This window comes from Rhipicephalus microplus, chromosome 2 (assembly GCF_043290135.1).
Source record: "Rhipicephalus microplus isolate Deutch F79 chromosome 2, USDA_Rmic, whole genome shotgun sequence".
Taxonomy (NCBI): Eukaryota; Metazoa; Arthropoda; class Arachnida; order Ixodida; family Ixodidae; genus Rhipicephalus; species Rhipicephalus microplus.
Genome location: NC_134701.1, coordinates 205,495,772 through 205,639,950, shown reverse-complemented (window position 1 = coordinate 205,639,950; position 144,179 = coordinate 205,495,772). Strand labels below are relative to the sequence as shown.

The following is a 144,179-nucleotide window of genomic DNA, read 5'->3' as shown; positions in this document are numbered from 1 at the left end:
AACTAGTATATACCGTGAAGTCGAGGTGGTTAAAGGTTGGAAGTAGACACGAAGCGCAAGCCGTAAGAAAGTGTGCGTGTGCCTCCCCTCGTTCAGTCCTTGGAATGTCGCTGGATGGCGGTGCTTCTATATGAGGAATAGGGAGCCTTCGTGTGCGCGCGTAGACGCTCGCACATGAAGGCTTCCTAATGAGGAATATATGATGAAAAGATGCGAGATGGTGGTACTTGGAGTGTTGAATAGGTGGACGAACGGAAACAGACAGATGCATGGACGGACGCATGGATGGCTGCACGAACGGATGGACGCATGAACAGACGCAGGAGCGGATGCATGGACGAAAGCAGGGATGGACGCACAGATGAACGTGCGGATGCACGAACAGACGCACGCACGGACGGGTGGATGGATGCTCGGGCGGCCACACAGACGCACGCACGGATGGACGGAAGCAAGAACGAATGGACGGATGGATGCTTCGCCCCACTATCCATCATTTACTCCATGAATATGCTACCATTTTTTTACCTCTAGTGTCCCGGCGTGTAACCTGAAGAAAAAAGACTGCTCCTGGAGCTACATACATACGTTCGGCACGCTTCAGAACATCACTTCCTGGATTGGAACAATATGTATATTGCGCGATACAGAAACACGGGGAGAAGTACATTCCCAAGATATTTGTATAACTTCCTTCGTTTCACTCCCACCAAATATTCGCATGAAAATCGAGTACACAGGAATTTATGAGCCATCCCAACCTATTTTGAAAAAACTGCCCACCCCCCCCTTTATATATTTGGTGGATACAACAAAGCCCACCACAAGTTTGCTTAGTTTAAGCTGTATCTTCACATCCCGAAGGAAGCAGAATCGATTCACTATTTGCCTCAGGAATAAATGCGACAGGCCAAGGTTTCCGTCGGAACAAGTTGGTACGGCTTGGCCTCTCCCAAACCGATCCCCAAACCACAGCCAGATTCCTGTGCACTGTGCAACTTTTGTACGTTAATGCGAGAGCAGTAGCGCATTTTCAGAACTTGGTTCTGCCAGTAGGGTTCATTGTCGCGGGAAAATTCTAAAAGGGCGCCTAGGAATTTCATGGGAGTGGAAACCCATTGCATGTTGGCAAAGGTGATGAGTGTCATTCATCTAGCTCCAGGCCATATTACGAGGCTCTTGCCCCCAGTTAAAAGCGCTGCCATTCATAACAGAGAAATGCTTTATCATCTCCACAGTTATCATGATACGGGCATGGTCCCCGCAAAACACCGCGATGTCATCCGCATAAGCGAGTAGTTTTACCTCTGCTTGCTGTATTTGAATGCCATTAATACAGCTTACCCTTATTATAATGGGAAACGAGGGCTCGATGAATAAAGCGATAAGTAATGGCGGTAGGGGCAACCCTGGCGCACCGAGCGCTGCACTTCGATAAGCTTTCCCACTTACTTGTTTATTATCAGCCTTATCAGCAACCCCATGCACACCATTGCAACACCTTCGATAATAACGTATTATACGTTCACGTATTCCAGAATAGCATTTTGTGCGGTTCGCGATCGAATGCTTTGTCCAGATCAAGTTGGAGAATTGGGACTTGTTTGCACAATACGTCACAGCACTCCAGTATGCTTCTCGCCGTATGAGTGTTCGTGATAATGGTCCGCTCCTTAATACCGCACGTAGGGTGTGGTCCGACTATATCTTTCATCACTGTTGGAAGTCTTTTAGCCAACACTTTCATGAATATCGTATAGTCGACATTCTCTAAGCTAATAGGGCGATATGCTGTTACCCGCTTTAATGTGTCGCGATCGTCTCTTTTCGGGATGAGCACTGTTTGCGTGGACAGGAATGGAGGTGTTAGTCGCTTGCACTCATAGGTATTGTATAAAACTCCACCTAGTAAGGGGGCTAATTCATACTTGAACGCCTTGGGAAAATCGGCTCCTAGCTCATCGGGTCCGGGAAATTTCCCACGTTTCAAGTCATCCAACGCCACTGCAATCCCCTCGGCCGTGATTCGGTACTCTATCATTTCATTCGAGCTGTCATCAATCTTTGGCATTTAAGGCACGAATCTGCGTAGAAACCCCTTGTGTCCACGGGGCTACGCGCAAACAGATTTCTGTAGAACGTTGTGAAAACGTGTTCGATGTCACTCTGTTCATTCAAGATAACACCGTCTCGTTCAACTTCGTAAATCTCGTTCCTGCGGGCCCACTTCCTTTCTTATGCGAGGGTTCTTTTAGTTAGCGCCTCACCCGTTATCATGGCATTTACTCTAGCTAGGACCAGCGCCCCTCGATAGCGTTCGATATTTATCTGCTCAAGCTTTTGCTTGAGTACACAGATGTCATCCTTGAACGTCCCAGGCGTTAGGCTTTATTCTTATGTTAGCATTTCGAAGCTTTGCCGTAGATTTGCCTCGTACTTATTAGTCTTTTGTGCTTTAAAGTGCTGGATCGTTCAAGTGGCTGCCTTCGTTTTAGTTGTTTAAGTGTTTCCCACCTCTTGCATATTGTTGTGTCGGCCAGGTTTTTTTATCTCTTCAAGCAGGGCTAACACTTCCTTGCAGAAAAACATTATCCTTCAAAATTTTGACATTAAGCTTCAATAAGTCCCCGCTGTGGTGGTCTAGTGGCTAAGGTACTCGGCTGCTGACCCGCACGTCGCGGGATCAAATCCCGGCTGCGGCGGCTGCATTTCAGATGGAGGCGGAAATGTTGAAGGCCCGTGTACTCAGATTTAGGTGCATGTCAAAGAACCCCAGGTGGTCAAATTTTCCGGAGCCCTCTACTACGGCATCTCTCATAATCATATGGTGCTCTTGGGACGTTAAAGCCCACATATCAATCAAATCAAGCTTCAATAAGTCATATGACAACTTATTTTTATTTTCCGCTTTCTTATTGATGTCATACATGACTAGACAATAGTCACTAAATGACACCGAACCGACTGCACGTATTATTCTTGCGGAAGTACTATCAATTCGGCCGGAATGTACTATTGTGAGCAATATGAGTCCGAACACTCTGGTGCGTGTCAAATGGCCTCAGTTGAGTTCAGTTTCATTTCCTTAAGGGCCCCCGTTTAGGGGGTGTTCAATAAGAGGTGGGATTACAAGTAAAAATTTAACAGCGATGATTCAATTAACATCGCAGATGATCACTGAAACTTTCTCGAAAAGTAGATGAGACAATGTTGACGAGGTCATACGGTAGGCCGTTCTAGTGTGAAACTACTCTGAGGAATAATGAAGCAGAAAACGTAGTACAGGATGTGGTGGGGGGTGGGCAACTTGAAGTGGATGACTGGTGCAGTGGGAAATGCGTGACGGGGCTGTGATATGATGTTCTTGATTGAGAGACGAATAAAAGAACTAATGATAAAGGGTAATCATCCTCGAACCCTACATTGGCTGATTAGAAAAGGTAATATCACCGATTCTTGGGGTGTCTCTGCACTACCCATAGATATTTCTTCAGATGTGAGGCCTCCTACAACGAGTTTGGCTTGTCTAGCCGTTAGAAAGTTCCAGATGTAATTATACGTCCACTCACCTAAACCTAATTGTTACTGACAAGATTCAGTATGGCTTGGTGGGTGATATTATCAAATGCCTTTTCTAGATACGGCCCGAGAATGGCTCGAGTTGATTTGCTAGGGTCATCTATGATCTGGTGTTTCAATTGTAGCATGACGTCTTGTGCACAGAAATTTTACCGAAATCATATCATTGTACATGGTAGTACGTTGTTGCCCTCTAGGCAGTTAGTCAATCGGTTCAGTAAGGCGTGTTCTATTACCTTACCCAGGCAGGGAGTTAACGAAATAGGTCTTAGGTTTTCAAGCTGACAGCGTTTGCCAGGCTTGGGTATAAGCACGACGTGCGCCGTTTTCCATCGCCGCGGTATGTGGCCCTGTCTCCAGCGTTCATTAATAGATTCTGTTAATTTGCCGACGGAAGTATCGTCTAGGTTTCACAGTGTTTTGTTCGTAACGTCGTCAGGGCCTGGTGCCGACGTAGGATTGAGTTTGTGTAGAACTGCTCGTATCTCGGCCTCGTTGAATTTCTCATCAAAATCAGGCTTCGGCACTCATACGTAATCGGCGTGAGTACATGGTGGTGCCTGGGATATGTATTTAAGCGCGATCTCTTTGAGAAAGTCTTTTTATGTGCCTTTATCGGCATGCAGAATTTTGTTCATATTTCGTTTGTGTACCGTTTTTGTGGCTTCTGGGTTTAGGAGGTGTCGAAATAAATTCCACGTTTTGCCTAGGCTCAGTTGGTTGTCCATGGTGGTACAAGTTTCTTCCCATTGTTGAAAACAAAGCTGTTGTGCATATTGTTCGATTTACTTGTTAAGTGTGGCTATCTTTTTTCTTAATGTTCTGTTATGTTTCTGCGTTTTCCAGTGTTCTTGTAGCCCTTGTTTGGCTTCCCACATGTGTCTACTGTCCAGAATTTCAAGCCTAGCTTCCGGTGGGACTATTTTTGTTGCCTTTTAAATAACTTTCTTCAAACTAGCTGTCCATTGGTCAATGTTTGTAATGTTTTCTGTGATGCCCTCTCGTATATTTCTGAATTTAACCCAGTCAACCAGCCTAAGCTGTTTGCCCGTGTGTTGGGCGGGCCCCCTAATAAGCTGGATTTCAATGATGGAATGATCGCTTCGAAAGTCTTGCTCGACTTTCTGCGCGATGGCTGTGTATTCAGCCATCGCGCAGATTGCGTGTTCCTTATAAAAGTAAGGTTGGGCGTGGTATCACCACAGAGACTATTTTATTGCCTAGTGGGCATTGTGGGGTCAGTGATGAGTGTTAGGCTTTCCTGCTGCGAGTAGAGCCAGAGATTCCTGCCCTTGGGGTGGACGTGTCTATAACCCCATGTACAATGGGAGGCATTAAAGTCCCCTCTAGTTACTACAACTTGCTCGCCCGCTATGGTAAGCGTGCACTTAAAGAGAGTTCAAAATCTGTGCCGTGTGAATTTCGGGTTACTGTACACGTTTAGGATGAACACACTGTCCCCTGCTTTTCTTGTGGGTATGATTTCAATTAGTATAGTTTCTATATCGGTAACCTGTGTGCTGTGTTGCGCTGCCGTGTGGTCCCTCCGCACTATCAGTGCTCTCCTTCATACTGGTTACACTATCCTGTGTTATAATCATTGCGTCATTGCACTGCACCATGCCTGTTCTGTAGTTGGGAATTTCTTCCCTTAATTTTTGTTCTCCTCCCTGATGACAGCAATTATCTGATTGTTTTGCAGAATCATTTGTTTAAGTTGTGCTAACTCTGCCTCGAGTTTCGAGACTTTCTGGTCAAAAGCAGCCTCCTCCTCCGCGCGCGTTGCCTCGACCCTGTCTGACCAGTTCACCTTGAACGATGTAACGGCGCCGAGGTTTTGAAGTTCCTTGGCTTTTGACGGGGAGCGTGACTTTGACCTGGCGCAATCCGTGGACCTGGAACAATTCCTGGACCTGGAATGGTTCCTGGACCTGGAGTGGTTCCTGGACCTGGAGTGGTTTCTGGACCTTGAGCGGCTCTTCCTCTCATGCGGCAAACTGGGGAAGGACTCCGATATGTTGTCCCTCGCTGCGTTGGCTTGAGATGGCCTGTCTTGTGCGGTGAAAGACGCGTTCTCTTCTTCTTGTCTGGCTCTTTCCCAGCAGCGGTTCCGCACTGGGAATGGTGTGTCATCTTGCTTTGCAGGTTTGGTCTGCTGTGGGGTGTTCTTCGTCGCACAGCTGGCACCTGCCCAGGCAGCACGCCGCCGTTGGACCAATCTAGGACCAACATCGGCTAACATCGGCACCGACGTCGGAAGTGCAACTTCTTCCAATGTCGGGCCGACGTTCAAGCCAATGATGGGCCGACGTTTTGCCGATGTTTTAGCCAGTATGCAACCAACATTGGGCCGACGAAGGCCCATCGTATTGCCGACAAAGCTGCCAATGTTCGGCCAACATTGGGCCATATTTCAGCCAATCACATGCCGTTTTTACCCCGATGTTTGCTGCACGACGAATATTGGCTACGGATGTACGACCGACATTGGACCAATCTAGGGCCACACTGCAGCCAATCAAATGCCGTTATTACACCGATGTTTCCTGCACGACGAATATTGGCTACTGATTGGCTTGCCATTATGTAACCATTATTAGTAGGGAATTTTTCTTACCGGAAGATTTAAACAATATGCCTCGATGACCCGCTCTTGTAGCTTTGCAGCCCTGTATACTTGGGGCAACAGAAAATTGAATGCTGAGAACTGAAAGCAGTTACTCAATCTATTTCATCTTTTATACCTCATTCCCTTTGCTAACACTAGAAGTGTAGTTTATTTTTTTACCAATTTATCTTTTGCAATAGCGAGTGCTTTATTTGGTACTAATATTTGGTACAGCAGATCGAAAAAAGTCGTTAGGAAGTAAATGTTGAAAGCGTATGTCCCCCACTTGCAATCCCCACATATGTCCCCCACATGGTAATCGAGAATATTCATAGTTTAGAGCATTTTTTTGTAACTAAAACATGGTGATGGTGCTTCCGAATCAGCATAAGCTAGCCGAACAGTGCACCACCGACAGTCTGCAAACTATTTATTTTTCGTTTTTTTTATTTATTTGGTACAACAAAAAATGTATACATTGAAAAATATATATACACAACTAAAAAAGGCCCGCTCTACTGCAGGTCAGGTTGCGTTGGGGGCACAGTGACAGTGGTGCTGTCAAGGCCCTGGCTGCTGTGGCTGGACAGGAAGCCAGCTGCCGCGAGCAGCCGGTAATCTGCACTCTGAGAGTGGGGATCATCGGGCTGCTCCACAACAAATGCTTCTCTGAAGCGCCGCTTCCTGCCCCCACAGCGATCACCAGACCCTGGCAGCCACCTCTTAATAAAGTTGAGGGCCTCCGCCTGGTCGCACCCTGCTTTTTGGCAGATGACATCTGCATACAAGAACAGAAATATCATAGTACACATGAAGCACTGCAGTACAGAGAATACACAAGGGTACACACACATAAAACAATGAACAAGTCTAACCTGTCACTAATCTACAGAGCCTCAGGTACACAAAGGCCCTTTTCCCTTTTCTGCCATAAAGGCTGTACAGCACTTGCACGTCATGTGCCAATAGAGCCTTCATGGCATTCACACCAATTTCTCGGAGGCCACATCCTCCAATCTGCAGGAGGTGCTTGTGCTGTAAAAAAATGCAAGAAGCATAGATGGGGTAAACGCAACAGCACATCGAAATGTTTTCATGATAAAAATCTGCAAGAAGAGGACACTGAAAACAACAACTTGAATTTTTGGGCATCACAACATTTCATTGTTTTTTACGCTAACTTCAACTCACTTGACCTAAAATGGTTTCCACATCAGCCCTCTCACACTCAGTGTGAGAACCTTTCAGAGTCCTTCTCTGAATGCAGTTTCGCTGTGAAATCAAATACAACACTGTTATAACCCCTAATAAATATTGATTCTAGCTATGAAATAGTATAATTACTTTGTACAGTGCTCAAATTCCAATACACATTTCTTCGAGGTTACAATGTCTTTGCCTGAATGTTGACCAGGAGTAGCTTCTACAGGTGAAAAACGATAAAATATGTGGAATTCAAAACGAAGCTTGGACATGTTTTCAATCAATGCATTGTAAGCAGAGCACAACAAGATAAATGAACATGATCAAGGCGTACTAAGAGGCAATCTTAGAGCGACCAAATCTTGGTCATAGATGAAACTGATAGAAAAATAAAGGTTGCACTAGATGGTCGCACCATTTGCTGTTTATATTTTTCTGTGATAGCCAACAAAGAGGCATGTCGCTATAGAAATCTCATCACAGTAAACAAAGGTGCATTTTTCTTCACACTGCTAAATTGGGTGCATGTTAGATTTTTAAAAAAGTAAGAAATCGGCTAACACAAGGCAGGGTGAACTGTAGCTCAAAGTAGAGAGAGTCGCAGCAGACACGAAATAGGGTGATAAATGAACAAAATTACTGAACATCTGTTTTAAGCAGGCTATTGCTAGTCACTGCCCATCAAACACACGATGCCGCCTACATCGTCTGCTAGCTTAGGACAGTTCACTCGGACTTCACAGACTATAGTAAATACAGTCGAATCTCATTAATTCCAACACACTTAATTCGAACTGATGCTTTGGTCCTATCAAAGCTATACCGCGCTCCGAAAATGCTCTCAGCACCCCGCCCAATCCTGCGGTGGCACTTCAGACACCTCATCGCTGTGCTTGAAGAAAATGAAGAAAGGAAAGAAAAGACTGCGGTGAAATGTTTGCCAAATGCCAATCTGCGACATTCCTGTGGCCCGCTTCGGCTTTTTCGGTCCCTGCCACGTAGAGACCCTTCTCCTCTTAACACTGCGCATGAAGAGAAAGAGGGGAAAAAAAACTGTCGCAGAGAGTTGGCTCTCTCATGCCGATTTGCAACGCGCCGGTGTCACGCTTCCCTGTTTTTCGTTCCTGCTATGTAGAGACTCTTCTCCTTTCAACACCGCGCATGAAGAGAGAAAAAAAAAAAGCTGCCGCGGAGTGTTTCTCTCTCGAATGCCGATCTGCTTTTCTCCAGGTGGAGACGCTCCTCCATTCTTATCATGTGCTGGCCACGCTCTGGCTGCAGCGCAGATGGTAACAGTGGAAACACAGTTGTCTTCGAAGAGTGTCAGCAGTGGACATTGCCGCGCGCAACTTCTTTTGCCAGGAGAATACTGAAGCCGAAGTACAAATGCTTTGCAAACTGTACGCAAAACTTGTTGACTCGTTGCAAGGCCAACGTGTACAGACATGTATTGACTACTTTAATTAATGACGGATGTCCTGTAATTTGTGAATAAAACTTCTCCATGCACATGCATCACTGCATGGTGAGCCCTCCGCTCGTTTACCGTATTTACTCTATTCTACCGCGCCCTCGATTGTAACGCGCGCCCGGTTTCCACGACCAGAAAAAAAAAAAAAAAAAACTAAGACATTGGTTGCGACGCGCAACCTTTTTTCTCGCTGGCTCGCTTAATCACACCACTCGCGAAAACGACTCTTTTTGAGAGCGTCTTCCGTTTAAATATGAAGTGCGGGGGAAGCTTATGCCTATCTGACGTGCAACAGAGCATTGCTGTCACTCTAGTTTTACCGTGGCCCGATGGCAGTACACAAACTTGCTTCGCCCCCTTCTCCTAGACGGTTGTGGTGCCAGGCATGTCGAAGTAAAGAGGCGTGTGATCGGCATTCCCGATTTGCCCAAGCAGGTAGCCGTTGTTGTGCCGCAAGTTTAGGAGGAACCTCTGAAGACTCTGAAGCTTTTCTTCGTACTCCTCCGGCAACTTCCGGCATATGCCCGTTCACCTTCGGAGGGAAAAGCCTTTTCTCTTCATAAAGTTCTTTAGCCAGCACCTGCTCGCTTTAAAATGACTCTGCATTAGCTCTTTTTCTAAGGCTAACTGCATAGCCTGCACTTGGAGCAGTTCTGTCGTCACGGGCCGCTGTGCCGCTCACTGCTTAATCACATACTCGCCGAGCAGCTCTTCAATTTGTGGAAACCGACCCTGCTGTGGTCCATTGAAGCCTTTGCGTGAATCTTTGCTGTCGACAATATTCTGCTTTTGTTTCCGCCAGTCCCGCACGCACGTTTCGGGAACTCCGAATGACCGCGATGCGGCCCGATTTATGTCCGTTCCGGCACACGCGACGACTTTTCTTTTAGAAGCAGCATTGTGGTGCACTCGTCGAGTTTTTGGAGTCTGCCCTACCATGCCGTCGATGCTAATGTACTACAAGATGACGAACTCCTCAGCACACGTATGAAGTGCCGCGCATGAGAAACACATAGGCAGAAATGACCGACGCGCCATGCCGACGCACGTAGGGGGCGGCCATTTTGTAAGTGGCGATGGCAATAGAATGACCATATTCATTTTTTTTTTTCGTACTCGATTCTAATGCACATGCGATTTATGAACTCTCTTAACCAGAAAAAAGGTGCGTGTTAGATTCAAGTATTTACGGTAACTTTCATTATTTTGAACTTCTTTTAATTTGAACAAACTTTCTGGCCTCTTTGAGTACGAAGTATTCATATTCGACTGTAGTACAGTGGCTCATGAGATAACCTGACTAGTTTGTTTCCCGACACACAGTATCTTAAAGCAGTACTAAATTTCTGCATGTTACATAGGCATATTAAAAATCAAGAAATATACACCAAAGCCGCAGCCACAGCTTTACTCTGCACAGCTGCCTCTGCTGCCTCCACTTCTCCAATTGTACCAGCAGGCAGCCGGGGAAGGTCAGAGGGGCGCTGTGCTGGCTGGGCGTGCTGAGGCACAGACAAGAGCCGTACCTCGTGCTTCAGCTGTCGCACCTCCTGCAGAACCTCTCTTTGTTGCTGCCGGATGCCAAGTTGGATCCGCAGGATCCGTAGCAATAGAGCTGAAACATACAAGAGTACATACCATATTTACTCGCGCAATTTGCATCCTCACATAATTTGCTCACCAGTATAATTAGCGAGCCTGCTTTACTACAAGAAACTTTTTGCTCGCATACTTTGCCCTTCCCAACCAGCCCGAGCCACCTTACCAGCACACACACAGACACATTTGACTTCATGATGCTCTGGTCAGGCACATCTCTTGTCGAGCAGGCGAGTGCAGTCTTACACAAAATGGACTGAGTGCAAGGTCCCTTCTTCCATGAACTTTTATGCTTTCCCTAGAATATCGAACTTGAAAACCGAAACCTGTTTATGTGTAGTCCGAAATGCCTAAAGGTTTGCCTCCTATCTTCCCACCTCTTCCACGACAAGAATGTATTCCCGAGACACAGCACAGATGTTGAACGCGTGCAAGGACCTGTCACATCAACTAGATGAGGCAGGTGTTCGCACTCTTTTTTTTCTTTTTTTTTTTCGGTTTCGCCATCTGGCCATTGCGTTTTTACCGTTCCTTGTGATAGGCTACAATAATTATATACGAGGCAGTTTGCTGTTATAAAGCTTACCGAAGAAAACTGAAACCGTGCTACCGCTAAGCACATCAGCGTGGAGTTCTTCGACATGCAATATTCAGTATGGGAGCCAGCAGAAGAGTGCGTTCAATAAGACTTAGCATAGAAGCTTGGGTGTGTTGGTTAGATATCGGAGGGAACACAACGCAATAGAAGACTGGGACAAGGAATGGACACACACACACATGAAGGGCGACACACACAGCACTGTGTTGGCATCGCGCTTCCTTGTCTGCATCTTACTTTACGTTGGGTTCCCGACAATTATTGGAGAGTACTTATGTTCTCTGGTATAACCCTGTCGTGGGAACTGGTTTTTGTGAGCACTGTTCGGAAGAACTTCAAGAAGATGGGGGCATTTGAACAGGCTTAGCAAACAAATGACAATCCGCTTTGAGACAGCTGTGACAGCGCCTGCAACATATATTCCCAGTTGAGCATTTAGGCCAGCGATTCCTACTAGCTTCGCACATGACCGGATTGACAAAAAAAGTACACATTATACGCGAGTATATACCCCATTTCACTCTGTAGCTTTGATGAACCAGGCAGATACACAAATTTATCCAAAACTCCATTGATTCTGTTGCAAAATTATTCAACAAACAAATTGCGATGTTATCCATGTTACTATACGATTGTGGCACTTTACCATTGCACCTTTCCAGGAGGCACACATAGTGCAGCGTTAGTTCACCACTCGCAGTTAATTGTATGCAGTAGGTTGCTCACAGCAACTGACTGCATGCAATGGTGAACATCTTGCATGCTTGCACCGCTGTTTCAGCATGCTGGCTGCTTCCCATACGGCTATCAATTGATGTTCACAAAATTGGGAAGATGAAGAAAGACTACACAGTGCCCTCTGGCCACCCTATACTCCAAACCTCCAGCCAACAAACAAACAAAAGAAACAGAAGTATGCAAATGAATATTATTCCTAATGCAGCTGGAATGGAGTGTAGTTTTCACATATTCTGTGTGTTAAGTCAATATGGAGTGAGTTAACTCCATAAAGTAGCTTTTCTCATAACAGTGTTCACTCTATTGTAACACAAGGAGTGACTTCATAGCATCTAGAAGGAAAAATAGAATCTTCAGTATTTGATAGAAATGTGAGGCTCTACCTTAAAACTACAATAATCTGGAAAAAAAACTCATTACATTCGAAAAAAAAAGGTAGCACAGTTGATCCACTTTACAAGAGACACTGATGTAACAGACAAACGGGGATAAGAGGCACCAGTGTGCAGGCTGACATTTGGCCCATCATGCATCAGGCACTCCGTAGATGCGCCTGTGCAGCCGGGAGCCCTGCAGTCGAGCATGCTGAGCAAGACTGTTGACCACTGTACAATGACACATTGCCACAAAATTTCAAAACTTCGTTTCACAGACTTCTGCAAAAGCTTCTTACACTCTTGCATAATTTTTGCACAAGCTTCTCTCATTCTTGCGTGATTTTCGTCAGAACATATAAGTGTTGGAAGTTGTATGCCCCCAAAAACTTGCACAATACAAATAGCACACATTAAAGTCTATCACTTAATATGTGCATAGTGTAACAATGAAAGGAAACTCACGCATGGTTTGCTCCGAGCCTTCCCCGTGCGGTGCCTCCTTGAGCCTTGGAGAGCACTGTACAGCTAGAGCAAAGTAGCATCAATCCAGTGTTAATGGCAGGTTAACAAGACAACAAAACTAACCCCCATATTCATAAATGCTCCCCAACTCGACTTTCACCCTTCACTTGACAGAGTTGAGCACTGTGCCACTGCTCGTTTGAAAGCGACGCTGCGCTACTCGAGAATCACAGCAGATTATTGCTGACATGCAGCAATTTCCTCTGCTTAGAGACGGCGCTCCCATCAGCCATCTCAAGTGAAGGTGAAGCGTTGAGTGGAGGGACGTTCTAGAATACGGGGGTAAGATTGGTTGCAAGAACACTACAATAGACACACTTAATTTTTACACTTCATCTATATTGTACAGCTACACACATTCTGCATCCTTATAATGCAACATATACATACAGGCTTATAAAGTAAACACTGTAGGCTGCTCAAAAAACACCTACACAAAAAAATTACCCAAAAGTGGCCATGCGCAAAGTACTTTTATTTGAAACTCACAAAACTTTTGCGGTGATGGAGAATAAATAAGACAGGTTACGCTTGGAGGCACATGAGACCTTCGCAGCTTTCATAAAGTACAAAAAACAATATGGTATGTGTGTGTGTATGTACGCATGAAGCTTCAGCCTTTACATACGATTTCTTGAAAGAATCGACTATGAATTTTATGGCACCTGTGTCCTTCAGCGCAATTGAAAGCCTGCTGATCAGTATGTGCAATTGTGGAATAGTTACATGGAAAATGGCGTGAAACACCTAAAATCAAATTTTTCTAGCTAGGAAATATGCAGCTGTGTATACACAACACACGCTGCAAACAGTGGGAGGTGACCACAAGAGTGATTTGAGTGTAAGCGGCAGTATTCCGCATTCATGCACCCCGCCATTTTCAACTGTTGCCCAAAAGCAGCACCACTTCAGCGTGCTACTTTTTTTTTTTTACATCATAAACAGCACGGAATACAGGGAGGATGAAAACAACATATGCAATTAAACTTTGAGCACTATTTATGGTGCGCATGATTGATTGATTGATATGTGGGGTTTAACGTCCCAAAACCACTATATGATTATGATAGACGCCGTAGTGGAGGGGTCCGGAAATTTAGACCACCTGGGGTTCTTTAACGTGCACCTAAATCTGAGCACACGGGCCTACAACATTCCCGCCTCCATCGGAAATGCAGCCGCCGCAGCCGGGATTCGAACCCGCGCCCTGCGGGTCAGCAGCCGAGTACCTTAGCCACTAGACCACCGCGGCGGGGATGGTGCGCATGAAAAAAAAAAAAAAGGCCTTTGTACAACGACGAATTCATAATTTGCCTTCACGGACCTTCTGTTAGGCTGCACCACATACAGATTTTTTGTGGCTTTCAAAAGAGATTTGAAAAAAAAAATAATAACCGTGTTTACTCTCGTCATGAGCGCACTCACTAAGTCACCCTCATTTCAGTCGCCAAATTTTGAATTTTTTTTTTCTTCCACATATTAAACACACACCTTACGTTCATCCGCTGAAGTCCCTTGGGCTCCCCCCCCCCTTGCCGCCTTCGCTCGCTGCCACGTGCCATTTTATTTTTGTTTCTATTTGTTCACAGAACGTCCCCTGTCTTTTTTAATTATCTCTTGTAACATATGTGGCATTATCTTGTTCCCGAGGTGCCACAGGTGCTCTGCTATGTAGATGCACCATTAAACTAGTATTTTTGATCAACTGTGCATTTCTGATGTTTACCTTGCAAGTACGTAAAACTGGCATGCTTCTTGATCTACGATACACATGTGGCTTGTCTCACTTTGAAGGAAAAGTTAGCATACAATGGTGTAAATGCTTAGAATTTGAAATATTGAGGCAGCAGCACACCGGAGATGATCATATGGTAAAGAAACAAGTGCTGCCTTATTACTGGCAAGTTGTCACTTATATGTACAAATAAATTTTGCGAGCTAAAAAAAGTACAAAAGCACAGCGAGGCTATGATGTGGTTCAACCTGTGGATTCGCTTCATTTATCACGCCATATGATGAAGCTTCCTTTGGTAAAACTGCTCAGATAAGAAAAAAAGTTTGCTGTCCAATACAGCAACTATACAAAGTGTGCACGTGCATCTCGCAGCGCCTTTTCGTCACTTCCGAAATGCGCCACCAACATGCCCGGGCACCAACCGAATCTATCGCCTACAACTGCCATGTTGTCTCCTCGTGCTTGCACCCGTTTAGTTTTGCCTCACGATGCAAGTTTGAGAAATTATGAGCTGCTAGTGAGGCAAGTTGATTTAGTAGTCCACGCAGAGGGAGCAGAGCTTAGGGTGTTTCTTCTTTGAAAGTTATAACCTGAAATTGAGAGCGCACATTCCGATTTTCCTAAAAGTACCAGCGTATTTGGCTGGTGCAGATTAACAAAAGCTACTTGAAGAAACTTTGCAATATTTGCATCTTCAGGTGCAACTTCATTACGGGTAAGTGCCATAGCCAAGTATTTATCTGCAAACAGATATAGCTTACCAAGATACTGTACATACAAACTTGTCCGCAGTTAAAATCATGATGGCGAGGAAGGCTGTTAAAATCGTGTTGGCGATCGCGGAGATTTGGTATTGCATTGAAACAAACTATAAAGAATGGGAAACAATATTAGTTCACTTTGAAGTATAGCCGATCGGTTCAAGTTGGGCGTCAGAATTTTTTTTAATTAGTCAATCAATTCTATACACGGTCTCTATCATGTTCAATGACTCCACTGTACATTAGCGTACAACAAAAGCAAAATACAAAGTGAAAAGTGTGTTAAAGCATACGCGAAAAATAAAGTGATGACTGGCATTACCGCGGCACACACCCCGCAAAGTCACTATCTGCCTCGTATAATATTTTCCTCGACTATTTCCACAAATTGCAATCAAAGAGGCTCATGCTCAACATCAGCACTGTTTAAAACACTTTGGGGGAGGGGGGGGGAGGGGGGGGCCTTGCTACTTTGGTGGCGTAGGCCGTGACAATATATTCATAATATTATATCTCTTGTAAACTTGCCTAGCTCTGCACGACTAGTTTTCGATGGGAGCAGCTGCGCTTCGCACATCCACTTTTAAAATTGCGGCTCGAGAGATTTTGAGCTTTCACTTGTTTTTGGGCCAGGCAATTTGTAGTGAAAGCAAGATAATAGGCCCTCATAGGTTGTGGCGGGCAGCCGGTGTACGCCGTGGCTGGTGTATGTGTCGCACATCTTGATTATCTGGTCTTGTATCGAGTGAACGAGCGAGGCCTTCCTAATCCAATGAGCTCGTTAAAGTAAGACAACAAAAAACCACAATGCTTCCGCATCGTTCACAGCAACAGATGACGAGCCCCCAACAAACCGCACTGCAGCACGTGAACTGCCGTAGGTACCCAGGGAGTTACCCGGGCATGGCGGGAGAGGGCGACAACGGCAGAAGTGACATCACAAGAACACTATGTATAAAGGGGACATTTAAAGACTTTTTTCCCATTTTTAAACTTCGTGCACTGTTCTGTCACAATTTATAGCTCAGAATAGTTGTATTTTGAAAAGGGCACTAATTCATAAGCCCATTGGTCCAAGGATGGGTGCATTTAGGGGGCCCATTCTACGTTTTACTTATGCCCTTCAAGAACTTGCTTACAGGGCCAAAGTCCTGTTTCAGAAAGAACACGCTAGTGCGTGGCCAGCAGTCCGTCAAGCATTAGTGCTGGTGAGATTTGGAAATGCAGCGCATGAGCATCCTCATCTGCTACTTCTCTGCTCATGCTCTCGGGGCTTACTTGCGAGGCACGGTCCTTCGCACTTTTGATTTTCACACTGTAAATCAACTGATACCAACTCTGCCTTCCATTATTTAATAAACCAATATTTCATGGTCACGAGGATGAGCTTAAAATGTTTGCTACATCAGACCTGAACAGCATTTTGAGTCATCGAAACTTGCTAGTTGCAGCGAGCATTATGCGAAAAATATGATGTGCTTTACGGTGACAACTTGCAAAACACTGCAGCAACGATTAAAATCATGCATTTTTTGTGCTCACAGGAAATCCCTGAAGCAGGAGGCGCTGGGCTAGATAAATTGTGCAGCTAAAATACGGATGCGCTTTCCAATGCTGTCATGCGTACAGGCGGAGAAATGGCAGACAAAACTGGGCGCACCCTGATTCTATGCGCATGCGTACCATTCACAAGCCTCGCTGCCAGTTAGCACCACATGGCTCACTGTCCATGAGCTCGCTTGTTTCCTGTAACAGTGGACCATACGGTACACCTATTTAAAAACGAGGATAGAATGTATATAATGCAGCATCTTATGAAGCCATGACGATGTGTTGCTGATGAAATCTGGAACTCTAGTTAGTACCCTTATTGTTAACCAGCCGACCGACTAGCAAAAAGATTTGCGACTGAAATGATGGCATCTACACCTGCCCTTAAAGGGACACTGAACAAAGTTTTTGCCGCCGAGATTTTCAGCCAAAGCAAAAGATTGGGCCATGAAATTCATAGACAATAATAATTTCAAGCAGAAACTACGAAAAAATACTGAATTTAATGAGCCTTTTACAAAATGCCGCGTCTAGCTCTTAGACACGGCGTTTTCTAAAAGGTCGCGACATTTATTTTTCAAGTTTTTTTTTGTTATTCAAGACAAATCTACGGTGCATTGTTCACAGAAAACAAAATTGCCTCGGTAAGATTTCTTTGCGAGCAGCTTACTAATTTTAAGGCAGGCGCGTGGATTCGTGAACTGAAGGATGCGAGTGATCAATCTTGCCTGCTAGTGGCTAGGCGACAAAGGCTTTACCTCATGTCCTGGTGTAGCTAAGTCACGCAAATGGAGCAGAAAATGTGCATTATCATTTATTTCACCTAAGTATCACACGTATGTGACTTATTGCCCGTGACAGGTGATCAGGATGAAGTCGACAAGTTGCAAATCTGAACAAGAATTCACTCGAATGAAAAACCAACCTATACTCACGTGCACGGTGAAGTCGAACACGTCGTCCGTCAATGTTGTCGCTGATGCCCGAAGGAAAAGAGAAGAGGACAAGCGACGGGGTCGTCTCTTTCTATAAAGTCGGCGGAACTGCCAGAACGGCCAACACAAAAGGCATCGGGTTGACATTCCTCCATCTGGGCATCAGTCGCTCCACCCAGGCATGCAGCTGCTACTGGTTCTACTACTATCCTCTTCCCGACATTGCAGTGTTGCTGCCATACTCGCGAACCTTTTTAAATTAAAGCACGTAATCATGTATTATCGTGCGCCATACTAAACTTAAGAACAGTGCGCCGGTACATGAGATCACGAAGCGCGGTCCACGCCATCACAAGAGCAATTAGAGAAATGAAACAAAGAAAACAGAAATGTATAAAATATTTTGTCTCAATACGATCTGCAATCCAGTTTCCTGCAGCGGCTTTTGGTTCTGTATGAACGGCCAAGCCAGCGCCAAGCCAAGCTCGCGTCCCTGATCAGCTGTTTGTTTCTATCGAGAATTCAACAGTGAACTGGCAATTTGTTTAGATGATATTGCTAAAGGGCTTGAAATTGAATATTTCTCTACGTACTACTGCTGTACTTTTCCTCTCTGTTTCCTGATCACAGTGATGAGATTGAGGAGGTTACAATTTAGAAAACAGCAAGTGCAGCTCAAGCATTGCTAGTATCGCTGTTTCGGTAATAAAATGTTACAAAGATTTTGCCCCGCGACCTACTTGTCGTGTTCGAGCACCCAGTAGAAATTTACGGTGCCGCGTTTGAAAGAGTTGAATAAAAGTGCAATATTACGAAATTGCAATATCACGAAAGGAAGGCTCTGAAGCAACATCGCATTTTATCAGGCCTACACCTCCCACACCTAGACGAGTAAAACTCGTCGATATTATCTTGCAAAGCTGTGTATAATATTTAAAACACATTCTTTAGCCCACGATGAATTGTTCTCTCGTGTGGATTCTCCATTTGGTACTGTCATGTTAACTTACAAAGGCAACTTTCCATATTTAGTCTCTTTAGATGTTGCAAAAGCTTGACACGTGGTGTGTATGCCATACTGATAATTCTCCTCGTAACCTGGGTCCGCCTCATTAAACAGCGTCGCATTTTATTGTTCGCAATTTTGTTTGTTTTATACTGTAAGCCAGCTGTGTGATTTCATCAATATTCACGAGTGTTCCCTGACTATACAAACACGTGCGTCTTATTTGGTGCGGTGCACGTTTGTATGTAGCAAAAAATGTCATTTCGTCAGCGTGTGTCTGCATACACTACATGGCTACAGTACACTGCATGCAGTACAGTACGTGTACTGCATGCAGTACACGTACTGCATGCCCTGCAGTACGTGTACATAATTAATGCAGTAAGGACTGCAATGCATAGCCTTGCATGGGACATATATTCCATGCACCCTCAGAGAAATGTTTGTTATGAGCCTACTGTTTATCATTACATTTTTTTTTTCGTTAAAGTTTCATCTCCATATAAAGCAGCTGTATACAGGCACGAGCTTCAGCAGCTTCCTCGTTGTTCCATTTTAAATAAAAACACCAAGCCTACCCGAATCAATGATCTGTTTGCTATCATTACTGTTATGTGTTCTACGATGTACACAAGAACAGTAGTATACAAAAAATAGGGAGGAAATTGAATGCCCTGCCTGCATGGCTGCGCCGCTTCACAAGATCAGGCGCTGTGCTGTGAAGCTTCCTACCGGCCTGCAGAAATTCAAGGGAGCGTACGATAGCGTGGTTCAAGAGGACTTGTGGGGAATACTAGACACACTGGGTGTAAAAGATGGAGTCACTAATCGTTTAAAGGAAATCTATAAAACTAAGAAGGTAGTTAAAAAGTGAGAAAAACAGGTATCCAAGCCCACAGTGGTGAAACGTGGACTTAGGCAGGCATGCCCACTGTCACCCTTCTTATTCATGATGTACCTACAAGGATTAGAGGCCAAATTAGAGGCAAGGGGACTTGGCTTCAACCTCTCTTTAGTCAAACAAGGAAAACTCATTGATCAGGCACTACCAGCATTAATCTACGCAGATGATATAGTGCTAATGGCCGACAACAAGGAAGATTTGCAGAGGTTGATGGACATCTGCCGTAATGAGGGAGATAGGTTAGATTTTAGATTCAGTTAGGAAAAATCAGTAGTCATGATTTTTAATGATGACAAAGGTAGTGAGCTTAGAATACAGGAAGTCACGCTAGAGATAACAGATAAATACAAATAACTGGGCGTATGGATAAGCAATGGGACCGAGTACCTGAGGGAACACGAAATATGCGTGACGACTAAAGATAACAGTAATGCAGCAGTGATGAAAAATAGGGCACTGTGGAATTACAATAGGTATAATGTTGTGAGAGGAATATGGAAAGGGGTCATGGTTCCTGGGCTGACGTTCGGCAACGCGGTCTTGTGCATGAGATCAGAAGTTCAAGCAAGATTAGAAATTAAGCAACGTGGAATAGGTAGGCTTGCTTCAGGAGCTCACGGGAATACACCAAATCAGGGAGTACAAGGTGATATGGGACGGACATCATTTGAGGGCAGGGAAGCTAGCAGCAAGATAAAATTTGAGAAGCGATTGAGAGAAATGGGGGAAGAGCGTTGGGCTAGGAAGGTTTTCAGCTACTTGTACATGAAGAATGTCGATACAAAATGGAGGAAGCGAACCAGGAAGTTGACTGGTAAATACTTAGAAAACAGCAGGTGGCCAAACCAGAAAGAACTATCGGTTAAAAAGGAACTGCAGGAAACGGAGACTGACATGTGGAAAATTGGCATGATTAAGAAGTCCGCACTAGAGATCTATCGAACTTTTAAGCAGGAAATTGCCAAAGAAAGAATCTATGATAATACTCAGGGTAGTTCTCTACTGTTTGAGGCCAGGACGGGAGTATTGCGAACCAAGACATATCGGGCCAAATATGAAGAGGTAGACACAATATGCGGTGCGTGCGAAGAGAAAGAAAAAACTGCCGACTTGACAATGCTCTGTAAAGAGCTTCACCTTATAGTTCAAGATGATGGCGCAGAGTTTTTCAAAGCACTGGTGTTTAGGGACAGGGAGGGCAAAATAGACTTTAAGCGGGTAGACTTAACTAGAAGGAGGTTATCTGATTGGTGCCTAAAGTCAAGGCACGATTGAAAATTAAACCCTTCACTTCAAAGTACCCGTCCAACTTTACTATTTAAAGGGGAAAAAAAATCTAGTGGTTAGTTCACTAAGCATTACGGCTAGGTGACGTTAGCCGCCGCCCGATCTAAAGGGTACAGCCACATCCATCCATCTATCCAGCCAAGAATATGCTCTCTAGCTTGTTGCTCCAGGCCTAGTCAGGTAGATTTTCTGGCCTCACCGTTGAATTGTTCGCTCGGGTTGTGGCTTGCAAACATTGCGGTTTTGGGCTTCGTATCATCTTGTTCCGTCATCATGTCCTCCAAGTGGAGGACATGTCGCAGTGTGAGGAGGGAGTACGACAAGGCGCTGATAGAATGAGCTATCAGTCTTACCAGGCAGGCGGTTGAGAGCGCACCGAGGCAGCTGACGCACACCAGCACTATCCGCTTCCTGTATAATACAGGCTAGGGAATTATAGAAACACAGAGCAGAAATCAACTCTTGTGCCTCTCTCATGCACTCACAAGGCAGAACCTGCTTCGAACACTGAGGACCGAGCTAAGCAACACCATGCGTGATGATAAATCATGGTCTCCTATTGCAGTAATGGTTAAGGCACGCATGCAACTTAAACCATTGTCACGCAAGATGAATTCACACCATCGAAGTGAACTCAAGGCACGTGCTGATTATTATGTACGGAACTAGCGCTAAATTCATGCAGACGTTTAGTTAACGCTGCAGTAGGCCTAGTTGAAGGAATGGCCACAGCTACTGCTGTGATGGAGAACGGGCTCATTAACATCTTCATGTAGAATAAAACGGCTTACCCCGAAATGGCTGGGAGTGTCACGCTATCCCTAGCAGTGGCACATGCGGTTGCATATTTAACGATTACAGAAATGGCGTACCGATTTCCAAAGCACCTATATACTTCCGTCAAGGCGTAGCAACAAACACTTTATCGCACATTTCAGGAAACATTCCATTTCTCCCAATCTGGTGGCTAGGCATGACTACGCCCAAGAATAAGCATGTTATTATGTATGTCGGAGGTATTTTCATCTGATCCCTGAAAAATTATTTCCCTAAACCCATGGAAAAAAAAGAAAATGGAATTCGCATCTGTCATCACATTGCACCCCATCACAGGAATGGGATCAGATTGGCCTGGCACTCAATACTCCCTTACGCTTAATCAGAGCTCGGTCTGGCACCAGCTCCAGACAAAACCATTTATAATCTCCTGTCTGGCACATCTGTTTTACTCTGCTCTCTCTCAACCAGAGTGCACCATGTACCTGTGGTTCACCCCTGGTGGATCTTTTTCACTGTTTGTGAATTGCACACAAAGCCCTTACTGGTAGATCCTATTCCCAATTCTTCACTATTCTCACGGGAGGCCACTCTTTGGGCAGCTTACATCACGACATGTGCGTGCCATGATGTCAGTGCCGTCTTTTTCAGAGTCGGCGCCGTCTTTTCTTTTTCTTTTGCTCCTTCTTTGTCCTGTGTTTCTGGTGTTGCGCTGCAAACAAGTGAAGATGTTAAAGAACACCAGATGTTCAAAATTTGCTTCTCATTATTATATCGTGGTTTTGGGAATTAAAACCCCAGATATATTGAAAGAAGATGCATGAAAAGGGAAGGATGATATTGGAAACTGGCAAAAAAGGGATGACAGACTTCTTAAGCTATGCTGCCATTGAGATTTTCAGCTGTTCACGCAATTCTCACACGTGGCTTTGATGCAGCTATGCACATATCACACAAGCATGCTGACTGTACAGTTAGTATAACTGCAATTTTCATGTACCCAGCCTTCATGTACCCTCTATGACATTTCAGAACATCTGAGTCAGTGTTAGCATCAAGTTATGTTCTTCATGCTGGGGAACCAGTGTGATGAGTTACCATTTCTACAGAATGAAGCCCTGTCTACCTGGAACAAGCTGCAAGATATATAACTAAACGGCCCTTTTCAGGGCCAGTCAATCTCTGTCTGGCTTGGATGCACCAACTGATTCCTTTTATCATCAACCCTCAATAAAACTAGCAAATGTTTGTGCATGTGCAAGCAGTGTCATTCAATATCTTAGGAAATGCTTGTGAAGCAATTTCAAGGAGAATCGTTTTTCTGATCTCATAGTGAGGCATTAGGAACACCTTAGTCACATCAAATGCCATTATTCAATGAGAGGAACAAGAGAAATATTTCACTGGGAACTATGAAGTAAACAAAAAAACAAATGTTTTCAGATACTGCGAGATCATTTCATAAAAAAGCTCAGAAGTTGCTATGTGTGGCCACATTTAATCTGTGCAAGCATCGTGTGGTTACAAAATTCTGTACCAAACATAGGTTCAGCTTTCTGGAATAGACCGCGCTGCACAAGCTAGCTCAGTGCATGCACTTCTGTACCCTGCCAGAGAATATTTTTACCACCAGTATGTTGTAACGTGAAGTGAAATGGTGATTGCATACTAGGGCGCGTCCTGCAGGACCCCAATAAAGTTGTTTCACTTGATCAGTTGGTGTGCTCTAAGCAGAACATTTGCAAGAAAAATCGTATAGTTTGGAGGAGGACTTAAGCAAGGAAAGGTGTAGATAAAACACTGGATTCACTGGCATTATCCTCACCAAGTATAACATTGTTTTTCTGGTGAAGCTTTGTGTCTGAACAGCGAGCAGGATAAGCTGGTAAAAACATGCAAAATGGGAAGTCTAGCACAGCAATCTGTGCAGTACTGCTCATTTCATGGAGCATTAATTTCACAGGCTTTGCTCATTGTTAGCGTTAAGCCTATATTATGTCCACTGCAGGGTGGAAGCCCAATCAATGTTCCCTGTCCTGTATGAGCCAATTTCATATTATGGCTGATAATTTCTCGATCTCATTGGAACTAATCACCTGCCACCCTCTGCTACATTTCATGTGTCCTAATATAAATTAATTTACATTACTGACCTGTCATCCATCTTTTTTTCTCATTCCCAACTAATGCATTCATTTTTGATAAACTCTGCTTTCTTCCCATGTCTTAATATTATGCTAGCCTTTTTTCATTTTTCTGAAACATTATCTTTGCTCAGAAGCTAGAAGTTATCAGAAAGAACATAACGACATTCTACCTCCCGAGCATATGGCATCATCAATACAAAAATGTAATGAAAGTGAGAAAACATCCTATCTGTATAAGAGGCCCTAAAATACTGCAGGAGGCAACAAATAAACTGGTATTTGTATAAAGGCAGTGACAAAAACTTTGACTACTGTCACTTATTCTGATTCTTGGGACATCTTTTTTAGTACATCATAACACATAATTACACATTTACTCAATTTACACAGAGAAATTGCCACCACGTGCATTGAGGCCACCCTTCAGAAGTCATGTGAGCACAAGGATGAGGTAAGCCCTAAAAACCAGATTAAAAGACTAAAGGATGCTGGATATCCCAACAGCACCATCACACCCGTGTGCTAAACCCTCCTGCAGAAAGTCAAGTTAAACAAAACAGGACCAAAATAAAAACAGAATGACCAAAGATCTTTGCATGCTATACCGTACGTACATAAGGTGTTTCACAATATAAAGAAAATAGCGAGCCGATATGATTTTATCTTGTTATTTGCCATCCCTTGCAAGTTTTCAAAAGTGTGTGTACTAAAAAGCAACAGGAATCGCCATTACTTCACCATTCGTCACAGGAATAGGTATACTGAATGCCAATATAATGTTGTGTATGAGATACTATTGACACGTGGAAACGTAAACATAAGACAAACTGGGCAATGCCCCAATGTTTGAGCAAGACAGCATGCTTAAAATGTTAAGAATGGCTATGGTAGTCGCATGGCCATACACTGTAAAGAATGTAAGTGCAGTTCTATGTTTCATAAAACACTGTTTTTGAAAAAAGCAAGAACAAGAAATGAAAGAGAGACTGTGAAAGCATTTTCTTGTCAGGAAGGCCATGGATCAGTGCATCAGTATACCTTCACTCATCCATTCGGAGAGAGAGCATTCTTTTCTCAGTTAAGATTATATTATCATGGTCTCACATGTGTCGTTGTGCTTGAGCACTGTTCTTGTACTCTGTAAAAAAGTGGGCGTAGTACCTTCAATAAAATTTAGTTGGCAGTCAGCGCTCTTTCCTGTCCTTTTTGTCTCTTCCTGAACTTCTCTCACTGTTACTAGAACACAACGACGATGAACCAACTTGCCCAGATTAAGCTATTGTTGACGAAAAGTCAGAGCATGAAAATACTTCAGGGGCTCAGAACCTCCTCACTACCCGTCTAGTTACGGCCCTGGTCTATGTGTTCCGAGAGTGAAGCACTAGTGGAGCTATCTAACTACCTAACGGTGAGGAGGGTTTGTGTATACTCGAGCTTGTTTCATGACATGGCGAGAGGTGGCAGGTTGTTGAAATAATATGCTGTGTGGGAGGTCAAGATTTTGATTGAGAACGCTGAGTATGAGCCAGTGACATTAGGCGTTCAAGACTTTTTGCGATATTCACTCTAGCATAGGACTTTGGTTGGTGGTTGACGTGTGCATTCGATCACATTGTAGTCTTCCATCATAATTTTTTTGCCACTTGGCGTCGACGCTCTTGAGTTGTACCAAAGTAATTAAGCATCCAGGTACAAGTATCTTCTGTCACTGTTTCAATGAAGAGCTGAATATGAGTAATAGCTTCCATCGATACTTCTGGCATTGGTGTATGCACATTTCTTTTGAAGTTCTCTTGCAAAAAAGACATAAAGGTATGTTTTTGTGACTTTTTTGTGTTGGCCAGAACTGCTGGTGTGTCCGAACGGCTCTTCGATTGGTTGTGGTGTTGTCTTGTTCAGGGCCACAGAGCTTTCAGTCTTTTCTTATATTTGCCTTCACAGGAATGCTCTTTGCATGCTTCTTCAGTACTTTGTATTATTCCTAAAGCATTGACTTCCAGATGTTGATTGTGGTGCTTTAATCTAGTGTTCAACTTCACGCTAGCTTCATTTGCACGCAAAGCAAGGACTCAGGAGTACGGTAACTTTTGCTATGGGTTTTCCCTTCTTCAGTCTACTGTATTTTTGCCTGTGTTGTCTAAGCGCTGACAGCCTCGTGCGACAGCTTTTTTTTTTGTGCACTTATTGTGTGCCAATGACTTATTTGCCTCCTCAGCTAAAGTCTTTTTGTATTATAAGAGAAAGCTCTGTCTGTATTGCTTTTGTCATTTGCTGATGGTGTATCTTCAGTATCTTTTCTCAGTGTACACTATACTTGAATGGAAGAGCAGCATGACTACCTTCAGCTGTTAGCAGGCTTTTAGCTGCTGTAATACTGATTGATGCTCCTTTCTCGGGCGTTCTATTTTGGATGGTTGGCATGTCATTGCTTCTTTTAAACTTTAAAACTGCAGGCACGCCTTTTTCTGGTTACACCTGGTATATTTTTCCAGTGGTTATATATATATATATATATATATATATATATATATATATATATATATATATATATATATATATATATATATATATATATATATATATATATATATATATATATATATATATATATATATATATATATATATATATATATTGCTAACTTGAGAAACAAGGCCTCTTTACGTTAGGTGCACATCAGGTGGGAAGAGTACTTCTATTACTTGCCAAGATTGTGGCCCCTTATGGTGGGAATCATAATGCACTGTTGATGTGTCAAATTCACATAGCATAATTCCAAGGCACTCGATCAATATCCAAGGAAGAAAATTATGTTCTTTTGCGTGAGTTTCAGCAACTCATAGTAATTTGTATGTAAATGAATACTTCATCATTCTTGGCTGTCATGTTTTATGGAAGCACATGTGCTTCGTTAATAACAAAAAAAACACGCATGCTCACGCCACTGCAGTGGCGTGAGCGTGCGTGTTTTTTTTTTTGTTATTAACGATTTGCCCTATGCATTCACGTTTCTTCTTTTTTTTGTGTGTCGTACTGCTCGTATCGGGCAGCCTACCGTTTTGGGCACACGTAAAAAAAGTACATAAAAAAGAAGCGTTCCACGCCGAAATTCGCGTTCGCAACGAGCTGGGCACCGACAGGGTGCCCTACGACGCCCACACACTCCGCAACACCTTATCAACCGTTCGCTGCGATGTTGTTGGGAATTCGTGTGGTCGTTGCATGAATATAGCGCGTGCGTGCGCGCGCACGCGCGTCTGTGTGTTAGATGACGGCAACTGCATATGTTGTATGATTCAGTCACCATAACGCAACTGACGACCCCCGCTCTTCCCACACGTCAAGCAGCAGCAAGTGCCGTTAACAGTACTGTGTTAACAGTACTGTTAACAGTACTGCCGTTAACAGTACTGTTTTGCTGTGAACGCAAAACAGATTCGAATAGGTCGCGTAGATAGCTAGCCCGACACATGATACGATAAGATTTGCGTCAGATATTCGACGTCTACATGCACGCGTAAGACAGCGGTATCCGCAGCAGCTTCGTCATACGCACCGCATCGGACGTCACGTCTGACAGAGAAACTTGATCGGTAATTTTTTCTCACTTAAAAAGTCTACCTTGTACAACTTCAACCAACGATTATGCATTTCAACGAGCTGTGCATGGTTTAATTATTGATTGATTGATATGTGGGGTTTAACGTCCCAAAACCACCATATGATTATGAGAGACGCCGTAGTGGAGGGCTCCGGAAATTTCGACCACCTGGGGTTCTTTAACGTGCACCCAAATCTGAGCACACGGGCCTACAACATTTCCGCCTCCATCGGAAATGCAGCCGCCGCAGCCGGGATTCGAACCCGCGACCTGCGGGTCAGCAGCTGAGTACCTTAGCCACTAGACCGCCGCGGCGGGGCATGGTTTAATGACGAAAAGATAGTTCTAATATTGTGCCCGGCACATATATTACTCTCTCTCTAACTTGAAAAATCGGCGCGTGAATTGGGGCCAGAACAGCGCCAAAAAGCAGCACACGCAGAAATTGGCTCATATTCTGATATTATGACATCGTGATGTTGACTTTTCAGCTGACGCTGGCAATAACGTTCAAACGGCGGGCCAATAATGCCGGTCTTATTAGATGGCTCCGCCCATGTTGCCTGCTACTTGTACAACCTGGCCCGATGTGTCCGTTCTAAAAGGCCGGCACAGCCTATATGGGCGGAAAGCTCTGAAAACTGGCCCAATATAACCAATCTAATAGACTGGCACAGCCATCATTGGCGAAATGTTGTTAATGCTGGTCCAACATAGCCGTTCTATTCGGCTGGCAGAACCAATATTGGGGGTACGTTGTCAACGCTGGTCCAACGTCGCCGTTCTATTTGGCTGGCATAGCCAATCTTGGCGGTACGTTGTGAAAACTGGGCCGTTCATGGGCCAGGCAATGCCGATCTATCCCCAATATTGGGCCAACCTTCTGTGCTGCCTGGGTGGCCTTGCATTCGTGGCTTTCGGAAGGATTTGGCAACTTGCAGCCTCTGCAGATTTTGTCTTTAGGATTGTGGCAAACATCCGCCCTATGCCCCAAGTGTCCACAGTGGTAGCACACGTCCAGTTGTTTTCTGTACAACGAACATCGTAGCAATGCCCCGCCGTATTTCACGTAGCTTGGCTCGCGGTAGCCATCGAATAGTACAATCACGCTGGTGGCCTTGCCCAGTCGCTTGACCACGAGTGCAGTTGGGTTCCTGGGGCTTACGACGTTTCAAGTTATATCTCGGGCAGTGTATTCTAGCGGTATTCCCCGGATCACTCTCTTGGAGGTGTTTTCTGGGGCTGCTTCATAAGCGCTGGCTTCGAAATCTTGCGTGCTTATTTTAATACAGGCAATTCACTGGTATCTGTTGGCATGTTCTTCGATGGGAGTGCTGACCTCAACGATGTTTTGTTGGTAGTTAAGGCAAATTGTGTCTTGCTCTCGGACTTTCCTTGGTATATTGGCCGCTTCGTAGACGCTGTTGGCGATGCGGGTGGCACCGTTGTCACTGATGCAAAGTACCCTATGAGGTCGAACAATTATCTCTTAGTCTTCCCTTAGAAGTGGCGGCATTCTGCTACCTCTGGTGATTTGGCTAAGCCGCTGTTCTCTGTTTTTTGTCCTTCTGCACTGTTGAATGCTGCTTGTCTGGTTGCTTTAACATTAGCTCTGTAAATTTTCGCAGTCCCACTGGTCGCCATCCGGTATTATTCTCAAATTATTTTTTTTTTCGAAATGCTTTCTCTCTCCATAGTCACTTCCATCTGGTCAAAAAAATTGGCAGCATATACACAGAGTGAATGATGGAGAGTGGGGCGAAGCATTCATCCGTCTATTCGTTCTTGTTTCCGTCCGTCCATGCGTCCGTCTGTGTGACCGTCCATGTGTCCATCGTCCTGTTCATGCATGCGTCTGTTCATGCGTCCACACGTCCATTTTTGCATCCGTCCCTGCGTTCGTCCACGCATCCGCCCCTGCATCCATCCATGCGTCCATTAGTCTGTGCAGCCATCCGTGCGTCCGTCCATGCATCTGTCTGTGTGTCAGTTTGTCCATCTATTCAACACTCCAAGTACTACCATCTCGCATATTTTCATCATATATTCCCCATATGCACTGCCATTCAGCGGACATTTCAAGGACTAAACGAGAGGTGGCACACGCACACTTTCTTACGCTTTGCGCTTCGTGTCTACTTCCCACCTTTAACCACCTCAAGCTCATGGTGCCCCACCACGGTGGTCTAGTGGCTAAGGTATTCGGCTGCTGACCCGCAGGTCACGGGATCAAATCCCGGCTGTGGCGGCTGCATTTCCGATGGAGGTGGAAATGTTGTAGGCCCGTGTACTCAGATTTGGGTGCCCGTTAAAGAACCCCAGGTGGTCAAAATTTCCGGAGCCCTCCACTACGACGTCTCTCATAATCATATGGTGGTTTTGGGACGTTAAACCCCACAAATCAATCAATCAAGCTCATGGTATATACTAGTTCACTGTATTCATGGCACTGCGGCCCAACGCTCACTAAACCTTTCTAAAACCAAGAAGGTTACACCCAGCGAGTATAACGGGGCAACCCTTTCTTGTCAGATTGTGCTCAATCTATTGGCCAATGGCTGCTAATGGGGAATGAGAGTCAGGAGAATCCAGCTTTTAGTTAACACGCACGCTGCGAATTTTTTATCGTTCAACAACGCACAGAAGAAATCTCCCACCGGCACCACCTTGCAGGTCAAAACTTAAGTCTGGTTACACACTACGAGTACGACTACTACGAGGGACGAACGGGCGCCGCTTTAAAGAGCTCCGCACCCAGAAGTGTCGGTTCTGCAACGAAAGGTAGAAATTTTTTCGCTGTTACCCCAGCGAGTCTATGTGTAGTGTGTTTCGATGAGATAGCTATAATTATCAATAGCTGCGGTGGAGTTACATATTCAGTGCAACAGTCTTCTTAAAAAGACGGTGAATTGTGGTAAATGAGGCAGGTCATATAAGATATTAGAGTGGGTTTCCTGAAACTGATTTGACAACCTGGTATGCCTACCGAAGTGGCCGCGTTAGAGGGGCTCGAAACATTTAGTTAAATTCATAGATAATCTTATTGTACTTCTTGGAGTGCCTAATTACAGCGTCCCTCCACTCAGGGAGATGACACATTTATGTGTTAATATGGAAACGGCGTGGCAAAAAAAAACGATAAAGCTGCAACTGCGCGAACACGATGGTTCTTGGTTTGCTGATAGCTGATCGAGGCAGCGCAATTTCATCATTTATTTGACTCAGCACCGTGAGGGGATGGTGTGACTTAAGCTTAAAGTGTTTTTGTTCTTTTTGGTGTCATGATCAATGAGTGGAATATAGATGTATTTCGAGGGTGGAGTTGGCGAGGAGCAGTCAAGTCATTGCTATAGAAATTTTTCAAGACCAGGACAACAAAGCAGAAACTTTTGAACGAGTGACATGCAATGCACACAATTTTTTTTGACAACTAAATCAATGGGTTCATGCAATGAGATGACCGAGATACCATAAAAAAACAGCTATCTCAAAAGTTTATATAGGGAAGCACTGCACGAAAGTTGGGACTTGCTTCCCACAAAAAGGTACCGTTGTATTCCAGATAGTTGTACTTTACTGAAAAATCCGATGCAACCCACTCGGAACTTCAGATGGCGATTGCTAGTTAGTTGAAGCACATGCGCTTCTGAGTAGATGCTAGTAAAAGCCAGCCGGTAATTGCAGCAAATTGGTCTGCTGTCTTCTCGTTAAAAGAGATTACGCGCTACTTGACGCCAGCTTCAAAGGAAGTGTTCCACACCCGCCGTCATGGTTGCGAGCAGCGCTAACTAACACTTCCGGGGTTCGCATGTACGTAAATACCCCACAAAGTGGGTTGAATGACGACCGCTGCCATGGCTCAAACGGTAAGAGCATCGGGTGCGTGATCCGAAGGTTACAGGCTCGGTCCCGGCAAGCGGCAAGTTGTCTTATCGCCCACATTTACATCACAATTAATGCAATACGCTTTAAAAAGTGCGATTAACTTGCCTGGCTACTTTATCTGGAAGTTTTCATTTCCATTAACGTTATGCCAAACAAAGCAACGAGCTCTCAGTTTCCTTCCTTGCTTCGTTTGAGTAGACATGAAAGTCCTGCTTAAGTCTCAATCGTCTGTGCACAGGGCAACGTTGATCCTTGGTTACCTGCCGCAAGAACTGCTTGGTACAGCGTGCTACGAGTACTACTGCCAGGACGACGTCTTGAGATTGTCCGAATGCTACGACAAAGGTAAGTACCCGGGCGTTCTCGATTGTGCTTGATAGTTGCACGTGGTTGATCATGCACACTTCAGGAGGTGCAAAACATGTTTGATTATACTACTTCGGCTACGGCAGCTCTTCCCTGGTGTGCTTCAAATGGACGGTATATTGCATAAAAGCTGTGTGTTTAGCGGCACGCCTCCGGACATTGTTCAACATGCTAAGCCGAGGTACTATGTATGTGCACTCGAAATGCATAAGCTACACCGAAGTGTTTTATTATTGAGTTTGGTGGACCCTCTTTTCTTGCAACGCATTCAGCTATTATTATTTATGCAGGCATTTGCGGGATACTTCACGCTGTTATCAACCTAGTGTTCAACAAATTTCAGTTGCTGTAACATGCCTGAACAAAATTTAGAGAACAATCATCATCATCATCATCATCATCCTGACTACATCGACTGCAGGACAAAGGCCTTTCCCATGTTCCGCCAGTCAACTCGGTCCTGTGCTTGCTGTTGCCAATTTATACCCACAAACTTCTTAATCTCATCTGCCCACCTAACCATCTGTCTCCCCCTAACCCGCTTGCATTCTCTAGAAATCCAGTTAGTTACCCTTAATGACCAGTGGTTATCCTGTCTACGTGCTACATGCCAGTACCATGCCCATTTCCTCTTCTTGATTTTGACTATGATATCCTTAAACCCGGTTTGTTCCCTAATTCATTCTGCTCTCTTCTTGTCTCTTAAAGTTACACCTACCATTTTCCTTTCCGTTGCTCACTGCGTCGTCCTCAATTTAAGCTGAACCCGCTTTGCAAGTCTCCAGGTTTCTGCACCGTACCTAAGTATCGGCAAGGTGCAGCTGTTATACACCTTCTTTTTGAGAGATCGTGCCAATCTACCGGTCATGATTTCAGAGTGCTTGCCAAATGTGCTCCACCCCAGTCTTATTCTTCTAGTTACTTCAGTGTCGTGGTTAGGCTCCGCGGTTATTACCTGTCCTAAGTAGACATAGTTTTTTACAACTTCAAGTGCACTATTACCTATCTCTAAGCGCTGTTCTCGTCCGAGGGTGTTGTACATATTTTCGTTTTCTGTAGATTCATTTTAAGACCTACTTTTCCGCTCTTCTTGTCTAACTCCGAGAAAAATAATTCTAGAGAAATTTTACAATTTTGAAACACCACAGTGATGACACGTCATGTTTTGGAGTTTCCATGTTACCTGAAATGCATAGCAAAACAATGGTATCAAGTCTGATGTGCCATTTTTCTTCACAGTTCTTCAAACGAACGAGGTAGTTTGTACGCAGCCATACAAGTTCCGCGTCAAGGAAGGTTCTTTTGTCTGCCTCCAAACTCAATGGTAGGCCTTCAAGAACGCATGGATCAAGGAACTCGAGTGCCTCGCTGCCACCAATACGCTCATTGGGTAAGCATAAATTACATAAAAAACACATTTCGCTTATGCTTTCATGTGCGTGCAGTCTACTGCGGCAGTGGCTTTCGATGCGAATTAGCTCTTCTTCTGCGACTTAGGCAGTAAATGTATTGCCGAGATAATGAGATATCAATAATACCTTCTGGATCCCTCTTTGCCTCTCACGCTGATGAAAATATACGAGTTCTGACATTGTCATTGCACGCACCTAGACTGAATACTAAATGCGTTACTGATACGCCACGCGTTCATAGCAGTGCCTTGACTCGCTAGCACTTTTGCAGCATTCGAAGTGCTCTCGTCACCTACAATATTTCTTAATGAAACTTTGTATGAAAGGCAGTTATGATGTTGTTTAGCAAAATAAACAAGTGTTATCACAGAAAAGAAACGACGGCTACGCTACGCCACGCACAAGGGATTAAGTAATAAACAATAAAAGCTACGTTATTCTAAAACTTACATAGAAAGCTACTTGCACTTAAACAAAAAAAAAAAAACACCAGACAAGTGTAGAGCTGTTCGCCTCGAAGAATTTAATTGGGCTGAAGTATAATTTGTATATTTCATGTAGACATTGTCGTCCTTGTATTTATTTAGTATAGTAGTATAGCGTAGTGCAATACAACGCTGTATAGGCAGGTATGACGCGGTGTATAATTGTCAAAGGCGAACATCTTCCGTGAAAGCCCGCAAAGTTGAGGAGTACTGATGAAATGAAAACATATCTTCTACACGACTATGGCGTAATGCTACCACTGAACTGAGGAATTTCACGATCTGGTTTCACAGTGGATCAGGCTTTCACTGTATAACCTAATTGAGAAACTTCGATCCCTGGCGTAAGAGTGTTCAAAGGTTAACGTTGGTCTACAAGGTACAGATGTAATAACTTAAAAGAGCTTTGAGGCAACTTGAGTGCACCGATGCATGCATTCATCACAAGGGTCACAATGGCGGCACCTACGTAAGCCACACATGTATGACCCTTACAGATGGGTGGTCATTTGGGTGAGTTGGTGAACATACATCTTGTGACTCTTACTTGTGACACTGTTATTTTGCTTTTCGCGCCTTGGAATCGCATAAACTGTTCACACACTGAAATCAGACGAGGCTTCTGTAAGAATCAGATGTTGCGCTGTCGGTGATATTTTTTAAAAATAATCCTTGCGTTGCACTCTGAGCAGATATCAAGAGGTGGTTATCGTGGACAGTTCGAATGGTCAGCCGAACAAACTACTGTGCGGAGATTCGACCGTCGGCAGCGGCCAGGGCGTGGACGTAGTGATTGATGCACAGCGCCGTGTCCTCGGACCACGGAAGAGGAGTCATGACCCAATCGAGGTGTCCAACGGCGGCACCTCTCTCAAGCGGTGCAAGTCGTCTAGGTGCCGGAAAGGCTGGCCGCCACATTGCCATGCACGCACTCGGAAACCAGGCAAAGTAAGTGCAACGTTACTTTAGATGGATAGATGGATAGATAAATATATAGATAGATAGATAGACAGACAGATAGATAGACAGATAGATAGATAGATAGATAGATAAATAGATAGATAGATAAATCAAAAGGTAAGGACAAAGGGAATAATATATCATCAGAGCAGACACACCGATTACAAGCAGTTCTGGTGAAGACTTTCATGCAGACGTCTGTCTTAACCAGTGTTAAATATTAATTATATAAGATCATTCTCAAGCTTGGAAGATAGATTTAGAGGTTTTTTATTTAAGTAAGAGCGGGTCTTTTTAGTGAAAGCACGCGTGACAGTTTTATGGCACCTGTAAATATCATATCGTGCGTGGCAGGAAATTCTTTCTTTGTGAAAAAGTATACATAGTACTTCTCAAATGCCAGTACTGAAGCCAGAGACCACGCAAGAGCACGCTGCTGGCTCGGGCCCACTAAATGTGCCTCCTTAGATTGCATATTTTGGCTGATGCAAAAAGCCACAATGGCGGGTGGGGGGCGGGTACTATTTGTTTGGAAAAAAAAGTGATTTGATTGTGCGTCCCGCAACTGTCTCACACTGAGGAGGACACCTCAGCAGTGGTGCACTAGGAGAGGGGAATGGTAGTAAAAGAATAGAGTGGAGAAAGGTGAGGGAGGGTTGCTGTAAAGCAAATCGTAGCATATCCACGAGGTGAATGATGACGAGTGAACGGACGGACGCGTGGACGGACAGACGCACTGAAGCACGGACGGACTGGCGGATGCTTGATTTCACTAATCACCCTTCACTACGTGGATATTCTGTGACAGTTTTTATTGACATGCAATATGCCATGCAACTGGCTACTACGACTAAGATGACTATGACGACTATGACGACATGGGGCATACGGCACACAGTATAGGAGCTTCGCCCTTGAAAGAAAGAGAGAAAAAGAAAAGGGAAAAGAATTACAGGCGCTCTCAGAGCCTCGCCACATGGATAAAGTCGAGCAGTGTCGACAAGACATGTTTAACGTCATTGCACCAGTAGCGATTTAAGAGCAGATGCTTGGATGCTGTCACTGGGAGGCCAAGTTGGGCGTAGACTACCAGAAGATTGCTTCTTGCCGCGTTGAAAGCAGGGCAGTGAAGCAGAAGATCGATGATCCAGAGTTTCTGTGTTTTTACGGTGAACACAGGAAGAGCTGCCTGGTCCGATGAGCCGATAAATGCGTTCGGAGGCGCAAGGGAGTCCTCTCGAGGGAGTGGTCAAGGCCGCTTTCCGGCCACCGTGTCCATGTACTGGTGCCTTACGTTGCACAGTTTTCGTCTCATGACCGCCAAGAGTTCATTACTTACAGTTTGTGCGATATTGCAGATCAAAAGAATCCTGCCAGAGTTCGAGTGCCACACTTCTGGATGCAAGCTGCCTTGGCGTGACTAAAACCCAGCCATCCACGTCAGAGGTGAGTTGACATGAGGTGTGATTGTGGGGAGGTGATCACTGATACTTTCTTCATGTCTCAATCCTCCATGCATTTATAGGCGTGTTTCCGTATTAAAGCCGTCATTTTATAAAGAATAAAGCGCATTTTAACAGGTATCTTGCTGAAGATAGTAAACGATATTTCCTTCTTCACGTTCTGGCAAAATGTTCAAGTGTGAACATATTGACGCAAGATACATTAAAAGTTCGTGCACCAGTCATTTGTTATGCCCTGAAAGTTGTCTGTGGCGTGCGTGCGAAGCTAGCAAGGTGCCAGTGGTGACTGCCAATATCGACGCTGAGAACTCAGGCACTTACGAGCTGCGCGGTATAAGAAAAGAAGACGAGGTGCCGAACTTGAAAGAAGCCAAGGTGTTCTAGACATAAACTTTTTCTCTAACTTGTTCGTTTGTGGGGCTCAAGTTCGCTCATTTTAGCTATTCTATTAAAGTCTACTTTTTTACTGTGCGCGACAATATTGTTTATTGCGAAAAGCAGTCGAATTAGACTTCAGGACTAATTTAGAGCTTATACCTCATTAATTAATTTATTTGAACGCGCCGGCTGACTTTTCTCCTAAGAGCTAATCATGCCAGATATATGACCCATACGATGATGAAAAAAAGGAAGAAATGTACGTGTTCATAGAAATTTAACATACGTCTACTGAAATGAACTTTCCTCGTCTCCTCAGGAAAGTAATTATTCTTTTAAGCAAAAGAATGCAAAGATGCGTAAAGAAGCCCTAACTTTAGAGAGGCAAATAGGTCAATTCGAGCAGCTTTGAATATAGTTTGCCCAACGTGAGAGAACAAACTACAGAAGAATTGCAAACTACACTTGCTACAATGTCTTTTTTGTCCTGCTTTCATATGCATTGTTTCCAAGTACAACGTGGCAGTAATATTGTGGAAAAGAGCAGCTGAGGAAGCGGAGCCACCATGTGGGCAAATCTAGGAGTATAATTTCACATCGACTGGAGTGCTTTGTCATTGAATCAAGTCTCATTGAATATTAGAGCTAAAAAAAAGACAACAATTTGCTAGTTGAACTGGTAGTACTATAAGGAAGGGGGGGGGGGTTAAGGCAAAATATCTAGAAGTCGGCAGATTTTTCGTTTCCCGAAGAAAAAATTCTTGTAATTTTTCATTTCGCTTGTTTCTACACCACTTTGACTCCGATCGTTGCCGGAATATTGCCTGTCTCTTGTGCACTGAATATCACATTTGCGCTAACTTGAAGCTTTAACGTGGTGATTTGTTCTTTCGCAAGGCCGTATAATAATATTACGAGGGTGCACGGTCGTCTCTGATCTCAGGAAGTGAGGTAGCGAGGTAGTCCATCGCCCATCACCCGTCTCGCCGTGCCCGGAGACAGGAACGACGAGATGCAGACCGACTCGCCCTAGCCACCGCTTCAGTCGGGTCACGCGGCTGGGTCGCTCAGGTCCACGTTGCCAGCCAATCAGGCCATGGCAGAGTCCGGTAAGTGCCCTGGCTGCTAGATGAAAAGTTAGCTCCGTCGATATGTAATCTGTGAAAAAGCGTAAAAAGTGTGACGCTGTCGACCAACATGTAGTACTCTCTTTCCTTAATTGCAAACGCTTGATACTGAGAACAAAGATAGCCTGTAGATTTACAAAGCATGGCCCAACCTTCAGTTATGTGAATACTGAAACGTTAGGTGTGACTAAACGTCGTAGAGTTATTACTGGTGTTTGTGGCGAGTGTCATAAATGTCCATAATGCATGGACGTTTTTTTTTTTACCCAGATCGTTGCTTATTGCGTAGGTTCTTTTTTCATTTCTGCATGCTATTCTGTACGCTATAGAACTGGTTCATCAAATCCTGTGAAACTGTTACATTTTCAACCAATGAGAGAAATCGTAGCTGCCATGTGAGTCAATTGGAGTTGACAAGATAATGAATTGGACATGGTGGATTTTTACGTCGTTTCCAAAAGCATCTCAAGATGTTCCATCGTACTTGTGAACAAGGCTCCCGTGTAGCCATCGAAAAATATTTTTCTATCAAACTTCTCACACCTTTGTCTCGACTAGACAGGCTCCCATCATACCGTATACTTAACCTCTGCAGGAGCCATCCGGTTTGATGACAGAGGCCTGCCAACGTTACGGTTTCCTGTTTCGCATCCAAACAAAAATATTTTCGATCGATCAGCTTCTCGTCCATCAGACTCTAAAAAAAATCTTGTCAGCAGTGTCGATGAAAGAAAACACTAATAACTTTGAATTTCGAAATTTATGCCGCATGATTACATAGGAGTTTTGAGCCTTAGCGGGCAAAATGCTTCTTGAAGAACACTTTAACTGCTTCAAACGCCTTTGAATGCTGGGCGTGGTGACATTTTTTTTCAATTCAAATTTTATTTTTCTAGTTTTTGCATGATGAATGATTCCGTTGGGTTATAAGCTACATAAGTAGCTTGACGAGACCCAACTACCAGACTATACTAAGTTATACGGGGCAGTCACTTCATTGTCACAACTCTAAAAAACAATCAAGGATGTTGTTTGTAAAATAGTTGGGGGAAGGTAACTTGGAATTTTGTTAAAAGATGGGTCTTGCAGTTTGAACAGACCCCGAAAGTTTACTGCTTGGAATGTTGAGCAGGCGGGGAGTACAACCACATTTAAATCTTTTGCTGAGTACACCTCTGTTTCATGATATGCACTGGCAAATTGCAGTCGAAATTAAGTAACGGCTGCGTTGAAGTGCACAATAAAGTTTTATTCTGCTGAAATCTAAAACCAATGTATGAGGATAGTCAATCGCCTGGAGTGCTTGGTCAAGCGCAATTTTTTTTGTCTCAGGTACAAAAGAAAATTAGAGCGCACACTATTGAGGAAATATTCATTCGAAGTGTCGTCAGCCTTCAGTCCGGGCTACCCAAATTAGGTTTTTATTTTTGGAGGGCAATAGGTTAAAGTCTACATGTTCGTACAATTTCTCGGACAACACATTTGAAGACAGCACCATACGTGCACTGTTCGCATAATGCTGGTTTTCGCACTATGTCGTAACGAAGCCAGTTTGTGATGCGGTGTTGTGATCAGCTATCAATATTGAAAAGCGACTGAAATTACTACGCGCAGTCTTTGAGTACAGTTCCAGTATCGGTGAGTGCACCATGACACCAGAAAGAGAACTTGCGGTGACTTTTACAATTAAGCCTTCAGTGTTGTAATATTTACAAACGTAGTCACATGTCGGGAATAATTAGGCCTTGAGTAATTGATTGATATGTGGGTTTTAACGTCCCAAAACCACCATATGATTATGAGAGACGCCGTAGTGGAGGGCTCCGGAAATTTCGACCACCTGGGGTTTAACGTGCACCCAAACCTGAGCACACGGGTCTGCAACATTTCCGCCTCCATCGGAAATGCAGCCGCCGCAGCCGGGATTTGATCCAGTGACCTGCGGGTAGGCAGCCGAGTACCTTAGCCACTAGACCACTGCGGCGGGGCAATTAGGCCTTGAGTAGACGTACGGTAATGCCTAAACAAACCCGCCACGGTGGTCTAATGGCTAAGGCACTCGAATGCTGACCCGCAGGCCACGGGATCGCATCCAGACCATGGCGGCTACACTTCAGATGGAAGCGGAAATGTTGCGGGCCCGTGTGCTCAGATTTGGGTGCACGTTAAAGAACCCCAGGTGGTCGACATTTCTGGAGTCCATCACTGCGGTGTCGCTCAAAAGTATACGGTGGCTTGAGGATATTAAAACCCAAGAAATATAATATTATTATTATAAATGGCTGCAAGATAACTCGTCAAACAAAGACTCTTTACACGACGTGTAATGTCATCATTGTCTACAGCTCTCACGGTGGCTACTTGTTCCGCTTTCAAAACAGAGGTGACAGTTTCCTTCTAATTCTTATTGTTTTGAACGACGTGGTACTCACATCCTGGAACCCAACAAGTTTGTGAAAGGGGCCCTGCAACACTTTTTGAGCATGGTCAGAAAACGCTGCCGATCGGTGTAGAAGCTCCCGACAACACGCGAGCCACATAATATAGCGCAGCACGTGGTGCGGAATTCACATAAATTATAAAAGTCAGCTCAAAGTTGCCTTCTATTCTCTGTAGAAATGATGGAAGACGCTCATAATTCGCGCGTAGAAAGCAATTTGTCCGCCATTGGCTGATTCTAACATGGCGGGCTCGGTCATTAGAGGGATCGCCGCGGGATGCCGCGACTTGTCCACGCGTGCGCGCGCGATCACACACACACAAACAAAAAGCCATTTATTCGAAGAAAAAAGTAACAGTGTACAAGGCAACGAAGTGCGCGTGACATATTTTCTTTCCCCCTGCCATCTCTCCCTGCCGGGACGAGAAAAGACAGAACGCGATTGCAGCGTGCGACAATTATAGGTAACTCAGCTCGTACTGGACAGATTCTTAAAATTTTTGCGGCATTGAATTCGTGAGGCAATAAGCTCCTTCAGTGAATCCCTTCTATAGCTACTGGAAAAACTGTTTCAAGGCCCCTTTAAACAATTGCGAGCAATTCTAACAGCACAAGAATTATGCAATACAAAATACGCGAGACAAGTGTATCAACAACTTCTCACTCAAATAAGACTGTGATACACTCGCGTACACTTACTTCAGTAAGAGATTTTGCCTGTAGTTTTACGTTCTGCTTCGTTATCCTAGATCTGGACCTGGTGAACAGCTTCGTGAGTCGGGACATCCTGACTGCCAGAAGTGAGAAAAAGTGAAGGAAGCGACGAGGCGGCCATGGCGGTCATCATGAGCTTGCTGGGAGTGGACGCTGGACTTGGTGGACCGGTGGACTTCAGTGGCAGACCGTGGCCCTTGACTTTAAACCTCTGTTCGGGCTCCTGTTTACGCAGACCTCTCACGAACCGTTTTTCACGTCGGGCAGAGAAGAATACAGCATCTATGGGCACTCATGCGAAGACATTGCATCTAGTTAGAATACACTCCAAAGTGTATGTACGTTACCGCACATGAACATCAAGTCATGCTTCGGTAAAGACCGAGCCCAGCAGGATACCTTTCAAGAAACTGACGTCCATCTGTTCCAGTGTGGTTCGCGGTAAACTACGTTGTGTGCTTGTCGTAGAGTGCTGGTTTTTATTATTCAGGCTTCCCGTGTTTTAACAGCGAGTTCTGGTTCTATACAGCGATGTCGGTTGTGCTCCCCTATTTGCTTGTCCACAGGCTGACGTGGGACCATGTCATACAGCCGCTTCGCAAGCATCGTTAAGATAAACTCTATATATTTGCTGCGCATTCCCGGAATGCGTAAACGCACACATTTGAAACCGCAGGCTTCAGGAAAAGATTTACTAAGGAGTACTGTGCGGAAGCACTGCGCTGAGAGTGATAGAGATCACTTGCAATCGGAGCGCGTTAAAAGCTGCTTGTACAGTACACGTAAAACAGACAAAACAAGTGCCTGATTTACCTCGTTTCTGCGTCGTCTCCTTGGCAAAGCATCAGCCGATGCCCATACTGTGAGTCCTCGAAGGTGCGTGATCTGAAGCGGGCTTTGGCTGACATGCAGTTGGAAGTGATAGAGGTACGACTCTGTAGACTCATGCTGTCATATTCGATAAGTCTAGTCGTCGCAGCGGTGTCGGCGACATGATGTGAAAAAATATAATGCGTTGCTGGGCGAGTTGTGATACCACAGAATATACCGAAACATCTCTCTAATTGCGGCAGAGGTAAATGAAGTTAAAACCGAGTAACAGTCCGAGTCACGTTGTGTAAGTTTGAACGATGCGCTTGGATCACGTTGTGTTTTAATCACGAGGACTTTAACAATAATTGTGAAGGCTTTGTTCATGTCATGAATTCCACTAGTAAATGCAGATATGTAGCCAACTAAATTGAGTGATCATTCTGTGTTCGCCATAAGGTGTTCGTTGCGACGGTTTTGTAATAAAAAATAATTCAATGATATTCCACGGCGAATATGAAGAAAACCCGCGGCAAGTGTGCTCATAAAATGAAAAAAAAAAAAACAGAATATGCGAATATTTGTGTCGAGGTCATTACTTGAGGTAGCGATGTTATTGTTCCATTGCCTATTGTAATAAAGCTATTCGTTTCCCTTGTTCAAAATACATATGTTTGAGTGATTATGACATGTTTGTTGCTGTTGTCGTTATTCTTGTGCCCTTGTGCCATTGGAGGGTCGTTTGTTGGCGCGAGCTTCACAACGAGCAATTCTGTGACAGAAACAAATGTTTCTAACGAGCCTAACTCTGGGTACTCATCACACAGGTAACACACGACCTTGATTTGAAGCATTATGTTTAGCGATGGCTTGGACATTCGAAACTTCATTGCAAAATGTTCACGTGGAACAGTGCGCAACGAAGCTACCCAAGGGTGCTACTTTTTTAATCGGTGCGGTTATCGATTAGCCTTGCTAAAACGAGGGAGTTCTGCGGAATCCCGCGAGGCAGCGAAGACTTGTGAAAGGAAGAAATGACAGCCACACATTCGTTGCATGAACCAACCAGGAAATCGCAAGGTTTTCTCGGAACAAAGATCTTCTATTTAAAGTAAATATCTCCTAGTTCCCGGACTCAGTCGAATTTTCCCTAAAGTAGAACAGTTTTGTCTACGTACTCTTATTCTTTTGTTAATGAGGGAGGGAGAGAGATAAACGAAGGAGGGATGCAGGGAGGTTAATCGAGCTAGGATTTCGGTTATTGGGCTACCCTGCTGAACCAGAAATTCATGGCAGAAAATTGACTCGCACGGTAAAATACCTTCACTAAAAGAAAGCCGGCCTAACTTCTGCAAGTGTACTTTTTTAGCCCAGTGGCTGAGACCTTGGAGTGTGGCACCATGGCTTCGAAACTCCGCACAACCTCGAAGTTTTCCTTTATTTTACATGTCTATCTTTAGCGCATTAATGAGATTCAGAGATACACACGTCCTGCATGCCTGGGTTTATAAGCCCAGTGGGTAAGACACTCACCTTTGGAGACTGGGGCCTTAGGTTCGACCCTCAGTGCAGCCTTGCAAATTTGTCCTTATTTGATGCTGAATTTCTTCATGGGGCATTCACGAGGTTCAGACGTAGTGATGCTGTGCATGCCTAGGCCTTTAGCCCAGTGGGTAAGGCACTCGCCTTTGGAGCGTAAGCCAGTATCGGAACTGAATAGAGCCTACAAGATTTATCTTGTTTTCTATACATGTCTCTTCACTGCGATTTGTATGGTCAGACACCTTTACTCATTAGGGCGACTTGTATGCCATCGACGTATATAGAAGCTCCGCTCACAGTCTCCTTTTCTAGTAGTGTAAGTAAATCAAGACATCAATCAATTTTTATTAGTCAAGTAAAAATGGTAATGCAGCGCAGGCAAACATGCAGGATATGTCTTGAGGTTACAAAGTGCAGGCTAGAGGAGATTATAAGCGTGAAAATTATTCTCAGAAACTCTGTGATAGCGGCTAAACATGAGTGTAACGTCACACTGTGCAAAAACGGACCTGCTGTGCACGTAGAAGCCTCGTGAGTAGAAGCTTCCCCCGATGCTCTGGCTTTCCAGCAATGCATGTCGAAAAGCAGCCGAAAGAGATCGGGCTCTTATCACCCCTGATAAGGCTCAAGTTTTGACTGACGTCACAATTTGCAAGGAAGGATATACTGGGCGTTTTTATTGGACCACCCCCAGCTGAAGCTTCCCGTGATGTATTGGCTTTACCGCAATGAATGTCAAAAAGCAGCCGAAAAAGTTTAGGTCCTTATCACCCCTGATAAGGCTCAACTTTTGTCTTACGTCACACCTTGCAACAGAAGATGTATTGTACGTTCATATTACCCTCCCGAACAGAAGCTTCCCCTGATGCGTTGGCTTTCTCGCAATGAGTGTCAAAAAGCAGCTGAAAAAATTCCTTTATTGCGTGGCGTGTCGTTAGACAAAAGTTGAGCCTTATCAAGGGTGATAAGGGCCTCATCTTTTTCGGCTTCTTTTGGACATGCATTGCTGGAAAGCCAGCGCATCAGGGGAAGTTTTAGCTTGGGAGACTCTAATATAAAGGTAGAGTATAACCTTCATTGCATGTGTGACGTCAGACAAAAGTTGAACCTTATCAGGGGTGATAAGGGCCTCAACATTTCCGGCTCATTTTTGACATTCATTGTGGGAAAGCCAACGTATCAGAGGAAGCTTCAGCTCGGGAGGCTAATATAAATGTATATTATATCCTTCGTTGTACGGTGTGATGTCAGAAAAAACTTGAGCCTTATCAGGGGTGATAAGAGCCTCAACTTTTTCGGCTACTTTTTGACATGCCTTGTGGACAATCCAACGCATCAGGGGAAGCTTCAGCTCGGGAGACAGTAATATAAACGGGCAGTATATCCTTCAATGTGCGGTGTGATGTCAGACAAAAGTTGAGCCTTATCAGGGGTGATAACGGCCTCAACATTTCGAGCTGCTTTTTTTTACATGCTTGCGGGTAAGCCAACGCATCAGGGAAAGCTTCAGCTCGGGAGACTTTAACATACACTACACCCTTCATTGCAAGGTGTAACGTCAGAAAAAAGTTGAGCCTTATCAGTGGTGATAAGGGCCTCAAGTTTTTCAGCTGCTTTTGCACATGCATTGTGGGAAAGCCGACTCATCAGGAGAAGATTCATCTCTGGGAGACTTCAATATAAACGTACAGTGTAACCTTCGTTGCGCGATGTGACGTCAGACTAAAGTTGAGCCTTATCAGGGGTGATAAGAGCGTAAACTTTTTCGGAGCTTTTTAAAAATCATTGCGGGAAAGCCAACGCATCAGAGAAGCTTCTGCTCGGGAGGCTAATATAAACGTACAATATATCTTTCGTTGCTTGGTGTGACGTCAGAAAAAAACTTGAGCCTTATCAGTGGTGATAAGGGCCTCAACTTTTTAAGCTGCTTTTTGATATTCATTGCGTGAAATCCAACACATCAGGGGAAGCTTCAGCTCGGGAGGCTAATACAAACGGACAATATATCCTTCTTTGCGCGGTGTGACGTCAAACAAAACTTGAGCCTTATCAGGGCTGATAAGAGCCTCAACTTTCACGGCTACTTTTTTGACATGCATTGCGGAAAAGCCCCTCATTAGTAAAAGCTTCAGCTCGGGAGACTTCAATATAAATGTACAGTATAATCTTCGTTGCACGGTTTGACGTCAGACAAAAGTTGAGCCTTATCAGGGGTGATAAGGGGCTAAACTTTTTTGGCTGGTTTTAGACATGCATTGCTGAAAAGCCAACGCTTCAGTGGAAGCTTTAGCTTGAGAGGCTAATATAAACGGAAAATATATCCTTTGTTGTGCGGTGTGACGTCAGACAAAAGTTGGGCCTTATCAAGGGTGATAAGGACCTAAACTTTTTCGGCTGCTTTTTGACCCTCATTGCAGGAAAGCCAACGCATCAGGGGAAGCTTTAGCTCGGGAGGCTCTATTATAAACTTAAAGCAAGATACATGTAAACTGGTAGCGTAACTTCCATAGAAGCCCATGGAACCAGTAGTCCATGGCTCGTTGCCACCATCGCTATCTACGTGAGGTGAAAACGACTGACGTCACAACCGGAAGTGGTATCGACGTCGTGCATGTGCCCTACATGGCGCGAAATTGAAATTTTTTTTGCCTACTTACATTTTATGCACCGTTATTAATACGCATTTTTATTGCACCCTAACTGTGTCTTGCTAATTGCATGCGAGAGAGAAAAGAAACAAAAAACAATGATTGTGGAAGCAAAGTTGTTTTATTAGTCAAATGACGTACTTGCAATATTCACAAGAAACTTCGCACAGGCAACTGTCAGACAAGTGTTCACTAGCGCAGTAGTATAACATTTCGAAAACTCACATTGCCCAATCGTCAAAAACCACTGCAGTGAGACAGCAGCTTTGATAATATAGCTTTGGCAGCAGTAGAGTACTGCGTATCGTTGCTTAGCGTGTCGTGTTCCTCGTCACCAGAGGTGAGGCCACGCCAGCCGTGCGCCAGCGAAAGCAGTCGGCAGTCACAGGAACGGCTGTCGACACATTCTGTGATCCAGTGGAGCTCTGAAATGCCACACCAATAAACGGCGCATAAAAAATAAGGAAACTACTGAAGGTACGCACAAAACCACCACGAAAAAGTGAGCGATGCCGCGTTAGCCTGGCAATGCGCTGAACAAAAGAAAACTCTGAACAGACGCTCCAAGGCAAAACCGATGGTACATGTAACCAGACTGCCTGCATGTGCCCGCTGTTTCTGAAACTAACCGAACCGAAAGCGGGCGTTCAAACACATACCAAAGACTAACGTTTTTTTTCTTAAGTAATCGACTATTTTTTTGTAACAAAGCAAGCCAAAACTATCAAAAATAAACGTTTAAATAATGTTTTGTTTTCAATATTTGTCCCTTCCTCAACTATGGCGCTTCAATGGTCACGAGGTTGTTGATGTCTGTCGCAACAGGTTTCAGACCACGTTTTGTTCCGACTTTCGCGGCATATTAGATTGACTGCGTACAGTATATCGTTCGTTGCACGGTGAGACGTCGGACAAACGTTGAGCCTTATCAGGGGTGATAAAGGCCTCAAATTTTTTGGCTGCTTTTTTGACATGCGTTGCGGGAAAGCCAATGTACCAGGGGAAGCTTCGACTCGGCAAACTCTAATATAAACGTACAGTGTATCCTTTGTCGCTGGTGGGACGTCAAACAAAAGTTGAGCCATATTAGGGATAAGAGCCTCAACGTTTTTGGCGGATTTTTGACACACATTGCGGGAAAGCCAACGCACCAGGAAAAGCATCAGCTCGGGAGAAAGGATGAAGCGGAAAGACAGGGAGTTAGGCAGTCCTTAAATCGGTTGGCTAACCTGGCTACGCAATGGGAAGAGGGCTAGGGAAGCAGGCTCACCAAATCAGAAACAAAAAGAAGGAAGAAATGGAGATTGTTTTCTTCATCAAAGTAAGTGCCGTCTAAGTGAGTTCATAATCAAAGAGATTCATTAGCCTGAGGACATTCAAGCATGGTTTGTCGCGTCGCTATGTAGATGTTCGTCCACAGCACGAGCAACTAGCACATTTAGGTGATCATTTCGAAGTGGGAATGTGTATATTAAATGAAATACTATGGGGTTTAAAATGTAATAAAACTCCTGTAAAGAAATAGTAAAAAGAATACGTTAGTGTGGTCGGGTTTCGCACCGGAAGCGTAATGGTTTAATGACGAGTGTTTTTACAACTCTGCTAGGCATTAGCGTTGGCCGAGTTCTAATGTATTTTTACTATACGAATACTCCGTACCAAAGATTAAGAAACAAAACAAAAGGGAACACTTCTTGTTAAGACATTGGGGAAGTCTTTCGTAATGTGGGGATAAAAGCCCCTTCCAAAAAAAATAGTATTCGAAGACACCAGAGAAATTCCGGCTTTGTGAAAATTTACTTTATTGCGATGACAATTATATGGACACTCTCGGCTGGATTTTGCCGCCGTTGCGAGCGTCGCCGTCATTAACTGTATATGTATACGTATCTGTATACATGAAAACGCAAGAAAAAAAAATACTTGAGAAAAAGACTCTGGCACGCAGAATCACACTTCTGACCTCTGAATTGACAGTGCGAAGCGTTAGCCACTGAGCCACAAAGGAGCACCTTCTTCTACGTCGAAACGGCAAGCTATTTATATCTATTGCTTACCGCTGGTGATGGCTACCTAAGGGGAACTATCGTGTTTTCGGCATTACCAGCGAGATGGCGCAACGGGCGCGCATCACCTAGAGATACTGTATATGCTACCTTTAGGTAGCAGAGTTGCGCATACTTTTCTCTTTCACCGCTTACACTGCTATTCGGCGAGCACTGTCACGTGGTACGAAGTGACGTCAAATGTTCCATTCACGAGGCGAAGCAAACTTTACGTGCACGATGGCGCGGCGCCAGCGCGCTCTCTGCCCGCACCGACTTCAGTCTCATCGTGACCGCCATTAAGGGCTTTTAGCTTGTACGTATGCAAGTTGCGTTACCATGTTCCCGGATAGAATCTGCGCATGCTCGGGTATTTACAAAACGAAAACCTTTACGTAACGTAAACTACCCGCTGGGTAGGGCTTACGTTTGCGGCGCAATTTTGCAAATCCACCTTCGTTCTCAGATACTCGCAATATCTGCGCTGTGGAGACTCCAGACATCATGTCAAAACAAGCCGAAGTGCAAGCGCCATTAGGGATTACTTTGTTTGAGCCATGTTACCGAAACTAGAATGGCCAGAACATCGAAGCCACGAACGTGTGAGGCCCCGACAGACTAAATAGGTGGCGCCATCTCGCGGAGTCAAAATGAACCAGGCCATAACAAATTTGCTATTGCAGAAACATTGTGCATAGTACGTCTGGTGTCAAAACCGCCCTGCAGCGTTATTACCAATGAGTTACTTTTTTAATCATTTTCACCTCATTTAATTAATTGTTGAGTTCAACGTCCCAAAACAACCATGTGACGTAACGTCCCAAAATCACAAAAAATGTGACTTAATGTGGCATGATGACGTCGCATAGCATGGCAGCTTGGTCATTGATTGATTTGTAGGGTTTAAAATCCCCAGACCACCATATGGTTATGCGAGACACCGTAGTGGAGGGCTCCTAAAATTGCGAACACCTGGGGTTCTTTAACATACCTAACTGTTAGTACATAGGCCTCAAGCATTTTCGCTACTTGTAGCAATATATCACCTCACTGCAACATTGCAATCTTTTTGAGCGCGTGTGAATAAGTCTCCGGCATGCCCGCCGCGCCGTAACATCGTGCTGTATTTTTCTCCTGCGTTTGCACTGAGTAGCTTCACTGCACAGCCGTTCAACATAATGGCGAACCTATGCGCAAGTCTTCTCCTGTAGGGAGTATATACAGCAGCTCTAGTTTGGCTTACTACGTTTGAACAATTACTGCCTTTCTTGAAGTGGATGCTCTATGTCGCGCTCTTTGCTCTACGACGCCGCTTCCATCTGTGAGTATTCTTGGGGCGCATTTTCAGCCTCTCGCTCGCGTCTGTTGCTCACCAGCACTCTCGGTAGTTTTTTTAGCTGTCTGGCCCGCGTAGTCTACACGATCTACGTACAAATAGACTTTCCCCCACTCTCCTGACTGACGGACACCTCCACGCATCCAGCAACAGTGCAGCCATCTCCTTTCGAACTTAGCTCGCATTCCTGGGAGCTGTCCACAACTGCATTGTCCTAACCAATCTCCATTGTCACTTCATCTCCTGAATTCGCTCCGGTGTTCCTGCCTAGCGGGTCGAAATCCTCTTAGACACCACATGCAGGATCCACCATTGTTATCGTCGCTCGTGAATTCAGCTGACATGCGCGGGAGCCACCCACAACTACTTTAGCCTGTGCTACTTCTTCACACTCTGCTGGCCTGACGCTGGTGTTCTTGCCAAGCGGGTTGAAATCTTCTTGGACTCTGCGGGCAAGATCCCACATCGGGACTCCCTTACTTTGTGTCTGTGCCAGGTGGATCACAACTATGTTAGATGTTTACCTACAATTTCCCTGAAACAGTACCTCACCCCATTTATTCTCGCCTTCGGCGATCTCTCCTCTAAGCACAGCCCATTTCGCAGCAGTAAAGCTCGGATCCTTGTTGAACCTGCTGCTGCCTTGACATGTGTTAGCTTTAGCTACGGCTTTGAATTGCACCGCACTTAACTTCTTCTCGCACTTCTCGTGCACTACCTCTGCAGATTGACCACTCTGCTGTTTCGTATTTAAACTGCGATTTAGTCTTTCAATCTCCCCGTACGTTTCTTGCATCATCTTCTTGTGTTCCTAACCCGTCATCTTATCTTCCTCAATTGTAATATCAAAACGTCTGAATAACGTTGCCTTTGGGACTTTGTATAAATTGAACTCCTCATTAGAAAGGCGAGCCAATACACAGGGCACGTCATTTGGAAGAATGCATAACAAACCAACAGCCCAAAAGCCACGGTCAACTTCTACCTTTGCGCAAACATATTCGAAATACGCAAGAATACTTTCGATGTTCTCGTCCACTTTGAATGCGCGCCGCTAAGACCACACTTTCTGGAGCCGCACATGTTGGATTTCTCTTTGATGCTCACGTTCTAACCTTTCATACTCCTAGTTTAACGCTTGCATCATCTTCCTGTACTTTTGCTTTCTATTCGCCCTCTGTACTTCCTTTTCCTGTTTTAATTTCCTCTCCTCTCTTTCTTTCTCCCTCTCTCCCGCTTCCTGTTTCATTAAGTGCATGTTCCCGAAGTTCTTGATAAGCACCTTGTTTTGCTTTCGAGAATTACTTCACGGAGTTGAGATGCAGGCATATTGTTGTCAAATTCTAGGTCGAGAACCCAGCACAAGTTCAACAGGCTATCTCTTGTCAATCTCAAGAGGTCAATGGCGACTACGCTGCTTCGGCTCAGCTGTGAAGAAACACGAACCCACCTGTTTTGATTCTGGGTCTGGAGAAATTGAAGCCTGGTCAATCCCACAGCGGAGAACAAAAGCTTAACCACACAAGCAGTTCCACGTGGCCAACCTCCCTCTCTATCGTTTTTCTTATTTCTTTTTCACTCCTCTGCTCTCTCCAGCGTCACAAACATCTCCCGCAACGTATCCTTACGACTTCCGCAAAACTCACTCATGTTCTTATTGAATTACCTAAGCTTTTCTGCTTAACCTTCTTGCCCAGATGATCATCAAGTGCTACTCTGTGCTGAAGTAACAACCAAAGTGGCTAGGCAGTTGTTTGTTATATCTATCTTTTAACGGGTCTAGGCTAAAAGACTCGATGCATCTCAAGCACCACAAAGCCAGGGACTCACCTGATTACGTGCGGTCGTGGTACGCCACGTCGATCACGCCGAATTCCAGGGCTAGGGCTTCCGGCTTACTTCCGGTCCATGTCGCGCTTCGTTGCCGAGTCCTATCCCAATGCTGCCGCCCAGTTGTTGCGACCGGGGTCTGCGGGCACCGGAGATCCGGGTTAAAGATGCTGAGGCAGGAGGAAGGTGATCTTTACATAGGGTTTATTTACATGATGTTCATGGTGAGCTCATTCGTACATGGCGAACATAGGCCGGCAGCCGTTCGTCAACTTGTTTGAGGATCAAAAGAACGCCACTCCCTTATCAGCACATGTGTCACAGCTGCCCGCCAGTGCGCAGCACCCACGTTTACAGTTTTGTGCGGTCACGTGGCTAACCGCGGTTACCTAGCCGCCGGAATCGCTCGTGCCGAGCTCGTACCTAGCTCGTAACCGAAACTAGGTCTGGGCGCTGTAAAAACGACTATATAACCATCGCACACTTTCCCAAACGAGGTTTGCAGCCGCTGAAGTGGTTACTTGAAATATGAGTGTGTAACGTAGATAGAGCCTAATTACGCCTAGGACACACAGATCTGTCCCCCTGGACAGAGACTAATTAGGCCTAGGACACACAGGTATGTCCCCCAGGACAGAGACTAATTGGGACAGAAAGAAGCGGGTCTGTCCCTGTTCACGTTAAGCCCTCATATTTTAAGCTATCATGAATCACCAACTCGCCCAATCAGCCTTTTTAACAAGGGATAAGTGCGTCACAAGATAAAAGAAAAGGTGTTAAATTCTTGTGCCTGGCTCCTTTAAATCCGCGTTAAGCAATGCTTCACCTGCCAAGTGAGGATCATAATCAAGTAAAACGTGATCAGCGCTAGAACCTATGTGAAAGATGAGATTAAGACAGGATATGCGTATATGCGGGATACTCACTACTGAAACCCGTACAATTGTTCCTGGTGAGCCTCCAACTAACACGCATCGAAAAGCCTTTTATTTTCGCACGTTCGTGAGGCTGCTTGATTGGCAGATTGTATATGTGTAATACTTTTATATTTATGGCATGATCGGTCATTGACCCTAACGCCTGCTTGGGCGACTACGCCATCCTTGAACTTCATTGGGTGTGTATTGAAAGTGCAAAGTTGAATTTTTGGGCCTAAAAAGACGCCTGGACAGCCATGCTTTGGCATTATGTACTCGAACACCAGAGGCAGTTACGCCACCAAATATCTATAATTTTGCTGAAATTGAGGGGACAACAAAGTAGCCAAAAAGGGGCCAAGAAGACGATTTTTTTCTGTCGCCACCGTCTTGAGAGAGCAGCCACACTGGCTCAAGGTAGTAAATTCTGGCAAACCACCATGGAAGACACCCCGAAATGTATTCAGTCGTGCAAGAAGACACTTGCAACCGTCTCGGTGCTAATGTCCGCGATAGGAATGGCCTCCGTCAAGCGGGTCGATCTGTCTACGCAAGTAGCAGATAAGTCCGTCCGTGGCAGGGGGTCGACAATGTCGAGACGGACATGATCAAAACGCGAATTCGGCATTGGGAGTGTTCGCAGTGGTGTCTCGGTGTGGCGTTGTGTTTTGGAGTGCGGGCAAGCTACACACTCACGTGCCCAGCGTCAGACGTCCCGAATAATGCATGACCCGACAAAGCTTGCCGCTACCAGTATTTGGATGGCTCTAATCCCTTGATGATGTGCAAGCGATGGAGGCTTACAGGCACTAACAGGGCAGTTCTGCTCACGCTTGTGTCACAGATAGCTGTGAATGTACCAGACCTGTTGAGAGAAGGAAGGACACGAAGGGCGCAAACACGGAACTCCAAGCCCCCTGTAAGTTTCAAACAGTGGCGTCCAACTGATTTTTGTATACGTCTGAACAGCGAGAGAAATCGTGCGCAAATATTTCGAGCTCCTGTCAGTGCTACACGAAGCCAAGAACTACGCAGCCATAAGCGTCGCCGCTCTACTGTACTCGTTTGCCTGCATATAGCCTCTATGCGGCGTGAGCTCAAAAAAAAAGTGTTTAACGATTCAGAGTGATTGGTAACCTGGTATGGGAGAGAATAAAACCATCCCAACGCAACAACCTGGAACCCAGCGTCGTTAGCTTAAGCACTCGCGCGAGTACGCTGTTTCATTAAAGCACTGCAACAGTGCGAAAGCTGCCATAAGCTAAAAAAAGCAGTAGTGGCTACATGACTTGCAATTGGCAACTGCATTCAGTATAAACGAATAAGACGCTTTTAATTGTGATATAGACTTGCCTTTAAAAATAATAAACAAGAATAAGCCACTTAAGCTTCGCCTTGAGACTGCAACACCGTAGCGTGGGGGTGGTGAAAACCCATTTATTTAGTCACTGGGCGTTCTCTAAGGAGAAGCTCCGAGTAGTCCGAGGTTCTTGGCTTGCAGTGGAGGGGGCCCTCAGTCCAGGGATCCGCTTTGCGGGTTTGGTCGATCACAGACTCAGCTGATCTTCCAGGTTCTCGCTGGCTAGCGACTCCTTCCACCGCTCTGCTGTGGGTCTGTAATGGTGCTAAGGGTGTAAAAGCCTGGCATTTCCACGTGACGTGGTAGAGTGTAGCTGTAGATCAACACCATGGGAAGTGAGGAGAGTATGCCGAAGGATGAATTTTACTCTGGTTGTGCAAATTCGAAAACGGGCCAGTTTGAGTTTGCCTCGAGGTGACCGATTCCTCTTTATTCCGTGTTCGATGTGGTAGGAAATCGTGCTGTGTTCGCATTGCCTTCTGACGCGCTAGCCTCGCTTTCATTCTGGATGGACTCCTGAACCATGTCACTAGAAAATTAGTTCTTGCGTGCCTGTAAATTAACTCTTTGAAGAAATACTATACATATATCATCCACTGCAAGTACAGTTCCGAGGTGCCCACTATATATACGCTATATTATGACATATTTCTTCTATTTGTGAAACGGCGAGGAACCCAATACGCGTCAGTAAGACAACGCACGCGCATGCGTAGCTGCACACGTTGACCACACGTCACTCACTGCGCTACATGACATATAGAGCGTGTTTTTCCGAAGAATTCCAAGTATGTGCGTTGCTCTATGGTAGAGCACCTGCTTGCGACGCAATAATTCTGAGTTAGATGACCATTCGTATCGAAGATTTTGCATTGTTGATTTATTTGGATGTATCTAAAGTTTTCACTCACGGACAACGCCGATCTGTCACTCACAATCAACGATGCGAACACCAACAACGGAATTTCTGTCAAACAAGCTTTTGAATGCTATCGAAAAAAAAAAGGCAAGGTAAACCGAGGGACTCAGTTGATCTTACCCTTTTTTCGATATCTGGTAACTTCCCTTGCGGGCTTATGTGCTTTTCTTAGAAGCAATGGCCGTTTCAAGCTATACGACTTGCTTACGCATTCATTGCGCATTCATTGTGCATTCCTTAAGCCCAACCTGCACATTTCTTGCAATGCGCGGATAGAGGTTGATGCTGATGCTGATGACCTCTGATGGATGGCGCTTACCCACAAAGGGGGATGGGCCAAGAACCGGGCGGCAGGATACTTAATTGAAACTAAACTGAAAATGAAGCCAATCTGAAAAAGTAGCTTAAAATAATACTACCAAAAAACAAAAATGTGTGCTGAGCAAGCGGTCAAACCATCTTTTGTTTTTGAAAGACATAACTACGAATTATAAACTAAAGATCTGAAAAGGTAGTGGTTCACTAGCATGGTAATCTTTTAGTTGCGTTGATGTAATCAAACACAGCGGAGCATACATCCCTGTGGCAGTAACCAAATGAAGTTCCGCCAAGTGATAAAATTACTGGTAAATTTACTTGTATTCCTATAGCTTTTGTAATGTGGCTACTAAAAATCTTTTTCTCTGATAAGAATAACGATGACAGAATAAAAAAAAGTTCAATTGTTTCAATTTCGTTGCACCAAATGCATAGCGGTGACGCCTTGAGCTGAGCTTTATTAAGGTAATAATTTAGTTGTGGAACTGCACAGCGCAATCTGGTATAAGTGACCTCTAACTGGCGAGATACACACCACTGTTTATTCCAGCAATAGCTCAAATGCTCGAAATCTTTGAATTTATCCAAATTACCTTTTCCCATTGCAGGCAAGCATTTCGGAACCTTAGCGCGGTTGCGTAAGCCGTATCTGGCAAAACTGGGATAGTGGGCCCACCCAGGGATACTGCTGCTAAAGAGTCCGCCATTTCGTTCAAATATAATCCGCGGTGGCCTAGTACCCATAGCAAATGCAGTGTTTTTACGTTTTTCGGTACTAAATGCCGAAACGTACTCATCAGCTCTGAATTTACTGCCGCAGAAAGTGCATTACAAACTGATAACAAATCTGTAATGATAACTGCTAATGATTCGCTTGAGGGTAATTTGCGTAGGGCAAGAACAATGGCCAATAATTCTGCCATGAATACCGGGGTATAATCTGGGAGTCGAATCGAAAAGGACCAGTCCAAAGAAGGAGAGAAGATGCCAACCCCAGCCTTTTCTTTTGACACAGATGCATCAGTCGCTATGACATTGCTTATCTCTAGGTGGGCTAGATAATCTGCTAACTGGTCATTTAAATACCTATATGCCAATTGTTTCGCGTAATGAGGAAATATAGCCCCGCCGCGGTGGTCTAGTGGTTAAGGTACTCGGCTGCTGACCCGCAGGGCGCGGGTTCGAATCCCGGCTGCGGCGGCTGCATTTCCGATGGAGGCGGAAATGTTGTAGGCCCGTGTGCTCAGATTTGGGTGCACGTTAAAGAACCCCAGGTGGTCTAAATTTCCGGAGCCCTCCACTACGGCGTCTCTCATAATCATATAGTGGTTTTGGGATGTTAAACCCCACATATCAATCAATTATGAGGAAATATATCATCGAATTGTATTCTAAGCATTGACTTTAGGTTGTGTATTGGACCAATATGTCTAATTTTTACATTCAGTTGCTTTAGTAGCGCTTGTGCAAATACTATTTGCGGGGGGAATAGCCTAATTATGATAGCCTGTTTTTTTCTTCTTTTGCGCACTTCGTCAGTGGCTCGAGCGGCTTGTCGCTTTCATTACAAGAGTCGACTGTCATCAGTATATAAAGGAAGTAGGTCGATTGAAAGGAGGTAGTGTTTTACGGGGCCCAGCTTTCGAATCCGTGAATGCGTTGGTAAGGGCACAGCCTGTACATGACTCGTTCACCGATTTTCCTATCGTCTTTCGCTTACAATGCATCATATGAACTGTTTTTTATCAACACTTGCAGCAGTCGGATAATTTTGAAAACGTCTAATGTTGTCTTGTTATGGTTAAAATCACCAATGACATCCACATTCACGCAAAAACCTTTTGCCGCTGTTTATCGGTACCTTGGTCGGGACGTGTTTGTGTTTAAACAGAGTGTTCGACAATTTAAAGTGCATTTAACTGTACTATGACTCTCATTCTCTTTAGTTTTCTTTACACGGCCCACCGAGAACAAAAGGTGAACAGTTCTGAGCACTCAGTACTCTACTGTGGGAGATTTTCGCGCAGCTGTCCCGTCGAGAGAAACACTCGATAGAAGATTTCACCAAAAGAAAGACTTTACTACTTTAAGTGTTGCCTGCGTCGGAGTGTAGTAACGAGGTAGCACCCATATACTCACTCCAGTGACACAACTTTCACAGAACCCACGATTTTAGCGACGCAAAGATGACGCGTCGATATAAGTGTTATGCGTTTGGCGTAACACTTGAGAATTCGTTCCTCATTCCGAGCCAGTGAACCGGCTAATTTTAACACCACTTTGTTCACCGTTCTTACCCTGTCATTTCGTGCTGAAAGCCTACTCCTCGAAACAAAGGCGTGCCAGAGAAGAGGCACCATGTGCTGCCTCAGCAGAGCTCGTTTCGGTGCGACCAGCTTTAAGAACGAGAGTAGAGGCATAATTTTGTTAAAATAGTTGAATGCAAAGTGCTCGAGATGCCGCTGCTGTCCTGAGCTCAGGTTGGTGGCGATGCTTTGGGAAGGACTAGAAAAGAAGCTATTGACAAGACGTTATACAAGTAATCATGGAAATATCTCCGCTATACTATAGGGGCGCTAGGAACAGGCGTCGAGCAGTTGCAATTGTGAGAATGTTCTTAGCGAAAACTACCAGCCAATCACAGGCGACTGTCATGAACAAAAAGCATTGCTAATTTAGTACCAGTACGTATATACGTTTACAATGTTGGACTTAAGATAGATAATAAAGTACTATGTAAAAAAAAAAACAAGCACATGTGCATCTGTAGAACGAACACACCATTACTGAAAGCGATGGAATGTAGTCTTAGATGCCAAAAAGATGACTGTGAGACAAATACCCTGATTAGAGCTAGCGAACAGTGCCTGAATTGATTGATTGATATGTGGGGTTTAACGTCCCAAAACTACCATATGAATAAAAAAGACGACGTAGTGGAGCGCACCGGAAATTTCGACCACCTGGGGTTCTTAAACGTACACCCATATCTGAGCACACAGGCCTACAACATTTCCGCCTCCATCGAAAATGCAGCCGCCGCAGCCGGGATTCGATCCCGCGACCTGCGGGTCAGCAGCCGAGTACCTTAGCCACTAGACTACCGCGGCGGGGGGAACAGTGCCTGCATTTAATGTTTTTCAGGCACTTGACTGTAATAGTATATCTATGAGCTGTTTGTCACAATCTCATGACGGGCTTATTCGTCAACTCCGCGATCAAGGCCACGAGCCGAGCTTGAAAAACTTTTGAATGCGTGACCATTTCTGTGCCAATACAACGATGACACCGGATTTACTCCAATACTCACTATATACGTTTGCATAGATAAGTGAACAATGGACATCTTGAGTCACATTCAAATTCTCCCGGAGCCGCTGATATGGAGAGGTCCGAACAGGCAGCATCTGAAAAATTAAATAAGGCAGGTAACCTGGCCGTCTAAACAAGATGGCTGCTCTGCGATAGCTCGGATCTCACCGGTCGTCTGCCCACAAGCAGACGCTTTTACAGGCGCTCAAACTGAGCTGCGTTCAAGTTTTCACAGATTTGAACGCGAAAGAAGAGAAAGAAACAACAGTTACGCCAGTGCTTCTTAACTTTCTCTTATCTACACGAGGTGGCGTCACGTTATGTAGGTGCCATACAGACGCGTTTCGTTTCTCGAATGACTGGCACTCTGCTGTTTTCTAATCTACCAGCATAGGCTGCGTACGGTGCTATACAGAGTTGAAACAGAGTCACGGGGAAACCCTTCTTCATTCACGTGAAACGAATAGATATAAAAGTGAATGGCCTCAGAGAACTTATGCAGCCCAGTGGCTAAAACACTCACTTACGGAGCGTGACGACAGGGACTCGGAAACACTATTGCCAAAAAAAGACAACCACAAAGATTAATTGAAATAAGGTAAAACTTTTAATTACCTCAAGGTTTACAAGGGCTTACCATTTTAGTCAGAAATGCATTATAAAATTGTGCTCATAATTTTTTATAAAACTACGTACTCAATTTCATGAAAATGCGACAATACTTTCAAAAACAGAAAAATACATTTTCGAAGTCTATATCCTAACCATTTTTGTCAGAAATGTATCAACAAACAATTTTATTGAAATGTGACTTCAGTCTTCATGTCGGACAAGAGGTCCCTTAAATAGTGGACTGCTGCCTGGCATAAACATTTAATCGTACCAAGAATCACACTGTGAGAACTTCATGGTGAGGTGTGTAGCTGAAGGCTGCTCACTCATTTAAATGCCTTTTAAATTATTCACTACCATCATCATGATGATACTGATCGTCGACATATTAAGAAAGTGTGGAGTTACGTGACAAGTCAAGAACTGATGACAATGATGGCATGATAAATAGTGGCGCCAGATGCATTTACCTTCGAGTTATCGAAGGAGTTTGGGTATTTGTATGAAAATATGTGAGCTTTATTAAAATGGTGTACAACCTTCAGCAGTCAAATAATTCAAGGAAGAAGGGGAGGAAAGAAATAGGCGGAAAGAGTGGGATGCTAGATTTGCAGATGCTATTGTGGACTTTCCTTTCTGGTAAGAAAATGAACCCGCAAAAACTTTATTAGAACAAATTTTGTTTCCAATCGACCCTATCGGGTATAGTGGCGTGGGCTCTTTTTCACGCAATAGGACTGGCATGTTTTTCTGCACTTCCATAGTAGAGTACAAGTGCTCGAAATTGTTGATTGATATGTGGGGTTCAACGTCCCAAAATCACCATATGATTATGAAAGACGCCGTAGCGGAGGGCTCCGGAAATTTCGACCACCTGGGGTTCTTTAACGTGCACCCAAATCTGAGCACACGGGCCTACAACATTTCCGCCTCTATCGGAAATGCAGCCGCCGCAGCTGGGATTCAATCCCGCAACCTGCGGGTCAGCAGCCGAGTGCCTCAGCCACTACACCACCTCGGCGGGGCGTTGAACACTTCTTCCAGACACGCAAAAATAAAAAAAAGAATACAAGGTTTCGAAAGGCCGAGACCATAGAAGGAATTGGAAGTCACACATCATACAATTGCCTTAATATGTGCTACGAGTTTCTGCAAGGCTTGACGTAAGTGTAACTATTTTTCGGGCATCAGTACTTCGCTAGTTCCACCAGGAGACGAATAATATTCGCCCTGCCGTTTGGAGGTTCTCTCTATTGTGTCAGCATCACTATATATGCGCTGATAAGAGCTCATTGCTCTGTAGTTATCTCAGTTTGAGCAGCATGTTCGTTCAAACATTTGACAAATATTGTGTGACACTTCAACTGCATCTGGCAAGCTAAGTCACGACCCTTGCCCAGGCTTGTGGAGCCACCATGACCAGTGGGCGCCCGGACGAGGGGCTCCACTTTCATAAATGAATGTTGAAAATTTTCGCTCCCAGCACTTCTAGACCACTCAACAAATGGACACAACATTAACGTCTAGTATATCCCCCAAACAACTGTGATTAGCGTTTTTATGATAATGTGATGTAACGATAATGTTTTCCTTTCTATGCCTGCATTGTAATCTCATTTTAGCCAAACTCTGAACGCATTGTAACTTTTCAAAACCACAATCCGCACTCTACATCTCTCATTAAGTTTCAGCCACAAGCTTGTTTGCTATCCTTTGTACAGGCACGTCAGGGATATACCTGAACTGTTCCTGCCCACCTCAGAACATGCTCTTGTTTCGGAAGAATAACGTTTCAAATGAATTCGCACTCGAAAATTAACGTCAGCGCCAACACCGAGTGATGCGAAACTTGGTCACGCGATGTTGTCACCATGTGAAATCGTGATGTAGTCACTGATCGAAATTCAACACCGTGCCGTCACACGTTGGCGTCATGACATGACACCAACGATCGCGGAGGCAGCGTAAAAGAAGGTGAGACGCAGAAAGGTTTCGGAGCCAGGGCGCAGGATTACTGCATTGACCGAGGAAAAAAAAAGTCACAGCTTTCCACAGAAAGAATGATGATGGGTGGGGCGAAGCATCCGTCAGTCCGTCCAAGCTTCTGTCCGTTCGTTTTTCCTTCTGTCCGTTCGTTCATCCTTCCTTCCGTCCGTCCATCCATGCGTCCACCCATCCATCCGTCCACGCGTCGTTTTACTTAGTGAACACTCCAAGTACCGCCATCTCGCATCTTTTCATCATATATTCATCATATACAAGTCCCACCATCCAGCGGACATTTCAAGGACTGAGTGAGAGGTGTCTACCCACTGCTACTACTACTGCTACTACTACTGCTGCCACAGCCACTGCCGCTGCCGCCGCCGCCGCCGCTGCTGGTGCTAATGCTGGTGCTGGTGCTGGTGCTGCTGCTACTGCTACTACTATCACTACTACATATATCGGGGACGCACGACCCGTGACCTAAGGAGCTTAAAACCATGACTTCAAAAGACGATGGTTAGTGGAGACGTCATAGTCAAATAGATTTATTTCATTTTATTTTATTGATTCATCACAATGCATGAGATTGGAGCGAAGGGCGAATACATAAGTTCTAAAAATTTTGTCTCCGCACATCACCCATGCGTAACTAGGGAAGCCGTAGAAACTCTCTGGTAATTGTAAACAAACACATGCATTCACGGTTTAATGGTTCACATCTCGCCGAATGAGCACTCGTATATCTGCAAATACTTTGATCGCCTCGGACACTTTATGCCATGTGGTATGGGGAGGCATACAAAACTCTAGCAACGCTATACACTAACTGGAGAGCAGGGGGAGGACTTTCACGGCCTCAGACACTTTATGCCATATGGTATGGGGAGGCATACAAAACTTTAGCAACGCTACACTAACTGAAGAGCAAGGGGAGGACAAGCTATCGGATCCAGACCCGAAGAACAGCGCGACCTGGTTCAAGGCCACGAGAGATGGCGAAGACCCACGGCTACCTGGACTACGAGAGTCACTCATCTTGGGCGCCCAGTGCGCTCACTTACGGGAAACGTTTATTCTCTCTCCCGTCATTCGACCACATTGTCAACTGGCATCAGCAGCATATGTGTTTGTGTGTGCATGTCGTGTGATTTTCATTGTACGCATAAATCATCACCAAGCACCTGCCGCAGCATATCAGGTGAATGGCCAGACTGGCAGGCCAAGCTTTTCATTGAATCATTTTTCTTTCTCTCTCGTATGATAGTATCAACAAGGTCAAAATACCGCTTTTGCTGCTCTTTAAGCTGCGCAGTCTCGAGGGTCCTTAGGGGACAAGGTTGACAAATACATGTTTGGTAAAGTAAAATATCAGCCGGAAAGTTTAATGTCGTACAAGTATCATGCGTGTCCTGTATAGTGGGTCAAACTTTGAAGCCAGGAGGGGCCGGATGTGGGCCGTACCCATGTTCACGCACTGAATGGGGTGGCGGTACATGTGGCACAAACCCAGGAAAAGCCGCCTGGTTACCACGCTCGTGTTCATAAGATGAATACGGTGGTAGTACGTGTGGTGCGAAGCCAGGAGGCCCCATAGGTGGCCCACGCTCGTGTTCATGAGATAGATATGGTGGTGGTACATGCGGTGCAATGCCAGGAGACCCCGCATGGTGGCCAGGCTGACGTTCATGTGCTGGATGCGGTGGTGACGCATGCGGTACATGACCTGGATGGGGAGCCATTTGGTCGGATGGCATGGACGCCGTGGATCCGTGGGCCGAGTGCTGCGTCGTGGCCTCCGTAGAGTCTTTCATGGTCGTCTCCTGGGTCATCTCTAGATACTGTCTCTGGCGCTGAATTATCACTTGGCTTGCGTAGTCCTTGATGCCGGCCAGCGCAATGAGCTGCAAATGTTATTGATGAAGCGAATCACTGACTGGGTGATTGACTTTTGCGTTGCTGTTTCCTTACCGAACAGGGGTCGACGAATAGACACGAAAAAAAAAGCACTAAACGACGCTTTGAAGAATGTGTGCTGCTCTTTTCACTTATTCATGGACACGCGTTGTTTACGAGTAGCGTAAGTCGTTAATGCAAGTCGTTATTGCAAGTCGTAGACCAGTACCATCATATCAAAAAGCACGGCTTTGTCGAAGTGGTCAGCATCTGATAGCAAGACTTCATTCTATAAGCACAAATGAAAAGTTGAACAGAGCTTTAACAGAATTTGGCCACGTCGACAGAAAGGATGTAAAATTTTGAGCTTCGTATATCCGTGCTAATAAAATTTAGGGTTGAAAACACGATTTAAAGGACCAGTCAACAGGCTCCTAAACGCACAGGAAAAGCTCGCACACGTTCCTGCGCGTGACCCATCTCCTTATAGGCGCAGTGACGTCAACTCAGCGATCGGCGACGTGACGCAGCACACAGCTCGTTGATTGGTCTAAACCAGGTCTCAACAAAGAGTAATGAAATCGACGTCACCGTCACCTGCATACTTACTTACAATGTACACTTCTGATGCTAATAAAGAAACATTGATTGATTGATTGATTGATTGATCACCGAGTTGACGTCACTGCGCGTATAAGAAGGTTGGGCAGGCGCAGGAAAATGCGCGAGCTTTTCCCGCTCGTTTAAGAGCCTGTTCAGTGGGTTTTAATAGCACAGTGAAAATAAAGAAAAAAAAAGGAACTCGTGAACATGCCTAGGCATTTTAGTGCACTGGTATTAATAGCATCTCCTGTGCTCTTTAAATTCTGTAATCTGTCCTCAAGGTAATACATGTTAAGCATTACACCTTGAACAGCTTATGCTGTTGTTTGCATGCATACTCGACTGTATTGTTTTGTCGCGTATTGCTGACTGCATGATTGCTCAGTTTCCGCCTATCTTAACCTGTGAGAAATTATTATTTTTGACCTCATAACACACAATACAAAGTATTTGATAATGTTCCTGGTAGCCATATAGCTCTATTAAAAATAACGCATTTTGAACTGCACTTGCTGCGTCTGCTTTTAGTCTATAGATGTCATCCTGCAGAAGAGAATTAGAAGAGTAGAAGAGTGCCTCTATACAAACCTTTATGGTCAGACGAAGTATGATGTAAAAAACTAGCACGGAAAGTTGTTCGTCCTGGCAAAAAAAAAAAAAGCATGGTGCAGGTTTTGAAATGAAGGGCGAGTGCAAAAAGTCAAACGGCTATAAAATATCTAGGCAAAGCTTAGCTCCACCTACTTTCTGCTTCAAATACATCACTTAAAATACGATGTTCGTGATGCCTCAGCAAACGGGCGACATTTTATTGGAGTTATGAACTTACCGAACCAAATCAAGTAAGATCATCTCAGATATGCAGAAATCAAATGAATTGAAAGGTCATTCTTTCTTGAGAGGAAACTTCCAATGCGTTCGCAACGAAGCCTTCAATGTCTCATAACGGAGAAGCATTAAAACTTTCATTATGCTTGATATTAAGGGTAAAAGTAAAGTTAAGGACCGGTTCTTATGTATCACATGCGCCACTAATGGGTTCAGGCTGTGCGCGCGCAATGCGTCCAGCAAAGGTGGAAGAAAAAAAGAACAATTTGAGATTGCGCTGTTCCCTTAGGCAGTTGTACTTAACTTCGAGGAAATAAAGGCAAAATATATTAGCCGTTCTAACTTGATAACCGCATCTTTACGAAGTCTTTACCTGGTTTCAATACTTATTTTGCTTTTTATGCTACCTTAGAGCATCGCGCAAACCAAATATTTATTCGACAGAGCCGATAACGCGGCTGTCACATTATTGATCTCGTTGATAAAAAAACGTAACATATATAAAGGGTTATCAACTACAGTCGGTATTCATGTAGCTGTAATCAATGTCTCAGTATATCCGTGTTTGTTGAATAACATTAGGAACTAAAAATAATATGTCTGCTGCCAGAGTCAAGAAGAAAACCCCTGGTTGGCGATGTAGTTCCTGCCTGGTGTGGTACATCGACAGGGCTCTTACAGGCGGATATAAATATTTCAGCTTTTCATTATTCCTTGAAACATAGCACTGCGAAAGAATGCAATGAACTAACATGTCTGGTCTGATTAACGGAAGTACACATTGTGGTTTGAATGATAGCAAAACCAATTGATCTTACTCACTGTAAGTCGATAGAGCGTAGTATTGGCAGCGCTTATGTCGGTGACCACTTGCTATATGAACAGGAGGAAAAAAAGTGGCCATTACTTCCCGCATATTATTCACAGTGCACTGATCGCAGTGACACAATACAAAGTTTTAGTGAAAAAAGAAATGCCCCGCGTCCCCGAAAGAAATAAAAAAAAACTCCCAAGCGTGAGGGGTATTTATTAATTCGCACTATTATATTTATTAATCACACTATGGTGCCTTTATGGTGTAATGGTTCCTGGGAATCGCAATTTGATCACACGGAGGAGTTTACGTTAACTCACTGGCGAATGCCAACGGATTTTAACTTTACTCCCCCTCATAGCATCACCCCGTGCATTCGCACTTAACCATGTTCACCCTCGGAGAAATGCTTGGGAGTTTTTTATGAGCGATTCTCACGGAGGAGCGAGCGAAGGGAGAGGGGGACGCGCAAAGATATAAGGCGCGTTACTGACACCGATATCAGCGTCGCGTCCGTGGCTTATTCGGTAGAGCGTCGCGCTGCGGCCCGCCAAGTCCTCTTTCTTTCAAAGATAGAGAGAAGACTGTGGACGCTGCCGACGGCGGTGCATGGTTTGGAGTCGCTTATAAAGTGTATTCACGCTTAAAATGCGAATTGATTGCATAGTGTCCATAAGGGCGTTTCGCACGTGAGAACCCCGCGCTAGAAGAATAATGTTTTCTTTTTTCTTCGACCGTGGAGCCAATAGCGCCGTTCGCCACCCGGGGTGTTTTTTTTCTGTGGCGAGCAACGTGGTATACGTTCCCAGCTATAGTAGCTAGCGTGCACGGTTAAAGCTAGCGCACGCGTCCTCAGCTGTTGCTGACAGCTGCCGACGCCGAAGCGTGACATGGGGGGGGGGGGTGCGGTTGCTAGGGGCGCGCGCGCCCGCAGCAGTTACTATGGGAGAGGGCAGGGCACGGATCCCGGCGGACGCCTGTGTCACAGAACGAGCGCTAAAAATGGGCGCGCCGCCAAATTCTTGCGATAACGGGCGGGAGAAACGTCGCGAGGTCAAAAGAAAAAAAAAAGAAAACAAACATCCAAGGCTCCCCGAGCGCGCGCTCTCCCCGCAGAAGCGTGGCTTCGCCGACGAACCTCCTCACCCCACAACGGCGGCCGAGCAAGCACTCGATTTTTTCAGAAGGAACGGGGCGTGTATGCCGGGTTGACTCATCTGTCGGGGACGGCCCCCGTACAGTCTCGCGCCTCTCCCCAGCCTTCGCTGCGTATCGCGCCGACGAAATGACGAGAACTTTCTAGAATGTGGCGCGGAAGGTATTTAATCGAGCGGCCGAGACGAGAGAGCAGGAGAAGACGGAAGTAGCGCCAGAGTGCGTAGGGATTCCGCCGTGTAGTCGGCGAAGGTTTTGTCCGTAGGGACGAAGCAGGAGATGAAGAGGATTTCCACCTGAGGGGTGAAGGCTCGAGCTACAGGCAAGAGCGTGTGTTTACCACTATCGAGCGAAGACGCGTGGCAACAGCTACGTGTGTGAAGCCGACGTGTTTCCGGCGAAGAAGTTTGAAGCTTGAAGAGTGGCCAATTGAAGACGCGAGGTTTCCTGGAGGAGAAACTTCGGCGAGGTTTCCTGGAAGAGAAACTTCAAGGGGGCAGCGGAACGACAACAACGCTGGACTTTGAGTGAGTGATTCTCGGAAGAGTATCATCCAGACTTTTGTTCCAAGAACTTTGGACTGGATAGGTTTTCTATCTCTTTAGTCTTTAGGTGTCTTGGTTGTTCAATGCATGCGACTGCATTGTAGTGCGTATCGTTGTCTGTGTCCGTTGTTTTGAGTGTGGCTGATTGTACTGTGTAGTACGTTGTTTGATTGGTGACGTATTGTATTTAACTATTGTGGAGTGTGCATTCTTGTGTGTTGTTTTCGATCTGCCATTTTTGAAAATATAATATTTGTTTTCTTTATCAACTCTCGGCTCTGACTTGTTCTTTGGGTCACAGCCGGCGTCCGCTGGCGTGCCAAAAAGGACCACTTCTAAAATTGTCCACGCTTTCGTGGTGCGGTTCGGGGGGCCAATACTTCGGCCCTTAGAATTAGCCCGGCGATCGCCTCCCTAATTAAAGGGACCGGTGTGTGACAATTAATCTGGCGTCCGCGACACAGGACCTTTTGGTGCACAGTGTGTCCAAAGTGGTGAGAAAGAGCCTCGAGTTGTTGATAGTGCTATCGGAAAGATTTTGTGTGTTGCTCTGTGTTCTCGTCAACGAGTGCAGGGGAGTGTTCCGATAGACTGATTTAGGCAGATACTTTTTGCACGCGGCAAGGTTTTATTTGCGAGTTGCGAGACACCATGGATCTTGAAAAGTTAGTCGCTCTTGGTGAGAAGATGGGTCTTTCTGGCGTCGAACTACGGAAGTGGGTCACCCAGAAGGAAAAAGAAGAAAAAGAGAGGGCCAAAGAAGAAGAGGCAGCTGAGCTGGAAAAAGAAAGGTTGGCGGTCGAAAGAGCTAAAGCGGAAAAAGAAGCTGAGTTGGAGAGAGAGAGGTTGGCAGCTGAGAGAGCGAGAGAAGAAAGAGAGCAGCAATTGAAGTTGGAGCTGGAGAGAGAAGTTGGCAGCCGAAAGGGCGAGAGAAGAAAGAGAAGCGGAGATGGCTGAAAGGGAACGGCAGCGGCAGCACGAGATGGAACTCGAGCGGCTCCGTTTGCAACAACGAAGTGAAACTACCGTCGAAGCTAGAGTTGAAAGCAGCGAACGGGAAGACCACGGCTTCCGCTTGAACCCAAGCAAGCTGCTCGTAGCGTTTGATGAAAGGAAGGACGACCTTGACGCGTACCTTCACCGATTTGAGACGATTGCAAGGAGCCAGAATTGGCTGGAACATCAATGGGCAACTGCTTTGAGTACTTGCTTGAGTGGTGAAGCGCTCAGTGTGTACGGTAGGCTGACGCCGACCGATGCAGCCAACTATGCAAAGGTGAAAGCTGCTTTGCTGAAGCGATTTAGATTTACTGTAGAAGGATTCCGGGACAGATTTCGGACAGGAAAGCCAGCTGATGGTGAGACGGCTACACTGTACGCCGCCCGACTTAGCCATTATTTCGACAGATGGATTGAACTTTCAGGGACAGCGCAGGAGTACGATGAACTTAGAGAGCTCCTAATTAGAGAACAATTTCTTACTAGTTGCCACCCAAGCCTGTCGCTGTACCTGAAGGAGAGGAAGGCTGACTCACTTGAAGACATGCTTGAATTGGCTGATCAATTCCTGGAAGCGCAAGGTGGAACTAATTTGGCCAAGGTCAAGAAAGATTGTCCCGATGATTCGAAGAAATTGGCTCCCGAAGAAAAGAAGCGTGCACCAGAGAGCATTCCGCGATGTTTTCTGTGCAACCGAGTGGGGCATCACGCGAAAAACTGTCGAACGATCTTTACGAGCCCTACGGCAGTAAAATGTTTTAAGCGTGGTCAGTCTGGGCACAAAGCAGACGCATGTCAAAACGGAGTGAGTCAAACTCACCAGGTATCCTGTGTGCAAGTGGCACCGAAATCTGATAATAATGCCGTAACCGATGGATTCGTAGAGTTGAAGAATGGGGAGAAAATTCCTATTGTGGGTGCTGTAATGTGAAAACAGCCAACCGGTGTTACGAAGGGAATGCCAACGCTGCTTGGAAAGGTTGCAGGCAAGAAGATTTCGGTTCTAAGAGACACCGGTAGCTCCACGGTTATCGTGCGGAGAAATTTGGTACGGGAAAGTGAGCTAACAGGTAAAACTAAACCAGTTTGCCTAATTGACCGTACGGTTCGGGTGCTTCCCGAAGCAGAGATTGAAGTGGAAACCCCGTACTTCAGCGGGAAGGTTACCGCTCTATGCATGACGACCCCCCTTTACGACCTTGTCATCGGAAACATCGCCGGGGCGCGAGGACCGAATGATCCGGAATGTTTGGGAGAAGACCCTAAGATAGAGCCCGCGCCAACCCAGCGACCGCGAGATACAGTGGAGGAGCAGCCCGTGACGGATCTCACTAGAGCCCAAGGTGAAGCCGCGGCGCAAGAGACAGCGAATGAGAAGACGATCGTGTTGAATGAGTTCACGCGCTGGGCAGCTGGACGTACGTCGGCACGACCCCAACCTACCGACAGTGTAAAGGAGACGGAGTCGGCCAGCCAGGCCAAATGTAGAGACACGAACAAGCTGGTAAATAAACAGACCGGACCCATCGAACGTCATGACCCGTTAGCAGGGTCGGAAGTGACGACGATGGCTGAGACGCTGCCTCAGATACCGTCGTTGGAAAAGGCTCGCCGAAAAAGAACAAGGAAAAACAAGAAGAGATCAAGCGAGCACCACAAGAAAGGACGCAAGCGCAGCTCGAAATACACAGGATAGGTGCTGAGGTCGAATCAGAATGTGTTTGGCAGTGCTGAGTGACATATGTTGTGTTAATGTTGTGTTATCCGGTGTCACAAGTGTCGAAGTGTCTGTGCTGTGATGTGATGTATAGTGTTGTATAATTGTGGTAATGAGAGAACTTTGTACGTTTGTATTGTTTGGAATGTGTGATGAAGTGTTGTAGTCATGTACCTGTGGCTATATTTCATGTGTCGTGGAATTGAATTACAATGTACAGCCGTATTGAGTGATATATTGTGAATGTGAAGTGTCATGAGCGACGGATTGTGTTACAGTCTGTGAGAGTGTATGGTGACTTTTGGCGCTCGTTTGTGTGGTTTTGAATATTACGAGATAATATTCTTAAAGTGGGGGGCAGTGTCACAGAACGAGCGCTAAAAATGGGCGCGCCGCCAAATTCTTGCGATAACGGGCGGGAGAAACGTCGCGAGGTCAAAAGAAAAAAAAAAGAAAACAAACATCCAAGGCTCCCCGGGCGCGCGCTCTCCCCGCAGAAGCGTGGCTTCGCCGACGAACCTCCTCACCCCACAACGGCGGCCGAGCAAGCACTCGATTTTTCCAGAAGGAACGGGGCGTGTATGCCGGGTTGACTCATCTGTCGGGGACGGCCCCCGTACAGTCTCGCGCCTCTCCCCAGCCTTCGCTGCGTATCGCGCCGACGAAATGACGAGAACTTTCTAGAATGTGGCGCGGAAGGTATTTAATCGAGCGGCCGAGACGAGAGAGCAGGAGAAGACGGAAGTAGCGCCAGAGTGCGTAGGGATTCCGCCGTGTAGTCGGCGAAGGTTTTGTCCGTAGGGACGAAGCAGGAGATGAAGAGGATTTACACCTGAGGGGTGAAGGCTCGAGCTACAGGCAAGAGCGTGTGTTTACCGCTATCGAGCGAAGACGCGTGGCAACAGCTACGTGTGTGAAGCCGACGTGTTTCCGGCGAAGAAGTTTGAAGCTTGAAGAGTGGCCAATTGAAGACGCGAGGTTTCCTGGAGGAGAAACTTCGGCGAGGTTTCCTGGAAGAGAAACTTCAAGGGGGCAGCGGAACGACAACAACGCTGGACTTTGAGTGAGTGATTCTCGGAAGAGTATCATCCAGACTTTTGTTCCAAGAACTTTGGACTGGATAGGTTTTCTATCTCTTTAGTCTTTAAGTGTCTTGGTTGTTCATTGCATGCGACTGCATTGTAGTGCGTATCGTTGTCTGTGTCCGTTGTTTTGAGTGTGGCTGATTGTACTGTGTAGTACGTTGTTTGATTGGTGACGTATTGTATGTAACTATTGTGGAGTGTGCATTCTTGTGTGTTGTTTTCGATCTGCCATTTTTGAAAATATAATATTTGTTTTGTTTATCAACTCTCGGCTCTGACTTGTTCTTTGGGTCACAGCCGGCGTCCGCTGGCGTGCCAAAAAGGACCACTTCTAAAATTGTCCACGCTTTCGTGGTGCGGTTCGGGGGGCCAATACTTCGGCCCTTGGAATTAGCCCGGCGATCGCCTCCCTAATTAACGGGACCGGTGTGTGACAGCCTGACATAGCCCGACTAAAAAATGCATTCGCATTTAAAATTTCACGTTCAAGCCTGTAGTCGCTATTGAGATCTCGCCGCATCTTTAAATTGTGGTGTGCGCGGTTTATGTACAATTTAGTGCAGCAGCTCCACGTCATTTATGATGCACTTACCGATTGGTAAAACTCTAGGATTAATAAAAGGCAAGGACATAGAGATTTTCGCCGATGATTAGGTGTTGGGGTGAGATTGAAGACGTAATACAGCTTTAGACGACGCAAATCAAGGGATTCTATCACGTTCCCATCACCGGAAAATGTTTTCATCCCGCTGATTGAGGTATACAGTAAGTTCCTTCATAGTTTTTTTGTGATCCTTACTAGTTTGGTGCAGTGAAGCATTTAAGGAGAATACGGAAACTTGATTAGACGAAAGATCTCTACACAAGAGGTTTTTTCTTCTGGTACCAACGTTTTGATTAGTGGTCTTGCAGTATATGTCTTGCACAGGCAAGACCATTCATAGAAGCACTGACTCTAGTGACACCCTGTTTTAAAAAAAATTCGTAGTTTAGTGCAGTGTGTGATAAAACATAATCGAGTCGTAATGCGAATAATTCGATGAGGTAGTCTTGAACAAGAAGAAAATACGCCGCCAACCGCCAACATTTGTTAGTCTCAAGCCAAGTCATCCCTGCACAGTAGTCGTCTATCTTTCATGTTTAAAGAAGCAGTGACACAACTAAAGAAATTATTTGCTCACTATGTACGATTTGCAGAAGATACTTTGTGCACAAAAATATAGCTTCTCGTGCATTTCAGCTCATCAGCTTGTGTAGTAATTATCAATTTTTTCTCACAACTGTCCTCAGACATACTTGACTATAAATATAGCCGTGAGAGAATGCTCCTTAAGGCCAAACTACTTCTTAAGAAAAAAAAACACAATAAAAACTAATAACAGACAAAGAAAGACATAGAAAGGAAATGCATCGCAGCTTACCGGTGTATTCTGAGATGGGTCATATATAGCATGAGGACTAATGGCACTGGTGGTCAGCATTTTGTGCATCATAATAGAGTTGCCGTACACTTTCCTGTATACCTGATGCCGAGAGAACAAGAACGAAAGAGAGAGAGTGAAAACTAAAGGAGGACTAGTTTGAGCTAACGAACTGTACGCACAATAGTGATGGTTAGAAACATGTTCATTAGAAAGTCTCTTTATGAGGGTTGAGTTCTTTTGTCATTTCTTTATTCACGGTAGTGACTACACATATGTTACGCACGAATTGGCAAGATGGATTGCAGAGATGCAACGCCAAAGGGGGTGTGTTGTGTGCAGTAACGGTCACTAAGCTGTAGGCAAGAGATGTAGACTACTCTTACTGATGCGTCCATGAATGATGACTGATCATCACTTATGCATGTGTGGTGCCAGATAAGTTGTCTATCGAACTTATGAACAACAAAAATATCGAATTAGAGCTATAAAGGAGTCAAATTAACATCTTGAAATGGACAAATATGTGCTTATGAATTGTTTTGTAAAATTATTACTGAAATAATTCTTGACTTCTTGTTTCCCTTTTTCTTACTTCCGCACGCTTTCTCGATCACTGTCTTGCCGAGTTGAGAGAGTTGATCGTCAAGATACAAAAATAAGGAAACTCTGTTGATCCTGAAGCTGTAGAACAATAAAAAAAAGGTGGAGCATGGAGAAGTAACCTGCGCTCTCGCTTGTCGCTAAAGAATGAAAGAAGGTCGATTCTGTCAAGTGGTTCCTCAGACGCTGTGACCTTTCCAGCCTGTCACGCTAAGCAGCCAACTGTGCCGCAATAATAATAATAATAATAATAATAATAATAATAATAATAATAATAATAATAATAATAATAATAATAATAATAATAATAATAATAATAATAATAATAATAATAATAATAATAATAATAATAATAATAATAATAATAATAATAATAATATGTTGTGTTTAACGTCCCGAAACCACCACATGATTATGAGAGATGCCGTAGTGGAGGGCTCCCAAAATTCGGACAACCTGGGTTTCTTTAACCTGCACCCATATCTGAGCTTACGGGCCAACAGCACTGCAAAACACTGACAAGTTTAAAACACCTAATTACCTGCTTCGAGAAAGCCTCGATTCGCATCAATCTAAACACGCTATCTTTATCTGGGTAATTTTTGCCTAACATCTCGCCGGCTCCTCCATCTCAATCGCCTGATGGACGGCAGACACGAGACTGCTCTGGGCCGACTGTTCCGCCTTTGTGTTCTCTCAACATCTCTGGTGACTCACGCCGACTTTCTTTTGTATGATGCCTGGGACAAAGCTAATTATGTCGCGCAACTCTACGCAGAAACGAGCCTCTGGCGTCCCAGTATATGTGAAGTTGGGATGTTGAAGTATTATCCAAACCAACAGAACCACTTGTATAGTGCAATATTCGCCACATATCGCCTTGATGCACAGCCTCTATACACGTGGAGGTAACTTGTTCTGGCCAGTTACTCGGTCTACTGAGAGAGCAAGGGAAAGTTACGTTGCGCATCTGATCAAGTGAACATTTTTCATAATCTACGTTCCCTTACGTAACGCCAACGTGCTGCATATGACTGCAGCTAATTCTTTTGATGAAGTCAGTACGGTGCTCAATGGGTCACTCGACTTGTCGCGTTTCAGGAGCTACATCATATGCATTATTTTTATTCACTCAAAATGAAGACAGCCGAGAACTAAATGCGTGTGCATTTTCAGCCAAAAGATTTGCTTGTTTTTGTGTAAATGTCTGGCAGGGCTGTATGCGAGAACAAATATACTTAAATGTATGCTAATCAAGATTAACTAACAAAGCTCGCAGAAAACAGCCTACATCGTAATTTTCTTTCTCTGAATATAATAACGAGTGTTTAAGAATTATGTTGTGCGAAATTCAGACGTTGATGAACAGTGCATCATAATTCACACCTGAAGGAGATATCTAATCTGTTTTTACACTGCTACCAGTCAGTAATTAGTGTTCTGCATTTAAGGGTGTTAGCTAATGTAGCGTGACGCAATCTGATACAAGCTAATAAAAATAAGAATTTCGATGCTCACGGTTGCTTTCCGAGCTCGGAAGTACTCGGTGTCGTTGCTGCGAGGACCTTCGTCGTCAGTGGCAATAATGGTCGTAGGTGTGGTCTGCTGCGTGGTAGTGTTGCCGTACATCTTTCTGTACAACTGACGTAAAGTGAAGAAAGAGAGAAATCAATAAAGAAATAAAGAAAAAGATATACCCCAAACGTGTACCAGATAGGTTTGCAATGTTTAAGCTGCGGAAACACATGGCTAAGTGTACGTTGCAAATATTTATTTTAGCCCACAGGTGAGCAACTTTTCCAAGCGTACGGCCATGTTGTAAGAAGCCGAAACAGTGAGGCCGGATGACGAATCGGAGAGGGTGGGAGGGGCTTCTTAGGTGAAAGGAAACATGCGGGGAATTGGCAATATTGTACAAAAGTCCAATAGAAATCAGGTTTATTTTAAGACGCACGTCGAAAGGTTTCGACTTACAAATACGAATTGTAATGCCATCTGGGAGCCACCTTCAATTGTTTCTGTCTAAGCTCTTTTAAGGTCAAAGTTGTCATGTCGACATCCAAATAGGAAGTGACAAAAAAAAAGGCAGGAAGAGGGGGGAGGCGACGTCGTGCCAGGGGCCGCGTAATGCTGCCCCGGGGGCCGTAGGTTACCGCTGGCTAATCTAATCATTAAAGAAAAAAAAAACACTGCTGTCAGCTGAGCCAAAGTATGAAGAAAAATAATGATGTACTTTGACCTATCCTTAACGTAAAACAAAAACCAACGAAAAAAAACTCACGACGGTTAAGCAATGTGAAAGACACACACACAAAAAGAAAAAAAATACATGGTAGAAGAATACACATATTCATGCTGCAATCTGATCAATAGAACACCAATCGTACGCTCGCACTTTGAAAACAAAATATTTAAAATGCATTACATGCTAACAAAATATTCTTATTAATTTTGTACTTTAGAGCCACGGAAAAGTCAAGTAAAAATGATAAAGAGAATGGCTAATAAATATTATGAGCTTAAGGAATGACCAAGGCACTAAAGATCTCGTTCAAACCTAGCTTTTCTTCGGGGTTCAAAGTACATCCCAGATACAAACTTCAAAATCTGCACCCGATCTGTAACGTCGCGTTAAAGTTCTCATGAATGTCTCGTGTTCAGAGTGAGAGAAGAAAACGACGAGTTTTGATCCAGCGTGCCGGCAAGTGCGTGAGCTTGTTCGAAGAAGAAGTAATCTTTTACGTTCTGGGTTCCTGAAGTCGCTAATAAACGTCTGTTTGAGTTCTGAAGTCTGTGTAGGCTGTTCAGTTGGCCACACATTTTACAGTTATATGTTTAAGAAACGTGCGAGTTTTGTTGGGTGGGTACTTACGATTAAAGACTTATCTCCGGACTCGGTCACTGGGGTTGTCTTTGGCTCTCTTGAAAGCGACTGTAATGTGTTAACACATTATATGCAGGCATTATCAATTCCTAGTGAATCGCGAGATCCTAAGCGTCAACAAAAAAAATGGGCTACAGCATGAGCAAAGAGTTGAACGTTCAACAGCGCTCATACTGAGAGAATAAATCATCGCGGGGACCAAGACAGCCTAGTAATAGGGCCACTTAAAGCCAGTAGTTTATTGCCATAGCCGGAAAGGACCGGAGACGTTAACGCAGTGAAAGTACGCACTTCTGACAAGATGTATAGGCCCGGTATGCGGGACATAAGCATGTACAGTTGGACGTTCTGTAAACCGCCTTAACTCTGAATGCATCGTGTCAGTGGCAACAACACGCGTGCCTTCTCTGGATTCTTCTATTCTGGCTAACCACTTAACTTTATTGGTAAACTTCTGATAGCAAATCTAAGCGTTGTAAGAGAAACACGAGAAAGTGCTAAAGCTTCCCTTACATCCATGAAGGTCAAGTTTCCGGATGCGATCCCGACGGCGGCGTCGAGGGAACAGTCGATGACGCCCCACATCCACGCACTCAGGATCAGACCGGGCTGCTGCTGCAGAAATGGCATTGCATTTTGGCCACAGTGACACCAAAAGGAGGAGAAACGCTAACCGTTCAGTGTTTGTGCTACGATTGATTAGTGTCATGTGTGAAGTGGAATTACGTGCCGCCAATGCTTGCCTACTCTGTTCAGGTGGGTGATAAATGAAGCTACACGTATGCCTCTCTTGATTGCCTAAGGTGTACCTAATAGCAAAGGGCGCTCCACTATCAGTAAAACAGTAGTATGTGATTAAGGCAAGTGTCTTAGGTACCTTATAAAGCTCGTAAAGTGGCCGTAGGCGTCGGAGTGAACATTAGTATCACACACACAAAAAATAAGATCATAATGCCATGGGTTCGTGACGTCGACGAAGGGAGCAACCAGTAGGTCGAACATTATATCATTTATTCGGCCGAACGTAAAAGGAAAGACAGATTACGGCAAAACACTGGCACTTATAGCGGCGAACTAAGCGTCGGGCGTCGATCAACTCACAAGCGGTGAAGGGCGTTGGTATTTATACATGTGCTATCGAGTACTCTAGCGTTATCTGTGGTGGCCGTGTGAGTTATAGAATAATCGTTAATGTTCGCGAAGTGGGCGTAATCTTTACGAAATGATCTTCTACAGAGCCGAAGTTTCTGGAGCACTGCAGGTGCGGTTTGCGCTAAGATTTACGTACAGTTTAACGGGGCAATATCAAAACACGAGGAAGGAATGTGCCAATATGATGATATCACCTATTGCGTAAAGTCACAGATTGCCGAGACTCATTACGTGATCATGACTTCACAGTAGCGTCACTCTGCCATCACATATTGTAAAACCACAAGCTGACATCGTCGCTAGGTGGGCCTATTCAAGAGGCACGTAAGGTGCAATAAAACTTGTAATGTCTCCGATCTCGAAGGCCGCGGAAAACCAAGCTGGTGCACAAAAAATGGGGGCAATATCGAGCCTAAAAATAACCGAAGATGGTATTTGCGTTCTATGTCTTTTGGGCGAATGCATAAGATGCCATGTAAGCGTTTCCATAATCATGCATCTCGTTTAACTGAATGTGAAAGTTCACTCACTTGTTCCACTCCCACGTAAAGGATGAAATCGAATGCAACGCTGATGCCTGCGAGAGTGCTCAGAAAGATGGTCCCGTCTCTTGGAGCCACTGTGAAAAGAAACAAAGTGGGTAAAAATGGCCCCACTTCTCCCAAAGGGAATCGCGAAGAAATTGACGATTACCGCCACTTCTAACGCCATTTAGTACGTGAGAACTGAGCGTTAGAAGAATGATATTTTTCTTTTTCTTACAACGTGCAGCCAATAGCGCAGTTTGCCACCCGTGGCGTTTTTCTGTCGCGAGAAACGCGGTATCCACGGTACATGGTTGACAAATACTATGAAGTTATCCCCTTTTGATGCGCTGCCAGAAGCGTGTGGAATTCGCGTGGCATGATTCCTAGGCCCTCAGTATAACATTTCAAGTAACATAAAGTGGCAGATCCCACGTACAGTGGGAATCGATGATATGCGAAGCACGAATGCGAAAGGCTGATATGTCACTTTAAAATCAGCACAACGTTACTATGTGGAGGTAAATGATGCCGTACAGAACTTCGCTGTCATGATTATCATGCTCGGATGTGTCGTTTACCTTCGTCACCTATTCAGGTCACGTCATACCAAATTTAGTATATGTGGAGCTAGTGAAACGTCCGCAAGCCTGCACTACAAGCGTGGTATGCTGTCATGTTATTACATGACACGTGTGCCCAGATTATCATGTTTGCACGTGTCTTATTTTTCGTCATTCATTGGCGTCACGTAACACAAAATTTGGTATATGTGGAGCTAGCAAAACGGCTGCGAGCGCTTCATGAAGGGCCCAACATACTCCAATGTAGCGTTGACGCGCGCGCACGATGGGCACAGCGACGCTATACGTTTGCAAAACGCAAACACTCTACAGTCTCACACCAGGCGCGACCGGCGCGACCAGTGTCTGTCCGCGCGACCCGACGGAACCGGCGCGAAATGCGACATGCTCAACTCTGCGCCTCTTTCTTTTCGTGACGGAGGTACGCCAGACCTGCTGAAACGCGCATGCGTCAAAGCAACGCAGCGCGGCGCGCGCCTGCGAGTATACGGCAGGACCGGCACCTGGCGTGGCCACGCCGGCGTGACGCGACGAAATGAACGCGGGCGAGCACGCGCACCACGTCATGTCAAAATGTATTGGCGCCTTCACTGTGGCATGTAATCATGTTCTCACTTGACAAGCATCTCATGATTATTATGTTCGCAGCAGTCATATACCTTCATCATCCATTGGCGTCACGTAATACCAAATTTGGCATATGTAAAGCTAGAGAAACGGCAATGAGAGCATCATGGGTGTGGCATTTGGTCATTTTGTTACATGACACGAATGTCGTGATTATCATGTTTTGATGTGTCAGTTACCTATATCGTCCATTCGCATAACGTAATACCAAGTTTGGAACATGTGAAGCTGGCGAAACGGCCGCGAGCGTGTCGTGACCGTAGCATGTAGTCATGTTGTTACAAGACATGTATCTCATGTTAATCGTGTTTGCACCAGTATCATACATGCGTCATCCATTCACGTCCCGTAATACCAAATTTCGTATAAGTGAAGCTAGTGAAACGGCCGCCACCGTATCATTAGCGTGGCTTGTTGTCATGTTGTTACATGACACGCATCTCATGATTATCATGTTTGCACCAGTCACTTACCTTTGTAATCCATTCACGTACCGTAATACCAAATTTTGGTGTATGTGACGCTAGCGGAACGACTGCGAGTGCATCATGAGCGTGGCATGTAGTCTTGTTGTTACATGACACGCATGTCATTGTTTTCATGTTAGGGTCTGCTGCTTGTGTTCGCCATGCAAGTATGTGATACCATGCCAGTTTTGCAACATGCCATGCATGTGAGCGAAAACACCGCAAGTTCTGCAGGACCATGAGATGTCAATCATGACATTCATAAAATACATGTCATGATTTTCATGTTATGACCAGTCAAATATGTTTTCATACTGTCATGCGATGGCATGCCAAGTTTGGTATTGATACGATTATCGAAACGGCCAGGAGAGCCAGGTACTCGTAGGTTGCTATATAAATAGATAGATAGATAGATACACTCAAAGTCGCCGAACTTTGCTAAGAAATGCTTTCCATTTAGAAACGCTGCTTGCGTGCACGGGGGTTGGGCTTGTTCGGGCACGTCATGAGCACGTGACCTCTCGGTTGGATGTCGGAGAGGGTAGCGAAGAGATTTTGATTGCGCAGGCTACGCGGAGGAGCAGCAAGGGTTTCGAGCTCGCCTCCTCTCATCCTCCTTTTGAGCCGCTTCAAATAAAAAAACAAAAACAACCAGTTTTCTCAACTCATAATGAACCGATTAAAAATTTTTGTTGCAAAATGTTCCGCAATGGTTTAACTAAAATTTGGTATGGGGTCTAGTGAGTGACCCTTTAAGGGGGTGATAATGAGAGCACCCATACGTAGGTGGCTAGATAGATAGATGGATACATAGATAGACACCAAAAGTGCTTGCAGTACGAAAAAGCTTCGAATTTATTGGAAAGTCAGCTACCGGTCTCTGAAGGCCACGATGTGCGAGCATACTGATTCTTACCTGATACGCATTTACTCCATGGGATGGTTGAAACATATTTATGACTATTTTTTTAAATTAAAGTTGTAGCGTATTCGGCCCTGTCTAAATAGTGTTGGTATTTTTTCACACAATATAATACATCGTGATAATTGAGAAAACTGTCACTTGTGAATGTCTGACGGGGACCAATTGATAGAATTTTTTCATATAACAGATTGAATTTTCATTAGGGAATCTTTTCAGAGCTTGGGAAGTGTTCGGTAACGCGCAGCGTTTGATGCGGTAAAGAAATGAGCAGTACGATTTCACTCACAGTACTTGTCGAGGTTCTTGACGTCGGGCATGATGCTCTCCATTTCTTGCCTTATAAGCACCGCGTCGGGAGGCAACAGCTCGTGGTAGCGCATGAACAGGTATATCAAGTTGAACATGTTCACGCACTGCACAAGAGGAAAAAAAAATATGACGGTAGTGTGCAGTGAAGATGAATGAACTGGCAACTATCCAATTATGTGATTATTCTTTACACTACTAAATATTACGCAGGGTTCTAGGTTCAAAAACCACAATATAAATATGCGGTATGCCGTAGTGAAGATGAATGTACTCTCGTTTCAAGGAAAACACGTGGCACGTTGTGTTATTGCGCATTGGCAACCAATTATACAGGAATTCAACGTTGCGGCCATTTGCAAGGTATGGTGAGATAGCAGGGCTTGATTGATTGATATGAGGGATTTAACGTCTCAAGAAGGCAGGACTGACTTCAACTGCATGCATACTTGGATTAACTGCCCTCATGTTTTTCACATCGTTTTGCTATAAAGTACATTAAGATATGTTAGAACACTACGTGTTCAGGTCCCATTTCGAGTGCTCCGAAAAATGTTTGCCCATCTGGTGTTCTTTACCGCGCACAGACATCGCGAACTGCGCGGGTCTCCAACATTTGCGAAATGCGACCAATGCGGCCGGGATCAAACCCAGTAGAGCAGAAGAACACCACAGCCATCGGCGCACTGTGGCGGACGATCCTTATAATCCTTGCGTTGCCATTCCTCGTCCCTTCGTTATCAGTTATACATGCCTAGGAATTCGCGATAATACCCATGAAACTGATAACAGAACCAGATATACCTCTCCTTTCCAGGAAAACATATCGCGCGTACTGTTATTGCGCAATGCCAACCGATCATACCGGAAATACCAACGCTGCGGCCATTCGCAAGGTATGCTGAGACTATAGGGCTGACTTGAGCACCATATACACATATTTGATTCAAGTGCACTACTGTTTGTTAACATTTTTTTTCGATATATAGTGCAAAGAAATAGGTTTGGAGATTTCGGGGAATGCAGCAGGCTTCACGAAAATAGCGTTGAGATTGGAGCTTTCAATAAGCGGGCACAACTCAGGAGATCAGCGACTTCTATACTGTACGTGTTGCACACACACTGCTACTGGTCTCGAACATTCAATGAACAAAACAGCGCTATGGTTTTTATCGCAAAATTTCTCATAGCTCAGTCCGAAAAGAAGGTAGTACAAAAAATTACTTCTCAGCTGCTAACACACTTCTTGATGTGTTTTTATAGACATGTAAAAGAATGCTTGCTAATTACACGTGCAATTTATTGTACACACCAGTATATAATAATAATAATAATAATAATAATAATAATAATAATAATAATAATAATAATAATAATAATAATAATAATAATAATAATAATAATAATAATAATAATAATAATAATAATAATAATAATAATAATAATAATAATTAATGGTGCTAACGTCCCAAAACCACCATATGATTGAGAGACGCCATAGTGGAGGGCTCCGAAAATTTCGACCACCTGGGGTTCTTTAACGAGCACCCAAATCTGAGCACGCGGGCCTACAGCATCTTCGCCTCCATTGAAAATGCAGCCGCCGTAGCCGGGATTTGATCCCGTGACCTGCGGGTTGGCAGCCGAGTACCTTAGCCACTAGGCCACCATAGCGGGGTGAAATCAGAACTGAATTTTAAAGACCCCGAGGAGGAGAAGTTCTCTCGTCATTCACTAAATGTCGAGGGCAGTGTTGACAATGAGGCTCTGACATTTTGAACCCGTGGAGTTTGTTAAGGTGCACTTTAATGTAAGCACACCGGAGACCCCGCAGCGTGGCCGTCACGACCGGAATGCCATCCCGAGAAGTTTGGGTCAGCAATCAAGCACAGTAACCACCAGAACAAGTAACTACTCGCAGAAAACATAGAGCGCGAATAGAAAGACACTTGACAAGTAAATGTATGCAGTGAGGCCGCTATTCATTGACCGTGGTGTGTTAATTCGAAACCAAAGTCAATCAATAAATCAACTCATCAATCAATCAATCAATCAATCAATCAATCAATCAATCAATCAATCAATCAATCAATCAATCAAATAACTTTTTTTCACCAAAACCAAATACATTTCTTTGCAATCGTAGCACTACACAGACTATAAAGAGCAGCTACAGCCTCTTCCTCTCTAGCTTGGCCTATCTATCACAGGCTATATATAGCTTACAAGGAAACTTATTAACGTAAACTTATCACCCTTATCACCATGTACATAAACTTAGTTGACTTACAAAACAGAATGCCGCCACAGCCTTGATTGTTGCGGGCGAATTGGGAAAGCACATTTCGCAATCTGAAAAAAAAAGGAAGGGTGGGGAAGGTTCACCTTACGTATACCACACCATGCTCGCCGGACAACTTTTTTTCATAACAAAAATTTTAGTGAGAGCACTCTGTGTCACAGTTTACGGTCGTGCGAGCATCACAATTTACTAGAAATTTTGAATTGTCTCTACAATCAGCGAATTAAAGGATGGCAAGTGATATGTACGCATCGTGACGTAATAGATGTCGTTCCTCGAACATGTGGCACACACTTTGCTCAAAAGATTGACCAATAATCGCGTTGTTTTAAAAGAAGTCTTTCGAACATACGTCTTTTCTCCAAGTGTAAAGAAAAAAGATACAGAGTTTTAACACTTATATAATATTCAGAATAAATGAATAAGCAAAATTATTCGCGAAATGAAGAAATCACAAAAAATAATCCAGCATAAAGCAAACAATAAGGGAAAAAATAAAAAGTAAAGAATTGATACAGTCCTTATCTATTTCGGCCTTTTAGAAACTCCAGCAGAAACCCTTCATCTTCCCGGCCTTTGCTATGTTAAAGGGTAGAGGCCTCCGAAGAAAGTGAACTGGCAACAGTTAAATCCAATCCAGGTAGGCGAAGATGTGTCTGAAGTCACACGCATATTACAAAAGCTTTCGCAAGAAATGAGAATTTTCTGCCATCTTCCAGTCTCCGTAAAAGGAGCAGTTATAGAAGACGCGAGATCAGCTCTACTTAAATTAATATTTAGATATAAAGTTAAATAACGTAGTGTCGTGATCGCGACCTAAATTGTTCGTGGTTTAGATATTTTGGTGTGTTATTGGTGTTTAAACTGCTTAGATTTGGAGGTGTTCGTTTGGAACGATGCACAGAGTTCACGTAGTTCACTAAAATCAGCATGTAAGGTGATGTTCGATGGCGGTAATTGTCAAATAATAGAGCCATTCTACGATGTTTCAGCCAACGCATCCTCCAGTTAGTTCGGAAATAGGAGCTTTTGTGCGACGATTCAAACTAATTTAGACAGTGTTATGTTTGGTGAAACTAATAAAATGAACGCAATGAAAACGCGAGAGTAACCACCTGCAGCAAGGAAAAAAAAAAGACAGAAAACCCGTTACATTCTCTGCGAAAAAGATTGAAAACGAGAATTTGCGGAGAATGACCGCTAAAAATACTTACCTGTAAATCATGAGTGAGTCTTCTTCTTCGTCAATTTCACGACCGCATGAGCACACGAAAATAATTTCGGTTTTCTTCTTTTACACTTGCGCACCCTTGTTTTCTTTCATCACTTTGCTTAACGTATCTACAGTTCAGTAGCTCGAACAAAAATTTGGCTTGGATGAATATCACTGACAAAATTTGGAGTAAACTTACACAACGATACATTCTCAAGGAATCAGAAATCATCGGGCGCTAAACGTGAGAAATGGGGCAACCAAGAGGGCAATGTGCAAACAAATACAGTTCATGTCCTTATAGATAAAAAGAGGGACTTCGCTATAAATGGTGATACTTCAGCGCGTCATGATGACATGTCTTCACATACATTACATTCACACAGACATGAGCAATCCGTGAGGGCCACAATTCCTCACCACGGACAACTTTTATTCTAGATGTAACTTTTCAATAAGCGGGTGCCTAGCGCCAATGCGTTTCAGCAAGGTACAGCCGTAGGACAACCGTAAACGCACCATATGCAACGTTTTTACAGACTCGGCGTACTTGGACTATGCCCCCCCCCCCCTAAAAAAATAAAACACAACGCTACGATAAGATCATTGCTGCATCTACAATGATGTTGTTAAGTGTGCGAGCGCTCACGAAAACTAAAGACCTCGCCCCATGCATGTAAGAAAAAAGAAGTGAACTATTACTCACAATGCTGTCACGAAGTTTTGTTTAATTGACATGTTTAGGGCCTTTTTAACGCGACAACGTTAAAGAGCTTGTTTCGCAGAAGTTTCAGCGTCGGCGTCGGTGTCAGCGCCATTGGTCGTGAGCGAAAAATCATATTGCGCGCGACCTAGAAATCGAGAAAAATGCACATAAAATGAATAATAAAAAGTTCTAGGTCCCGAGTGGGAATCGAAGCCGGGCCGCTTCCGTGGAAAGCAGGAGTTCTATCCAAGGAGGATTAAAGATGGTTCTACCACACAGAGGCAGGCCTCCGGCGACGAGACCGCCGGCGTCGTACTTGAGCAGCGGCCTCTTTGTGAGTTGAGCCATCCCGGACCATTTGAAACACTTGCATTTCCTTTTTCATGCTTGGGCAATCTTTCGACGATGCTTCGTGAGGGTCATGACAGTTTCGACATTTTCGAAGTTCTGCCTGCCAAGCGTCTGCGCTATGTGATTCTGAGCATAGCGAGCACACAGCCAGGTTTGTACAAACAGCACGGACATGTCCCGATCTATAACATTTCCGGCATTGAATGGGCCTCGGTACGAAGGGTCGCGCTGTGTGTCGAAAACAGCCGACCTTGACTTGCGAAGGAAGGCTGTCTCCCTTGAACACGAGTTTCACGCAGCGTGATTTGCCAAGGCAACGAGCTTGCAGTATAGTAAGTTCTGCAGACACCAGTGTGATGAGAGCAGCATAGTCACTTTCGCTGATGGAAATATCGACATTGTAAATGACGCCTGCAGTAGAGTCATGGCCATAAGGTATGCATGAGCGAGCATTGATGGTATCCAACAACTTGACATTTCTCAACACTTCCAATGTGCTTCGTTGAGTGACATCTAAGCGAGTATATTCTTGCAGTCATTGATCCGCACGTCCGCGATCTGTCCCTTGGCGAGTTCCTCAAGAGACCTAGACGTAGCTTGACGATTAAGCCGGTTGAGACTATGAGCCGCATCGACCGGCACAAACAAAATTGTGTATATCGTACGCTCTCGCGTCTTCTTCGCATTCTTACGTGTTGATGGAGACGGCATCACTAGTCTTCTTTTTGGCTGCCGCCTTGTCACAGGCACGAAGTCGCCTTCGTCGGAGCTTTCGTCACTGGCTGTAAAGTAAATCAGCGTGTCCTCGCTGACGGCATCACTCGGGTGGCCCGTACGCTTTCTCGTGGTAGCTGCAGACGACGTTGATGGTTGCGGTGGAAACCCAGGCGAATCCACGTCCATCGCCACAGTCACTGGAACAGTCACAAAGCCACAGAAGAACTAAAAAATTGGCCCGAATCTACGTGTTACACTGTAAATGTCAAAAGTCAATAGTCTTGCGTCTGGAGAGAGTAAACAAAACGTTTATTTGATGTTCTGTGCAAGAAAATTGGTGAATGGTATTCTGAAGGCGCTGCGTTAGAGTGCCTCGAGCGTGTATCGGAGGTGAACAAGCGCATATAGGCACGTTACCCACGAGTTCATCTGGCAGTTATCTTCAAAAACGTTGGCATGCGCGACCGCGGAGAAAGATGCGCACCAGTCACGGAGGTGATAAGGTGTAGAATGCAAAGTGATGGGCAGGTGCCACCAATCTGCCGTCGTAGCAAAGCATTGGAAACACCTTCTTGAGCATCGCGTAGCACTGTCAGCGCAGCGCGTTATACGTTACAGTCCTTAGAGTTACTTGTGTGTGCCTCTTCTAGTATAAACGCAGACATACAAAACATAGACATGTTGTTATGGCGCCTCAGATATGCGCAATATCTTCTTTTTAATTAATAGCACAACTATGAACGCTAAACCTTGAGCAATATTGGTGGGCGCTGCGGATGGGGTTGGCCGCTTGGTGCCGTTTGAGGTATCGTTAGGGCGGACAAACAAACAAATGTACAGACAGACAGACAGACAGACAGACAGACAGACAGACAGACAGACAGACAGACAGACAGACAGACAGACAGACAGACAGACAGACAGACAGACCAAACTTTTTCCGTCGAAGGTCCCCAAGAAAGACTAACGTCTTTAAAAATACAGATACTCACAGCAGAGTTCTATACCAGAATCACTTCGTCGTCGTCGTTAGGGGTAAAGTTGTCGTCGTCGACGACTTTCAGCCCAACTCCTCTTTTGCTCTTACGTCCAAACTGGAACACCCTTGAATTATCTGTTGATAGCTAACCTGTTGAAGCTTTGATTAATACGGGTGTTCACGTCACTATTATGAGTTCGAAATTTCGTCATCGCATGAAGAATGCCCACACGCCCCCCTTGACCAGAGTTGTCCAAGTTGCATATGGTGCCTCAGTCCCTGTCGTTGACATGTGTACAGCTCAACTTACCATTGCTGGTTATAGAGTAGTCGTCGTTTTTACAATCTTTGCAACATGTCCCCATGGTCTCGTACTAGGCGTAGATTAGCTCGCCGCTTATTCTGCACTAACTGAATGTTCCACCGGTGTACTCCGCCTTGAACTGCCACAAATCATTGTCCACTCCTACCAATCCGCGTGTCAATTACAGTGTAGTGACTTTGTTCAACTGCCCTCTGAAACTGTGATGTACGTCAATTTTTTATGCTCACCAGCTGTGCGAGACGGTGACTATTGCGCTACGCCTCTCATCGACGTACTGCTTGCGCATAGTGTTGCGGTTCCCCACATGGTGCTCAGCATCATAGCTAACAGAACTTGCCTACCACTTGAAAATTTCGGCTTCATGGATCAAGTGCTCCCACAAGGCATTTCTGAAGCCCATCTTTGGTCGTTTCTATATCTACAAATCGAAGCTTTCGCTTTATGTTCCCCTGTTCTGACGCAGCGCACAACATTGACAGCACATTCGGACAACCATCGAATTGTAGACATGATCGCCACTGATCTTTCGCCCGAGGAAGTTGAAGCCCTCTAGTGCCTTTTAGAGGCCTACCAGGACATTTTTGATTTCGGTGCAGCATCGCATACACGCAGGTGATGCCCACCCTGTCAACCACCGTCCTACAAAGTGTCTGCTTCTGAGCGTAATCCAGGAGGCATTATTGCGAAGGACATTATTGAACCATCCTCCAGTCCCTGGCCGCCCTCGGTGGTTTTAGTTAAAAGGAAGAACGGATCGTGGCCTTTTTGTGTCGACTATTGGAACCTCATACACATCACAAAAAAAGACGCCTACCCTCTGCTGTGAAGAGACGACGTCCTTGATTCTCTGCATAGTGCGGCATAATTTTCTTCCGACGACCTTCGTTCTGGTTCTTGGCACATTGCCATGGACTCCATGGACCGAAAGAAGACAGTTATTGTAACACCTGATGATCTCTACCAAATAAAGGTCATGCCTTTCATCTTATGTAAGGCCCCCGCCACATTCGAATGAATGATGGACTCTTTGCTTCACTAATTCAAGTGGCCCACGTGTCTGTGTTATTTGGGCGACATAATTGTGTTTTCTCACACTTTTGATACACACCTTGAGAGACTATAAAAATTCTTGATGTTTTCTGTCTCGCCTAACTCCAACAGAATTCATCCGAACGCCGGATAGGCTGCCGCATTAAAGTACTTGGGCATATTGTTGACGATGACGACGTACAGCCTGACCCCGAAATCTTTCGAGCTGTGACAGACTTTTCTGTTCCGAAAACTACCAAAAATGTCTGCATCTTTGTGGGGCTTTGTTCCTACTTTCGGATGTTCATCAAATGCGTCCATCAGCCCGTCTGTGCTTCCGTCCATCCGCGTGACCATCCATGCGTCCTACCGTCTGTCCGTGCGTCTTTCCGTCCGTTCGTGCGTACATCTGTCCGTACGTCCGCGCGTCCGTTTGTCGGTCCGTTCGTCTTCTAGTTTGTCTGTCCGTCCACCAGACCATCCGTTCATCCGTGCGTCCATCTAGTGAACACTCCAAGTACCGCGATCTCACATCCCCTGTTGCACATACACACTCTAGAGCGGGTATGTGCCACTGGTGGCTACGTACGACAACAATGGAGGGAGAACTGACCCACACCCCCAGGAGCTTCGCCCCTAAAAAAAAAAATTTGGCGGATCATCTGATCATCATGTTCATCGTCAGCTGCATCAATGTTATCATCATGGCGTTTAGAGGTTACCTGTGCTTTGCCGTGACGGCAGAAAGAGGATGTGTGGTTAGGAACGCACTTGTTCTTCCCCGTCCTCAGCATCATCGTCTTCATTGTCATCGGCCTCATCATGATCACAGCTACGGCGCACGCCAACGGACAAGCCTCGAGGCTAAGAAACTTCGCCCCTAGAGTGGTGGTTTCATTCCACACGCTCGCAGCTCATCAAAAGAGGTGACGAACTATCGTGATGACGGGTGCTAGCACAAATATTGCACTGTTGTCATTATCTGTATTATTCATCAAGCCAAAGGGTAAAGAAATAAGTTCCTCTTTGAATGAATTTGCCGCCATCAATTAACCAATCCTGCTCGATTTAAAACAGAGAAGTAGGTGTACTTTTTCCTGCAAGACATTAATTTTTGAAAAAAAAACCTCCCGTACATTCACGAAGGTGGCAGAGAAGGTTAAAGTAATATCATCGCACAAAAGAAAATATCCTAGATGCATGAAATATAAGCAAAACTTGAAAGATGAAAGCCCGTGAAAAGAAGTATCAGTGTTGTGCGTTTAACAAAACTTTATTTAACCCCTGGATGCCGGGATGGGTGACGGACCGTTCGCTGCATAAATTGCTAAGAATGCGCTCACAACTGTGCCGTATAGTCACTTGGAAGACTACGGTTAAAATTTAGCTATGAAAAAATGTTTTAGGATGCGCTATTGTATGCCGATCCAATAATCAGCACGCTTATTGCATTAGCGAAGCGTCCTTTCAAAACACTTGTTCATGCACAAAGTATTGGGGCTTATAATTTGTATTTAAATAAAAATAGAGTATTAGGCCTAAACTGGCGCGTTGTAGACTGCTCTTGTCTTATATTTTTTGCATTTACAGTCTTTTGGATACTCAAATTATTGAAGAAAGTTCACTTGAACCTTGAAAAACTCTGGCTAACTTTGAGCCACCCAATTAGTTTGAGAGTTTGACGTGAGCGATGAAGAAACATCTTATCAAACTAATTTGTTTGGCACATTTTTATTGTTAGTCTTCAGCATATTTCTTTTCAACAATTTCGACATTTTACGCTTTTTTTTACTTCTTACCCAAGTTGTCTTTATCCTTCTACGCTGAACCTGTTTTGCAAACTCTGACATGCAGAGTAGGATAAATTGGCCTTGGCAATGAACCACTTCACAATCTTTTGAGTCAATAGGTCTTATTCTCAATGGCTAAAATACGTTTTCGAACTGACACTGGAGGGCATCATTCACACCACAATATTTCAGCACTCTTTGAAGCAGCCAAACTAAGTGTAGGATACAATTGATTTGATAAATGTGAGTGAAAACTGCGCCTAAAAAGATGAATAAATTTAAAATATTGATTTGTGTGGTTTAACATTCCAGAACCACCATATGATTATGAGAGACGCCGTAGTGGAGGGCTCCGGAAATTTTGACCACCTGGGGTTCTTTAACGTGCGCCCAAATTTGAGCACACGGGCCTAATAAATTTAAAATAACCTTGGCAATTCACGTACTCATATCTATGAGTGTGTCGTCACTGTTGGTTCAATTTCGGTGAACATCGAGCTTAATAAGTGAAATACCGTAAGACGTGTGAATGTGTGAACACATTCTGGGTGAGTCTAAGGCTAGTGCATGCCTGTGTGCCTTTCTTTCAGAAAGCATTAAACACTAATGGTCGAATTCTGGGGCGTACATATATTCTGCAAATATATTTGTTGGTAATCATGATTAGTTTTGTTGTTTAACTCAAAAGTGAAGCCCTGCGTGAAAGTACCTCTGGAAAAGAAAAGGAAAACCGGGTACATCAACCAAATGAATTATTAAAAGTAAAAACTGATTCCTTACATTAAAATGAGACAAGCCGGATGTTTCGGACCCAACTCAGACCTTTCTTCAGGAGATCACTGCTGAGCACTAGAGGGCAGCACAGTTTGAAACACCTCTTCAAATCGAGGGGTCACGTTTGTTTTGGCCAGCGTGCTATAGTCCATTGAAATACACAAGACTGGTTTACGTTTATGCGCGTTGCCTGAATATGCCGAGACTACACAAAAGGACGCCTGTGGTAAGTGACCACGGGGTCAAGGACGTGGGAGTTGTGAAAAGTGATGTGATGATTGTTGACCTCGGTATGCTCGGCTAGTTTGAAGTATGAAGTTTAATATTGTTAGCGAAATAACGATACATAAAATGAAGGAAATGTTTTACAGACTAGGGTCCCATAGTCCGAAGACTGTAGGAGGACGCACGATAAAAATAGCATGAACAAAATATCAATGGCAAATGACAAGACGAAATAGTATAAACAGAACAATGTTACGTAACAGGATATATAGTAAAACGAATAAAACATAGTAACAGATACGACTACAACAATACGAATTCTGTATCACAAATCAGAAAGAACTACAAAGAATAATTTATAATGTTAGTAGATATAATTTCGAAGTATTTTTTAATGTGTTTAGGTAAGCTAAATATCTTATAGTGGGTGGAATAGAGTTTCATACCGACATATCTGTGAATGACAATGATTTTATGCCGTAATTAGTGAGAGCTCGGGGTAGTAGTGAACTTCCTTCTACTGCGAAGCGAGTGTGGTTAGTGTTTTTTCAGTAAGTCACAGTTAATGAAATCGAAAGGTAGCCAACGGTTATTTATATTAAAAAACAAACAAGTACAATAATATTCAAACCACTTACTAATACAGAAAATGTTATATTGTTTAAGCAATGAAATAGCGTTAGAACGATTAGGGATGAAAGTGATAATGTGGACAGCTTGATTTTGTGTGTGCTCTATAGATGAGATGTAAGAATGATAGGTATTCCCCAAGGTATTTATGCCATAGTTAAAAGGACTATGGATAAACGAAAAGTAGAGCTATAATAATGCATTAGTAGAGAAGTATGGTCTAGCTTTAATAAATGCACGAATACCAAAATCAGTTTTTTTCATTAGTATAACTAGTGTAGACCCAAATTAAAGGTTATGTCTAAACGTACACCAAGAAAAGAAACAGAATTGCAAGCATAGATATTATTAGAACCAAATGTTACAGCAGCAGAAGTTAAAAAAATGTTTTTTAGAAGATCTGAAAACCATAAACTGAGTTTTAGAGGGATTTATAGTTAGATTATTGTTGTTAAACCATAAAGCCACATCATTTTATACAGAATTTAGTTTGGATATTAAAGATGGAAATGTTTTGGCTTTACACGATACTGTGATGTCGTCAGGGTACAACACACAATGTGCAGAGCATATGACATCAGGGAGATAATTTATATAAATAATAAATAAGAAGGGGCCAAGAATGGACCCTTCAGGAACACCTTGATTAGTAATCTTAGTGTTCGAGTAAGAGCCACTAGTAAAGACTACGTTTTGTCGGTTAAACAGGTAACTGTCAGTCAGTAAAGAAAGTAAAGAAATCAGAGCATGGTTAGAGGAGCTTCCATGACGAAATCCAAACTGGGAAGGCTTTATAACAGAAAATTTCGTAAGGCAAGCATTAAGACGTTTAACAAACAGATGTTCAAATAGTTTGCTTAATGATGGAAGCATAGATATAGGCCTATAATTTTTAATCACAGCTTCATCACCTTTCTTTAAAATTGCCATGACTTTCGCACGCTTTAATGAGTCAGGAAACGAACCCTTAGAAAGATGAGGTTCATTACATGGGTTAAGGGCAGAGAAATGATATGAGCAACCATCTTTAAATGACATGCACAAATGTTGTCCAAACCAGGAGAAGTATTTTTAAGGTTGTGAATAGCTTATACTATTTCGTCAGCTTAAGAAGATAAGAGAAAAAAACATGAGTGAGGTAAGCGCGGTAAACTAGGTGAAGGAACTTTTTTCGAACAGTTGGATGACGAACAGAAAAACTCAGAAAACACATTAGCAACGTTGTCAGAATGACAATCAGTAGCGTTATGGTAAGTGATTTTCGTTATGGGCGCGTTGATTGCAGGTGAATTCAAGAATTCATTAAACAGTTTCCACTGTTTTTTAGGATTGTTTCTATTCTTCAAAAATTGTTCATTATAATAAAGATTATTGGCACGTTGTAACGAAGAGTTAGGAATTTTGTAATAACTTTCATAACGAAGTGCTACGATGTTATTTAAGGGTTGCTTCTTCACTTTCTTATAGAAATTATTATTTTTCCTCTGACTCGTTAATAAGGCACATGTCATCCAAGGGCTTGGATGCTTTTGGTATTTCTTGGCATGAGCAACGATATCAGTACTGGCAGATGTAGCTTCGGAGAATAAGGAGGAAAATGTATCAACCGCTGATTGCGGATCAGTTTGCGAGCTACCTTTGGACCAGTCATTTTTTGAAATAGCATTGATGAAAGTTACTTTGTTAAAGCGCGTAGTAATAAAGACTGTGCTGATTCGAGCTACAGGGCTATCAAATGTAATGAAGATGGGATAATTATCGGTAATGTCGACATCTGGTACTCCAGATACTTTAGGACTGAATTAGAAAAACATGGTCTAAAAGAGTGTTAGAGCCACGTGTGTTAGATATAGTGTACGAATCAATTAGGCACATTAACCCGTAATCTAGAAGGCAATCAACATAGGCAATGGTACTATTCGAATAAGAATCTAATAAGTTTATGTGTGTATCGCCTACCAACAGTATGCTTTTGTTCTCTAGGGATAGATTGTTCAGGATGGTCTCAAGAGCCGATAGGAACTGAGACAGTAAAGAAAAAAGGTGAGTGATAGCTACTACCAAGTACTAATTTTTTATTCTGTGTAAAATGAGGCGGCTCAATTTCTATCCAAAGAGATTCGAAATAGGGAACAGCAAGTTAAAGACCCGATTTGCGACTATAATTAATGTCACAAGAAATGAAAGTAGCTGAGCCACCATGGGCGTCTGACACGCGGTGACAATACTCAGATTTGTATGACGTAAAACCATACAAATCAGCATCGACATCAGAAAGCCAGGTTTCTAATATACATATGAATGAAAAAGGGTGTCTCGTAGAATGAATGAAATCACTATTGTCATCGTGATTCCTTCGCAAGCTACGTACATTGAAAGGAACCAGAGAGCGATGTTCATCAGAGAGTAATGAAATAAATTTGTCAGCAGAAAAGGACACGATTGACAGATACTCGTCAAGAACAGAAACAGAGAGAAACAAATAAAAATAAAAAAGGTCTTAGAACTGATAACACACAACTTAGTCGAAAACCCGAAGGTGGTTTTCAGACTTTATAATGAACACTTTGCTGCTACTAGTCTGACGAGTCTTATTTTGGCAGTTGTCCATCCATAAGAACTGCCAGCTCCTTTCCTTCTTCAGAGCTAGTGCCTTTGAAAACAAACATTTGTTCTCGAAAGTAAGATGATCACAAACACTGCAACATCAGGGGAACCAGAAAAGCCAATTTGGCCAGTACGCACAAACTCACACTTGTCGCGGCAACAAAAGCGAGCGATAATGTTCTTCTCTTTGAACTTAGTGGCCACACGATGGACGACGTCCAACTCTGAGGGAGAAACAGGGCAGCTGATGACATTGCCAATGGTTTTCACGATCGCAAGGCAATGTTCATTTAGCGTGACTGGAACACCCCTGATCTCGACCTTATTCAGTCGAGAATACTGTTCCAAATCAGCAACTTTTTTCCCGTAACCTTATTTTTTTTGCAGAGTGTGCGGTTCGAAGCCACCAGCTTGTTCTGTTTAGCCTTCATGTCATCAAAAACATCCCTTAGGTGCTGGACACTTTCCGTTAGAGTCGCGTATTGGTCAAATCCAAGTTCATTTAGCTCTTTAGTACACTTTAGTACACAAGGTTCGCGACCACACGTTCAACACTACCATCGAAAAGACTTTCGAGCGGGTCAATTCGCTTAGCAAGCTCGGTATTAGGAGGCATAGTTGCAGTATACAATGCAAGTACTTGGCAAAAGCAGCAGTCACAGCTAAGAAAAATGAATAAGAAAAGGCAAATGAAATATCACAAACATGCACAAAGAAAGCGTAGTGTTTAGGTCCAAGTCGATCAGCCGTAACGCTGCTTGCCAAATGAAGACGATGCACTTGTGACGTCCTTATGTATGCCTGAAGGAGCGGCACCAAGCAATTCCCGATAACAACAGATTCCATGGCAGCACGATGAGCACCGGTGTCGAATATCGTCAATGAATTTGACGATTAAGGACATAAACGTTCATTTAAAGAGCAGACATTGCCGGCGCACTGAATCCTGTTCAAAACCACGCTGACCCAGAAGAAGCAGGCCACGACAGCTGCGACAGGAACAGGCTGCGAACGAAAGCTTGCAGAAAATCTGCACAAAGAATGCGTAGCGTTTAGGTCCAGGTCGATAAACCATTACGCTGCTTGCCAAATCCTTCGTTGATCAAACTTGCGAACGTCGTTTTTGAGTTGTAGCGTCTCCGTCAAGTTTTTGTCTCCTACACGTACGAAGCACCGCGACGCGTGCAAGGAACAGAGTATATCTTTTCTTGCGCTCTTTTACGGCTCTGACGTTTGGTCACAGAAAGAAGCGGCTGGGCATAGAAGTTGGCTCATTCGCCACTTTTATTCTCCTCTCCAACAGAACACGCGCGAGCGCTTTGCTGGCGCACAGAGCGTAGGAAACACAGACGTGGACATACTTTCGGAGTGACAGGTCAGATGGGTTGAGGGATAGGGGGACGGGCCAGGTGGGGGGAAACCCTCTGAATGAAGGCGTCTGAGTAGCCGTTGTATGGCCGTTGAGTAGCCAAAAAAATTTCTAGTATTGGGCTTAGTGAACAGGGCTACGTGCTAAAATGCTGAAATTCAGTTTCAGTCTCAGCTGCTAATGTTATTTCGTTAAATTATTTCCAGAGTGTTACGTGACAAAAAATGACAATGGGACTACCCCGAAGTGAAATTCAAAGGAATAAATACTTCGGTTTAGAAAAAAAAAAGAAAATTAGGCTTGATAGATTGGCCGGTTGGTACATGTTTTGAATATGGCAGAACAGCAGAGGACGGGACATCAGTTTGAGAAAGTGAAAGCACTGCTATTTGATTTTTCAGAATGAGGAACGCTCTTATCGAATGAAGTAATAATTCAAATCAAACATAGGCACTTCCCTCAAGATGGAGATCTTGTTTCGTACTTTTGGTGAAATTTTCTTCAGGGACATTCCGAAGAGTACTTTTAGCGCATGCACTTTGGAAGCGTTCACCGGCAATTTGTAAAGTAGAAAAAAAAACATTTGCATCTTATTTCACCCCTGTCATTACTCTTCTTTTATGCAGACTTAATCCTGTGGGAAAGAAGAAACCGCATGTGCTCGTAGTAAAGATCAAAAAACGCCAGTCTTTCTCCCTATTTCTTGGCGGGACTCAGGCTCATCAGAAACGTTTCTGTGTTAAGCGCTGTTGCGAAAGTTATCTTTGCCGCAAAAAGAGTAATTCACATGAGAAGCACGCTTTCAAGGGCGGGAGATCATCGACTGTGAGTTTAAATTACTACTCTCGTTTATTGTGAACAGATTTACATTTGTAATTTCCTGGTAGTGTGTGTCTTTCTTGAGCGTTATAACTATACATTCTCTTGATGTTACGAAAATAGACATTTGATATTAAAGGAGCGCGTCTAATTTCACTGTATATTCTGGATAACCTGTATTAGTGATTATTCATATAATTATTCCGATTAAAGTGCAGACACTCAAGACAACGACATTTCAGTTCATTGGAAAACTGCAGAATAGAGAAGAGCCCATAAAGAGAAAATCGACTGCGTGAATTCGACTCTTTCCTTCATCTAAGAAAAATTGTCATACAATGAAAGAGTGGGTGTAAAAGTATCACCGTTATGGCTTTGTTCATAACATCAGACTAACTAAAATTGAAAACAGGCTGTAAGTTTTTACAGCATTCATTAGTACACAATTTGTAATCATTAAAACTTGGGATAAAATGTAACGTACGAATCAGAGTCTTGATTCTAGCCAGCCAAAAAAAAAACAAAAACAAATCAATCCGCATTCTCAAGCGGAGCATTCGAAAGATGAAACAACCTGTTTTAAGGTGTGACGGCGAAGTCGTAGTAGCTTATCACAGTATTTGAGAGGTGCACACCAGCGATAAGGCTAATAATGTAAAGGCGCTTCAATTATTATGAGGGTAAACTTCAATACTGCATTCGAACTTGGCCGATTATAGACGTCCTGTCATTTCCCTTGAAGTGCGCCAAATACTTTTGCAGAAGAAAAAAAAAAGACACAGAACTTCGAGGCGTACGTTCTGATTTCGATTCGGACTCCAAAGAACGCACTCTCTCATGAACACGTCCGCACGCCACTTGTCCATATGTTCAAACGTTCATGCATTCACGCATACATAGAGGGTCATCCAAAGAAGCTCGTCTTGTAACGATCTTCGTTGCGGAAGGCAATCACCTATGGCGATAACGCGGGTGCCTTCAACCAAAAGGAAGAACCATCCAATCACATCCCACCTTACATCATTCACGGTACATTGGCGCGTCGGGTACGGACAAAAGAACCGTCCACCCATGAACGGTATGATAGAACCATACAAATGAGTGCGTTCCGAAAGGCTTAGTGAGGAAAGAGAGGTTGGATGAACAAAAGTGCCGCAACGAACGCTACAGCACGCGAGCATGGCCGGGCGTTACAAGGATATGCCGATCGGATCGAAGCTGGACGGATGAGAGAGGGTCGAGATAGGTGGTGTCTTTAAGGGTATAGCATGAGGGAAGTAATAAGAATAGGGGGGGGGGGGCTGAAGACGAGCTGGAAAGATAACTCTCGCTTACCTTACGAACGATTCATGCCAAGCATACGATGCGGAGGAGTCCATACTCGCTGGCGAGTGATAAGACAGCCGGCAGGAAGCAGCGCTATTGCCGCTGAATCGTAAAGAGTATCCCGGCGCATCGTTTTTTTTTTTCAATAACAAAACTGATGGTTCGCAGTACGTCGCACCTGCGCACCTCATATTTCGCGCTTACATCCAGTTTTCGGATATTTTAAAGGCTGTCATTTATGTATGTTCTCTCCCTGTTAGCATTGCAATATGAAAAAGGTGGATCGGGTGACGTCTATGGCATGCCACTCAAAAATAAGCCATCATAATGATTACAATAATTAGTTATTGTCTATTCTAGGGTTTATATGTCGTTCTTGTTGCCTGGTTGCCTTGTTGCATAATTCTGTATTGAATACAAGTCACAGTCTGTCCTTCTACATTGTGTTAGTCCTGAAATTGTATTGAACAATGGAAAAAAATGCACCCATGGTGGGCAGCAACCACCACATCTATTCAGTGACTACCACAAGCAATCTTTATTGAATGCAAAAACGAGTGCTTGAAAAGCTGAAAACATTACTTGACTAATCATACATGTACGTCGTTGGAGCGAAGAAGCTTTTGCAAACAATACACACACCTACAATGTCCCCGAAAACCCGAGAATATTAACGGAACTTGCAATGAGTCGCACAAGACTGTGTCACCGCTAAGCTTCGTCTTTTAGGTGTGCTGGCTTGGCCAGAATTTTACCGCTCATTGTTCTCTTTCTTAGCTGTTGCTATACAATAGTATACACGAAATGCTTGCTTTTTTTTTACCACGGGAGTTTCCTATGCCGGGACACACCAAGACTTCGGTGACCTATTCTAACGATGAAAAGGACGCCGAAAAAATGGACGCGATTAGACGCAAAAAATGTTTCGTCAACGGGAGTTGAACCCATTACCTCTCGGTACGCGACGAAAGATCTCTGGCACGTTATTCATTGCGCCATGGTCCCATTTACATTTTTTAACACGAAAATGTGGGGGTTCACCAAGACTTCAGTGATGTACTTCCATCACGGATATGTTGTTTTAAAGTAACGCGACTAATTGTAAAAGAAAAAAAGCATTCAATGAAGAGCTTCCCTATTGAACGCCAAACCTCTGACTCCTAAAGAAATGCTGAACGGCGCCCAGTGCTCTACTGGCTGAACTATTGAGGCAATAGCGAGGCTACGTACAGTTGCCCACTATATCTTTCGCGAATTCACTCGCTCCGTGCTCTCTGTTTGCGAAGCGGGGCAGTGCCGCCGTCTGTAAGAGCTCAAGAGAAGTAATGCGGCATGAAGCATTTGGCTTTCGAGATTGCATCCAGGCGTGTATAGTCTTAGATGCCATGGTTAAAGCCTCTCGGCAGCAGTGAAAAGCCTTGACCCAGCGAGCGTCGGAGAGTCACTGATGCAGTTCGCTTCGTGTTTGCACGTGAAAGCTCGTTGTTGAAGTCACGCAGCTTCCACATGCACCAGAAATGTTTCCGCCCACTACTTCGAGTGTGATAGCACCGGATGTTTAAATAAATGTGCTGCAGTGCGCACCGCAGCCAGGCGACGATGTCAACAGGCGAAAGTCATGTCTTGGTGGAGCGAAACTGAGGCCAGCAAAACGAGAGAACACAGGCGCGCGTTCGCAGTTCAAGTACGACACTGCGCGTGGCGCGCTGCTGAAACGCGGTATGCGGGAGAGTTGATGTATGTTTCAGGAGCGCACACCGTGCTGTTTTTCTGCTTAACTTTTGATATTTGAAAACACGCATATCGTGTAGCAGTGTTTAGTGCGCGTTTGTTGATGGCATTTTTGTGCGCGACTAACAATACGCTGTGTTTAGGTATGTGTTAAAAGTTTCGGTTACCGCGATGATTAAATCATGGTCATGGGTGGCAGCCGTTACCATGGCGACGTGTTATTAGGCATCAACGTGGCTTTGCCCACGTTAGACGGTGATATAGGCATGACACGCCAATAGAAATTGTATACGCTCTCATATATAACTACACAATAAGCAGCACTTTTATGAAGACACGTTTCATTTTTGTGCTGTACCGATTTCTGACACGGAGGGATGAACCATTGATTTTAGTTGGTATCTACGAGATTTTGTCTCTATCCCTACTTATTTATATGTCTTTCTACCTTTTTCTGCCTGCCTTCCCTCCCTCTTTTTTATCTCTTTTTATCTATGACCTTCTTTCGCTCTACAGTCATTCTCTCGCCTACCTTTTCACTGCACTGTCCTTTTTTATGTTGTATCTCTTTCTTTTTCTTTGCATCTCTTTTTTCCTACGTCTGTTCTTCTCTCTCGAAACGAGAACTCGCGGGGAGGCTAGGGCTTAAGTGCCAATAAACTTATGCCATAGAGCGACAAATCCAGGTCAGAAGTGCAGGTGGCACAAGCTGCACTTGCCAAATGGAGGGCAAACGTGCAGCACTCTTGAACCAGTGCAGAAAGTGCGGTCAAATCAAAGAGACCTCTTAGCAGCTCTATCGTTAAAAATGGAACGCTGTAACGTAGCATGAACGCGCCGCAGAATTGCGTCGAATCTAGACGGCGCTGCGAACCGCGTTAGTCACCAGTTTCACTTACCGTTATCAACTCTTAATGACTTGCAGATTATTTACACCAGAAACAGCGCCCGCCTTCGCATATTCAGAAGGAAGAAAGCGAAGAACCCGCTGTGCTCAAAAAAAAAACAAAAAAAAAACGTGAGTGATGACCGCCGCGTTATTAGTTTCGCTTCAACGCGGCGAAAATAAGAATCCTTCCCGACGGGAGATCTTCGCGCAGCCAAAAACGGCCTCTTTCTATCTGAATATTCCTAGCCGACGTCTTTTCTGTGTCGCAGTTCGCAGAATATATATGTTTTCAGCATGTAATATCTCGTTATGCCCAAAACAGTCTGCTCTAGCTTTATCATTGTGATTGGGAGCGTCCCATTTCTTCAAGTTATTTTTTCCGCTGTAGGGAAGAAGCAATCTTTTGCCGTTTTGGCTAATGCTACTCTCAGAGGCAATATTGCAAGTTTAAACAGAGAGACTTAATATAGTTAGGTTTACGAGAAGGGACCGCTTGAATTTGGGCTAATTTATTTAAGGATAATGAAGAAATGAACGAAGAGCAGCGTTAGAGTAACTCGTCACATTTGCAGTAAGAAGAATATGCTGACAGCATCCTCCAAAAGTGGATAACCTTATATACTGGGTAACTTCAAAAAATCATGTTCTGTAGCCTGATTAGTTTTCAGGCTTTGCTATGAGCCCAGGAAGAAACTAGCTAGCTGTACTTATTAGGCATCTGCAACAAGCTCGTGAAGACTAGCACGGAAGTATAAAATTACTGACCGTTTAGAAGAAATCGCTTCCAGAATTGTTATAGTGTTAATACTTTATTTAGAAGAAAGAGAAGAAGGAGCACAGGAGGAGGATTAAAAGGGGGTACTGTGTGTTAAAGGCGAATGTAGCTTTGCGAGATATACAGGATATTACCCCGCCCGGTTTCTGATACAAGCTCATGGCGTTCAGCTCAAGTATACATGCACAAAAAGCTATTTGTTTGTACTTATCACAAATTAGAACATTAAGGGCGTCAGTGGCCAAGAATCACCCATATTTATTCACCTACAAGACAGACGCAGAGAGAGAGAGAGAGAGAGAGAGAGAGAGATAAAGGAGCCAAGGAAAGACTTGTAGATGAGCCAAACGAAGTATCTGGTTAACATCCTTGCACTAGTAAAGAATAACGGAGAGTGTACTGAGCGAATATTACTGCACAGATTACGAGAATTATCAATGACAGGTTGCGTGGAAGACTTAAAATGCCAATATATAATGACAATTTGTGAACATGCAGGCAGGCAACCAGGTAGGTAGGTTTATAAATGAGTAATAAAAACGAATAAATAAATAAATAAATAAATAAATAAATAAATAAATAAATAAATAAATAAATAAATACTCCACATGCCTGTGCATGCGGCCACTGCCCTGACAACTCAACTCATGCTGCTCACAATGTTTTCCAGACGATTGGTATTCACAGAACAGCAGCGCTTAGTTCTTTGTTATTCCTCTCCATGGCGGCCGCGGTCTGTCATGAAGATTTCGTGAAATGAAGGTACAGGGAGAGAGCTCAAGTAACCCTGCTGAAGGTGATCAAGTAAACGGCCTGCAGAAGAAGCAGCAGCAGGATGGAAATGCGAAATGGGTTATGAGCAACAACAAAAGCATTCGAGTGTGTCGACTGCACAGAGCTTCATATTTTGGTGTCCTGGATAGACAACCTCCGTTCTTCCACTTCAGAAACTTTCTCCTTATGTAGTCGACCCGCGTTTCACTACGTTTTTACTTCAGGGCTTTCCTATGGGAGGTTCGATGGAGACGTAACATTGTTTGTCTATAAACAGCCCAGTCTTGTAGCGAGGCTTCTACAATCTCAGTGACTTACTTTTTCCTCGAATAAGCCCTTGCATGCCACCCTGGCTGGCCCTTGCCCGAAAAATGCCGGCCAGGGTGTGCTTGGATAGAAGAGGCCAAAGTTTACCAGCTTGCTGTTTCGGCATGCAGCTAGGCTCTATTCTGCTACTCTGTATAAGATCACATCGTGCGACCGGTCGTGACAGCTTGTGTATATGTAATGAAGTTACATATGTACAAGGAGAAGGGGCAGTGGAAACGTTTCTTCCCCCACCTCACCCTAATTCACTCCCATGACTTTCCTCATTCAGACCTTTACCGTCTTTACCTAATATGCATTGCTATGGCCTTGCAGGTATCTGCTAATAATAGCTATTGAGGACTCCTAATTTTGCGTTGAAATAACTGTTTACTTTGTCCCCATGGCCCGGCAAGGTTGAGAACCAAGAGCGAGCTGCCGCTAGCAGCGCGATGCCACGTCATGCTAATGTTAGCATTATTTGAGATTTGATCGCTTAGGTGGTGGTGGAGGGGGCATTGGAGTGAAGGTATAACGCCAAAGTCTGATTGTTTCCCCATGAATTGTCGTTGTACTAAGCAGATACCATGAAGACAAAATTATTGTATCGATAGTGGTGTCCGTCGTATGCATTTATCATACTACAACATGCTTGGGTGGCCATGTCTCCATTTCATTATGATCAATAAAAAGTGAACTGGTTTAGAGGAAGAGTCCATGGAACGAGTTCAATATGCCAGTGTTTAAACCACTTGTCAGTGCTTGCTTATTACTCTTGCCTATTACTTTCTAGTCTATGTTTATACGTATGCCCTTTATTTCCTTACTTTTCAAAGCGAGGTACAAATAACACCAATAGTAAATGCACCACCGGCAAATGACTACTCTGCATCGACTGTCAAAAAACAGGTGCATATTTAATGATTGCGACGTGAGGAATTTCCAGCTTTAAGGAAGAAGCACATTATACGCTATCCAGGGAGCCCCTGAAATCTGTCATCCCAGTGTCATGCACGTTCTCCTTAGTGCGAATATGTATACTTGCATATCAACATTTTATTAAGCCGGGCCGTGCCATCTATAAGCAAAACTATGTCCACACCTGTCCCGTACGTTAACCACAGCACGGAAACTGTACCCGGCAGAGCATCGAAAGGATGTTTGGCTCGGATTAATAACGGCTGATGGTTCCAATACTTCGACATCCGAGACGGTAGCGACCGAAGCCTGACAGATGACATCGAAGCCTGCCCTCGATTCTTCTGCATTTCCGCGCGAGCTTTCCTAACTCGGTTTTCTCTTAGTACGAGAGGATAGAAAAGGTGAAGAGAAGGGGCAGACAGGATCCGGCTACAGTCGACTCACCGCCGTAATGGGTGAATGGTTCGTGTGGGCGCGATGCAGACTTAGCTACAAGCTGCCTAGGCGCTGCCTTTTACACACACCCAGTGTCCTCTGCCACGAAGTGGAAATAGGCTTATCGCCACTCCCCCTTTTTCTCTCTCTTCCGCACGGATCCTTTTCTTCTGGTTTACGATGCCCCGTACTTGAGTGTGTCATTTCTGACGGCAACGAAATGAGGTTCGGTGCCGGCGAAGTCCTTCGTTTTACCGCCTCCTCGCCTGTTCCTTTTTCATTCCAGATGAGCATGTCGTATTCATACTATAGAGCTGTAATGCAATTGATCAATGATTCCTCAGTAACAATCTTTTTTGAATTCGCTATCTTTCTTGCACTGTTTTTCCGCTCACAGTTTTATCTCTTTACAAGAAATTTGTGAAAGGTTCACCTCTATTAAGTACAGAAATACTGAATAAATCACGATACATTTAGCTCGATTCATACTGTCGTCACTGGAGGTATAACGTAATTTGTTCAAGTCGTATAACCTTCATTCTTATTATCGGGTGCGTTCTACTGCGACGGTCTGGTTTTCTCAAAGTGGTTTCTCACACTACCTTGTGCTTGCCGATTTCTAGATTTGAACACATCATCATGTTTTCTGCTTCTCTTTACTGCGTATTTGTTTTCCTAGCACACTTACATAGCAGACATGCTGGTATTGAAACTTAGCGTTGCTTAAATTGGTACATGGCAAACTCGAACTAGAATGTCAACTACCTACATTCACTCTGCAGTTCCCATCGCGGTTTTCTCGTCTGTTTGCATGATGCCTAACCATTTTAATTGTGCAGGTCGTCACGCAGTTTCTAACTTCACCTCAAGATATTCTGTAGGCCAAACTTTTCTGCCAAGGGTGCCCAGGTAACTATTGCGAGAGTTCAAAAACATGCCGACATGACAAGATGCATCTTTCTATTGCACGGACTAAGTCCCACAATTTCTGCGTTTTGATCAACGGCCTATTTGGGCAAGATTAATCACCTAATTAAAAGAAACAACGGAGCTCAGCAAGAAATTTCAGTTAAAAGTTGCAGATAGATTTGGGAAACATGCTACTAGACAGTTTCTAACTTTATATTTATTTCGAATTATTCTTGTTCTATTTTCTGCAGATGCTAGCAAAATGCAATAAAACTGCCACGTGACACGTGCGATGCATTTCGCTTCGATTGAAATGCAACTGCTGTTGTTGAGATCCAACCCGTGACCTTCAATTTAGAAGACGAGCGCTGCAACCACTGCACCTCCGCGCTGGACTCTTTGCGAATGTTGGCTGGTGTTTACTCATATTGGCTGTCAAAGCAAGAAAAGATAACGAGATGGCATTACGCCCAGTGCGATCACCTTCCTCTAGTGTCTAGCCCCCCCCCCCCCCCCCCCCCACACACACACACAAAACGCAATTTTTCTTGCGATTTCAGTTGCTGTAGCTTCAAGAAAAGATAGAGAAGACGATGGGAAAACGTTGTTTACAAGCTCCTACTTCTTCTAAGAAAGTAAATAGTTAAATCGTGTGATCACGGTGCAGGGTTGTGCATAAATAACATTTTAAATTAGCTTTTACCATATATTTTGCTTGGTTTGTTTCTGCTTATCGACATCACCAGTGTACTTGACGTGAAAGAGGGAATTCTCTGTGCTACGTTACATTTACTGAAATAGGCAGCAAGGCGAAAAACGAAGCAAAGCTGTCGTATTCTAAGAACACACAAACTATGTTGAAAAGTTTTCTGCCGAAGAGGAAAATAGGAAAGTCGCTTTGTTTTACTAGCTGCTGTGAGCGTGAGGCTTGTGGGGAAGTTCTAAGATTTGTTGTTCTTCTCGCTGTTTGAATTTCCCTCCTATAAGTTTTGAAATATGCAAACCACATGCCTTCTGCATGCTGGGTTAGGGGTAGTTTGTGAGCGCCGAGTAAGACATAAATATCTGTCACGCCTGACACGTACGCACATATGGCGTGTAGTATTGATGCCATATGGGGGGCGTCGAGATAAAGCACAGCCTGCTTATAGAGTCAAAAGCAAGATAGCAGGTTGGCCTAGAAGACAACGCAGATCAGCGTTCGCATTCTCATAACTTCCTTCTAAAAAACAAAAGGATTAATAAGGTAAACCCTACATGCAGTTTGAAGTGCTTTCTGAAGGTTTCAGTAACCGTATACGAAGTGCGATTTGCATAAAAAATTGTGTTGCTGGGTATGCGCTACACAGCGGGGCACCTGACAAACATTAAAATGGAGTCGACACATTGAAATGCGTCCTTGCCTAATGTGCTATTGTAGTTTTCAAACGGTGGTCTGCTCTTCCCAAGTTTTAATTTACGTGAAGACTCGATGAAAGTAGAGACAGGCGCTTGATGCTTACATATAGAATGGTGGCATGACTTAGTAGCGTGTTTACCCAGCTAGGGCCATAAAAATTGGCACTGAGCTTTTTAATCTCGGGATCGAATTTCTCCTCTCGCCTTTCTCGTCGCTCTGCGCATGCGCTAGCTCGGGCGCTGGTGTGGAGCTGCTGGTTTCCGCATTAAGACTGGTGACTGGGACTCTAAATGTTCTCACGTATCGTGAGAATGGACGCGCTTCACTGGAAAATGTGATCTACAGCCTTCCGACTCCTCCACTTGTATTTTCATAAAGCACGTGCTCCTTACACATTACTATTATGACGCCCTGAAAATGCTGACAAGGCCGGTTACATTCGCGCGATAATAGCACAATGGGTTGAAATATCGCATTCGCCGATTGCATTATAGACAGGGAGTGAGAAAATGACATTGATATATGTCACAACCTCCATCACTAATTTGTCACAGGTGTATAGGGTGGAAGAGAGTGGCAGAAGAGACAAAGAGAGAAAAAGAAGAAATGAAAAGGAAAGAGAACAAAAAGGAGAAATATAATAGTGAAGGGAAGAATGAACAAAATAGATATAGAAGAGTGGAGGTAAGTGGAAGTGACTATTGTCTGCAAAACCACAGCGTTGCTTACTTCTGTAGCACTTGGGACTTGGTTGATGCCTTGGTCAGCTTGTACTTTGTCTTCCGCTTCCTTGCGTAAAAGTTCGTCCTTGATTGTCAGCTGACTTTCCTCGAACACGTATGTTGGGTAGATGCCCACTTGAGCTTGGGTGCCGTCTTCGATTCTCTGCGCAAGTATTTGTCATTCATTGTTGGCTGGCACTCCCAAAATGGGTTGTTGTCATGCATTTTGTTCACCGTGCTGATTTTCGGCATTCATTGCTGGTGGTTTTGATCAATCGGTTTGCGAAGGAACCTTCGCTCGGATATCCATGGAATGACCCACGAGGTTCTACGGAAAAAAATTTGGCTTATGATAATCTGTTTTATGCCAGATGACGGACAGACGTGCGTCATTGCGTCGTCAAAGGGTTGTCGGCTCTTCGCCTGCACAACGTAGGTCCTTGTAAAGAGTGTGTTTTGTATTTTAAAGAGTTCATCGGCAGTTTAAGTTTGTAGAATCTAATTGACTACTATCTTCATTATTTTTTATTACACCCAAACTTCCTTGGTTTTCTGTTACTTCTGGTTTCCATCCTCCCAGGTCGTTCCTAATAGTTTTACAAGTTTCGTTTTGTTGTGTCAGTGTACATTCCTAAAACTAATGGTTGAAACTTATGACGATTTCGTCACATCGACATTTCAACGTATTTGAAGTATTGAATCCAAAGTGGTTGTGGGGGAATCGTCCTTGTACCCAATAACTTGAGCAGTACACAATTTGTCTATGAAATATTCATATAAGTTATTAGGATTGCTAACCCATTCGTCAGTATAACTATTTTTACATTTCTTTGACCAAATAGCATTTCATTGGTCGTTGTCCTTGGAGGCGGAAATGTTGTAGGCCCGTGTGCTCAGATTTGGGTGCACGTTAAAGAACCCCAGGTGGTCTAAATTTCCGGAGCCCTCCACTACGGCGTCTCTCATAATCATATAGTGGTTTTGGGACGTTAAACCCCACATATCAATCAATTGGTCGTTGTCCTGTGCGAGTTCCACCTTGCTTCATAGACATTCACTGAAAACGGAGAGTAGAATAATGCACCGGCTACTTTCGAAACCAGTTCTAACATGAGGGGCTGAAACATGGCGGGTAACAAAATGAATAGAGCGAAAAACTGATGAACACGTGGTGTGGAACAGAACGTAAGAAGAAGAGAATGCACATAAAGAGGCTGGGCAGCGTCACTGGTGTCTGACCTGTGTTTCTAAGTATGATACACATGTGCCATGTGCATTTTCGCAAATTGATTGATCGATTGAAATAACTTTACTGAAGTCCTGCAGGACACACCCTAACGTGCAGTGGGCAGACTCAGACATTAGGACCACCCGGCCAAGCCTGTCAGCCACTTCGCGTGCCTGTTGGACAGTCCAAAGCTGGTCGGCTAGGGGTGGGTTGCGGATGGCCTCCTCCCACCTGGCCAGGTGGGAGGAGGCCATGGAAGAATCTGAGATTGATTTAAGCCCCTCTCCCCCCTCCCTCCCGAGCACGTGTTGCAACGTGGACAGCTTCCGCGCTTGCGGGGCACGCGTAATCCTGATAGTTTTCATGGTATATTGCACGCATAGTGTACATAAATACGGTTATGTTTCCCTCTGCAGCAATGTAAACGTAAGCGCCTGAGCTTGATTTATTTCCGAGTGAGGAGGAGGGTACCCTCCCCACGCTAATATTCGTAATTTCATTGCAGGTATTGGGTGCGTGCTTTCCGTTCAATGCCTCGTATTTGTCGAACCCGGAGCCGACGTAGTCAGTGAGCGCACGCGCGCGGCTGCGTGGGTTGTCTTGCTGAGGTTTGTGGGGACACCCACTACGGGCTCGACATGTGCGGGGTACCATATTAGCGGACAATGTTTCATCCTGTCGGGTCTGACAGCTTGCAGTAGGTTCAGCGCTTGTTCGGTGATTAGATGGCACTCGTGTACCCTTATTGCCGATATCGTGTCGCTGTATAGGGCATCGCTGTTGGTATCGATAAGTGCCAATGCCATGGCCACTTGCTTGATTACGGCTGGGCCGTAAGTTCTTATAGATGCAAAACTTGTGAGGCGCCTCTTGTTGTCAACGACGGACACACAAAACGCGCAGCTCCCATGGTAGGCTACTGCATCGACGAAACTGGCCTTGCGCTCTTCACCATGAATTCGCCTGATTATAGTTGTGGCTCTGGCCATCTACCCTTGTGTTCAGGATGAACGTTTCTCAGAGTCAGAGCCATGAGGTTGTGTATTCGCCTGGGCAGCTGACACTTTTAAAGACGATATTCTTGGGGACCTACGACGCAAATATTTCTGTGTGTCTGTCTGTCTGTTTGCTCTTAACGGTACTCTAAACGGCACCCTAAACGGCACCAAAGTGACTAAATGATACTCCAAACGGCCAACCCCATCCGCAGCGCCCACCAATATTGCTCAAGATTCAGCGTTCATACTTGTGTGATTGTCAATTGAAAAGCAAATGTTGCGCATATCTGAGCCACCATAACAACACGTCAATATTATGTATGTGTGTCTGTTACTAGAAAAAATGATACACAAGTAATTATGAGGACCGTAGCGTTTATCATGTTGCGCTGACCAGGTAACGCTTGCACGAAAAGGCAAGTGTTTCCAATGCTTTGCTAAAACGACACGGTGAGGGCACCTACCCGTCGCCTTGCGTTCTACACCTTATCACCTCCGAGACGGGCGCGCAGGCCACGCGCGCTTCATTTTCCAAGATAACTGCCAGATGGCGGTCATGTCTCACGTGTGATGTGACTTGATGCACTCGTGCGCCTCCGCTGATCACTCTAGGTACTTTAACGCAGCGCCTACAGAATACCATACACCAATTTCCTTGCGTAGAACGTCAACTTTACGTTTTGTTCACTCTCTCGAGGCACGCAAGACTATCGTCTTTCGACGATATTTGTAGTATAACATGAAGATACGAAGCCAATTTTTAGCCCCGTCGACGGGCGGGGGGGAGGGGGGGGCTGAACTGTAAAATACGTCTGCCGGCTCTCGTTGGGGAAAGTCTCACGAGTTGTGCTTTCTTTTTCCTTGGCCTCCGCAATCTTCTCAAGAGCGTCGTGGACGCCTAGTCGCAGGAGTCAGCTGGTCTTGGGGAAAATTGGCATACCCAGGGCTCTCTCTGTGATCTTCCTAGGCAGCGTGCTGAGCTTGTCCACTCCTGACCTCTGGCACTGGTGCGTTGCCGAAACGTAAGTGAACATAAATAGTGATAAAGTACTGTGCATATGCGCAGCTTTTTGCATTAATCAATCGTAGTTATTGTAGGCAACATCATTCAAAGCGCTGTCACATTATAGTTAGGCATCTCTCGTAGCGTGGTGGGTCTACATCTATAATTGTGAACTCAACCAATTTGAAGCTTTTAGTGAATTCGGCTGTTAGCTTAATGAAATCAAGGCTCAGTTTTGGCCCCTCTACGGAGGAGCCAATTACACATTCCTGGTGTTTAATTTGAGCCAGGCTCACATGGACCATTTCGTAGTTATAATTTATAGTTTAGTGCCCGTTTTATTTCTTCTCCGACATGCGTCACTTTACCATGTTTTGTAATTACTTGCAAAGGAAACAATAGCAGCGATAGCGGCAGTCTACTGGCGCTTCTACTTCTAATTAAATGCTCCCGTATCAAGGTTTTCGTTCATTTCTAAAATACAAAGAAACAAACGGGAAAGACGAATGACAATTCGTATGCATTGTGGGCATGATTGGAATAATTAACTTTGCGGAGGCTGCTTTACAAGTGAGCCTAGTAAGAAGTGAAAGAAAGACCCGCGTATGCGAGCTATGAGGTTTTCACAAATCTTATCAGGTTTTCTGCCACGTCTGTGAATACTCATTTCTTCTCTTCCGCCTTCGCATCACTCGAAGCGAGTGACATCAAGGGTGTAAGTACAGTAGCGGAGAGGAAAAAAAAGGTCACTGTGTGTCCTCATCTTGCTTTGATATCAGCTAGGCAAGCAACGTATTAGAAATACATTCACGCTTGGTGACTGGCAGCTTTTCTGAACCCAATTAATGAAAAAAAAGAAGCTCTGTCGTAGCAACGACATTCTACCCAGCGATGGTAGAGCCTTCACTCTGGAGCCGTTATGCTTTTTGCTATCTTGAGAGTTATATCGACCAGCGTGCTCCTTCCAATACTCTTGTTTCGGTATGTTCGTTATTGGTATTACCTTAGATTGTTTGGCAGTGCAACACAACGTGGAAGAGCGTTGGGTGTTTTCCAAATAGCGGCCATTTACTGTCATAAGCTTCCGGCTGAAGTTAACTCGATAGACTTAGTTCGAGACTTAGTTTAAACGTCTTTGCAGGCAACCGACTACTCTCTACTATATATTATTATGTTTCTGAGGAGAGTGGGTCAGATACGCCTTAGGGCTGCTTGCCTTCGCCAACACAGGGTAGCCAGCTCGTCTACGAACTTTCCAACCTCCCTGTCCTTGAGCTTGTGTCTTCCCTCCCTCCTTACCACGCCTCAGTTTTACACATCAAAAAGGTGTCACTGAAATTGGCTACGCAGTCAATAAAGTGAAATTTTTTATATCATTACGAACGAAAACCTTTGTACGGAAAATATCCTTAGGAGGCGAAGCGTACAACACCGCACTCATCAGATATTCACGTCATTGTTGTCATCATCATCTTTCGAACACCGACCACAGGATTCGCCACCTATGTGGTGGCAAATCAAAATCGGTGCTTTACCTCTAGCCTCTAACCTCTCACAAGACCACTTTTTCGCTGACACCAGCACTTTGAGTTGGCGCTTGTTTGCATGGCTATATGTGGGGAAAATGAATGGCCTAACGATTCTCGCCTTTGTGCTCATGTAAACAGAGGAACTGTCTCTTTGTCTCAATTCTTAAGGTGATAAGTTTAAATGTTTGGGTTTAAAGGCATTGTTAGGTTCCTAAAAAAATTGTAAAAAAAAAGTGAGTGCGCCCGCTGCACGTTAGCAAGCCTGCTACGCGTGTGTCCTTCCTTCCATCCGTTCCCCTCGTGTTGACGCCAACGCTGGTGGCGCCGACGGCGACAATCTCTCCTCGCGTTTGACGAGGCGTCTGGCGCTTTCGGCTTACAAGCAGGAGAAGGTACCCACCAGGGGAAAGCTATTCGCACTCGAACCTAAACCCACGAGGTCGCGGCATCGATGCGTCCCGCAAGAAGTCCTACGAGACCACGTTATATTCGAACCGCGCAACATTGCTTGCACGGAAAGTTAACATGCACATCCACATTGTAAGCTATGAAAAAATAAACAAAGTCACAGCCCATTCATTTTAAGGACCACCGACCGCTAGCAAAGCGCACGTGCGCCCTAAACCAAGTTATGGGCCTAAATAAGAGGGATGGCCTGAAAAATGCGAGAAAGAGCCCTAGGAGACTCGAGTGACAAGGCAAGCAGAGCGCTTTGGCGTATCCATTGTGTTCCACCAATTTGTGGTGGTCGAATCCATTTCAACTTCCGGTACACAGATACCCTCTATGTAAGCGCTCTCGCCGTATAGACCACTCTAAACGCACACTTACCCGATAAGTGGCACGTCTTATTACATACGTACAGACACAGCCGCGCAATATCGGCAACACACCCATCAGGCCAACGCCACAGATACAGATGAGTACAGATAAAATAAAGGTGCCATTTAGGACCGCACCGTATACGAAGATGCCCGTTTATGCCGCAGAAACCACAGTGCGTATAAGTTGGAGGAGTGGGTGGCTGGTAAATTATTTCTTTCACCTGGTGAAGTACGAAAACTCAAAATTTATTTTTGATTGCGGCGTTGACAAAAGGCTCGTGGGAGATAGAAAAGCGATAAAAAAGGCAGTGGTTTAGAGGTCAAAAGGACAAACTAGCTAACATTGCCCTTGAGCCATCGTTGTTAGTTTGCTTTGGCAGTCAACTCGAAGTGGTGTCAATGCTGGAGCAAAACTAAAATATTGATAGAGACAGAAAGAGAGTATACTACCCAGACGTGCACGTCCATGTGTATAGAATTATTGCAGAAGTCATTTTTATCCATGAGCTTACAGGTTGCCAGTTTTGCTTTTGAAGTTACTGAAGAGGTCGCATTATATATAGCAACGGGTGCAGAAGGGAGCACCGCTTTCGCGTGGGTTTCCATCAACCGTCACATTCACCGTTACTCACGGTTGGTCACAGTGACAAACTGTGCCATGAAGGTGCTGCCATTAAAGCTTACTCTATATCAGACGATAAAGAACGTTGCTCCTTGAAAAACAAAAAGCAGAATTGGAATGTTTCAAGAGTCAACTGCTTGCATTTATGGTCACATTCAAATGGAGAGAGTGTCCTAGCTCGGCTGATACAGAGTGGTTCGCGGAGGTCATGGCTGAGCGACGAATAGATTTAGGGAACAACGGCTTGAAATGGTCGACGAAGAATCTAGAAGTCTCAGCGATAGTGTTTGCGCTTCTAAAGCGCATGTTTATAAACAGAGTGGCGCTTAGAATGACAAAATGACATTCTTTTAACTTGTATTTTGCTGTGCGAAACAGGGTAGAGAGAGAGAGATAATATATATATATATATATCCTTCAGAAGCTAGAAGTGATGATGTTTGAATTCTACTATCTTTCAATAAGCCGTATTGTAGCAGAGTTTAAAACATAATCTAGAAAAACAGAAAAATTCCGGCTGTGGCGGCTGCATTTCCGATGGAGGCGGAAATGTTGCAGGCCCGTGTACTCAGATTTGGGTGCACGTTAAAGAACACCAGGTGATCTAAATTTCCGGAGCCTTCCACTACGGCGTCTCTCATAATCATATGGTGGTTTTGGGACGTTAAACCCCAGAAATCAATCAAATCAATTAGAAAAATAGAACTTCTGTCTGCTTAGCATTATGTTCAGTAAATATTGAAGCTCAAATGTCTGAAGTGTCCTGAATAGGGTTAATATGTACATAAGACCAGTGATTACGGGGATATTGTGGCCATATACTTTGACCACATAATTTTCTTTTTTACCGCGCTCAAACTCTATCAGATCAGAGCTGTGAGAGGTGGAGTCAAAGTTGTCAAATGGTCGAGTTATAGTAGTACGTCGAAATTATGGACCTGTACCACATGGTTTTATAATAAAAAGGCATTGTTCTATCATACACTGAACAAGCAGAAAAAAAAAACTATCCTCAATGTGTGCACACCTGCAAGCAAAAAAAAAGAACGTTTCTGAGACAAGGTGGCTTCCTCGTTGACAGGAGTCTCACTTCTCTCTTCATTATAATCTAAGGTATTGCTATTCGCCTGGGAAATCTCAGCGGACGTAATGGCTTTTGGAGACCCGACATTAGCTTAGGCACTGTTGGCAGAACCTCTTTCCGGTGTACGACGTATCCTGCGCTGTATCCTTTCGAGATTACCCTATGCGTCTGATACTTGTTTTATAAGAGGCAGCTTCCGTCTCCTAAGCTTTTCACTTCTTTATTTTGTATTGCGTGTTTTTGTCATTTAAGGATGTCGTTTTCTCAAATACGTTTTCTGCGTTTGTTTTGTTCTTTTTGTCTATTGTAAGTTCATTACTGTCTTGCAAGACATAGATGTTACGTCTCCACCTTACTATATTGGTGCAGTATCGCAGAACGATTGAGATGGTGTCGGCTAATTACAAGGTTGAAAAAGTGAAGCTTTTTTCCCCGTACAAAGTAATCGTCCATATCCGGTTGTTATGGATAATGTGGTTTGGACAGTGTTGTTCAAGCTTCGTTTTTTATTTTGTACCAAGTTTTATTTCACATTTTCATGAGTAATATTCCCCTCTTCTCTATAAGGTGCAAACTCTGAGGTCAAAATAAATACATAAAATGCTGGATTATGACCCACTCTTGTTTAAAGTTAGGTAAAGTACGCAGCGTATTAAATGTATTGCAAACACGAGCCTGAAACCCGAACAAAGGGTCCCAGATTATTAAAGTGTCTTCTATTCAAAGCTACATTTGATTTGATAATCCACTAATTGTTGTGTCCAAGGTTTTGTGGGAGGTGCATGAGGATACAAGCTGGAAAGTAACGAAATAGCGTTTTGTTCAAAATTGATAGTTGAATTGAATTGAAAGTGCGGAATCTTCCACACCTCTGGAGTACGAGTGGTATAACGGTATAAATTGCCAGATGGGTATGCGAGTTCTTCTAATAAGGTAGTGTTGCGTTTAGTACTTTAATACTATGCATTGTAGATGCATTCCAGTGTATTTCATTTCAAGCAATGTCTGCACACGAGATGGTGATCTGCAACTTTTTTTGACACATTCATTCAGTTTGCATATTTGTATCAAGCAACCTTTATTTTCTGCAGCAAGCTGTGATACATTACAGTATCTTCAAGTGCGTTCTTAAAATACTTATGAAAACATGGCTCTGCTTTCACTGTTTTAGTTGTGATTTCGTTTAGCAATTGTTTTTGTAACTAGCAAACGCTATTCTCTTAGAAGAAGACTAAAGGGGAAGAATAACTTGGTTGAGATAAATAAACTGCCCTCTGAGAAATCTAAGCCCATAATTTTCACTGACAAAAGGTAACTATTGGCGGAGAAAATTATGACTGAAGTTTCATTATTATGATAAAGAGTGCTTACCAGTGCAAACTACAGGGCAGGAGGGGACAGGAGAAGAGACGAGACAGAGCGCTGAACGACAACATGAGGTTGGAGCGAAGAGGCCAGGAAAGGGCCCGTTGTATTAGAAATGAAACTCAAATGAAACCCTCCTGCCCTGTCGTTTGCGCTAGTAAGCACTCTTTATCATGTTATACCAACTCGCCGAATCCTACTGTCTCTTTCATTATTACATTTTGCCCCGAAATCTACGCTTGTGACGTGAAAAATTGCAAACAATATTTTTTGTAATTTCGCGAAATTGGCTCAGTGCATTTTCCGAAGCTTCGTATGCTAGGTCAGCGGAACTCACATATGACAATGTATTTGGATTTTATCGGTTAGAAGTGACGTAGGACCCGGTAGACACCTTCAAAATTTATGACGTCATATTCATTGGTGCGAGAATCTGGAGGTGTCATCTCTAGTCTCATTTTCTTTGCGTGCATCTTCTCGCTTACACCAAGCGTCGTGTCACAGTAAGAGTGGTGTTTTCGGCATTGTAAAATTCTATATTGCTAACACAAGAAAAATCATTTTGCTCTTCAGTGGTCTTTTAAATGCTTCTTCTCCTCTTCGCTTTTTAAAGCTCAGTTGTTAAAACGTGAGCGAAATATCGCAACTAAATTCACTTTGTACTACTTTATGTCATGTTTAATGACCTAGAAATTGTGAAATAGATCAAACGTATAGTGACATATTTGCAATACTTTTCACACTGAATGTCCACGCAAGAAATGATTCCGAAGAGATAAAACGAGTAGAGAAACAAATCTTAGAAAGTATGTGGTTGAGAAATCAACAGACCCAAAGCAAACCACAGATTGCAATGTGCTTAATATTCCGATTCCCTTGGGGTATTATCAGCCGAGTAAATTAAGGAACCAGCGAACGAATGTAGAAACAAACTGACAGCCAGAAAAAGAGGTAGATAGACAAACAAACAAACAAGCAAACAAACAGACAACTAAGCAAGCAAAGAATGAAAGAAAAATGGAAGCGAACATAGCATTGGGCATTGTGTTAGAAAACTGTGCTGAAAGCGTTGTGTATAGTGCCGATATTTTTAAGAGAAGCATTTATGCAGAAGGATTTCTCGTAGTATAAATGGGATAGCTTAATCTCAACAAAATATGCGGGCAGATACCAGTCCTGTTGCACGTTGCATAACGCATGCGCACAAAACCAACGCTTCGAGCTTGTTTGTTTCGGTGTAAATACTGGGGAAGGTGCAAGTGCTTGTGTAAAAAAGCAGTGGTGTTACGAATCGTAATTTCCTTCCGATCATCCAACGTTTAGACTCAGAAGCGTCCTCCGGATAACGGCGGGCGCCGTGCATAAGTAAGCAGTATTTGCATCCGCCACTACGTGTCATGTACAAAGGGGCACCGTTCAGTTGATCTTCCTTGTTAATGCACGCATACACTCATGCTGTAATCTCCGTTTTTCTAACAAAAACGAACAAGGATACCGACCGTTGACGGATCGCAAGCAGACACACAAAAGAAAAGCGCGTTTCTCGTGTGCGGTGTCCTGGGCGTAGTTTGAGCGCAACTGTTGCAGATTTTCTTCCACTTGTGACAATTCAAATGTTGCCATCATTACGCGCTCGTGCGCCCCCTCCGAAGCTTTATTGGTTTAAAGGAATATATAACGCCTCGTCGTAAAAAGGCCTTATATGTCCACATTTTTACAATTATACGTTCCATGTTTTATGTCATTCCTTCACTTGTGAGAATATCGTATTCACCGCACTTCTGGGCTTTTTTTTTCTCATATGTGATAACTTATACTTAATGCTTCTTGCTTTTATTCAGCGCACACCACCTCACAATAACAATTTTCTGGTCTTGAGCTTAGAGGCACGGATATTATCCACTTTGATCTTAGCTGAAAGTAAGACTTGTTTTCTGGAAACTCGACAGTGAACATGACAAGGTATGCCTCTGAAAAGCAGGTTATTTCCAGATCGTGAACACAGTACTACATAGAGACAAGAGGAAGAATAGAGAGCAAAGCAGACTGCGCTTCCAAGAGACAAGCATAGACACAGTGTCATCATGAATACCAGCCCATCTGTCTTGCTTCATTACCGGGAACATAGGCCGGAAGCGCTAACCTTTCAAAATTCAATGACGAAGTCAACACAAGTGCTTCCACTAGACTTGTGACTATGTAAAGTGTATTTCCACTAACATACACGTATACATGCACAGAGAATATTAGCGCGAAAATCTCTTCGAAAGCAAGAACATGGAAATAAACTAGAACCACCACACATTGGCGTTTGAAAAGCAAGATGATTGTACTGATTGTTTTGCTACATGCTTTGCAGAAGGGTTTTACAAGCGAGCAAAATCTTGCACCGCTATACGGGCTCATCAAATTAATACGGCTTTAAATTCACTGGAAAGGTTGACGCCCGATGCACTCGAAATAAGTGTATAGATCTGCATTACACGCGAGACCTCTTGTGTCACATAAAAAAAAAAAATGAAATGCTCTGTCGTACTTCCTGCAGCAACATCGATGCTTCTGTGAAACATGTGCGGGTGCATTGCGTTTATTAGACGGTTTTAACAGACGACAGCATGTTCACTAGGAGCACGTGAAGCTGCCTGAGTAAAAAAAGTATGACAACTTTAGAAACCCACAAGGGCCCCTCTATATGTTGAACGGCAAGTCCATGTTTGCGACAAATAGCTTACAGATGGTTACCATACTAAGCAAGGCCGTTTATGCGTGAAAATGTGGGACCCTGACGTGATACTATGAAAGGCTGGTGAGAGCGATGCTATTGTCTAAAGTTGAGAATGAAAAGTGGGAAGGAAGAAATGAAGGAAGAAAGGAAGGAAAGAAGGAAGGAAGGAAAGAAGGAAGGAAGGAAGAAGGAAGGAAGGAAGGAAGGAAGGAAGGAAGGAAGGAAGGAAGGAAGGAAGGAAGGAAGGAAGGGCAACAAGGCGGATAGGTTAACCAGGCATACGCCCGGTTTGCTACCCTACGCTTGGGGAACAGGAATGGAGAATATAGAAATGAGAGAGATAGAAAATAGAAGAAAAAGAACCAAAAGATATGTCAGAGTGACGTCAGAGAACTACCTATTGCCCAGTGACCAGCGGTGGATTTACATCTTTTGCTATTATTTCATAGCAACTACATGGACACTCTCGGCCGTGCTTGGTCGGTGCATACTTTTATATATAGCCCCAAAAATAATTAAAAAAACAGAATTTTTTGCAGTGTGCGACCGGGGATACATGTCTGCAAACCCTTGCTGCTCAGCGCGCTGCGTTGAGCGATTTCATCATGCAGCATTGGGTTCCGCAAAAGAAACAACTGTAGGGGCTTATTGAAGTTAGAACTTTATGCGTTCTTTTTGTGCGTCCTTTTTGTGCCTGAGCAGCGCGCTGCATTCGTCGAGCTCCGACAGTAGTTTACGTTCATCCTGACTGTCTTTTTGTGTGCCCTTTGTGCTTGAGAAGCGCGCTGCATGTTTTCACCTACTTCCATTTTTCGTATAAAAGTTCACCGCATCCTCAGTCTAAGGCCAATAACACTTGCCTTGATATCTATAAAACAGTTTGCCTTATTAAAACTGTGCCTCTCTATTAAATGTATATAAGGAGAGGTTAGCGCAAATCGTGTAGCGCCGGCGCTACTTTTCTCGCATTATCGTTGTCGTCGCAAAGTAGTGAGCAAGCACAGAACTAAACATGGGCACAAAGGAGAACACTCCAGCACTTACTCCCACTTCTTCAAAACAAAACACTGTCTACTCCATAAAAATGTTTTTCAAAACAAACAAATTCCCACAGACAAAATCTTTTAGTTTGGGCAAATGCTTAACAATTTCATCTAAGCGTTCTGTGTCCCAAACGGTCTTTAAGTATGAATGTCCTTGTTCCTTCTCTTTGAAGACGTGTGCAAAGGTGAAATAGGAGAATGATTCATACCCAAAAGAAATATAACTCATAATAACTTCATTATTTGACCTCTTTTTCACCCTGCTATTGGAATCGCTTTTTTTGGGCTACGTAGCTCGTGTTATCTGCGCAGGCATGCGTGCTTAGTTAATTATGAAACGAAGTGATCAATATTTGCAGGCCGTATATGCATGAACGCTTCCCTATAGGTAATTAGTTGAGTCTTCAGAACTGTCAAAAGCTTTAGATAGAATAGACAATCGCCAATTGTCGGAAGAAAGGGTATTAGGACACTGGCCGAGACCGTCCTCTGCACGCAAGGCATTGAGAGCGTTGTTGCGCTTTCTGCGGGCAAGTGGTCTTAGAGACAGACTATAAACAGCGTCGTGGATCGTCTGATGACCTTCTCTCTCTTTTTTTACAACGTCTCTTTTCTCTCATCCTTTATCCCCCTTACCCCCTTCCCCAGTACAGGGCAGCCAGCCGGTCTGAGAACTGGCTAACCTCCCTGTCCTTCCTCATTTATTCCTCCTCCTCCTTCAGCGTAGGTAACGAAGGTGTGGTTTTGGACGAGAGTTGCACAGTGAAGGGGAGCTGTGATGATTTTCATAAGGCTCATTTGTTGTTCCTCACGCTCCTCAACTAATTGTCACTTTGGCGATGACCTTGTGTGCTTGAATTAGATGTAGGCTGTGTTGGTCAAGCACTAGCTTTACCTGCCATGTAGGCAACTACAGTTTTTTTTTATGAAAGACGATTTAACAAGAAAAGGAAAGCTTGAAAAAAAAAGAGATTTAAACGCATGTTAGTCTTCTTTATAGTCATTTTCAACCTAAGAATATTGTAAGTTCTACCTACAACCGTAACACTCCCACTCCGAGAAAATTTGCATAGCTGGTTCATCCAATCACATTTGCTCATTTCTGCGACGCCAGGTACATTAAGCGCATTGTAGATGCGTGATTTTTTTTATACAGACACATAAGGGTGCCGCTGATTTTTGATGAAAAGCGTTTACTTCCTTTGCAATTTCGACAAAAATTTCGGCACCACGCTTTGTCAAACACTGTTTCAAGTAGGGATGACAAGCTTTTCAATATTATTGAACATAGTATTTCTGTTAGCAGCGAAAAAGAACTTATAGTAGGAATGGAAACCATGTGGAACGATGTTCTTGCACACATGAATGGCAGGTGAGCCACTGTTGCAGGGGCGGCTCTTGTATTCGTAAGTTGTAACCTAGAGTCTCGGCCTAGAGTCTGGCAGGCAGGCAGTCATGAACAATACTAGTATCTGGGGTTGATCCTCTGAAAACCACAATTGCCGTAGTGGAGGGCTCAAGAAATCCCGATCACCTGGGCTTTTTTTTTAACGTCCACCTAAATCTACGCACACGGGCCTAAAACATTTTCAGCTTCATCAAAAATGCAGCCACCGCAGCCGGGTTAGCAGTCGAGTGACGAGTGACCTTTGGGTTAGCAGTCGAGTGACGTAATCACTAGATCACCGTGGCGTGGCTTACAAGTGCGTTTCGTTGGGCTAGTTGATCCCACACTACAAGAGGTGGAGCAGTGCAAAATAGACCAGGCGAGCAAAGAACCACACAGCAGCGCTTGTCCTGCGTGATTCTTTGATCATCTGGGTTATTTTGCACAGTTTTTTTATCTTTTATAATGAAAACATTCACAGATATAATTTTGAATGTGGATGGACGAGCCTTGCGAACGACCGCCGAAGGGGGCGAATGTTGTGTGATTAGTTGCCAGATTGTGGCCAGGGATACTTGGCTAAAGAATATATCTGGTTGCACATGCGCAATAACACTTTGCTAAATTGTTGACATGACATCTCAGCAGTAGTTCGACCATCGTGTGTGAAATAATCTTGCATCCCCGCAATAAAAATACGACTTGGCGAGTATTGTAATGCATGATTGTTCATACTTTGCCACAAAAAGTCACGACATGAGAAATTCACTTCGGCAAGTATCAACTGCTCCGAACAAATCTCAAACACAAACAGTTATTGTAAGCCCATTTCTTTCGTCACAAGTACGCCGATACACTAAACCGAAATTGATTGTCATAAGCCAACATTTTATGAAACGTTTCTTCTTTAAGTTGGGGTATTTTCTATCTGCTAGCTTGTGGTCACCCATGACTCACTGTGGCGATCGACATAACAAAAAACAAAACAGAAAAACAACAACAATAAGTTTGTTCACTGTTTGAGATCTGCCACCAACAGAACTAGCACAATAAAAGTTTCGTCAGTGCTGCCTTCACTGTCTTGCAATTTGCACTAATAATTTTAACACTTGCGTGCACTGGATCACTGAAAAACACTTTTACCTGAAAGGAATTTCGTCGATGTGGCCCTGCAAGTCGATAACAGCAAAGCTTTACACCTGCCTTTGGTCCAATAAAAAGCTTTATCGAATATGCATTGCGCTCTGACAAAGTTTGAAAGAATATATTTAAACATAATTCAGACTACATTTCAGATTTAAACAAAAAATAAAAAAAGCTCGGGCTCAGCAGGTTCAAGCAGCCGTACTTAAATGGGTACTTTGCAAAACTGCTAAAATAAGCATACTGAACTAATACGACCACAACAATACGAAGGTGAATTGGGGAGCGTTCGGCGGGCCACTGCATGTCCGACAACACAACTTCTCGGAATGTAAACAGTCGTCTTGTAAATGTGCAAAAGGTAAAAAAAAAAGAGTTTATGGACAACATGGGAGTTGTTGCGCGGGAAACAAATTGTGGTTCCCAAGCTCTCAGCTGTCTTAGGACCCTGGGTGATACACCCCTGGGCTTTTCTAGAAGACTTAAGCTTCTTTTCCAAATAAGCCACACAAACGTTCACGGCTTCGCTTCGCCAAGAAACAGGCGCAGAAGTGGCGTAAAACAGTGGTTGCCGATTTGCGAGACTGTTTGCGGATGCCTTAAAGAGAACGAGGGGAAAAGAATGCGCTCGAAACGAGAACGTACCAAAGAAGGCTTTTTACTGGGCAGCTGCGTTTAGAAGTTAACAACATGTGAGAGGAAATGTGATAAGAAGGGGCGCTATATAATCCTTAACAGTAATCGTTCAGTGGTGTCAATTAACTGTGTTTTTTGAGTTTACGTAAAAAAAAAAAATGGAGCGAAAATCCAACGGGACAGAGGGATTGCATTTGCAAGCCAAACTATTTGACGCAGACATCTTTACCGGACACAGTTCACTTAACAAGGCTGATCACATTAGGTTGAATGCGGTTAATACGAAAAACAGACTAAATTTTAAGTAAACCTCATTCAAAACCGTCGCAGGCATTCTGCTACGAGGACCATTCTCAAACTGTACAGAAGAATCGTTCCCATTGATGCAGCTTATAAGAGTTTTTATACCCCAAAATAATAATCCCAGCAAGAGACCTTTGTGTTTGGATAAAAGGAGGGAAAATTCATTAAGTAGGCAGTATGTCCTCATTGAAGTGGTTTATCACGTGTTCTCTGAACATTTCAAATAGATAAGAAAACTTACTTCCATTACGCCGTAGGAAGAGGAAAGGTGACTCCTTCCGATAAAAGGACATCCAGCCGCAGTTAAGCCTGACTTCTAACATACACCGCCTGCTGCATAAGGAGAAACAGGAGGGTCGCCTGCAGGTGTCACGAAAATGAAAATAGAACATTACGGTATTCATTCGGCGGCACATTCTATGCTGACAGGCAAGCGACCAGAATCGGTTTCTGTACTCGTACTTTCTATCTTGACACTTCTGCAGTTGGACAGGCTACAAAATACAAATAAACAGAACATTTCTATTAATGCGGACAACGCACACCGACGCCTCGGCGTGCCCTGGCTGCTCAGTACTTCTGGTTTCCTGCAGCGACTGCTGCTATCGGTGCCGTCTGTGTGCTTCTAATGCGCGGTATTCAATTACCATGACTCCGGTGTTGTCTCCTCAGAGACTCGTTCCTACAAAAAGGCGGCTCTCGTTTATCGCCACGGGACCGCGTACTTGCGCTCTTCGCCTCCTTTTAGTTCTCATCGAATGCAGTGCCGTACAGCTGCCGTGTTAGGCTTCATTTGCCGAAAGTGCCTGATATTTATTTGTTTTTTTTTCTGGGGCATCTTTGTGTTCTCAGCACTCGTATCACAGGCAGAGTCGCTTTTGCTTGGAGGTCGTCCGCGAAACAGAAAAAAAGTATCGCAGAAAAAGCATGCACCTCTGCAAACAGACAATAAGGCAACTGCCATATGAGCTTAACAAATTATTCAAATGATGTCATAGAGCCATCTTCATGACAGTCTTGGTACGCTGCCACGATAGTTGCTTTCTCGATCCATAGACTCCATGAAACACGTGCCTAACAAAGGGTGCAGTCGAGTTTGGTACATGTGAAGATAGCGAAACGGCCGCGAGCGCATCATGAGCGCAGTATGAAGTCATGTTACATGACACGCATTATGTTTATCATGTAGTATCATACCTTCGTCATCCATTCACGTCCCGTAATACCAGATTTGGTATAAGTGAAGCTAGCAGAACGGCCGCCAGCGCATCATTAGCGTGGCATGTAGTCATGTTACATGGCACGCATCACATGATTATCATGTTTGCACCAATCACATATCTTCGTCACCCATTCACGTACCCTAATACCTAATTTGCTATATGTGACGCAAGTGAAACAGCAGCGAGCGCATCATGAGCTTGCCATGTAGTCATGTTGTTACATGACACGCATGTCATGATTTTCATGTTAGGGTCTGTCGCTTCTGTTCACCATGCAGTCATGTGATACCATACCAGTTTTGCAACATGCCATGTGAACGTAGCCACCGCAAGATCTGTAGAACCATTAAATGTAAAGCATGACATTCATGGCATCCATGTCATAATTTTCATGTTATGACTACTCAAATATGTTCTTCATACAGTCATGCTATGTCACACGAAGTTTGGCATCGATACCGTAATGAAAACGGCCACGAGAGCTGAAAGTCATAGGTGGCTAGATAGATAGATAGATAGATAGATAGATAGATAGATAGACAGATAGATAGATAGATAGATAGATAGATAGATAGATAGATAGATAGATACGCTCAAAGCCACCGAAGTTCGCTAAGAATGCTTTGCATTTAAAACACGCAGCGAGTTCTTTTCATTAATTTAAGAGAGAATCAAGGTGAGATGCGATACTGATCTGTATCCATTCTGCATGCATTCGTGTTCTCGCGCTTTGCGCGTCGTGCACAGGCCATTCCTTACAATGAAACAAATTTGCTGTTTCAGTTTATGTTTCCAGCCCTCATTAGGCCAATTTATTCTCCCACGTCTGTCTGAATGTTCATCTGGCACTAGCTGACGATACCTCTAGTTTCATCTCCATACAAATGTCGCGGCTTCAATTTTCAGTAGTAGCTTGAAAGCAAAGAGTTTCCTAAATATCCACTAGAGGAAACTCTGGCGCCAGAGCTGCAACGCATGGTGCGTCAGCGTACATGGGAATGATGGGTAGTAAAAGCAGTTGTCCAATATTCGTGCTTCTGGCAACGTGTGTGTGTGTAGTTTGGAGCTGTTCTGTCACGAAACATAAATCAGCGTATGTTCAGCGGTTGTGCCTCACCACCTTATTCTTTTATGCTTATAATTTTTACTATTGCTATGTGGAGTTTAACGTCCCAAAACCACACCATATGATTGTGAGAGACGCTGTAGTGGAGGGCTCCAGAAAATTTGACCACCTGGCGTTCTTTAACGTGCTCCCAAATCTGAGTAGTCTGCGGTTGAAAGTCCAGGTATCGGCGAGGGTGCACTCGGCGTAGCTTGCAGATCTAGCATTGATGAAGCGGAAAGAACACTGGCACAACACCGCTAGCGTCTTGGGGTCTCGGGCTGGTTCGGGCACGTCTCGCGCTCATGACCTTGTGCGCACGTCATGTCTTCATGCTTATGCGTCATGTGATCCCCTCGTTAGCGCGCAGAAGGCAGAGAAAGGATTAGGCTGGCGTAGGGTACACGGAGCGAGCAGCAATGGCTGGAAGCTCACCTCCTCGCATCAGTCTTTCACACTGCTTCACAACTTTGATATTCTGAGCTTCTGAAGCACAACTGGGAAATTTCTTGTGAAGTACTGGTCAATAGTGGGCACGGAACAACTTCCATGGTATTAAATTCGTTATGTCACCTGATGAGTGGCCCCTTAAGTGCCCTCGAAGTCTTTTTATTGCGCTACCATTTCTCGCACATACACAAAAGTTTAAAGCTGCAGAGATCGTGAACGGTGCGTTAAACTCATCGGGAAGGATAAGTCCTGACGACGAGAACAATTACATCTTAAGACTGGTATGTTGAAGACACAAGCTGAGGGCACACACTACCTGGCATCAGCGCTGCCCCTGCCACACTCGTCGCTCTTCAGGGCCCGAGCTGTCATTCTCAGACGGCCTCAAACAACAACCTACCCGAGCCCTGCGGCACTGCGCTCAATACTCCAGACATCGCCATAATATGTACATACCACCCCTATTCCCACGTAACGATTGCTTTAAGTTCAGTTCCTTTCCACGTGCTATTGAAGATTGGAATATGCTGCCAGAGTCGTCTATAATTGGTTGTTCCTCGCTTGCATCATTTGAGCAGTGATGTGCGTGTGTACTTTTTGTTGGTTGCATGAGACTGCAGTAGTTGTCTTTCAAATCTTCAGCGCGGTGCAAAAGTGCCGCCTCAAATGCGTCATGTGCTGTTCTGCGCCTATGTATTGCATCGCATGTGTGTTCCATTTCTTGTTATGTATAATTTCGAGTTACTGCTCACAATAATACCGAGAAATTATCTCGAGACCTGTACGGTACTTCTTTTTCGCAAATAATTGTTTGTGTTTCCACCCTGTAACGGCCCACATCTGGGCTAACAGTATAAATAAATGAAATGAAATGAAATGAAATATACCACGAACAGTTTCCAAGCCCGGACTCTTCCCTGTGGGGTGGTTTTGAGGACTTCGAGCATGTCCTGTGGCACTGTGCCCTTGCCCCTCCCCCTTCCCACGAAGAGCAAATGGACAAGCTCATTAGGCCCAGAATCTGACCTCTGAAATCCTCACCGTCCATAGGGCCTACGCGAGGGCGGTCGGTCAGGTTTAAGCTGATCATCCTTGAGAGGGCCTAGCCAGGTGACGTCGAGTTCACTCGCGCCTATTGTGGACCTAATAAAGTTATTTCACACACTCACCCGGCATTGTCTGCATTTTTATATTGTTAAAGACTTACGTTGTGAGTGAAAATTTCACCTCATGTACAAAACGCTTTACTTTTGTGGAATGTTTGGCACATGAATGGGCTGAAAAACCGCGCAGCGGCCATACCAACTAAGGAGGTTTTGACAAAACGGAAGTCATGGCTTGGCTCTGAATTCTGGTTCCGTCAGCAGACAGTGCGAAAGTCGATCGACCGCGGGTGATCTATATGAGTGAATCGTCTTCCTTTAGGGCTGGTTCTGGGTTGTAGTCGGAACGGCATTATGCTCTCCCATGGTAGAGTACTATGTACTCTAAATCGTTACCCTCTTTTCCTAATCTCCCCCCCCCCCCCCCCATCAAGACTAGCATAGCACCTACCTTTTGTTTATGTAGCAAAATTTGCGCGGCCACCTCGACGAGTTTTGCCAAGAGTAGCAACTGCATGTGGCTCTTTTTTGGGGAATGGTCATGCGAAAAGCGTCGCCAGAGCACTAGTCCGCCTACTAACAAAAATGAGAGGTTCTAGCATTCCCGACTTCGAAGTTATGTGTCGTGTGTCGGCCTTGAGAACCACGTGGGAACTCATCTCAAATACGACATACCGATGCTGAGAGCTCACAAAGTACCTGATGGTAACTTCCCGTCGTTTTTTTTGAATTAGCAGACGAGACGGGACCGGTGGATATGTCACCCACTGAAATATGTGAATATATTGCTGCGAAAAATTTAAACGACGATTAGCGCAAGAAATGCCGCAAAAGTCGACGCTGGTTCATGAAAACCACGACCCTACCCGCTGAAGTCCTAGGCTTCACTAGGTTAAGAGAGTGGCAGGCGTTGCCAATGGCCGACCGCCTTGCAGCGTGGGGTGTGGTGCCCTCCGCCTCATGTCCGCAATGCGGCCAGACGGAAACTCTAAATCATGTACTTCACGAATGTCCTGTTGCACGTACTTTCTGGCGTTTGGTGACCAGCATGTTTCAAGTCAGCATGCAATGGCAGTCGTGGAGCAGAGACATTGTTGTTGAGTTGATAATGTGTATTTGTGCTTTTGTATTGTGTAAGCGGAGAGGACTGGCATGCCTGCACGGACGCCCTCAGAGAGCGATGTTTCCTCTGGTACATCGCTTAAGAACCATGATGTTAACACATCTCAACGTACAGTTATTCATTCTGGGGGAGGAAGCTTTCCTCCTGCGGTGGTCAACACGATTTATTCTTCTCAGAAAGAACAAACGGTCATGCCTTACCTTCATTACTGAGAAGGTACGCTCGTGTTTGTGATTTCGCTGAACTTGCATTTAGTATTGTTTAAGTATTTATTTATTTATTTATTTATTCATATACGAATTTTTCAAAATGTTGTTTTTTGTTCCTTTTCATAAAGTGTACGTACTCTTGCACATAGTTTTTTTTGTGCATGTTAGAATTTCGGTTTACAGGTGCAAACAGTTCCTGTTATGCATTTGAATATATATTAGGATGTATTAGCAATGTCTTCAAAACAAAAAAAAAATAAATGTAACATATGGATGTTTTCTGTGTTTGTATGCTCCTTTCACATATAAAGATTGGCCCCGTATCTGCATGTGATCTGCAAGTGTCGTCGAAAGACGATAGTCTGGCGTGCAGAGAGAGAGAGGGAACAATTCTTTTGATGTTCTGTGCAAGAAAATTGGTGAATGGTATTTTGGAGACGCTGCGTTAGAGGGCCTCGAGCTTGCAGCGGAGGCGAACGAGTGCATAAAGTCACGTCACACGTGAGACATGAGCACCACCTGGCAGTCTTCTTGCAAAACAAAGTGCGTGTTTTGAAACGGGTGCGCGCGCCTGTCTCAGAGGTGATGAGGTGAGAAACGCAAGGCGACGGGTAGGTGCCGCCACCATCGCGTTTTAGCAAAGCGTTGGAAACACTCGCCTTTTTGTGCAAGCATTGAGTGGTCGGAGCACCGGGATAAGCGCTACGGTTCTTAAAATTACTTATGTATGCATTTTCTAGTAAAAGATGCACATGCAGAATATATGCGTGTTGTTATCGTCCCCCAGACTTGCGCAATAATTGCTTATAATTTGACAATTGCACAAGTATGAACGCTAAGCCTTGAGCAACACTGGTGGGTGCTGCGGATGGAGTCGGCCGTTTCAAATACCCGGAGCCGTTAAAAGTAAACAAACAGACAAATGAACAGACAGACAGACCAAACGTTTTGCGTCGAAGGTCCCCAAGAAAGACCATCGTCTTTAAAATTCTCTTAAACACAGTGTGGGGCCCACGGGACGGCTCTATGTTCTCCCATAGTAGAGCATGATGCACTCAAATCGTTAACAACTCTTTTTAAACAGACAAGTTGACCCCCTCGGGACAGGACAGCTTCATGCTCTCTCTTGGTGGAGTACCTGGCACTCAGAATCGTTAGACACTTGTTATTACAGTTGCCTCAGGCGTGGGATGATTGGGACGGCTTTCTGCTCTCCCATAGTTGAGTACGAAGTACTCTTAATCGTAGAACACATCTAAACAGACGCAAAGTAATCACTTTTGTTAAAATCACCAAGTACTCGAAATCATTAAACACTTTTCTAAACACAGTCTTCGTACCCGTAGGTATTCTTGTATGTAAAAATTACACGCCATTATTACGTCGTTATGTAAATAGCCTCCGCCTTAACATCTGGTGTACATAAATACTCACATGCTCGTGAAGGTATGTAAATATATGGCCTCGAGGGTGACCCCTGAAGAAGTCGGCGCTGCTGTTGCTGTGACGTATTAAATGACATTACGCGACTCGCCTATGCGGTCTTCACTGCAGAACGCTTACTTTCAACCACAAGGTAATTAATTTTCAAGTGTACCGACTTGCTTAGAGCGAGCCTCTAATACAAACCAGCCCTTTCAAAACTTCGTGACAGCGATACAATTGACTAATAAGCTTGAAATTAGCGAAAACATTTAGCTTCCATCCTCGAATATACACCTCACACGGCGGCCACTTCGTTTTTAGGGACGAAGCTCCTTATAGCGGCACCCGTTCGTCCCGCGTAGCTGTTGTAGTATGTAACAAATATAAGATTTTGACGTCCAAGGTGGTGCCAGTGAGAGATTACTTCTGTGCGTTGTTGAACAATAAAAAATAGTGCTCAATAAACATAATAATGGCTGTCAACGGGGAATGAGAGACAGGAGCATTAGGCATTTAGTTAACGCGCACGCTGCGACCCCATTAGGATCCATTGGCATGTACATTGAGCACTGTCTGACAAGAAAGGGTTGCTACGTTATACTCGCTGGGTGTAACCTCCTTAGTTTTAGAAAAGTCTAGCAAGCGTTCAGCCGCAGTGCCATGAATACAGTGAACTAGTGTGTACCATGAACTGCATTTTCGAGGACGGCTTTAAGCTCTCCCATAGTAGAGTACCTCATGCTCTAAATCATTAACAACTTTTTCTAAACACACCAAGAACTCGAGGTGGTTAAAGGTGGGAAGTAGACCCGAAGCGCAAGCCGTAAGAAAGCGTGCCTGTGCCACCTCTCGTTTAGTCCTTGGAATGTCCGCTGGAGTGCGGTACTTTTATGTGGGGAATATATGATGAAAGGATGTGAGATGGTGGTACTTGGAGTGTTGAATAGATGGACGAACGGACACACAGACAGATGAATGGATGGACGCATCAACGGACGCAGGGGCCAATGCATGGACGAACGCAGGGACGGACGCACGAACAGACGCACGCACGGACGGGCGGATGGACGCATGGAAGGTCAGACAGACGGACGCATGGACGGACGGAAGCAAGACGAATGAACGGACGAATGCTTCGCCGCACTCTCCATCATTCACTTCGTGCATATGCTACAAATTTTTTTTCTTTTTGTAGCATCCGCAAAAATTTCGTGTCAGGAATGCAGGTGTAAATGTTCGTGAAGTACGACGTTGTGCTTCACGGATCTGTTCATATAGAAATTCATCATCATCATCATCATCATCATCATCATCATCATCATCATCATCATCATCATCATCATCATCATCAGCCTGACTACGTCCACTGCAGGACAAAGGCCTCTCCCATGTTCCGCCAGTTAACCCGCTCCTGTGCTTGCTGCTGCCAATTTATACCCGCAAACGTCTTAATCTCATCTGCCCCCCTAACCTTCTGTCTCCCCCTAACCCGCTTCCCTTCTCTGGGAATCCAGTTAGTTACCCTTAATGACGAGCCGTTATCCTGTCTATGCGCTACATGCCCGGCCCATGTCTATTTCCTCTTCTTTATTTCAACTATGATATCCTTACCCCCCTTTTGTCCCCTAATCCACTCTGCTCTCTTCTTGTCTCTTAAGGTTACACCTACCATTTTTCTTTCCATTGCTCGCTGCGTCGTCCTCAATTTAGGCTGAACCCTCTTTGTAAGTCTCCAGGTTTCTGCTCCGTAGCTAAGTACCGGCAAGATACAGCTGTTATATACCTTCCTCTTGAGGGATAGTGGCAATCTACCTGTCATAATTCGAGAGTGCTTGCCGAATGTGCCCCACCCCATTCTTATTCTTCTAGGTACTTCAATCTCGTGGTTAGGCTCTGCGGTTATTACCTGCCCTAAGTAGACATAGTCTTTTACAACTTCAAGTGCACTATTACCTATCTCGAAGCGCTCCTCCTTTCCGAGGTTGTTGTACATTACTTTCGTTTTCTGCTGATTAATTTTAAGACCCACCTTTCTGCTCTCCTTGTCTAACTCCTTAATCATGAGTTGCAATTCGTCCCCTGAGTTACTCAGCAATGCAATGTTATCGGCGAAGCGCAAGTTACTAAGGTATTCTTCATTAACTCTTATCCCTAACTGTTTCCCTTCTAGGCTTCTGAAAACTTACTGTAAGCACTCGTTAAATAGCATTGGGGAGATTGTGCCCCCCTGCCTTACACTCTTCTTGATTGGTATTATGTTGCTTTCTTTATGAAGCACTATGATAGCAGTTGATCCCCTGTAGATATATAGGAATTGGTTAACTTTATTTGCACAATGCCGGAAAAAACGATTCATTGCTCCCGATGCAGTGGAATCGATGCAACAATTCTGTCCGGCCATGGGATATTCAATGAACCACGTGATGCGGTCTCGACCCCCCCTCCCAAAATATATGCACCCCGCGAAAGCGAGAAGCTGTGGCATGCATATTTGATAAAGCGGAAGACGTGGAAGCAATGTCCAGCATTCATTATCATGCTTGCTGCAATAAGGTTTGCGAAAAAAAATTATTGGACTGCGTCGAAGAAGAAATCGTCGGTTACTATGACGTGAGCCTTTCCGGAAAAGTACCCAATAGATATTTGCGACGTTTATTCGCATCAGACTGGTGACCATTTTCCAGCTGTCCGCAGCACAAGGGCAGCGAGAGTTGTCTTGATGCTGTTATTTTGCGTTGAATATTCGGATGTCTCTCCCTTTATGAGCCTTAATCACAGAGTTTCCTAAGATTAACTAGAGAGCACTCTAGCGCCGCTATCCTTCAGCGACGATGGGTGTGGTGGGTGGTACGCAGATTTGACTAGTCTTGGTACTTTCGGGAGTTGAATCGCACTTGTGGCTTTGTTTATTGCCTTGTTTTGGTTTCGTTTCGAAGGAAAAAAAGAACCCTTTTGAACGTCGTGACCCGATTTGAAATGGGAAGACTAAAAGGTGAAGGTGGTGAAACGTAACTGCCTAACATTTGCCGATTGTTGTTTCGTGACAAAGCAGCTTCAAGCCACGGAGAACCAAAATGAACGCAAAGTACAAAGACTAGGTAAATTAGTTGATTGATTGATTGATTGTTTGATATGTGGGGTTTAACGTCCCAAAACCACTGTATGAATATGAGAGACGTCGTAGTGGAGGGCTCCGGAAATCTCGACCACCTGAAGTTCTTTAACGTGCACCCAAAGCTGAGCACACGGGCCTACAGAATTTCGGCCTCCATCGGAAATGAAGCGCCGTAGCCGGGATTTGATACCGCGACCTGCTGGTGGGCAAATCCATGTACTATCAATAATTCGCATGCTATCAGAAGCGTCATTTTGCAGCTCCCATAGACACTAGCGCCAGAGTTCCCTATAGTGTATTTATAAGCAACTCCTTAAAGGCCTTAAAATGCCGAACTGCTGGCACACGAATCAATTGGTGTCAGAGACCACAAAGGTAACTGAACCCGCGATACGGTAAATATAATCAATAGCTGAGCAAATGGTACATACAGGTATTGCAACGTTCTCGTATCGTATCACATTGGTCAATACGCGCCGCACAGAGGGGCACATGTAGTGAAAGCGAGGATTAGTGAGACAAAATATATGCGCGAAATTAAAGTACATCTGTTATAAGTAATCGTACGGCAATAATTCCAGTAGAAGTAGCAGGCTGCACAAGCCGTGGGCGTTGTCAACAGTAATGATACCGCGCAAAACAGTATTTACTTGCGAAATTATTAGCCAATGTCAAAGCGTTATGCGCCTTCAACCCCTTCATATCACTCTGACAACTAGGGTAAGATGTTGCCGTAAATCATGCGCGGCAGTCCACGCAGATCGAAATTTCACCCCTCGGCCGCGCATCTTTCACGCAAAAGCAAGAGACCGGTGCGTGTCGTCGCGCTTGCCTCAGCTGGCATAAATGTACGCGGGATGCAAGAACGCTTGTAGTTACACATTACTAAATGAATTTTATAGCAACTATCCTATTACCAGAGGCGCTATGCAGCATGCGAATGAGTAGACGACCGATTTAAAAAGCTGGAAGAGGCAAGGTTGACACAAGCTCTTTCATGGCTTCTGTCTTGCACAAGTAATGCAAGCTGACCAAATTATTTAATATGCAAAGCAGCTGCTCCTTAGCGTTCACCGCATCAAACGCTTGACAGTCACACCAGGCACCATCACAGTCCCGAGATGAACTTGGGCCTTCTCAGAATCAACGAGTTTGTACCCGACTTCACGCGTCAATCAGTTTGAATGACAGATGCGCGCGGCGAAGATCAGGTACGCCTAGCAGGTTTGCTTTTGCCGAGGAGCAGTGCTCACGCCAGTGGCAAGATTAATCTATCAGCTTTATCGCACAAACTTCGCACACACGCCCGCAGAAGTAAAGGTGATATCATCACGTGGCTACGATGTCTCGCATTCAATTTCACCACGTTGGTGACCTGTCCACTCACCGCGCCGTTGTCGCCATGATGCGAGCGCCCATGGTGAAACCTTGTCGTTACATTTATGCGCATTATTTCATAGAAGCGAAACGAGCAGCGCAAGATTGCTGCGTGTGCACCTTTGCTGCCTTCGAGAGTGGAAAATTCCATGCAGCAGGGGAAACGAAAGAACCTTCCCGAAAGAGGACAAGCGTCCACGAACACACCAGTGGGAGGCAGGGGGCAGAAACTCCCTATACCGCCCATGTATTCGCTCTCGGCAGGGGCAGCGCCGCTTTTATTACTGGTGGTTGCTGGGCATCTCATCAGAGATAAATTGCGAAAAGAAAATGACTCATAAAACCATTGGGGAGGTTCCCAAAATAAAGGAAAATGATGGAAAATCGACAGGAGGAGGGTCGTCACGGAAGCCCTCCTTTTACCCTTCGCAAGCAAGCGGAATGCGCTCGTGCCTTATTTCTGGTCGCTTGGGCAATGCGGCCATAAAATTTTGTTAATATTTAAAAAAATTTCCTCGTATTTTCGGAGGAGGCGAAAGTTAAGCTGATTGATTTCTCAGTAAAACGGAACTTGATAAGCACGAATAAAATCCACTTTTTATTGCATGTTTTATATAAAACACAGCCCCGCCACCGTGGTCTAGTGGCTAAAGTACTGGACTGCTGAACCGCAGGTCACGGGATCGAATACCGTCTGTGGCGACTGCATTTATGATGAAGGCAGAAATGTTGTAGGCCTGTGTGCTCAAATTCGGGTGCACGTAAATTAAGCCCAGGTGGTAGGAATTTCCGGAGCCCTCCACTACAGTGTTTCTGATAATCATATGGTGGTTTTGGGACGTTAAACCCCACAAATCAATCAATCAATCAACCAATCAAACAATTAATCAAATCATTGTATAAATACAGATACACACACGTAGGGTGAAAGTGTTAATCTATAAACGCAGCTTTATATTACAACTGACATATGAACATGGTGAGCAAACGTTGAACCCAGAATATCCGAAACAATGCAAAAATTATCAACAATCGCGAGTAGGACAGGTCGCATATTTGTCTCAATCACGTCTGTTATGACAACGCGCACAGTTTTCTTCGAGAACATAAGTACCACACGAGGCTGAAGTTCAGAGGCATGCAGATGCTTGAACAGATCAAAGAGGGAATTGAATAAGTGGAAAAGACAGGGAGGTTAACCTAGAACTGGTTTTCTACCCTGTACAGGGGTGGGGAAAGAGTTGGAAAGTGGAGAGAGATAGAGAGATATAAATAAATTATAAAAAAAATCACATGGGCACACATTAAGAGATCAGTAGTTTTTCGAGAAAGAACGTGGCTGGAAACAGTGCTTCAGCAAATGACTTGTTTTCGTCAGGGCAACAGCGTTGCCTTGAAGAAGAAAAGCTGGCTTGCCAAAACGTTGGCTCCATTCACATTCTCTGTCATAATCTTTAGAAGGAGTAAGTCCATCACGTGTATTTGAGTCACACTATTAGAAGTACAGACTTCCAAATTTTGAAGACACGGCTACAAGAATTTCATGAACAGGAAGCAGCCCATAGCTACTTGAAGCCCTTCAAACTACGCACCAAGGTTAAAAGAAATTAAGGTTATCTAACCGAGCCAACTTAAATTCAAGCCTTTTATTGAACGCATTTTCCCAACAGGAGCTTGGCTGCTGTCTTCACCAATTAGTCAAGTGACACTGCACTTCTGTTTGTCCAGTCAGGCTTGTAGATAACTATGTTTTTAGGAGCGAAGCTCTTTAAGGCGTGGGCTGTGCGTCCCCTGTATGTAGCCACCTCTCGTTCAGTTCTAAGTATTACGCTAGCCACCGCCCGATCTAAAGGGTACAGCCATATCCATCCGTCCATCCGTCCGTCCGTCCGTCCGTCCGTCCGTCCGTCCGTCCGTCCATCCATCCATCCATCCGTCCGTCCGTCCGTCCGTCCAAAAGATGCAAGATGTTATAAGCTAGACGGCGGTACGTGTAGTTGATTATGAAAGATGCGAGGTGTTATAAAATAGGAATGATTCCACATATGGCGCGTGTCATCGTTCGATATAGTGCGGCGACGTACGCTAGGGGGAGCGTTGCAATAAAATCGAGTGGGCAAAATGTACGGAGGATTCATGGTTTACCAGGTTTACCTCCGGAGCTTCGCCCACTCATCATCATTCACTTCGTGGATATGGCGGCATTTTTCATATGTACTCATGCAAAATCAATACCTGCGCTGATGGTGGGTCCAAATTCTGGCGCTCACTTGTTGCCTTTAGGAAATGCTGAGAAACCTTCGCGAAACCAGAAATCACCGGGTTAGTACACCGCAGAGCCGCGTCAAACATGTATTTCCCGATTAAGCCACCATCCATGAATGCACGGTTGACGTGTTTGGCGTAGCTCAGTGCGGCTTCTGTTCTCTGCCCGCCACAACTTGCTGTCTTTACCTTTCTTGTAGTTGACACGCCAACCGAGCTAGATAACTGAGCGCGATCCACCTTCTAACACCGCTGAGCGAGGGGCGAGAAGGAACGAAGGCACGCAAGTGAATCACTTCCCGCGCTTCTCCTGATTTTAAATTCATGAAATAAGGAATAAAAATACATCTAAACAAAAGAGAAGTTCTTTACAGGCGTATCGAACTTTTGTAATGAGTAAAAACCTTGTGGAAGCCAATAAACGCCAACATTCACTTCAACCTCACTCCATTCAACCGGATCTTATGATGCCCGGCAACAAGTACGAGTGTGCTTGTTCTTAGAAACCGAAACTATAGCGCCCAGTTTCTGTGGCCTCTGGGAGGCGCGTGTGCGTTTCTTAAAAAATAGTGCAACGAGCACGCTGACGTCTGTGCACATATACTTGTATGTGCACCAAAAAATAATAAAAAAATTAGGTAACTTCGCACTAGTGGTGTAGAAGCTTGAAGGAAGTTTGGAGTTTCGAAACTATCTTTTTCAGATTCTTCTTTCTTTCCACTTTTCTTTCTTTTCCTCTTTTACAGTCTATGTTTTTTCTCCTTTTTGCCCCATTTCACATATACTTTTCGCTCGCCTTTTCTTCTATTTATATGCGTGGTTTTGCCTGCGATACGCCAAGGGGCGGCCGCGTACGTCAGCCAGGGCCTCTAAAGTGCTCCTCAGTTAAAAACAAAACAAAAAAAAGCCCCCTTTGAGATGCTCTTTCATTCGGCGGTGCGGTCAAAGCTGAGCCGCCGAACGCTTGCCTTGAAACTGCTCCTCCATACATCTAAACAACATCTTTGTTTCCTGCACTTGGGCCTCTATCGTGGCTCCAAGTGACTGACTAAATCTAGGCTTCTTGAGAAGGAACTTCCCGGCGAATGAATGCATTATGCATTCGAGAAACAAGCTCTGTTCCTCGGAAAGCAGTTGGCTAAAACACTATTCAGATACGGCGGCAGTGCACCTTCGCAAAGAAACTGCGGTCCTTTCGCGTGAAGCAGTCAATGGCGAGCAGCCTATTACAAAGGGAACAGCCCCTTTATGAAGAGCTCTTCGGGAGTCGTAATCCTGATTTATGAATAAATAGAAGCAGAGAAGATCAAACAGTGCCGCCAGTTTTATCCGCGATATGCTCGATACAGCACTTTGTAGACGACTGTAAAGTTGCATATCGAGGCCCTAAATACAGATATACAAAAACCAAGTGAGAGCTTTCGGGGTTTCCGCACGTCTTACACCGGGGAACGCTACATTTCGCTTCTATTGCAGTGCGGAAATTCAAGCTCTTTCAAGAGATAGATAAACAAATTATGTCGACGCTGATGGTGACGCTGACAGCTCAATGCTAATAGCGACCGGGTGGCCCACTCTGCGATATGGACCACCCGATGTGGGCCACCAGATGGCCAGCATGGCCCCACTGCTCGAGAGAAAGATTACGCGCTACACCCGTCAAAACCACGTGAGTGTTCCACATAATACGGTCATAGGTAGTCACTGCCATTGCCATTTATATTCTGGATTACTTTCCTCCGCAGGCAGAGAGAAAAATAAGTAAAAGGAAGAGGCAGGAAGGTAAACGTAGAAGAACTGGTTTGCTACCCTGTACAACGGTGGGGAAATAAGGGTGGGAAAGAGGATAGAGATAAAGAGATACAAAATAAATTAGGAAAAAAAGTTGTGCTCATGCATCGCCTTTAGTAAAAGCTGAAATACCATCACGGATCTAGAAATAATTGAGTTAGCACACAATAGAACCACGGAAAACACGTGTTTCCCGACTAGGCCATTCTCGACGAATGCGTGGTTGACTTGTTCGGCGTAGCTCACTGTGGCTTCCGTTCTCGGCCCGCCTCAACCTGCCGTCTCTACCTTTCCCGTAGTTGACACACAACCGAGCGTGATCCTCCAGCGACATCTCAACAACATCTTTGTTTCCTGCACTTGAGCCTCTCTCGTGGCTCCAAGTGACTGAATACAACTAGGCTTCTTGAGAAGTAACTTACCGGCGAATTAACGCACTATGCATTCGAGAAACAAGCGCTGTTCCTCGGAAAGCAGTTTGCTAAAACTGTTTTTCAGATGCGGCGGCAGTGGACCTCCGTAGAGAAACTCCGCTCCTTTTGCCTGAAGTAGTCAAAATTTTATGACTCCGCAGGTATGTCTTACTAAATACGTATGAGCTTGAAAGAAATTTCGTGTGCAATTTTGTGTAAAATCTCGTGTGCAAGGGACGCTGGAACACTGGACGCTGACGCGTGGCAAAATGGGACACCCGTTACACGCCGTAATCTGGACTTTAATTTTTTTTTACAAAATCCGGCCTCGCCGAGATGGTAATTTAGGCTAAAACACGAGCTCTGTGCAAAAAATTTGACTTCAACCGATCATTTCGACGGACCGAGCTTTCCGAGTCTAACACCTTACCGAGCACACCTTGAAGACAAGAGTGGACGGTGTTTTTCTTTTGATGTGTTAGCTCACTCTGGCAGCCAGAATTTCCACCATGTCGTTTGGAAACGCAGATTTTTGTGCTCGCGATAACCAAACAGTTAACAGGGAGTTTATTATGTGTTGTGATCAAAACATTATCTGACATGTTTTCCCACAAAACGTATTAGCGCAACTATATACATAAGCTGTGGCAGTTCCACTGAATATCTAAGTGGTTAGCCACACCTATGTAGAAAAACATCGTGCATCTGATCTGAACACGGAACACTTGTTTTCGTCACCAGTTGGAACATACTTTCAGTCCACGCTCGCATTCATCTTACTGTGTATAGCCGCACTAAGTCCCACATGACGAACCCACCATTAGGCTTGGGCCTGTACTCCACTCGCCAAGATCGCTGTGAAGATGGTGGATGTGAATATGGTGAACTGCTTCCTATCTTTCTGTGTGTATTTATTTCTCATTCTCGCTCTTTCTATGTTTTCTTTCGTTCTTCATCTATTTCTAGCTTCCTTTTTATAAATATTCTTTTTTTTTCTATATCTGTTTCTTTCTATCATCCTTTGTCTCTTTACGTCTCTATCAATTTCAATTAATTTGTTGAGTGTTGGTTTTGTTTGGAATAAAGGAATGAATGGTTGTGAATTGCGTGAGTAGATGCGAATTCGGGAGTCTAAAAAGATCAAGCGTGGGGATGCGTAAGTGCTAAACATTTGCGGAACTTCATCCTGCCGCAAAACGAATTCCGGCCCCACGGAGCCAAACGGAGACGAAAGAAGAAAAATTAGACAAATCCGTCACTCCCACGCCATCTAAAACGCCGCGTGTGGCAGTTGCCATAGGCAATAGCGGCAGAGTTTGCTCTAGTGCATCTATAGAAAACTTATGCTTCGAGAGAAACTCTATGCTTCGAGAGAACTCTATGCTTCTATGCACTCACACCGTGAGCATAAATGTATCAGATTGTAGTGCATGGAAGTGGAAGCAAGTACATGGTGTTCAATTACCACGGTGCTGGTACGCTTGGCAGTTGTCCTGAACAAGATGTCCTTATTTGGCTTCATACATTTTACTTCATTATTTAAAAATCTTTTGCCTCAGAAAACGTGTTGCCAAGAAACAACCACGAGAAGTTACGGAAAAACGGAAAGTATACTTTGCACAATGATTAACACCCAACAGTTTTTTCAAGAAACACTCTGAAGTCTTTGAAACGGGCACGCACATAACTAATTCAGCACACTAACGTGGTCGTGCTTTTTGCTGTAAAAACCAATCTCCCAGTGTTTGGGATATTTTTATTTTTTTATTTTTGCAGAAACAACAAGCAGGACAGAAACAGGCCGACGTTTCACTGTGCGTGCTTGAATGCATTCATGAATACACTCTGTCCAGCGCAAGGAAGATGAGGCGATGAGAGAGTGAAATGTGTGGACCGGCATTTCCGGTGCAGCACGAATTCTCGAGCCCAATTCTTTCGAAATGAATCATTGACGAAACCGCGACTTCACTCCAGTTTTAGATTCAGAGCGAGATTCTGCAGCCGGCACAAGTGAAAAAACCGCCAGAAACGTTGTAATTAAAACCTTTTTTACCCAATTTTCATTGAAGGCACTCGCAAAGAAAGGTTTTCTGATTGTACGATTCACTTCAACTCGACAGCTAGGCACCACTTCGTGATTTCAGAAACTCTATCTCGTGCTGTTTGATACTTATGGTTTATTTATTAGATCTCGTGCCTTATCATTTGCCAAATAGTACAAGGACCCAAAGCTCAAGCTTGCGGAGCGATGACAATGCCGTGCTTTGGCTCCGGCGGCAAGCTTTGAGGAAATCGGGGATAGGCGTGGCAGATAGGTGATTCAATGTGTTACGCCGCAGCGGGAGCACGTGCGGTGCGCGTTATGCTGTCGGTGCGGGGAACTTCGGCGCCGTGCCGTCAGCTTGACGCGCTCGAACAAGACGGTCACTGTTCGACGCAGAAGCGACGCCACAGAAGCGTGAGCAAGGTCTGAAGTACTCTTGTATGTCACGATAGCACAGACAGCACCAAGGGCGCGCGATCCACATTTAAAACTATTGGTTGACGTACAAGTCGTGCGAGAGAGAAAGAAATGCAAACTTAGATCACCGCACTAGAAATAATAAAGCAAGTTCTAGCTCTGTCTCGCCTTCTGTTTTGATTGTCTCAATTGATTGATTGATATGTGGGGTTTAACGTCCCAAAACCACTATATGATTATGAGAGACGCCGTAGTGGAGGGCTCCGGAAATTTAGACCACCTGGGGTTCTTTAACGTGCACCCAAATCTGAGCACACGGGCCTACAACATTTCCGCCTCCATCGGAAATGCAGCCGCCGCAGCCGGAATTTGAACCCGCGCCCTGCGGGTCAGCAGCCGAGTACCTTAGCCACTAGACCACCGCGGCGGGCTTGATTGTCTCAATTGGCTTGAATTAATTTGTTTCAGCTGCCTGAAAGAGAACGTAACACAGCTCGTCTACGCAACGAGTGCAGCCATGATAGCTCGCTTTCTCCTCGCATTGTGAAAGCCCAATCGCGGTTGTATATCAAAACAACTTTGTGTTTTCATTCCGTGTGTTTGTGACACGTAACTGTCCTTGTTGGGTGTACACATACGCATAAGTCATATGGTGGTTAGCATTGCGTTGCTGGTTGCTTTCAAAAGAACTTCGCACATTGTCAAAGGTTCGCTGCATGCAATTCACTCATCGGGAATGATGCATCATCGCGCCGGAACGAACGTCTGTGCATTTTCAACAAACTCTGACATCGCTCTGCTGGTTTGTTCTATTTTTTTCCTTCATTAGTGTGCAATTTATTCGAGCTGCTGAATCAGACTGACGCTTAATGCATGAATTATAATTGTCACATTTGGAAACGCACGGTTTTCTTTCAAGCAAGCCGCGTGTGTGTATGTTACGCTCCGAAGAGTGCTTCTAGTGCGCGTTGTGTGCGCTTATGGCGCGAGCTCGACTCGTACGCCCGATATCACATCGTGTTCCGACACCTCTCACGCTGAGCTGCACTCGCGCAGAAGGCTTTATACACATGTACAGTCGGTATTCTCGTAATAATGGGAGTGCAAGCGCAACGCGTTCATCGAAAAAAAAATTGGCACTGTATCGGCAAATTTCACTGCAATTGTCCTAAAAAAATGAGTCTTGTCTAAAGGGAGTGAACAAAACGTTTATTTGATGTTCTTCGCGAGGAAATCGGTGAATGGGACTCTGGAGGCTCTGCGTGAGACATGAGTGCCCTCTGGCAGTAATCTTGGAAAACGAAAGAATGGTCTCCACGCGACGTACGCATGACGTGCGCGTGCAATCTCGGAGGCCCTAATTTGTAGAATGCAAGGCGATGACCAGGTGGCAGCCACTTATCGTCTTGACTAGAGAGCCTACATGACTTCCTGTTTTACGGTGCCAGCCTTTGACTCACTACATGCCGCCAACGGTCCTCCACCCGCCAAACACAAAAATTTGACATGTAGACTCCCTAGTCGTAGCTAGGGCATCCTAGTCTTAGCAAAGCGCAGGACACACCCACTTTTTCTTTTGCACATAGTGTCGCATTGTTAGCGAATCGTAATAAGCGCTACAATCTGTAGAACAGCTTATGTATGCCTTTTCTAGTATAAATAAACACACGATAGAATATTGAAGCATTGATAATTTGCCTGAGATAATCGCAATATTTGTTTTTATGTATGAACGCAGAACCCAGATTAAGATTTTTGGGTTTTGAGGAAGTGGTTAAACTTTAGCCGTTTCGGATGACAGACAGACAAGTTGACAGACAAACTAAAGTTGTTGCGTTGAAGTATCCCAAAATAACTATCTTCTTTAAAAACGAGGCGAGCAGTTTAACTGACTTTGCAGCGGTTATTAGCTGCCGCGCAACTCAGTCAGCGGGTGATGCTTCCGTGGTAGGGAGGACATGAGGACATGGCTAACCTTGTCAAGCTCTTTGATGCTAAGGCCATGTCATTTGTGTTTCGTTTCGCAGGCCGCGAAAGTTCGTTCATGACAGTACGTGTCTGCTACTGCCAGCATGCGCACCGCAACAAAAATCGTATGTTGTTCATTCCCGACAACGCTAAACGTTGGTCACGTGCGTGGATTCATTTCGCACTGCATATAGACCATTAGGTATATTGAACGTGTCACACAAGGAAGCACACCTCGGCCTATCGTACAAGGTACTGCCGCGCACATCTGAAACGCAGTTCACGTTAACTCGGGTGCCGTTGCCATCTGCTCTACAACGTAAACGTGATCAACAAACTCTTATGCTTTGATTCATCATCATCATCATCAGCCTGACTACGTCCACTGCAGGACAAAGGCCTCTCCCATGTTCCGCCAGTTAACCCGGTCCTGTGCTTGCTGCTTCCAATTTATACCCGCAAACTTCTTAATCTCATCTGCCCACCTAACCTTCTGTCTCCCCCTAACCCGCTTCCCTTCTCTAGGAATCCAGTCAGTTACCCTTAATGACCAGCGGTTATCCTGTCTACGTGCTACATGCCCTGCCCATGTCCATTTCTTCTTCTTGATTTCAGCTATGATATCCTTAACCCCCGTTTGTTCCCTAATCCACTCTGCTCTCTTCTTGTCTCTTAAGGTTACACCTACCATTTTTCTTTCCATTGCTCGCTGCGTCGTCCTCAATTTAAGCTGAACCCTCTTTGTAAGTCTCCAGGTTTCTGCTCCGTAGCTAAGTACCGGCAAGATACAGCTGTTATATACCTTCCTCTTGAGGGATAGTGGCAATCTACCTGTCATAATTTGAGAGTGCTTGCCGAATGTGCTCCACCCCATTCTTATTCTTCTAGTTACTTCAATCTCGTGGTTCGGCTCTGCGGTTATTACCTGTCCTAAGTAGACATAGTCTTTTACAACTTCAAGTGCACTATTACCTATCTCGAAGCGCTGCTCTTTGCCGAGGTTGTTGTACATTACTTTCGTTTTCTGCAGATTAATTTTAAGACCCACTTTTCTGCTCTCCTTGTCTAACTCCGTAATCATGAGTTGCAATTCGTCCCCCGAGTTACTCAGCAATGCAATGTCATCGGCGAAGCGCAGGTTACTAAGGTATTCTCCATTGACTCTTATCCCTAACTGTTCCCATTCTAGGCTTCTGAAAACCTCCTGTAAGCACGCGGTAAATAGCATTGGGGAAATTGTGTCTCCCTGCCTTACACCCTTCTTGATTGGTATTCTGTTGCTTTCTCTATGAAGCACTATGGTAGCAGTTGATCCCCTGTAGATTTCTTCCAGAATGTTTATATATACTTCATCTACGCCCTGATTCCGCAGTGTTTGCATGACGGCTGACATTTCTACTGAATCAAACGCCTTCTCGTAATCTATGAAGGCTATGTATAGTGGTTGGTTATACTCTGAGCATTTCTCTATTACCTGATTGATTATGCTTTGATTACGTTCGCTTTTTGAAGTGCCCGTCCAGCTGGGAATTTTTTAAGTGGTGCATTGCGTGGTGCTTTAAATGCAGCGCGAGAGTTCTGCAATTGTACAGAAGCGAGCACCAGCATGGCGAAGTGAAAGGAAGACGTGCGACGTACATTCCCAGCTTTCATTTTTCTGCCAGAGATGGCGCTGCCAGTCCAGAGTCACAGTGCCACCTGGCGTTGCTTTGGGAGCCTATACGGTGACAAAACCACGACAAAGGCCTGTCTAGACTTGTCGTATACAGTCCAACACCTTTGTTTCCTAATTACTTGCAGTACTGCCACAAACGCGCTGCGACATCCTTTCCTCCAATGCCGGTGTTATATTTTGTACTTGACAGGAAACCTTTCTGCGATCACTTCCAATTATACGACAAAGTTTTGAGTTATCAGGTGGTTGGACTCACTCTTGCGCTATGCTTAACGTATCTTTTATAAAGATGAACACAGTGAACGAACGGTATTCGGGTTTGCAATGCCATGCAATCTCTTGATAGGCTGCTAAGAAGTTATCTGTTTGTTTCCATCTTAGTCCCTCCAAACGATATCAGAAAAAACCCTTGTAGGTATTTGTGCTGTACCCATCTTTCAGTAAATTAAATTCCGCTTGTTTTTGTGCACACTCTGCTGTTACAGTCGGTAGCGTCATGCGTAAGATCAAGCGGAAGAAGCAAACAATTGTAATATGCCCGAACATATATGAAAATGGCAGGCCAAACGCAGAAAAAGTTCTGCTTGGTGAGGAGCGAATCCAACGGTAGCACAGACATTTTCGGTGAAAATAGGTTTAGCTAATTCAATGCATAGGGTATCGCTCGAACACCTGTACGTTCTGCATTGGGGGTTAGCAGATTTCTGTCTCTATCGATAATGATGACTGCTGTTACAGGACATTGATTTTAATATCTGGGGTGGCATTCTGTACGAGTTGAATGAGTGGACTACCCCATTCAAGAAGTTCTGATTGGCCGAATATTAAGAGAAAGTGGTGAGGCACTTACAGCCAATCCTTCCCTTTGGTTCCTGGCCAATCGCTATCGCACTCTAAGTCACCAAACATTTGTTGTTACAGTGGTTATTCTACGACAGGCGGTCACAGACGTCACCGCTGAAGCCAATGTGCCGCTGGAGAAACTGCCGCCGAAAGCGTCGTTCTCCTCGGCTCCCGCAATCATCACCTTCACGCCGCAACGCCGTGTTGTTGTAGACGTTTGACATCACGAGCTAACTTGGCGGCGTGGTTTGCAGGAGCCGCCCGCCACCGGCGCTTGCATTCACGTTCCCGATTTAGCGCGGCTTGGAAAGCTGTCGGATC

General features: G+C 44.4%; 2 protein-coding genes across 3 annotated transcripts; both read right to left on the bottom strand.

Moving 5' to 3' along the window:
* Window positions 1-6,632: 6,632 nt before the first annotated feature.
* Window positions 6,633-17,936, bottom strand: LOC142796496 (uncharacterized). Of its 2 annotated transcripts, none has more exons than XM_075887269.1 (5): window positions 17,678-17,936; window positions 12,636-12,690; window positions 10,388-10,476; window positions 7,063-7,222; window positions 6,633-6,965 (listed from the first exon to the last, which is right to left on the bottom strand). In XM_075887269.1, the coding sequence occupies exons 1-5, from the start codon at window positions 17,822-17,824 to the stop codon at window positions 6,703-6,705; spliced, it is 714 nt and encodes a 237-aa protein (XP_075743384.1). In that variant the 5' UTR covers window positions 17,825-17,936; the 3' UTR covers window positions 6,633-6,702. The 2 variants fall into 2 exon arrangements, with proteins under 2 accessions (XP_075743384.1, XP_075743385.1); XM_075887270.1 differs by having other exon boundaries at window positions 12,636-12,698; window positions 17,678-17,811.
* A 42,868-nt stretch (window positions 17,937-60,804) lies between these two features.
* On the bottom strand, window positions 60,805-105,579 carry LOC142787038 (uncharacterized). The gene is made up of 11 exons (XM_075884663.1): window positions 105,430-105,579; window positions 81,690-81,751; window positions 79,380-79,506; window positions 76,494-76,582; window positions 75,325-75,426; window positions 74,800-74,859; window positions 73,446-73,568; window positions 71,325-71,426; window positions 64,411-64,461; window positions 63,349-63,402; window positions 60,805-62,165 (listed from the first exon to the last, which is right to left on the bottom strand). The coding sequence occupies exons 2-11, from the start codon at window positions 81,741-81,743 to the stop codon at window positions 61,686-61,688; spliced, it is 1,242 nt and encodes a 413-aa protein (XP_075740778.1). The 5' UTR covers window positions 81,744-81,751; window positions 105,430-105,579; the 3' UTR covers window positions 60,805-61,685.
* Between the last annotated feature and the right edge of the window lie 38,600 nt (window positions 105,580-144,179).

Excerpts from the sequence above, each read along its gene's own strand:
- LOC142796496 (XM_075887269.1), bottom strand. The coding sequence starts at position 17,824 with ATGTCAACCCGATGCCTTTTGTGTTGGCCGTTCTGGCAGTTCCGCCGA. Across the intron at positions 10,477-12,635 it reads AGGCTCGGAGCAAACCATGC|CTCTATTGCTACGGATCCTG; the intron begins GTGAGTTTCCTT and ends TGTATGTTTCAG. Across the intron at positions 7,223-10,387 it reads TGCGACAGCTGAAGCACGAG|CACAAGCACCTCCTGCAGAT; the intron begins GTACGGCTCTTG and ends ATTTTTTTACAG.
- LOC142787038 (XM_075884663.1), bottom strand. The coding sequence starts at position 81,743 with ATGTGCTTTCCCAATTCGCCCGCAACAATCAAGGCTGTGGCGGCATTC. Across the intron at positions 73,569-74,799 it reads CCGGAGATAAGTCTTTAATC|TTGTACAGAAAGATGTACGG; the intron begins GTAAGTACCCAC and ends ACTTTACGTCAG. Across the intron at positions 63,403-64,410 it reads CTACGCTCTATCGACTTACA|GACGAACAACTTTCCGTGCT; the intron begins GTGAGTAAGATC and ends TTTTTTTGCCAG.